General features: G+C 40.5%; 6 protein-coding genes across 11 annotated transcripts; 4 read left to right on the top strand and 2 right to left on the bottom strand.

The window, feature by feature from the left end:
• The first annotated feature begins 454 nt into the window (after positions 1 to 454).
• On the top strand, positions 455 to 28781 carry SLC35A3 (solute carrier family 35 member A3). Of its 3 annotated transcripts, XR_012160375.1 has the most exons (9): positions 455 to 722; positions 17565 to 17769; positions 18908 to 19062; positions 19143 to 19265; positions 19940 to 20111; positions 22722 to 22840; positions 26432 to 26565; positions 27354 to 27495; positions 28615 to 28781. XR_012160375.1 is itself a non-coding variant. In XM_073356925.1 (8 exons), the coding sequence occupies exons 2-8, from the start codon at positions 17583 to 17585 to the stop codon at positions 28703 to 28705; spliced, it is 981 nt and encodes a 326-aa protein (XP_073213026.1). In that variant the 5' UTR covers positions 459 to 722; positions 17565 to 17582; the 3' UTR covers positions 28706 to 28781. The 3 variants fall into 3 exon arrangements, 2 of the variants coding, with proteins under 2 accessions (XP_073213027.1, XP_073213026.1); XM_073356925.1 differs by lacking the exon at positions 27354 to 27495 and having other exon boundaries at positions 459 to 722; XM_073356926.1 differs by lacking the exons at positions 26432 to 26565; positions 27354 to 27495 and having other exon boundaries at positions 456 to 722.
• Positions 28782 to 28787: 6 nt separating this feature from the next.
• Positions 28788 to 37511, top strand: LOC140916034 (uncharacterized). Its single transcript, XM_073356928.1, has 4 exons — positions 28788 to 28873; positions 30552 to 30751; positions 31725 to 36325; positions 36873 to 37511. Exons 3-4 carry the CDS (start codon positions 36037 to 36039, stop codon positions 37235 to 37237), a joined length of 654 nt encoding a protein of 217 aa, XP_073213029.1. The 5' UTR covers positions 28788 to 28873; positions 30552 to 30751; positions 31725 to 36036; the 3' UTR covers positions 37238 to 37511.
• Positions 37512 to 47530: 10019 nt separating this feature from the next.
• On the top strand, positions 47531 to 70663 carry MFSD14A (major facilitator superfamily domain containing 14A). 3 transcript variants are annotated; one of them, XM_073356951.1, is made up of 13 exons: positions 47680 to 47769; positions 49875 to 49953; positions 56336 to 56431; positions 58156 to 58218; positions 58892 to 59019; positions 60306 to 60420; positions 61190 to 61408; positions 61755 to 61868; positions 62409 to 62480; positions 63177 to 63289; positions 64197 to 64294; positions 65142 to 65305; positions 68170 to 70663. In XM_073356951.1, exons 2-13 carry the CDS (start codon positions 49891 to 49893, stop codon positions 68374 to 68376), a joined length of 1452 nt encoding a protein of 483 aa, XP_073213052.1. In that variant the 5' UTR covers positions 47680 to 47769; positions 49875 to 49890; the 3' UTR covers positions 68377 to 70663. The 3 variants fall into 3 exon arrangements, with proteins under 3 accessions (XP_073213051.1, XP_073213052.1, XP_073213053.1); XM_073356950.1 differs by lacking the exon at positions 49875 to 49953 and having other exon boundaries at positions 47531 to 47769; XM_073356952.1 differs by lacking the exon at positions 47680 to 47769 and having other exon boundaries at positions 49874 to 49949.
• Positions 70664 to 72239: 1576 nt separating this feature from the next.
• On the bottom strand, positions 72240 to 102690 carry SASS6 (SAS-6 centriolar assembly protein). The gene is made up of 17 exons (XM_073356937.1): positions 102186 to 102690; positions 97685 to 97745; positions 96030 to 96109; positions 94916 to 95020; positions 94112 to 94283; positions 91743 to 91820; positions 90465 to 90584; positions 90153 to 90344; positions 89681 to 89875; positions 86326 to 86415; positions 86053 to 86232; positions 84849 to 84930; positions 82401 to 82534; positions 80453 to 80578; positions 77845 to 77939; positions 74798 to 74892; positions 72240 to 74674 (listed from the first exon to the last, which is right to left on the bottom strand). The coding sequence occupies exons 1-17, from the start codon at positions 102251 to 102253 to the stop codon at positions 74574 to 74576; spliced, it is 1974 nt and encodes a 657-aa protein (XP_073213038.1). The 5' UTR covers positions 102254 to 102690; the 3' UTR covers positions 72240 to 74573.
• On the top strand, positions 101876 to 114498 carry TRMT13 (tRNA methyltransferase 13 homolog). 2 transcript variants are annotated; one of them, XM_073356949.1, is made up of 11 exons: positions 101876 to 102486; positions 103406 to 103452; positions 103534 to 103600; positions 105187 to 105249; positions 105338 to 105407; positions 106501 to 106607; positions 107936 to 108103; positions 108449 to 108521; positions 110848 to 110922; positions 112966 to 113392; positions 113688 to 114498. In XM_073356949.1, the coding sequence occupies exons 1-11, from the start codon at positions 102304 to 102306 to the stop codon at positions 113881 to 113883; spliced, it is 1476 nt and encodes a 491-aa protein (XP_073213050.1). In that variant the 5' UTR covers positions 101876 to 102303; the 3' UTR covers positions 113884 to 114498. The 2 variants fall into 2 exon arrangements, with proteins under 2 accessions (XP_073213050.1, XP_073213049.1); XM_073356948.1 differs by having other exon boundaries at positions 101878 to 102486; positions 105335 to 105407.
• An 820-nt stretch (positions 114499 to 115318) lies between these two features.
• On the bottom strand, positions 115319 to 131963 carry LRRC39 (leucine rich repeat containing 39). Its single transcript, XM_073358295.1, is given in 9 exon segments — positions 115319 to 115517; positions 117058 to 117210; positions 118198 to 118343; positions 120093 to 120229; positions 124677 to 124833; positions 126229 to 126334; positions 127276 to 127534; positions 130273 to 130530; positions 131080 to 131963. Coding segments are annotated over 7 exon segments (1107 nt in total). The 5' UTR covers positions 127485 to 127534; positions 130273 to 130530; positions 131080 to 131963.
• Between the last annotated feature and the right edge of the window lie 333 nt (positions 131964 to 132296).

The following is a 132296-nucleotide window of genomic DNA, read 5'->3' as shown; positions in this document are numbered from 1 at the left end:
ACGCCGTCGGGGCCTGGACTGGGTTACTTTCACCCCCTAATCGTATTACAGCATGGGTTACATTTTCTCTCCTCCTCGCTGACTTTCCATCACTCTCCCAGGCCATGACCTCCCCTCCCTGGCTCGGAGTATTGTTCCCCTGCGCTCTGACTCACAGGGCTTGGCACAGCAGATGTGTGCTTGGCCTGCCCCCTCTTCTCTTAGTACCTGTGGGGGGAGGCAGATTGTATCACCAGAATCACGCTGTCTCTGCCCCAACACCTGTACGACTGCTGGGCACTGACCTCGCAGCCCGTTACCCCCATCACCCCGAGCTAGATACCGACAGGCCCCTGTGCCCCACACGTACACACACCGCCCCTAGCCCTGGCTCCTGTTTTTGACGCTGCCCTAAACCGACTCCTCCCGCAGCAACGGGCTGGCCGAGCCGGGGCGGGGCAGCCCAGCCCCTTCCTGCGGCGCACGAGGCGAGCCGGGGCCGAGCGGGCTCAGACCGAGCCGAGAGCGGAGCCAGCGACGCCGCACGCCGGGTCCTGGGAACGGAGCAAGTGGGGCAGCGGCTGCAGCCGGGGCCTTTGTGGAGCTGGACCGACCGGCACCGGGGCACCCGGAAGCGCGCGCACAGCGCCGGGCGGGCGGCTGCAGCGAGCGGAGCGCCGGGGGCAGCCCGAGCCGGCGGCGAGGGGCTGGCAGGGAGCGGGGCCGTGCTCCCAGCGCGGGAGGTGAGACGCTTCCTGAGTTCGGGGCGGGGCCTCAGCTCGGTCAGGGCCGGTACCGGGTAGCCACGGGACCGAGGGGCCGGGCATGGGGTAGCCCGGGAAAGGGGCTATATGGGGGCAGGGTACAGGTTAGGGTGGCCCAGGGGAGGAGAGGGGGGAGATATAGGGGGGGCAGGATATAGGATGGGGGTAGCCCCGGGGGAGAAGAGGGGATATGGGGGGGCAGGATATAGGATGGGGGTAGCTCCGGGGGAGGAGAGGGGATATGGGGGGGCAGGATATAGGATGGGGGTAGCTCCGGGGGAGGAGAGGGGTTATGGGGGGGCAGGATATAGGATGGGGGTAGCTCCGGGGGAGGAGAGGGGATATGGGGGGGCAGGATATAGGATGGGGGTAGCTCCGGGGGAGGAGAGGGGATATGGGGGGGGCAGGATATAGGATGGGGGTAGCTCCGGGGGAGAAGAGAGGGGATATGGGGGGGCAGGATATAGGATGGGGGTAGCTCCGGGGGAGGAGAGGGGATATGGGGGGGCAGGATATAGGATGGGGGTAGCCCCGGGGGAGAAGAGGGGATATGGGGGGGGCAGGATATAGGATGGGGGTAGCTCCGGGGGAGAAGAGGGGATATGGGGGGGCAGGATATAGGATGGGGGTAGCTCCGGGGGAGAAGAGGGGATATGGGGGGGCAAGATATAGGATGGGGGTAGCTCCGGGGGAGAAGAGGGGATATGGGGGGGCAGGATATAGGATGGGGGTAGCCCCGGGGGAGAAGAGGGGATATGGGGGGGGCGGGATATAGGATGGGGGTAGCTCCGGGGGAGAAGAGGGGATATGGGGGGGCAGGATATAGGATGGGGGTAGCCCCGGGGGAGGAGAGGGGATATGGGGGGGGCAGGATATAGGATGGGGGTAGCCCCGGGGGAGGAGAGGGGATATGGGGGGGCAGGATATAGGATGGGGGTAGCCCCGGGGGAGGAGAGGGGATATGGGGGGGCAGGATATAGGATGGGGGTAGCCCCGGGGGAGAAGAGGGGATATGGGGGGGGCGGGATATAGGATGGGGGTAGCTCCGGGGGAGAAGAGGGGATATGGGGGGGCGGGATATAGGATGGGGGTAGCTCCGGGGGAGAAGAGGGGATATGGGGGGGCAGGATATAGGATGGGGGTAGCCCCGGGGGAGAAGAGGGGATATGGGGGGGGCGGGATATAGGATGGGGGTAGCCCCGGGGGAGAAGAGGGGATATGGGAGGGGAGGATATAGGATGGGGGTAGCCCCGGGGGAGGAGAGGGGATATGGGGGGGGCAGGATATAGGATGGGGGTAGCCCCGGGGGAGGAGAGGGGATATACGGGGGGCAGGATATAGGATGGGGGTAGCCCCGGGGGAGGAGAGGGGATATACGGGGGTAGGGCACAGGATTGGGTTCGTCCCCAGGGGGGAAGAGAGGGGCTGTATGGGGGGCAGGGCACAGGATTGGGTTTGTCCCCAGGGGGGAAGAGAGGGGCTGTATGGGGGGGCAGGGCACGGAATTGGGGTAGCCCTGGGGGAGGAGGGTGGGCTGTATGGGGGGCAGGACACAGGATTGGGGTAGCCCCTGCGGGGGGAGAGGAGGGATTTATAGGGGGAGGGGGTGACGTGTGTGAGTGGAGGGTAGGTTATGATATTGGAGTAGCCCGGGGTAGAGGATAAATGATGGTTTGAGGAACAGGGAGTTGTGTGAAATAGTCAGGGAGAGGATGATGTGAGACCAGGAAGCAAAAAAACATGGACAGCAGATGTTTCTCAGTTCTGGACGATGAAATCCCAGTTGTCACTCATCTGTCTTGGATAGTTTCTCTGATTCACACCAATATAAAATACACATCCTTCCAAGTAGCACATAAATTAAACCACATTTAACACAGCACTAGGTATATTTTATAAGAAATATGTTGTAACATTGGAACTTTGTATGGGGCTTTTGAGATCAAAATTTTTACAATCTATATCAAGCAAACAGAAAATGAAGACAACAAAGGACACAGTAGGCCAAGAGTAAACAAAGATACTGAGAATTGGATCATATTTTGAATGAAGCTTATAATCTATATTTTAATTGAGAATGTGGCAGATCAGGGTATATAGTATGGGAAGGGAGGTCACTTGTGGAAAGTGAGGGGAAAGCAGTGACTTTTGAGGAAGAATTTGGAGGAGACAGAACATTTGGTACAATGAAAGAAGGATGTCATTTTGAGCAATGTGGAACACACATACAACAGACCATTCAAAAATTAAGCTTCCACAACAATGCCTGAACTGAAGACCCCTCAAGTTTGGGGGAAATTTATATTAGGATCTGAATTTTGCAGCTGAGGCCTGTCTCTACAGTGATATATACAATGAATAGTACAGTGTATGCACTGTTTTTAAAAAAAAAAAGAGGGAGAGAAAAATTTGATACCATATGCCTTACTGCCTATGTGGCAGACAGGGTTTGGTTTGATAACTGTTATATCAATATAAAACTTTTGCACCAGGATGCGTGTACAGTAACTCTGAATCTTATAAACACTATTGATATTAGATTCAACTCAACGACTTCCTCAATTTCCTACGTAAAGGAACACTGAATGTTTACAGGTTCAATATTTGATCTTGCTTACTTGTCGTCTAACTTGTGAGATCTTATTTCTGGGTTCTACATTTGTGTGTAAGAAGTGAGGTAGAGAAGGAGCTGCAGATTTAACCTCAGGTAACTTTAAATATGTCATGCAATACTTGAGGTTCTCAATTTCCAGTTCTTGCTGCACCCCAACCCTCTGCCCCAGCCCTGAGCTCCCTCCCACACTCTGAATCCCTCGGCTCCAGTATCCCCCACCACATTAATTTTGTTATGTGCACCAATATGAAGGTGATATGCCACACATCACTTCCACACATCACCTCCATATTGGTGCACATAAAATTAATTCCATACATGTGTGGGGAAAAATTAGAGAAAACACTGGTCCCCACGCTGCTAGGTTTTCTACAAATACTTAGGAAGAGACAGCTGTTGCCCCAAAGAAGTTACAGTAGTATTTGAAACTATGCAGAGGCAAGTGAGGATATCATTGGACTCCTTGTCAGACATCAGTGATGTTGGAGTCTTGCACTTCGATGTGCCAGCGTGTCAGTGACATACCCTCCCTATTCTTGAAGGGGCCCTAACTCTTAGCCACAGAAGACTATCTAATTGAAGCAAAGTTGAGAGGGAATTTTTAGCAAATAAGTTTTCTTGTGTAACTATCCTTTGAAGAATTTTTTAAAAATGCATTTTCTGACACTCAGTCATAGCAGCATGCTTGTAAAAGGGGGAAATATAGTATTGTGCTCTGGGAGTTCGGTAGCTGTGCTGGAACAAGATGGAATCATCGTGTTTTTTGTACTGGATGTGTTTTATATTCCCATCATGAAAATATTCAGTTGCAAGTTGTTGTTTTTTTTAAACTCCTTAACTGGATAGAAAAAGTAGAAAAGCTGCCCTTAGGAAAGCTCCTATTGAAAACAGAGCTTTGTTGAATGAGCAGGTTGTTCAGATTCTACAAGTGGAGAGAAACTTTGCTAGAGCATTTTTTTATTTAATGTGAAAACATTGCTGAAGAAAGTAAGTACCAAGAGAAATACACAGCTTGTTTTACGGTATTGTCTATAAAGCGCCTTACAAAGAGAATGAGTCACAAACAGAAGACCAAAAGAAAATGACTGAGGTGAGATTTGAAATGATAAAATGATTTAATGGCTTGGATGGAAGAAGTTCCAGCTGTATGAAGATGTACATTTGAAAGTGTGCCTGACAACTGTGGAGAGTTAATGGGAGGGGACAAAGAGGAAACCAATGTTAAAAGTGTGGTTTGAGAGTGGAGCAAGTCTGTGGAGAGTTTTTAAAACAAGAAGCATAGTAATTGGGATTAGTCCAAGTGAAATTATTTACAAAACCATTGTGACTTTGCACATATAGTATAGAGACTACATATGGGAAAAAATGTCATTTTTCTGACTTTTTACTATTTAGCTTGTAACATTGTAAAGTTTGTAACATTTAGGAAGTGTTAGTGAATATCTACATTTCAGCACATAAACTAGTTCAACAATACTTTTTGGTAGACTTTTAGTTATTAAGAATTTCTGTGCATTCTAATTGCCATCTGTGTACTGCTTCTCACTCACAGAATATTTTACTACCTTAGATATACTTTAGAGGTGTCGATTAATCACAGTTAACTCACGCGATTAACTAAAAAAAATCAACTGCTATTAAAAAAATTAATTACGATTAATTGTGCTGTTAAACAATAGAATACCAATTGAAATTTATTAAATATTTTGCATATTTTTCTACATTTTCAAATATATTGATTTCTATTACAACACAGAATACAAAGTGTACAGTGCTAACTTTATATTATTTTTTATTACAAATATTTGCACTGTAAAAATGATAAACAAAAAAAATAGTATTTTTCAGTTCACCTTATACAATTACTGTAGTGCAGTCTCTATTGTGAAAGTGTAATTTACAAATGTAGATTTTTGTTATTGTACATAACTGCACTCAAAAACAGAACAGTGTAAAACTTTAGAGCCTACAAGTCCACTCAGTCCTACTTCTTGTTCAGCCAGTCGCTAAGACAAACAAGTTTGTTTACATTTATGGGAAATACTGCTGCCCTTTTTTTATTTACAATGTCACCTGAAAGTCAGAACAGGCGTTCGCATGGCACTTTTGTAGCCGGCGTTGCAAGGTATTTAAGTTCCAGATATGTTAAACATTTGTGTGCCCCTTCATGCTTCAGCTACCATTCCGGAGGACAGGCTTTCAAGCTGATGATGTTCATTAAAAAAATAGTGTGTTAATTAAATTTGTGACTGAACTCTTTGGGGGAGAATTGTGTGTCCCCCTGCTCTGTTTTACCTGCATTCTGCCATATATTTCATGTTATAGCAATCTCTGATGATGACCCAGCATGTGTTGTTTGATTTACGTACGCTGTCACTGCAGATTTGACAAAATGTAAAGAAGGTATGAATGTGAGATTTCTAAAAATAGCTACAGCACTCAACCCAAGGTTTAAGAATCTGAAGTGCCTTCCAAAATCTGAGAGGGATGAGGTGTGGAGCATGCTTTCAGAAGTCTTAAATGAGCAACACTCAGATGTGGAAACTACAGAACCTGAACCACCAAAAAAGAAAATCAACCTTCTGCTGTTGTCATCTGACTCAGATGATGGAAAATGAACATGCATCGGTCCGCTCTGCTTTGGATCGTTATTGAGCAGAATCCGTCATCAGCATGGATGCATATCCTCTGGAATGGTAATTGAAGCATGCAGGGATATATGAATCTTTAGCGCATCTGGCACGTAAATATCTTGCGACACTGGTTCTCACTTTCAGGTGATATTGTAAACAAGAAGTGGGCAGAATTGTCTCCTGCAAATGTAACCAAACTTGTTTGTCTGAGCAATTGGTTGAAGTAGGACTGAGTGGACTTGTAGGCTCTAAAGTTTTACATTGTTCGATTTTTGAATGTAGTTATTTTTTTGTACATAATTCGACATTTGTAAATTCAATTTTCATGATAAATAGATTGCACTACAGTACTTAGGTGAATTGAAAATACTGTTTTGTTTTTTTCAGTGCAAATTTGTAATCAACAATAAATATCATGTGAGCACTGTACACTTTGTAGTCTGTGTTTGTATTCGAAATCAATATATTTGAAAATGTAGAAAACATCCAAAAGTATTTAAATAAATGGTATTCTATTATTCTTTAACAGTGCAATTAATCGTGATTAATTTTTTTTAATTGCTTGACAGCCCTAATATACTTTATTGAACCTTTAGATCTTGTGCAGAATGACTTACTGATACACTCAGCTGCTGAAAAAGATTTAAGGAATAGAACCATCATACGAAAAATTTTAGTTTTGTTATTTTAAATAGCCTGTATTCATGTTATCTAATATGGGTGGAAGAGTAAAGCGTCAGAGTTGGACTGGAGTTTAGGAAGAAAGAGAAGGCACATATAACATTGTACAGAGAAATAACATTTGAAAATGCGTGCTTCAAATTGCATGTACCAGAAGCTTCATATTCTGTGCATTGCATCAGTTTTTAGTAGAATTCAGTTAAACTGAGTGGAATCAAACCTTTCTTGTTTGTTTTCCCTTCCTTGTTTGCCAAAGTCTTGTTAATAACATTTCTCTCTGTAGTATATTTGTCAACGTGGCATTAACCACTCAGTTCATTTCCCTCTTTTGTCTTCCATTTTCAGGAAACGCAAACACAGGTGGTATGCACAAACCTGTTTAACTTGAAAAAATTTACGAACTCTTTCACCTTATTTATTACCTCTTTTTAATATCTTGTGGTGGGGTGCAGAACTTGAACTATAGTTAAGCTTACCCTCTGCATTTACTCAGGTCCTGAATCTGCAGTTCTCTACAGTCTCACTTTTTGCAGAAATGCAGGTGTCTTGATTAAATGTTTTCGTGTTCTGATTTTTTTTTCTGTGCAAAAAGACATTGATAGTCAAATGTACTAACATTCCATTGGAGCAGAACGTCCTGTCAGTCAATGTTTATGTTCTAAAAAAGTCTCAACCCTGAAAATGTCAAATGAATTTAGTTTTTAGCCATCCTGAGTGCAGCTTGTGTTAGCAGATAATTGTCACTGTGAAGGCTGAAAATGTAACAATAAGAACAATTTGACACTGTTTTATTTTAAAATTTAACTTTCAGTAAAACAAAAAAGAAAAATAGATAAGATAGTAACAAAAGATGATTTTCTTGCCAAACATAATTATGAATCTGTACAAAGTAGTTTAAACATTTACTCCAGCTCTCTGTTACGGCACATGAAACAATGTTAACACAAACTTTGTGTTTACTCTCTATGTTGTTGTTTATGATCTACAGCCACAGACTAAGACCCTAATCTTGCAAGCTGTTACTGGTGGGCGAAAACCTGTAGCTGCATGAAGTCCCAGGGTCTGTGTTGCAGGATTAGAGTCTAAAATGGAAATAAATATGCCTTCACTATTCTTTTTTTAAATGTCACTGGTTCAATCAATACTGGAGCATTTTGAGGATGCATCAGTGTTTGCCAACGTTAAGTGCACCCTTATGTGTAGGCAGAATTTTATGAAGATGTCACCAGCATGCTTTAGTTCTACAACTGTAATACTTCCAGACTGAATCAGAGAGGTGCTGACCTCCTGCAGTTCACATTGCCTAAGTCCCTATGGACTTGCTCCTCAAAAGTACAGTGTGCCTGCAATTCCTGATGAGGCCTTTGGGAGCTGTAGACTCTAAAATTGTGAATTAATTATTTTTAAATCCCAGGGCCCGACAGAAAATAACAGTTAAAAGAATTGCAAGTGGATGATATCTAATAATAAAAGTAAGGAAATAATGAGGTATTATAGGAAGAATAGAGCAATAATATTCATAATCATTGTAGGGCTGCTTTTGAGTACTGTATTAGTCATAACTGAGAACAAGACACTCAGATTTTTCTCAACTTGTAGTGAGAATAGTCTGACTTTTACAAATGCTTAATATCAGAATGTGAAAATCACAGTTGCATTGGAATTTGTAACAAATTCATTATTTAAATTTACTTATATAATGTTTTTAGGACTCGAGAACACAAAATATAGTTACTGCTACTAAACCTACATGCTCTGTTTTCAAGTTTTTCACAACTACCGTAGAAGTTTTGTGTCTTCGTAATCTTTCTACATCTAATTTAATGTTTCTGATTTCAGTAAGACTGTGACATTTTGTTAATTGGCTGAGAAAATATGACTCAATAGTAGTAGTATGATGATTAGTGTTGGTAGCTCAGTTATTTGTCAGGAAACTTCATAGTAAATCAGTTAGTTTTATTTAGTTTTATTATAGTCACTTAACTGACCCCTTTCTGCTTCCCACGACTCGTTAGCTAGCATGAGTGGTTACTTGTATTATACTTTGCCTGTTCCTCTGTGTAGTATAGAATCATAGAACTGAAAGGGACCTCGAGAGGTTGTCTAGTCCAGTCCCCTGCTCTCAAGGCAGGACTAAGTATTGTCTAGACCATCTCTGACAGGTGTTTGTTCACCTTCTCTTAAAAATCCCCAATGATGGAGATTCTGCAACCTCCCTAGGTAATTTATTCTAGTGCTTAACCACTCTGACAGTTAGGAACTTTTTCCTACGGTCCAACCTAAACCGCCCTTGCTGCAATTTAAGCCCATTGCTTCTTGTCCTATTCTCAGAGGTTAAGAAGAACAATTTTCCTCCCTCCTCCTTGTAACAACCTCTTATGTACTTGAAAATTGTTATCATGTCCTCTCCCAGTCTTCTCTTCTCCAGACTAAACAAACCCAATTTTTTCAGTCTTCCCTCATAGGTCATGTTTTCTAGACCTTTAATCATTTTTGTTGTTCTTCTCTGGTCTTTCTTCAGTTTGTCCACATCTGTCCTGAAATGTGGCGCCCAGAACTGGACCCAATACTCCAGTTGAGGCCTAATCAGCACGGAGTAGAGTGGAAGTATTATTTCTCGTGTCTTGCTTACAATACTCCTGATAATACATCCCAGAATGATGGTTGCTGCTGCTGCTTCTTTTTTTTTTTTTTATTTCCAACAGTGTTACACTGTTGACTCATATTAAGCTTGTGATCCACTATGACCCCCAGATTGCTTTCCGCAGTACTCCTTCCTAGGCAGTAATTTCCCATTTTGTATGTGTGCAGCTGATTGTTCCTTCCTAAGTGGAGTACTTTGCATTTGTCCTTATTGAATTTCATCCTATGTACTGAGACCATTTCTCCTGTTTGTCCAGATCACTTTGAATTTTAATCCTGTTCCCCAAAGTACTTGCAATCCCTCCCAGCTTGGTATTGTCCACAAACTTTATAAGTGTACTCTCTCTGCCATTATCTAAAACATTGATGAAGATATTGAACAGAACCGGTCACAGAACCGATCCCTGCGGGAACCCATTCATTATGCCCTTTCAGCATGACTGCAAATCACAGATAACTACTCTCTGGGAACAATTTTCCAACCAGTTATGCACCCACCTTATAGTAGCTCCATCTAGGTTGTATTTCCCTAGTTTGTTTATGAGAAGGTCATGCAAGACAGTATCAAAAGCCTTACTAAAGTCAAGATATACCACTTCTACCGCTTCCCCCAATCCACAAGGCTTGTTACCCTGTCAAAGAAAGCTATCAGGTTGGTTTGACACGATTTGTTCTTGACAAATCCATGCTGACTGTTACTTATCACCTCACTATCTTCTAGGTGTTTACAAATTGATTTCTTAATTGTTTGCTCCATTATCTTTCTGGGTACAGAAGTTAAGCTGACTGGTCTGTAATTCCCCGGGTTGTCCTTATTTCCTTTTTTATAAATGGGCGCTATATTTGCCCTTTTCCAGTCTTTTGGAATGTCTCCTGTCTGCCATGACTTTTCAAAGATAATTGCTAATGGCTCAGATATCTCCTCAGTCAGTAATTTTTGTCTTGTTCTTTCCCTATTTTAGACTCTGATCCTACCTCATTTTCACTGGCATTCACTATGTTAGACGTCCAATCGCCACCAACCTTTTTGGTGAAAAGAGAAACAAGGAAGTAATTAAGCACCTCTGTCATTTCCACATTTTCTGTTATTGTCTTCCCCCCCCTCACTGAGTAATGGGCCTACTCTGTCCTTGGTCTTGCTCTTGCTTCTAATGTATTTGTAGAATGTTTTCTTGTTATCCTTTATGTCCCTAGCTAGTTTGATCTTATTTTGTGCCTTGGCCTTTCTAGTTTTGTCCCTGCATACTTGTGTTATTTGTTTATATTCATCCTTTGTAATTTGACCGAGTTTCCACTTTTTGTAGGACTCTTTTTTTTTTTTGAGTTTTAGATCATTGAAGATCTCCTAGTTAAGCCAAGGTGGTCTCTTGCCAACTTCCTATCTTTCCTACGCAGTGGGATAGCTTGCTCTTGTGCCTTTAATAATGTCTCTTTGAAAAACTGCCAACTATCTTCAATTGTTTTTCCCCTTTGACTTGCTTCCCATGGGATTTTACCTACCAACTTCTTGAGTTTGCTAAAGTCTGCCTTCTTGAAATTCATTGTCTTTATTATGCTGTTCTCCCTCCTACCATTCCTTGATCACTCCCTCTACCATTTCATGATCACTATCATCCAAATTGCCTTCCACTTTCAAATTCTCAACCAGTTCCTCCCAATTTGTCAAAATCATCTAGAACAGCCTCTCCCCTCATAGCTTTCTCCACATTCTGAAATAAAAAATTGTCTCCAATACATTCCAAGAACTTGTTGAATAATCTGTGCCCTGCTGTGTTATTTCCCCAACAGGTGTCTGGGTAGTTGAAGTCCCCCATCACCACCAAGCCCTGTGCTTTGGATGATTTTGTTAGTTGCTTAAAAAAAGCCTCATCCACCTCTTCTTCCTGGTTTGGTGGTCTATAGTAGACCCCTACCATGACATCACCCTTGTTTTTTACCCCTTTTATCCTTACCCAGAGACTTTCAACAAGTCTATCTCTTATTTCTATCTCAACCGCAGTCCAAGTGTATACATTTTTAATATATAAGGCAACACCTCCTCCCTTTTTTCCCTGCCTGTCCTTCCTAAGCAAGCTGTACCCTTCTATACCAATATTCCAGCCATGCGTATAATGTTGTCATGTATATAATGTCACAATGCTTTCTCTTTTACCTTTTCATTTGGGCACTCCTTGTTTCAGTATTCTCTTCTTGCACTCACCACTTCTCTTTTTAATATTCCTGAAACAGTGTTTCTCAGATTGTAAAGCTGGCCTTTCTGGAGAAATTGTGTGTAGATAAGCTGTAGTAGGTGTGGGAAGAGGAATACAACAATTCAACTTGAACTATTCAAATCTAATGGAGGATATTGAATCATTTTGGATAATCTTAGTCTGCGGAAGAGAAGAATGAGGGGGGATTTGATAGCTGCTTTCAACTACCTGAAAGAGGGTTCGAAAGAGAATGGATCTAGACTGTTCTCAGTGGTAGCAGATGACAGAACAAGGAGTAATGGTTTCAAATTGCAGTGGGGGAGGTTTAGGTTGGATATTAGGAAAAACTTTTCCACTAGGAGGGTGGTGTAACACTGGAATATGTTACCTAGGGGGGTGGTGGAATCTCCTTCCTTAGATATTTTTGAGGTCAGGCTTGACAAAGCCCTGGCTGGGATGATTTAATTGGGGATTGGTCCTGCTTTGAGCAGGGGGTTGGCCTAGATGACCTCCTGAGGTCCCTTCCAACCCTGATATTCTATGATTCTATGAATCGGAACACTGTCAGTGTGACTGATAGACACAGGAGCAAGGAGCCCAGAGTCAGATGACTGAAATTTGGATTATCGTGGTCAATTGCAGTGGTTTTTGTTTAGTTCTTGCCAAAAATAGAACACAGTATTATTTTGTAGGGACCCCTCCATATATGATTTCTCTGTCTGTAGAGGCCAAATTGAAAATGACCTATCAAAAAAGGATCAGCCTGTCTCCATTCACATCATTGAGATACATTTCCCAAAACAATTTATCTTCTAATTTTTCCCTACAGAATACTTGTGTAACAATAAAAAACAGGTTTGCAGCGGGAGAGGGCTCACAACTTTTTCAGCGTTTCAGAAAGAAATGCTGTGACAGGTAGCAGAGCTGAACGCAGAGTATTGGCCTTCCTGATAGACAGTGGGCCAAATGTTCATTCCTGTGGAAAGTGTAAGTAAATAAGCTTTGTTTTGGGGGTTTTCTGTGAGGATTAGAGTAGGACAGAACCTTATTCCTTCCTAAGTTGTATATCACCAGTGGAAGTGCTCACATTGCTACTGCAGCAACTGCCACAGCCTTTGCACTCTCCTTCCAGGTGAAGTTGGCAAGTCATGGAATTGCTGTGGATGCCCCAGCTTTCAAAATCCCTTGAGTGGTATGGTATGAGGAGTCACCACATAGCATTGTTCTGTGGCACGCAGGGGGGGCTAAGTTCTCCTGTGCAGCATCTTTGCAGCTGGGACTTGCACTCAGTGGAACAGTGCTGGTTTTGCTGCTCTTGGAGCTTTCTGCAGATCTTCTAAAGGAATTGACCGTTAGTGAGCAAACAATGTATAGCTCACCAAAACTAGATAGAGTACATATAAAACACTTGATGAGGCCATACTACTTGGACATGAAGCTGCTGCTGAGTCCCTCCTTCCTAAAGGATGTTGGGGACCTTTTGAAGGGCCACTTCTGGGAAATTCTGTGGAGGATTCCAGCCTCCTGATGCTCCTGCAAAGAGAGCTGGGGGAGCGGGGCTACTGAGACCAGTGCAGTATATGGCAAAGAAAGAAAGGTATGATTTTAACATTTGTTGATATCCTAGTGTAGATAATGTATTTTGTAGTTTTAGCATGTTAGTTGGTTGAGGTAAACCCTGGCAGGAGCCTGGTTTCCAACAACCAGCTAATGTATTAAAACTGCAAATTGCCTTGTGTATGCTAGGATGTTTACACAGGGTTAAAAACACACTTTTTTTCTCGTGAAGACAAAGTACCTATGCCAACAAATTCTTAGCTTTGATTAGCCCTTCCCTCTGACTTAGGTGCTGCTGGCAGCCACTGCTACTTTGCAAGACATTAAAGTGCTGAGCACTCTGGCTCCAGCTTAGCAACTCACCTAAGCAGCATATGCTTGACTCCAAGCATATGAGTAGTCCCACTGAAGCCAATGAAACAATTCAGATGCTCAAAGTTCAGTACCCGTTTATGTGTTTCAGTGGATCCAAGTCCCAAGTTTGCACTAATTTGTATAAGCTGATACGTTATCCTTCTGGAAAAGAATGAGGAAAGACGCAAAGCTAATACACTTACTGGGAAGTTGCAAAGTTAAATGGGTGGGTGATTTATTGGAATGTGTAAGTTCAGTTGTTACACAATTCCTGGCATGTGACTTTATCTGATATATAGCACCAGCCCTGCACCCTAGAATTCAGTGTGATTATTGTGTACAAGCCTGTGTTGCTGAACACTGATGAGGCCACTTTTCATGGAATCTATTCTGAATTCAACTCTTAACTCAGAGAACAACCTTTTCTCTACATCACTGACCATACTTAGTTTATTTTGTGTCATTTGTAAAACTCTGTGGCTTCTTCAGGGAATATGAAATACAAATATGACGTTCTACTGCTACTACCTTTTTGAGGCACTTTATCCTGTTTAAAAATCTGCTTGGAAGTGGGGGAGAGAATTGGTTGAAAAAAATAACCCAAGAATTTGAGATCAATTTTAAGGAGGCAAGCTTAAATAAGTAATGTCACCGTCTTAAAATTTCTGTGTTCCTAATCATGGCAGTTAATGAAAGAAGATTGTACTCCAAAACAACATTTCTGTATGTATTTTTCACATTTGTCTAGTGTATGTTTTGTTTTGTTTTAATGGAAAAGCTTTTGTGATGGTATTTGTGATGCTGAATATTAATTTGACAATCATCATGGCTAAACCATTAGTGCTATTTTTAAATTACTTAATAAAATGATGTGTTTCAATAAATGGAAATGTGCAGTATTTTCTGATACTATAACCCATTTTAAAGATCATCTCAGAGCGCTGTTCAAAATTCCATCTGTAGGGATGACCTATATTTCAATATTCCATTGCTAGTTCACAGAATACAGAAGTTCATGATCAAAGGATTCTGCAAAGGTCTTTATTCTAATTTATATGTATTTATTTCAGAGGAATTTGGTTCAGAAGCATTTTAATTGTGAGTTTTAAGAGTGTATTTTAGGAGAAACACATATTCTCTTTAACCATCTAATGGTGATTGTGTAACCAGATCCCCAACACTCCTTGTTAAAAGAAAGGGTGGGCACGGTAGAAGGTAGGAGGAATTTTTTGATGTGAATGAAAATTGGCAAAGTTCTCATATTAATATGCAAGATCACCTTCAACCAAAAAAAGAAGAAAATATGGTGGCTTGGAATTCAGACAATGTAATATGAAATTAATTTCATACGGTACTACTGGGTTTCAGCCCTAAGATCTGCTGGCTTCAGAAGCAATCTAATACAACGTGGACATGCTGTAATCTCACACCTATGAAAATAAAACCGGGCAATATTAGGTCTCTTCTATACTGGGAAAATTAGCTCCTCTGTTTCACCATCAGTGTAGCTTCACTATCCCAGCAAATGAAGGCTGTAGTGTAGACAGGACTCAAGTGTTTGTCTACTGCATAGCCTCCACCATTGCTACCACAGGTGGAAAGTTATCCAAGTTTTCTTTGTGTAGACAGCCTAAGAATAATGTGCTTATCTCACAAACTCAAATACTGCCTTCTGCACCATTCCAGGTGTCAAAAACTCCAAGTGCAGAAATCTTCAGCTTTACCTTAACATCTTCTCTAAAATAATACATCTCCAATGCATTGAAGATATAAAAAAGTTGGAGTAGCATAAAACCGATAATTTAATATCAAATTATGTAAATAAATGATATTGTAGTAACTATCATTCATTTTCATATTTAGTTAAATAACTCAGTTTTTGCATTTATCTAAAACTGCTAAAAATCTTCAGTCTGCTGTACCTGATTGCCACAGCGTTAAGGTCAGACTTGCTGCAAAGTACATAGGGTCTTTATATTGCTCAATTCTGGTTAATGATCAACCAGATAATTTTCAACACCAGTAGTCCTGTATTACCTCCTTACTTCAAAAGTTTTTCTACTTGATTTATTCCAGTTCCAATGGGCTTTTACAAAAATGTATGCAGCCAGATACAACATGCTGCAAATAATCTTACTGCCCAGAGAACGGAAATGCAGTTAATCGCCGTCTGTGGCTGAATGGTTACAAATCTTGTCAAATTTATGTTGTTTCCTTAAGTACCCACAGTTTATAGCCACTTTACATACTTACCTGGAAAAAAACCTAAACTCTGAGACACCATATCTATATAAGACAGAATTATATTAATAATACAGCTGTCCAGATCTGGGAAAGAATAAGTGCAGTTTTATAAAATATATTTTGACACAAAACTGCAGTAATTTTAAAATAGCTTTAATTTCAGGTGCAAATTTTCAAAGGTACTTACATATTTTCTACATGTTCAGCTTTACACACGAGCCTGATACTTGTAAGTCAAGATTTCTATATCACCTGCGTGTGCATGTACACCTCTCCACCTTGTGCATGCATTGGGCATTGCATATATCAAGCACAGAAACTTAAAAATGTGGATCACGATGTCTTGTCTTGAATTTTACTCTTTGTTTATTCTACTTGGAGTAAATGTATGCTCCTGGACTTCCCTTTTTACCTTTTTTAAAAGTATTATGATTTTGGTTCAATATGCACATAGTGAATGCTGTAAATGGTACATTTTCCATGGAATGTAAAGTTTATGTGTCTTCTGTATGAGTCTGTTTGTATGGTAAGCATTCATAACTAATAACTGGGAGTAGAAGAAAATGAGGTAACTATAATGTACTTAATACCAGTGATACTGTTCTGGATTTCCTTGTTAACCTGAAACATTTTGCTAGCTCTCCTAAAACAGCTCTCCTAATCATCTCTCTTGCCTTCTGTACTAGGTGCTGCTTAGCTCAGATCTGATCAATACAGTGCTTAAAGTGATGGTAGTAACCAGAGGCCTATCTATTTTAGGATTCCTGATGTTGATTCAGCTTCACTGGTGTAATCAGTATTCGCTTCAGTGTATTTTCATACTGTAGACAGGGCATTTAGGCTTTGCCACTTGCTGATGTATTTGCAGAAGTGGGTTTTTGTTCTTTTCATCTTACTGATATGATGTAATTGAAATTACACCTGTAGTTTCAGTGTTAGCCTTTCTCGGGGCTACATAATTTGACATTGTTTGACAGACAGATAAATTTTCAGTACAAAGATTAGGTTCATCAACTTCACTGATGATAACTGGAGTTACTGTAAATGTAGTTAGTAACTATTGTACTGTGAAACATGTTAAGCATGTGCATAAGTGTTGGCAGGTTTAGGGCCTTTCTCAACATTTCAGATGTTTCTAAAGTAGAAATTTGAGGGACTATCTTACTCTAATTGGTAAATTAGAAGATAATATATAGAAATGTATAGTGGGAGAACCTGCATTAATAGCTATCATAAAGATGTCTGTGACATTTTTCATTACCCAGAGCAAATATAAAGAATATTTCATTTTAATACAATAATCAGCATATTGTTTCTGCCATCACTGCAATGTTTGTTGTTGAATCTATATTCTTCTTATCTATAATAGTGTATTATGAAAAGCATTTAAGGTTTTTAGGCTTTTATATCCCTTTTTATTAACATTGTCAAATTAATTTATTTGTTTCAATAGATCTTTGAATGTGCAAGGAACTGTTTTATTCATGACCGCCATGTTACTATACTAAACTTTATTAAGTGGAATATTTACTTTTCATAATCTTTTAAGTATCAAAGTCCTATTTAAACAAGTTTATTCCACCCTTGACTGTAATGAAGTATTGCATAGTAATAATAAAAACTGAGTGAGACTCGAGAGCATTATTATAGCAGATGTTTCTTATGTAATAATTATTCTTCTTAAGATTTGGTAGTATCACCATACATTATTTTACTACACCCAGCCCCCAGGAAATGAATTCGTTCTTTACACCATTGTTTTCTGATTAGGGAATTGGATAGTCAAACTCTCTTAATTCCCTTCAGTGAATACCCTGGATACCCTTTAAAAATGCTAATTCACAGAGGAACTGTCTGTTTTTGGTTTTAACTTTTAATTTTTTTCTTTTTTATTCTGTTTCAGGAAAGTGAAAGTCAAGCAATGTCTACCAATTTAAAATACCTTTCCTTGGGGATCCTCGTCTTTCAGACCACTAGTTTAGTTTTGACTATGCGATATTCTCGGACATTGAAAGAGGAAGGACCTCGTTACTTATCCTCTACTGCAGTAGTTGTTGCTGAATTTTTGAAGATTATGGCCTGCATTTTATTGGTCTACAAAGATAGCAGTATGTTTCATGTTTTAATCTAGGAGTAGCTTTCCTATATTTTATTAATTGTTGTATTTTGGTGACAGCTGCAAAAACAGGTGCTCAAATGCTGTGATGATAAGGAGTTATGTGAATGCCAAGACAGAGAGAACAAAAGATTGCCCTTCCCACCTCAAAATATGTGAAAAGAAGATCTAAAACCCTTTCTATGAGAAAGTTAACCTACAAGCAGGAAAGACCTCTGTTTGCACCTCATACCTAAGCACACAATATAATCTTTTGTAAATTTTGTATAAATATATACCCAAAAGATTCCACTTGACGGGCCATGGATGTAGGGTAAGAACTGTTGTTCTGGTAACAGGCCTGTACCTTCTCTTCACCCAGAAAGCATCTTTAGAGAAGAACAAATAGGAGTAGGAGAAAGGGAAGGTTCTAAGCTGTAAATGTGCTTGAAGCATAAGTGACAAGTGCATGAGCCACAGTGAGGTCATGCAAGCATGAAAGGAGAGAAGCTGTTTCAGTATTACAGAAAGAAGCACAATATTTAAGATCAAAAGAACTCGCTGTATTTTCAAACTCACTTTAGTTCTCACATTGTATGTTTTATATGGCACAATCATTTTCCTCTCCAGAACCTCAATATCTTGTCCTTGATTTTCAACTCTCAAACAAAAATCTTCACATCTCGTTCAAGTGACATATCCATAAACACATAAGGGGTTTTCAGAACCTCGGTATAAATTTAAAGAAAAGATTGAGCTGCAAAATGAAGCGATGTTGAAGTTTCAAGTGGAAAGATTTCTACTTAATTGCTTTTTTCTCTTTTTTTAGGAAGCCTTATTAAATTCTTAGTCACAGAAATTGTAATCAGCATGGGATTTATGAACATTATTTTGGATAATTGTTTCAGCTTTAGTATTTTGGGCTAATGCAGACACTTTGCTATCATACAAAGTATCAGGAGTTGCATACCTTATAGAATCAATGTAAAAACCTGAGAAAGATCATACAGCATTTTGAGTTTTCTGAAGACAAAAGTTGTCGTGAAAAGTGTGTAGCAATCTAAGAAAGCTGTTACAATTTGTAGCCCTCCCATTTTCCGTGTCTCTTTTTTTTAATCTTTATCTCTTTTTTTATTATTTCTTTTGAGTAGAGTGCAATTTACGGGCTCTGAACAGGGTGCTACATGATGAAATTCTTAACAAGCCTATGGAAACACTTAAACTTGCTATTCCATCAGGGATTTATACTCTCCAGAATAACTTGCTGTATGTAGCACTGTCAAATCTAGATGCAGCCACTTATCAGGTATTGTGTTTTTAGATTTTTCCATAATTGTACAGACAAAAAATGGGTTGTATAGTAATTACTTTATTTTCTCTTTTCAGGTCACATATCAATTAAAAATTCTTACTACAGCATTATTTTCTGTGTCCATGCTAAGTAAGAAATTAGGTGTATACCAGTGGTTATCGTTAGTGATTTTGATGACGGGAGTTGCATTTGTACAGGTAAATATTAATAGCATGTGTCCAAGTTATTTGGGAATACTTTTATTCTTTTTATTAAGGAACACAAGTATTTGAAAGTAGGTAATTATATTGTGCCCCGAGAACTAACAGAGTCAAATACAAAGTTTCCAAAATTTCCAGGGTAGAATCATAGGATAGGAGAGTTTGCTGAGATGGATTAAAATTTTTTTGTCTGCTCTGAAGTTTTTGAGTTACTTTTTTATTTTTTTAACCTCTTATAGTTCTTAAGAGACTTTTCGATATGCCTTTGCCTACAGCTTTGCATCATTTTTGTAAAATAATAAACATAATACACACGAACACTATATATAATATCTATCCTGCCATTCATAAAATATCTTGGGTGAAATCCTGGCCCTGTTGAAACTAATGAGAGTTTTGCCGTTAATTTCAGTGAGCACAGAATTTCATCCCTTATTCAACAAGATACAAAGGAAAAAATGTTAACGGTAGATTTGGCTGAAATTTTCAAAAATATGGGATAACAGAATACAAGACTTGACAATAATACAATAAACCTCTCTGCATTTATCAGCAGTATAGACCATTGATAGAAAACAAACTTGCATTCTATAAACATTAAAACTTAATTTTATGAAATAATTTGTATCATTTTTTAAAATGTACACACACGGTTTTGTTTTTACACTTAGTGGCCCTCAGATTCTCAATCAACAACAACTAAAGAGTTGTCAGCAGGATCTCAATTTGTTGGTCTTATAGCAGTCCTTATAGCCTGCTTTTCAAGTGGATTTGCTGGGGTTTATTTTGAGAAAATTTTAAAAGAAACCAAACAGTCTGTCTGGATCAGAAACATCCAACTTGGTAAGTCCAGTTTTGGCCATTTAAAAAAGAGATACTGCGTTTAAATGAACAGTGAACAAAATTCAGTTATACAGTAAAATAAGTATAATCATATTTTATCATGCTGTGGATAATCAAATTATTACACAAACATTTAGCAAGATTGATATCTATTTTGCTAACAGGAATGCCAGGAGTTGCACCCTGCTCTAAACTCACTTAGTGTATTTAACTTGCTAATTCAACACTTGTAAGTTTGTTTACTTTGATTAAAAATGGAGACTAATGGGTTCTAGAGAACAGCTAGAATATAGCCAATTGAATTTGGACTGTGGAGCATTTCAGATAAGGGTATCCTATGTGACTTATTTGAAAGATGATGTGATTGTCTTGTAAAGTAATTAAGTAATATGTGTCCAGTAATATGAATCCAACACTTTTCATAAATACTGAATTGATTTCAAAAGTATTGACACTATCTAATGAGGGTTTTATAGAATTTAGACATACAGTAGAACAAAATAAATGTTTAAAGCTATATTTTTATAAGAATGTAAAAGTAAACATAACTCCTATATCTCTGACTATAGGGATTATAGATTGACATTTTTAAAGACACAGTGAACTCCTTTATTACCCACATTTGTTCACATGGATGAACTATGATCCTAGCTCTCAGTGCTCGGATCATGATTCTACCACCTCACTATCCTCATCTACTGCATGCTCTATCTCTCTCACACCACCCATCTCAAAAGTGGTTCTGAATCCCCTGGAAATGGCTTTTGAAGATGACAGGGACAATCCATTCCAAACTGGCTTCCGCTCCCTTTGAAACCAGTTTCCTCACATGGGTGGAAAACAGCAATACCTCTCCTTGATCCCCTGCCTCCTAACTGGTCATGGAAGGAGACACCCTTCTTCTTCTAGTAGGCAGAGGATGGACATATAATCTCCACCTATTTTGCAACTGTACTCTATTAGTATTTACATTTAAGTAAATGCCTCCAGCAGGATTTGAAATCTTTTATTTTTCCTTTGAGCTCTCCTTGTTGCAATGAATTGAACTAAAAATATTCATAATTTGACTAGAACATAGAGAAGAGTGTTATAAGATTTGAATACACTTTGAAAAGGTATTTTAATTTCGGGAACTGTATATATTCTTAATCATTCAAGATGGAGGGAAAATTAATGCACTTGTTTACTTATGGTTACTTACTGTTGTATGTAATTGAACAGTCTTAATCTATTTTCTGGTTCCTTTCCTCCTGCTTAACAGGAAAACAGGATTTACTATACTTCTAACTGTCTACACACACACGCACGGTCTGAATACATTAGTTATGCTTACTGTCTCTTATGGTCCCACAGATTTGGTCTCACCCACCCTTTGCATGGCATAGAATTTATGTGGAGGGTGAGAACTTGCACTGAATCTTGGGTTTTCAGATGTGGACCACAATCACAGTCCAAATACTTCGTAGGGGAACCCTACAAGTTTATTTGAACCAGGCCAAGTCTAAAATTTAACTAAAACTCTGGAGTCACCCTCACTGTAAGGATCTAATAGCAATGCACACATTTGAAATGATTACAAAGTAAATATTCATAACTATGTTGAAAAGCGATAATTCTTTGATAAATTGTTCTTCAGATTTTCTTCTATAATGCAGAAAGGAATCTACAAATACAGACAAGTTTATCAGTTTGATGTTGTCCCTGTCCCCCTCTCGTACCCTCCCCCCTCAATGTTCCATTACTTGGTATATGAGAACAATTACGTTCTCAAAACAGGGTTTTAAAGTGACTGCATGGGGTAATGATACATTGAGCTATGAATTTAAATTTGAGGTTTATAATAGTGAAAGGCATGTCAGCTTTTTCAGAAAAATATTTAAAATTTTCAGTTATTTTAACTTAAGCTGATGCAATAGTTTGAATAATGTCTGTTTCATTATGTTAAATGTTTAGAAAGTTTTTAAGTTTTCTATTCAGAAATTAAAGAAATATTCGTCACGATTTCCTTTTTAAATATTTTTCTAAAATTTGTATAATACAGGATCACGATCTAACAGATTTTTTCCCCCCATCATTTATTTCTGTGAAGTAATACTCTAACACTTCCAGTTCCAGTACAAACACAACATTCAGGAGAAATTCTGTAACAACAAATGCATTTATGAAATAGAACTTTAAAAAAAAAAATAAGGAAACAGATTTTAAGCTTCTTAAAGGTTCATTATAAACTGCAAATAATTTTTAAAATAAAAAAATCATTTAATTCTAAAAATTATATCCATACACCAGAGTTATCTGCAGGCTTATATGTAAAGGAACAAGGGCCAAGAATACGTCGGTCTTATAATTGATCAAAAAATGATAAATGATCAAAATCTGTTATAAGAGGAAAAACTATTTAAAAAAAAAAAAGTTCCTGTCAGATCCATTGGTTGGGTTTAAACATGGTTATTATATTGCAAACCAAGGCTTGATCTTGAAACTTGATTTACGTGGGCAGACCCTAGTAGTCATGCAGATCCAGTTATAGGAGTGGACACCGTCCCCCTTCCCCCCCCCCCCTTTTTTTTTTTTCATTTCAAGCTTTCAGGTCTGTCTTTTATCTTTTAGGATTTTTTGGTAGCATATTTGGATTGATGGGTGTGTACATATATGATGGAGAACTTCTGTCAAAGAATGGATTTTTTCAAGGATATAACAAACTTACCTGGATAGTTGTAGTTCTACAGGTAATGTATCTAAACCCATATGCTTACATAAAAGGCACTTGGAACCTATTCCCCCATAAATGATTGGGGAAATTACACTGGTAGTTCCCATTAATGCTAATAGGAATTTTGCAAGTAAATGTCCCTTGCATTAGTGGCAAAATAAACCTCTAAATAGAGAAACTGCAAATTATTAGCAATCCCAGCATTGAGTTTTATCAAACATTCTGCACAATAAAATTCTATAACAATATTGATTTTGTAATATTAAAAAACAGATTAATAAAGAAAATAAAAGCTTACCAGCAATTACACAGCCTACCCTCATAACCACCTTTATGAGCCAAAAATGTAGTACACCCACTCAAAAGTAATGTCCTCTTGGTAATATAATCAGTGATCTCTATTCTACAGAAGGAGTTCTGTTGTCAATTGCTTTCATCTTCCATATCCACAACAGCATAAAATATACCTAATGCTTTTATATATAGCTAAAAACTTTTTAAGAAATGTGTGCAAAGATCTTGAAATAGATGTTACCACTGAAATCATCAATTACATATCACAGTTTCAGGTAAAAGCACCTTTAATCCTTGTCTGTGGTCTTCTGAAAGAATGCCTGCTCAGGTCTCAGGACTTTAGCCTTCAGCTCTCCTCTGATCAGGAGTCTGCACCCCCACTCTCTTCTGACCAGGATTTTAGGCTGCAGCTGCCTGTAGTTGCATTGTGCTTCTTTGCAAGCATGTCTGACCAGTGTCTAGCTCTTGCTCTCTGCTTTCTCGACGTGGTTGGTGTTCTTACTAGTGGTTACAAGTTACCACATAGTTCTTTCAAAGCAGAGCACATTTAATCTAGGATAAAAAACATTAAGAGAAAATTTATAGAACAAAAACAGGATCCCAAGCACTTGACCAGTAGCTCCCCATCAGTCCTGTGGAGACCCTGACAGACTCTAGTCTTTAATTGCAACCCTTCAACATGGTTGGGCCCTCCCTTGTACGAAAGGTCATGTCCTTTTGCCGAATCAAAAAGAAAATCTTTGAGTCTGTTTACACTCAGCTTTTATACCCCACAGGCCTTTTGTCTCCAAGCCTCCGAAAAACAGGTAAAACCAGCCATTGCCCCTTCCTATTCAGGCAGCCCAAGCCTCAAGGGGCTGGGAATCTGCATAGCCAGCTTTGGAATTTTACAGTAATCGCCCCCTAGTGATTCCAGAATAAGAACATAAGAACAGCCATACTGGGTCAGACCAAAGGTCCATCAAGCCCAGTATCCTGTCCTCTGACAGTGGACAGTGGCAGGTGCCCCAAAGGGAATGAACAGACAGATTATCATCAAGTGATCCATGCCCTGTCACCCAATCCCACCTTCTGGAAAACAGAGGCTAGGGACACCATTCCATTAGCCAGGATGGACAATCTTCTATGAATCTATCTAGCCCTCTTTTGAACCCCGTTATAGTATTGGCCTTCACAACACCCTCTGGCAAGGAGTTCCACAGGTTGACAGTGCACTGCGTGGAAAAAATACTTTCTTGAGTTTGTTTTTAAACCTGCTACTTATTAATTTCATTTGGTGGCCTCCTCTTCTTGTATTATGAGAAGAAGTAAATAACACTTCCTTATTTACTTTCTCTATACCACTCATGATTTTATAGACCTCTATCATATTCCCCCCTTAGTCACCTCTTTTCCAAGCTGAAAAATCCCAGTCTTATTAATCTCCTCATACTGAAGCCGTTCTATACCCATAATAATTTTTGCTGCCCTTTTCTGAACCTTTTCCAATTCCAATATATCTTTTTTGAGATGGAGTGACCACATCTGCATGCAGTATTCAAGGTGTGGGCCATGGATTTATATAGAGGCAATATGATATTTTCTGTCTTATTATCAATCCTTTTCTTGATGATGCCCAACATGGTTTGCTTTTTTGACTGTTGCTGCACATTGAGTGGATGATTTCAGAGAACTTTCCACAATGACTCCAAGATCTCTTTCTTGAGTGGTAACAGCTAATTTAGATCCCATCACTGTATATGTATAGTTATGAGTATGTTTTCCAATGTGGATTACTTTGCATTTATCAACATTAAATTTCATGTGCCATTTGTTGCCCAGTCACCCAGTTTTGTGACATCCTTTTGTAGCTCTTCGCAGTCTGCCTGGGACTTAACTATCTTGAGTAGTTTTGTATCATCTGCAAATTTTGCTACCTCACCGTTTATCTCTTTTTCCAGATAGTTTATGAATATGTTAACTAGGACTGGGCCCAGTACAGATCCCTGGGGGACACCACTATTTACCTCTCTCCATTCTGAAAACTGACCATTTATTCCTACCCTTTGTTTCCTATCTTTTAACCAGTTACCAATCTACGAGAGAATCTTCTGTCTTATCGCATGACTGCTTATTTTGCTTAAGTGCTTAAGAGTCTTTGGTGAAGGACCTTATCAAAGGCTTTCTGAAAATCTAAATACACTATATCCACTGGATCTCCTTTGTCTGCATGCTTGTTGACCCCCTCGGAGAATTCTAGTAGATTGGTGAGGCATGGTTTCCCTTTACAAAAACCATGTTGACTATTTCCCAACAAATTATGTTCATCTATGTGTCTGACAATTTTGTTCTTTACTATAGTTTCAACCAATTTGCCTGGTACTGAAGTGAGGCTTACTGGCCTGTAGTTGCCAAGGTCACCTCTGGAGCCCTTTTTAAAAATTGGCGTCACATTAGCTATCCTCCAGTCATTTGGTACAGAAGCTAATTTAAATGATAGGTTACAGACTACAGTTAGTAGTTCTGCAATTTCACATTTGGGTTCCTTCAGAACTCTTGGGTGAATACCATCAGGTCCTGGAGACTTATTACTGTTTAGTTTATCAATTTGTTCCAAAACCACCTCTAATGACAACTCAATTTGGGACAGTTCCTCAGATCTGTAACCCAAAAAGAATGGCTGAGGTTTGGGAATCTCCCTCACATCCTCAACAGTGAAGACGGATGCAAAGAATTCATTTAGTTTCTCTGCAATGGCCTTATCATCTTTGAGTGCTCCTTTAGCATCTCGATCATCCAGTGGCCCCACTGGTTGTTTAGCAGGCTTTCTGCTTCTGATGTATTTAAAAAAATTTTTGCTATTAGTTTTGGAGTCTTTTGGCTAGCTGTTCTTCAAATTCTTTTTTGGTCTTTCTAATTATATTTTTACACTTCATTTGCGAGAGTTTATGCTCTTTTCTATTTTCCTCATTAGGATTCATCTTCTACTTTTTAAAGGATGCCTTTTTGCCTCTCACTACTTCTTTTACATTGTTGTTTAACCACAGTGAATTCAAAGGAAGCTTCACCCTATGAGTTAGGAACATACAAATACATATAGCATGTATTGATACAAAGGTCTATAAATATTCCACTGGCTCATATCTTCTTGCCCTTCTCATTATAATGGTCTTTGAAATTTTCATGTTTTCAGGGCCTAGCTCAAACACACTGATTAACATTTCATAACTTTAAATACAATAGTCTGAAGATATGCCTGTGTTTGCCATATCTGTCATTTAAAAAAATATCTAAAATATGTGCTAATCTTAAGTGTCTTTCAAACTTTTTACAGGCACTGGGGGGCCTTGTGATTGCTGCTGTTATAAAATATGCAGACAATATTTTAAAAGGATTTGCAACGTCTTTGTCAATTATATTGTCAACCTTGATCTCCTATTTCTGGCTGCAAGATTTTGTCCCAACCAGGTGAGAGTTATTGTCCATGCATACTTGAATATAAAAGTTGCTGAAAAATTAGGTACTTAGTGAGTATTGGTATATATAGAAGAATGGTTGAAATTATTTTTGAAGGGATTAGATGGATTCCTGAACTAAAATACAGAGTTAAGGATTCCAAACTTCATTTAATAACATGATAGTTCATTACATTTTGCTTAAGTATTGTAGTATAGGTGGCAAAATTATGTTTTCTCTGAGAGCTCTCCAACCAGAGCCCAGGAAGTGATGTAGAAATGAACTTCCTGCTGCTATTTTTCTCAAAGCACTCTGCCTTGATCTCTTTCCCTTCGTGCTTTTAGCTTGCTCTTTTCCTTCCTCTTTCTTCCCTGTTTGCCACCCCCGTTGTTTCAGCTTCCCCAAAACTTTGTTCAAGCATGTGGTTTCTCTCTGCCTGTTCCCCATCTCCTCTTCTCCCCTCTCCGCCACCCCCCCCCCCCGGGTTTTTAGTTTGTCCTTTCTTTATCTGGTTCTGTTTTCGTGTTTGTTTTTCTCTTTATCTGGTTCTACCCCACCAGCTCCTCAGTTTTTACCTTATCCCGCCAAAGTTTGTCCTTTCCCCGTTCCCAATTTTACACTTTATTTCTACCACTCACTGTTCTCCAGGGCCTGGGACTTCTCCGTACTTAGTAGCCTATATGCACTGCAGCACCAATGTCCAAACTGTGCTCCCCAATGGCGGTTCTTCACTCTCCCGGGTTCTTCAGACTGACTGCTGTTGCCTCTCCATGCTCGGTGTCACTTTTGTTCCCCTTTAGAGCAGCATACCAATCCCCAAGGTTGTCACAACAGTATTACCTGTCCTCCCCCCTCCAATGGCTATATCTCGTGTTCCTTGGGATATGATGAGTGATGATTTAATAATAATACCTAGCTCTTACAGAGTGCTTTACAAAAGAGGTAGGTACCATTATCCCCATTTTACAGATGGGGAAACTGGAACATGGGAGGGTGAAATGACTTACCCAAAGCCAGTGGCAGAGCCAGGAATATAATCCAGGTCTTCTGAGTTTCTTTTTGGAAAGAAAAAAAAATATCAGTCAACAAAGTACATAAAGTATGTATAGTACATAATTGTGTATGCCTATGAGCAGGCTAAATAAATTAGAGCTGGACTATAATGGAGTGCACCACTGTAATTTGGAGTGCACTTCCAAAATACTACATAGTATGTTCAGAAAACTCTAATTATCAAAATTTTACACATCTCCAAGGTAATGTTTTTTAAATATTTATATACTATCTTTGAGCTTAGATATTGCATTTCAAACGTTTCTCTATCTAGAAATTTGTAAAGTCTCCCTATAGTATTTGAGTACCAGTAGTTCATAAAAAAGATGCCTGTCTGTATGTATATATAATATAAAACGTGTAGTATGTATGTTTACATAAACACCATATTACAAAAGTTAAACCCTACCTACCCAAGAACCAGTTTAAATGTAACAACAATGATCTGGTTGTTGCTCATCTGTGTCCTTATATGATTTGGCACATTGTCTCCCATAACAGGGTTTAAAATAAACATATCCTAGCCTAGGTGTCTAATACAGAAAAACTTTAACACTGTTTGACACATTGCACATAGGACTGGCAAAACTATGTTAAAACATGGTTGGACAGCAAATATAACTACTGCGGATAGTTTTGCATGCTTATGTATTGTAGATAGGGAGACAAAAGGGACTAAGAATATGCAGCTAGATTGATTATCCTTTGGCAATTGCTTCCTGAAAAGACAATCCTGTTTAATCTTTGGAGTACTTCAGTGAAATATCATGTTTTTGACTTCACTGTTGATAGGTTCAGGCTTCTTAGTTCCTTTCCATCTCTCCCTATTCTCATGTTTAAGAATAATAGATGAGTAAGTTTCCAGTTCATTACAAATTGAAGGAACATATTTTTCCCCCACTAGAAATAATGTAGAGAATGAATGTCATTTCTCCTGACCGGATAATATAAATACAATTGTACTGACTGAAAAAAGTAACTTTTTTCTCCCCTCCCTATTCCATTCAGTGTCTTTTTCTTTGGAGCCATTCTTGTGATAGCAGCTACATTCCTATATGGTTATGATCCAAAACCTGCAGGAAATCCTATCAAGGCATAGCAGATTTCATTATCAGCCTGTTTCTCAAGACTCTGCATTAGGGACCTCAACAAGAATTCCATATGAAAGATTTCATCATGCACTGGAAGGAAAGGATCAATACACTGAATCTGAGCAAGAACATGTTAATGGTTTTGGAGAACCAAAGGGTTAAAGACAGAAAATAATGTATGTAAAGCTGATGAAAAAAATTAAAGGAGAAAGCCTAATACAAGTTGCTAATAAAAACTTGAAAGGAACAAAATGTTTCCAAGTAACTACAATTAGGAATGTTTACAGCTTGAACTTGAGGTTATATTAGATGATTTTACTGTTTTGATTGCTGCAGAAATATATCCTATGCACTCTTTGCAAGAGCACATGACAATATTTGTCAGACTGTATCTGTTTTTGCAAATTGATTATATTTAATGTTAGTAAATGTGTTTTTAACTGTTTGTCTATAGAGATCAAATTGAATATAATGGATCTTATTAGGGGTTCCTTATTAAAGCTGTGAAAACTGTGATTGAAAGACATTTTCACACATATCCAAGATTTTTATATTTATGGACGGCTGATTTTAATAAACAGAAATCTGAATTCTGTTGCTTAACTATATAAAGTTCTTATAAGGTCAAGGTTCTGACTTAAATCTGTAAAAGAGAGAAATTCAGAGTAAGGGCTAAACATTCCAACTTTAACTAAGGTGGTCGCTAGTATTATAAGCCATCTAATAACTCTGCATGAACACACACCATAGGTTCCAGCAATAACCCGGCACAACGGCATTGGTGTTAAAGATGAAGTGCTTGCTTGGGTAACATTCATTCCTTTATCCCTATTGATATAAATCAACTTCTTAGTATTACTTTAAAGTAGCTTTTATGGTTTGTTTCCTTTGGAGATTTTTTTTTAATTGTGATTTTAAAAAAAACAAAAACAAACACCTTAACAAATAAATGTTTTAAATTATTGTTATCTTTTACAGCTTGTTTTGGATCAATTATGGTATATAATGTATATACTGTAATGTACCGTATTACAAAGGGTTTTTTAAATGGGTGTTAACACATAAGACCTCCTCCAAGGCTGTTTAAGCAAGCCATTATATACAAATGTACGAGAGATTTTTTGTTTTGTTTTGTTTCAGGAGTCACTGAGCCAATAAACTAAATGGGTCTTCTGGAGCTATTCAGTCTAGTGTTAGAATTACATAATTAGAAAAAATGCTGATTATAGTAAACAAGAAAATAACGGGGAATAGTTATTGTGTAATAGATAAATAAAAACATATATTATCCTTTTTTACCTAAAAATACCAAAAGCAATTAGACCATGTTATGGACAAATCTCTTGCTAAATTATTTACGTATACCTATTTGTTCCACTCATAGTGTTCCCTTCTCCCCCCCCCTCCCGAGGATTAAAAATAAATTGTTTTCATAAGACCTTTTATGACAAGTATTAATGTGGAGTGACTTCTTATCTAAGTATTACACTTGTGAAAGTATACATTTTTAACAGAAATGTTGACAGTCCCTTACCTGTAGCATCACAGGTAGTGAAAATCAAAGTATTTAATGTCACACATGTACAGGTAAGCAGAAATTAAAATTGTTGTTATGACAGAAGAGTTTTAAAAAATGTTTACCAAAGTATTGCAACCAGTTTTCCAAAATGTTTTAGTGATGGACTATAGAGAATTCCACAGAAAATGCTGTAAAATGCCATGAGATTTTAAAGTAAACTATTATAATGGTGAGGGCAAAATTCATTCTTATTTCTAGCAGGTAAGAATAATGCTTTTTTCTAGGTAATGATATGGATTAATTGACTTTAATCAAACTTTTGTGTTTACTACTAGGGAAATAGAATAGAGGACTCCCAAAATGTATGCAAGTGGTTGAACTAGAGATACTATCGGCTCTAAGATCTATGGATAATTGTTATGCTCTCTGATCTCCAGATCAAGGAATATCATACCTTCAAGACCTATTTTATAAGTTGTCATAAAGTGATTTACAAACTGGATCACTTCACTCACCACAGAAATGCACTGCTGAGGTAAAGTGTGGTAACTAACAGTGCCCAGCAATACTTACATAGCAGTTTAGGACAGGAAGTGAAGGATTCCTTGTCTTCTTGAAACTACATAAGGAATTTATGTAGTTGGAATACACTTACCTGACTTGGAACTTGCCCAGGACCATAATATCCTCAATTTCATGAGATTTACAGCAGTGGTAATTAGCAGGTGACTTCTATTGGCTAATCCATTGAGAAACTTCTTTCAATTTGAAGAAAAGCAAGGGAAAGTGTATTGGGGGACGAAGTGGAGACAAAAGGCACTGTGTTGTCAGACAATAGACAGTGATTGGCAGGGTCTGCTGTAAGAAATCCAGTCTTGCTTTTTCACCCAGGGCTGGACCAATATCACAACAAGTATCAGTTTAAAGGGAAGAACAGACACATATGATACTGTGAATAAAATAGGTCACCTCCGGGCTTTGGAAAACATCTCTCTGCTACATTAAGGGGCATATCCCGTTCCTGAGATACATGGAACCAATGTGGTTGCTGTGGAAAGGAATAGGGCAGGATTTGAAGAGGCTACACAGGTTGTCTGCATCTTGTGTGTGAAGCAATGCTGTGTGGAGGGCACAGTTACACTTTCTCACAGGAATAGTTTCACAGCCAGGTAGGATGACATGCAACTGTGGATTGACTGGCCATCCATTCCTATGGAGAAAGTACAGGAATTGCAGAACCATGGCCATTGCAGAGCATTCAGAAGCCTGAAAAGTAGCAGGGACATGGTGTGCTTTACACGTATCCCAAAGCTAATTTTTAGCACACAGACTAGCTTTCCAGGTCTAAGAGACTTTCTGAGCCATCTTTTCATTCTTTAGAATAGTCGATTAATTTAATTTGTATATTTAGGTAGCTTAGTACCAAGGTTTTATTTTAATATTTATAAAGTTATAGCGTGGTATTTATTTACAACAACATGAACGTGTGATTGTTTGTTTCTTGAAAGGCACACATTATGGAATTACCAGTATTTTATTTAATACTGTATTTGGAAATCACCTGAGGACCTCTAGAATGTTCAGCAACAGTAAACTGTCAGGCCAGCTAGAACAAAAGAAAAGCATCATTGCTTGAAACTACTGATATATGGAATTATCCTGCAAGTGAAATAAACCAGCAACTCAGTGGTGGGAAAATCATGAGGTAAAAAAAAAATTTTCTTCACAAATTGATATAATCTATCCACAAGTGCCCATTAAAACTGTTGTATCACAGAGAATTCAAATAAGTTTGGTTGTAGCTTTATTAAACTTATTTGTTTTTGACAAAGTACAACACAGTTGCTCTGTCACCAAGAATTTTGAAACCTGTGGGTAGATCATTAGATTGGTGGTCTAGTTCTTAATTATATAAAATAACTTGTTCCCTGTGACTTTTACCTTTCTCTTCATGAAGTGGATCTTGTGTTTTGGCATTATACTTACTTTTCAGGTACTTAGACCAGTGGTTCTCAACCAGGGGTACATGTACACCTGGGGCTATGCAGAGGCCTTCCAGGGGGTACATCAACTCACCTAGGTACTTGCCTAGTTTTACAACAGGCTACATACAAAGCACTAGTGAAGTCAGTACAAACTGAAATTTCATACAATCACTTATTTAAACTCCTCTGTATACTATACACTGAAATGTAAGTACAATATTTATATTTTATGATAAAAATGAGAAAGTAAGCAATTTTTCAGTAATAGTTTGCTGTGACATGTTTGCATTTTTATGTTTGATTTTGTAAGCAAGTACTTTTCAAGTCAGGTAAAACGTGGGGTACACAAAGCAGACTCACTCCTGAAAGGGGTACAGTAGTCTGGAAAGGTTGAGAGCCACTGACTTAGACGTCCTTTCTTTGGTTTGGGGAACATGTAATTGTTTGGGGATTTTTAACTTATTTTCATGAGTATAATTTAGAAGAACAAAAAAAGCAAACCAATTACATTCAACTGTTTTTCAATTGATAAATCAATCTTGGCATTTGTTATGCCACCGGTTCTCAAGCTTTAGCAACCCGAGAACCCCCATTTTGATTTAAAATTTGTCACGGACCTCTGGCTTGGCTTCTAATTTTCCCTGGGGGTGCTTAACCCCTGCTCAGCCCCCCACCATTGTACCTCTTCTGCCATAGCCCCAACCGCCCCCACCTCTTCTTGCTCCCGCTCCTCCCCCTCCCGTCCAGTGCCTCCTGCATGCCACAGAACAGCAGGAGGGAGGGGGTGCTGGCAGGGAAGGGAGGAGTTGATCAGCGGGACTGATGACCCCAGACATGACTCACGGACCCCCTAAAGTACCCTCATGAATCCAGTTTGAGAACTACTGTTATGCTATTCCTGTATTGCATATTTATCAAGACTTTTAATATTATTTCCTGATCAGCTATTCATCTTCTACTCCCTTGTAGTAAGATTTTCCCCTGATCAGTCACTGTCTCCAACACTGATCATGATTAATTTTGCTTTTGTATTACTGATATTATTTCCAGGCTAACATTATTGAGAAAGGGGTTATAATATTCCTTTTTCCTCCCCTCCTAAACTAGATATTTTCCTGTAATAATGGTAAATATAACATTACAAATCAAACTGCTTGTGTTACAGAAAACTTAAAGTAAAATAAATGTCTTTGGCACTCAGTTATTGTGTGAAGATCCAAGGAGTGATCCTAGACCTTTGTTTAACTGTCCTGCCCATTTGTAATGTTAATTTTTTTTCTATTGTAAGTCAATCCAGAACTAAGGAATTCCACTCTTCCCAGGTGAACACATTGTGTGTATTCATGCATACTTTAGTGCCTGAGAATCAAAAGACATTAGTGGGAAAGATATAGGGAGAAATAAAGCAAAATACACAGGTTCATACTGGATGACCTAAATGATCTCTTCTGACCCTTTTCTTTTTCAGCCAAATTCTTTCCTCCAATGAATTCACGGTTCCTACTAGAATCAGTGACAGCCACAAACCAAATTCTGCTCTTGTGCAATGCGACACCCATTCCTCAATGAGTGTTCCAGGTATGCATCCAAGGGCAGAATTTCTCCATCATGGTATATGATGGTGATAGTATTTAAAGGAGAAGGTGCAAAAAGCTTAGGCCTTGTACTTGCCTGTCCCATTCAAATACTAACCTACGTGTGAAAGGCTTTTCAGAGCTGATTACTGTTCCAAATGCCTGAGCCAGCCAGTCCTCCAAGATGTGTAGTTCAATGCAGTGGGAATCCCAGCAGGTAACCAGGCAAAGTTCTCCATCACTGTGACATATCATGACCCAAAAGCTGGTTTTGAGCATGGCCTAGAGAATCCTACTACTGATTCAGAAGCACCATTTTTGGTTTGGCCATTGTGGGATCTGCCCTCTCCCCTAGGGCCCCTGCTCTTTGGCGTTAGCTATAATTGTGAAGGGAGAGTGTGATGCCAGAGGCTAGAGCTAGGGCTGCTCTGTGAATCAGCTTGAAGGGGATGTAGATGTGACCAGCCATCCCCAACCCCCTGGAGACTAAGTGCGACAACTCTACTTTCATAAGGAGCTAGCAAGAGACCCCAGTTCACCTCTTGACTCAGGTAGCTGCTAGCACAACATGATCTTTGCTCCCAAGCTGCCAAACTGATGCTATTTTTAAAACATTCCCATACAGATTAATGTCAAATAAAGCAGTTCAAGTGCAGCATCTTAAGGAAAACTTTCAAATAACATAATTTCCACATGCCTTTCATCCTAAAATGTGCAAGTAGATTATTGCAGCTTAGGTGAAACTCAAAAGTCCTCCAAGTGACAGAAACAAAGGGCTTTTCTCTTTTACACATTAGACAACAGTGAAAACTGTTGTATTTTTGCTCTTTCACTCCATTCTTTCCCATGCATTCTGGTTATTTTACCACTCTCTCCCACACCACCTCTTTATTTCTTTTCCAGATCATTAAAGTCTTTACTGCAAGTTTCTATGCTTAGAAAAAGCATTTGTTGTGTATGCTTAGGGGATTTGGATGAGGCTGTTTGTACTGAGTGGATGGTGGAAGACTGACATGCACATGATATATAAGAAACTAAGGGACAGATCCTTGATCCAAGGATGTATAAACAGGGTGACAGAGGTGAATTTACCTCTGTGTGCAGCATTGATGAGACCAGTCCGAGAATACCGCATCCAGTTCTGTGGTCCACATTTTGAAAAGGATGTTGATAAATGGAAAAAGTGCAGAAAAGAGCCACAGAAATTATTCAAGAGCTGAAGAAAATTCCTTACAGTGAGCAACTTAAAGAGCACAATCTGTTTAGCTCACCAAAGAGAAAACTGAGAGGTGACTTGATTACTGTTTATCAGTGCCTTCACAGGGAGAAAATACGGGGTACTAAAGGGCTCCTTAAACTAGTGGAGGAAGGCATAACAAAAACCAGTGGCTGTAAGCTGAAGCCAGACCAATTCAAATCACATCAGGACTAGAGGCATTTCTGGAAAACATTCTTTAGTTGAACATAAGTTATCAGGCTCAGCACAGGGGTAACTAGGTGAAATTCTACAGCCTGTGTTATACAAGAGGTTAGATTAGTTGATCTAATGCTTCCTTCTAGCCTTAAAATCTCTTTAAAGTCTTGCTTTGCAGGTGTGGATAGTCCTTAGCCCTGGTCTACACTAGGAGTTTAGGTCGAAGTTAGCAGTATTAAATCGATGTAAACCTGCACCCGTCCACACGATGAAGCCCTTTTTTTCGACTTAAAGGGCTCTTAAAATCGATTTCCTTAATCCACCCCTGACAAGTGGATTAGTGCTTAAATCGGCCTTGCCGGGTCGAATTTGGGGTACTATGGACGCAATTAGATGGTATTGGCCTCCGGGAGCTATCCCAGAGTGCTCTATTGTGACCGCTCTGGACAGCACTCTCAACTTAGATGCACTGGCCAGGTAGACAGGAAAAGGCCCGCAAACTTTTGAATTTCAATTTCCTGTTTGCATGGTCACCTGCAGCTTGCCACGCTGGCCAGAGCTCATCAGCAGAGGTGACCATGATGGAGTCCCAGAATCGCAAAAGAGCTCCAGCATGGACCGAACGGGAGGTACGGGATCTGATCGCTGTATGGGGAGAGGAATCTGTGCTATCAGAACTCCGTTCCAGTTTTCGAAATGCCAAAACATTTGTCAAAATCTCCCAGGGCATGAAGGACAGAGGCCATAACAGGGATCCGAAGCAATGCCACGTGAAACTTAAGGAGCTGAGGCAAGCCTACCAGAAAAGCAGAGAGGCAAACAGCTGCTCCGGGTCAGAGCCCCAAACATGCCCCAAACATATGATGAGCTGCATGCCATTTTAGGGGGTTCAGCCACCACTTCCCCAGCCGTGTTGTTTGACTCCTTCAATGGAGATGGAGGCAACACAGAAGCAGGTTTTGGGGACGAGGAAGATGATGATGATGATGAAGTTGTAGATAGCTCACAGCAAGCAAGTGGAGAAACCGGTTTTCCCGACAGCCAGGAACTGTTTCTCACCCTGGACCTGGAGGCAGTCCCCCCCGGACCCACCCAAGGCTGCCTCCTGGACCCGCCAGGCGGAGAAGGGACCTCTGGTGAGTGTACCTTTTAAAATACTGTACATGGTTTAAAAGCAAGCATGTTTAATGATTAATTTGCTCTGGCATTTGCAGCTCTCCAGGATGTACTCCCAAAGCCTTTGCAAAAGGTTTCTGGGGAAGGCAGCCTTATTCCACCCCCCATGGTAGGAGACTTTACCACACCAGGCCAGTAGCACGTACTCGGGAATCATTGTAGAACAAAGCATTGCAGTGTATGTTTGCTGGCATTCAGACAACATCCGTTCTTTATCTCTCTGTTATCCTCAGGAGAGTGATATCATTCATGGTCACCTGGTTGAAATAGGGTGCTTTTCTTAAGGGGACATGCAGAGGTGCCCATTCCTGCTGGGCTGTTTGCCTGTGACTGAACAGAAATGTTCCCCACTGTTAGCCGGGGGGGGCAAAATGCGACCTTGGAACGAAAGCACATGTGCTGTATATGTAATGTTAACAGCAAGGTTTACTGTGAAAGAGTGTAGCCATTGTTCTAGAAAATGTGTCTTTTTAAATACCACTGCCTCTTTTTTTTTTTCTCCACCAGCTGCATGTGTTTCAGTGATCACAGGATCTTCTCCTTCCGAGAGGCTAGTGAAGATTAGAAGGCGAAAAAAACGCACTCGTGATGAAACGTTCTCTGAGCTCATGGTGTCCTCCCACACTGACATAGCACAAACGACTGTGTGGAGGCAGACAATGTCAGAGTGCAGGAAAGCACAATATGACCAGGAGGAGAGGTGGCGGGCTGAAGAGAGGACTGAAGCTCAAATGTGGCGGCAGTGTGATGAGAGGAGGCAGGATTCAATGCTGAGGCTGCTGGAGGATCAAACCAATATGCTCCAGCGTATGGTTGAGCTGCAGGAAAGGCAGCAGGAGCACAGGCTGCCGCTACAGCCCCTGTGTAACTAACCGCCCTCCTCCCCCCCAGGTTCCATAGCCTCCTCATCCAGATGCCCAAGAAAGTGTTGGGGGGCCTCCGGCCACTCCACCCCAGAGGATTGCCCAAGCAACAGAAGGCTGGCATTCAATAAGTTTTAAAGTTTTAAACTTTTAAAGTGCTGTGTGGCCTTGTCCTTCCCTCCTCCACCACCCCTCCTGGTGCTTCTCTCCTCCACCACCCCTCCTGGGCTACCTTGGTAGTTATCCCCCTATTTGTGTGATGAATGAATAAAGAATGCATGAATGTGAAGCAACAGTGACTTTATTGCCTCTGACAGCGGTGATCAAAGGGAGGAGGGGAGGGTGGTTAGCTTACAGGGAAGTAGAGTGAACCAAGGGGCGGTGGGTTTCATCATGGAGAAACAAACAAAACTTTCACACCGTAGCCTGTCCAGTCATGAAACTGGTTTTCAAAGCTTCTCTGATGCGCACCGTGCCCTCCTGTGCTCTTCTAACCGCCCTGGTGTCTGGCTGTGCGAAACCAGCAGCCAGGCGATTTGCCTCAACCTCCCACCCCGCCATAAACGTCTCCCCCTTACTCTCACAGATATTATGGAGTGCACAGCAAGCAGTAATAACAGTGGGAATATTGGTTTCGCTGAGGTCTAAGCGAGTCAGTAAACTGCGCCAGCGCACTTTTAAACGTCCAAATGCACATTCTACCACCATTCTGCACTTGCTCAGCCTGTAGTTGAACAGCTCCTGACTGAAATGATCTGCCTGCACAGAATTCATTGCAAGAGCATGACCTGGGGTTCTAGAGTGTGCACAACGGTTGCAATCAGATGGCTTGCATTTGATGCAGATTTTATCTCCAAAACCAGCTGCAAAACTTTAAAATTCAGGATGTTGGTTAAGGGGGGGATTTTCTAAGGTGCCTAAGGGAATTAGGCTCCTAACTCCTATTGACTTAGCTCCCTTAGGCTCTTCTGAAACACCTACGTTAATGGTTTAAATTTCAATAGCCATTTTTGGCATTCATTCTCTTTTTTTATTTTCTATTCAATACTTTCACGCTTCTCCTGATGTGAGCAAGTAATTGCCTAGAGGACCTCTCCGAAATGGACCGTTTCATACTAAATAAATTGAAACCTGCAGAGTTTTTGGGTTGGAAGACTATATGAAAACAATGTGGATATAACACATGGATATAACATCATGCTCCCATTACAGAGCAGAGAATCATACACTTGGAAGGGACCTCGAGAGGTTATTTAGTCCAGTCCCATGCACTCAAGGCAGGACTAAGTATTCTCTAGACCATCCCTGACAGGTGTTTGTCCAACCTGCTCTTAAAAATCCCCAATGATGGAGATTCCACAACCCCCCTAGGCAATTTATTCCAGTGCTTAACCACTCTGACAGGAACTTTTTCCGAATGTCCAACCTAAACCACCCTGGCTGCAGTTTAAGCCCACTGTTTCTTGTCCTATCCTCAGAGGTTAAGAAGAACAATTTTTCTCCCTCCTCCTTGTAACAACCTTTTATGTACTTGAAAACTGTTATCATGTCCCCTCTCAGTCTTCTCTTCTCCAGATTAAACAAACCCAATTTTTTCAGTCTTCCCTCATAGGTCATGTTTTCTAGACCTTAATCATTTTTGTTGATCTTCTCTGGACTTTCTCCAGTTTGTCCACATCTTTCCTGATATGTGGTACCCAGAACTGGACACAATACTCCAGTTAAGGCCTAATGAGCATGGAGCAGAGCAGAAGAATTATTTCTTGTCTTGCTTACAATACTCCTGCCAATACATCCCAGAATGATGTTTGCTTTTTTTGCAACAGTGTTACACTGTTGACTCATATTTAGCTTGTGATCCACTATGACCCCCCAGATCCCTTTCCACAGTACTCCTTCCTAGGCAGTCATTTCCCATTCTGTCAATTCTGTCAATAGTCAGCACAGAGGAAGATTAATTTAAGATAGGAAATCAGCAAAATAACCTTTAATCTTAAAAGCAGTATCAGTATTGAAGCCAAGCGTACAACATTTCTAGAACAGAGTGCAATGTGTTTGTCCTCCAGTTATCATTTAGGGGATGACTTGATTTCTCCTTTGGCTTTTGTCTTATTTTTCTTTAATGGACAGGTGTTTCCTTTTGTGATAATCAGTAAGGCCAAGAGAACAGTGCTTACTTCTTTCCCATTCTGGTCTTTTTGTGTGCTGGCACAGGGTGACATTTATGGGGAGATGGACCGAGCTTCCCCTGTGATTAATCTGAGGCTGTGGGACTAGGGATCAGCTGGTAGCCTGGCTGAAGGGCTACCAAGAGCTCAGTTGAGGGAGTGAACTGCAAGGAGCAGGGGAAAGAACCCAGTTATTAGCTGGCTCCCAGACGGCTTGGTAAATAAGAGCTGCAGGAAGGCTCCCACAGGAGTCCCTGGGTTAGTGCAATGACCTAGAGGGGCCAGGAAAAGCTTCTCGGAACTGTAGCATTGTTGGGCAGAGGAACTACTTTATTTTGATATTTTATGTAAGTTCGTGGTTAACCAATAAATTGTGTCCTGAGGCAAGGGCCTGAACTAGCTGCTGGCATGGCACTGATCCTTCGCTGGCTGGTGAGAGAGCCCACCAGCTAGCACATGTGTACAATGGTTGAGCGTCTAGCACACTGCACTGAACTCTTGATTAGTTCAAGACAAATAGTTCTGGCCAAAATATGGGCCAGCCCCAAGCCAGCCAGATTGAGTTGGTGGGACATTGTGAACGGGCATCAGTAGACATGTAGCATTGCACGTTGCAGTACAGACATTGTCAAGCCCAGCTTTCAACACAGAAGAGCATCTTCAGGAGCTGCTGCCGCTTTGGGACGTGGCATGTCTCTGTGAACAATCAGAGGTCCGTGAACCACAGAAAGGGGAAATGCTGGCTTAGATCAATATTCATTAACCTTTCATGATCTGACATTTCTGTTTTACTTTAGGACTATTACTTGGAGGTTGCTACATCAACCCTTTTTTCAGAACTTGTTCAGACTGAAGTTTACATAGTTGGCGATGTCCAGTGTATTTAGGAAAACATTGCATTCCTTCATATGTTAGTAGGTAAAACCCTCTACGCTGAGACTGATGCAAGATTCCAGTTCATTCTGATCTGTTTTCAAATGGTAAAAGTGTATACGAAAAAGGGGCTTCTTGAAACAACACACTTGGGCTTTTTTCTTCAGGTTACATTGAACTTGCTGACAAAGGCCTCCACAGTCAATCTAAAAGATTATTCAGCCATTCATCTCTGTGCAGCCTTCTTTCAAGTTCTCACCATCAGAAGCATTTCTCAACATGTGCAAGTTGCCAGTTGCCTTCAAAAGGGAAGATTTTCATTAAAATTTGCATTTTTGAGCTACCCGCTCACTAGTGTTGCCCAAAGTAACATGGTTTGGGAATCAAGATGCCAGCAATTTAGCAGCCCATTGCTACACAGAGCTAACCAGTTTCCAGTCTTAGCATGGATTTACCAAATTTTAAAATACTTTTAGCGTTAGATGTTTCACTTATGGAACTTCCCTGTTGACAGTTTGATTGATTTTTTTCACTATTACTTTAGGTAGGTGGCACAAACATAGAAAAGTCCCTGTATGAAATTCCTTAGAAGGAAAATTCTAGTGAACTAATGCATTGTTTTAACACTATTTCTTCTGGCAAAGGTTACTTCTGTTGGCAGTCATTTGAGATTCTGAAGTTGGCCTACAGAAAGGCAAGGCTCCATTCTCTTTTAATTCTTCTTTGTAATCCTTGACCAAAAGGAATACAAATTAAATGGTTACTTTAGGGGGAAAAAAATCTCTGTAGCAATTCCTGACAAACAGTGGGATTTGCAGGAACTACACAAAGAAAATCTTATTCTGGTGTTTCCACCTCCTTGGACTCAGGTCTCTGAACCCACATGTTCCCCCACAGAGAGACAGGCACAGAGAAGGGAGCACTTCTCCCTTGCCTTAGTGCTGCTATTTCCATTTAAAAAACACCCTGTTACAATATTAACAACACTGAACCTTTATTCCATAGCAACACTATTCCTTTAATTCCTCAAAAGATGGATGTAGATGCCCTCTACACCAACGTTCCACACAAAGATGGACTATAAGCTATCAGGAACAGTATCCCCGATAATGTCATGGCAAACCTGGTGGCTGAACTTTGTGACTTTGTCCTCACCCACAACTATTTCACAATTGGGGACAATATATACCTTCAAGTCAGCAGCACTGCTATGGGTACCCGCATGGCCCCACATTATGCCAACATTTTTATGGCTGACTTAGAACAACGCTTCCTTAGCTCTCGTCCCCTAATGCCCCTACTCTACTTGCGCTACATTGATGACATCTTCATCATCTGGACCCATGGAAAAGAAGCCCTTGAGGAATTCCACCATGATTTCAACAATTTCCATCCCACCATCAACCTCAGCCTAGACCAATCCACACAAGCGGTCCATTTTCTGGACACTACTGTGCTAATAAGCGATGGTCACATAAACACCACCCTATACCAGAAACCTATTGACTGCTATTCCTACCTACATGCCTCCAGCTTCCATCCAAGACACACCACAAGATCCATTGTCTACAGCCAAGCTCTAAGATACAACCGCATTTGCTCCAACCCCTCAGACAGAGACAAACACTTACAAGATCTCTATCAAGGGTTCTTAAAACTACAATACCCACCTGCTGAAGTGAAGAAACAGATTGACAGAGCCAGAAGAGTATCCAGAAGTCACCTGCTACAGGACAGGCCCAACAAAGAAAATAACAGAAGGCCACTAGCTGTCATCTTCAGCCCCCAACTAAAACCTCTCCAGCGCATTATCAAAGATTTACAACCTATCCTGAAAAATGATCCCTCACTCTCACAGATCTTGGGAGACAGACCAGTCCTTGCTTACAGACAGGCCCCCAACCTGAAGCAAATATTCTTCAGCAACCATACACCACACAACAAAAACACTAACCCAGGAACCTATCCTTACAACAAAGCCCAATGCCAACTCTGTCCACATATTTATTCAAGGGACACCATCATAGGACCTAATTACATTAGCCATGCCATCAGGGGTTCGTTCACCTGCACATCTACCAATGTGATATATGCCATCATGTGCCAGCAATGTCCCTCTGCCATGTACATTGGCCAAACCAGACAGTCTCTACGCAGAAGAATAAATGGACACAAGTCTGACATCAGGAATCCTAACATTCAAAAACTGGTAGGAGAACACTTCATCAGAGAACATCTCTGGCCACTCAGTAAAAGACTTAAGGGTGGCAATTCTGCAACAGAAAAGCTTCAAAAACAGACTCCAACAAGAAACTGCTGAGCTTGAATTAATATGCAAACTAGATACTATTAACTTGGGTTTGAATAGAGACTGGGAGTGGCTGGGTCATTACACATATTGAATCTATTTCCCTTAGTTAAGTATCCTCACACCTTCTTGTCAACTGTCAAAATGGGCCATCATGATTATCACTACAAAAGTTTTTTTTCTCCTGCTGATAATAGCTCATCTTAACTAATTAGTCTCTCACAGTTTGTATGGCAACTCCCAACTTATCTGTATGTGTGTATATATATATATATATCTTCTTACGAAATGTTCCATTCTATGCATCGGATGAAGTGGGCTGTAGCCCATGAAAAATTATGCTCAAATACATTTGTTAGTCTCTAAGGTGCCACAAGTACTCCTGTTCTTTTTTCAAAAGAAGCTGACAGGCTAGTTTCCATTGCCATCTACCATCTGTATTAGAAAATGAATCAAAACCAACCAGAGATTTTGGAACTGTAGATACTTTGCCAAGGGCTGTTATTGAGGCAAATGGCTTAGTACTATATGGTTTTTGTTTGTTTGCTTAAAGAATTGTGCATTTATAGAAATAAGAATAGCACCTATCTCTGTATACTAGGTGGGATAAAATTACAAGGGGGAACTACTGTATACTTCACTGCATAAAGTGTACTGCAGTATCAATTATTTATGAAAAGGTAATCATGGTAATGATGCATGTGCCCCAGAGAGGTTTGGGATGCTTTATATGTCTGGCAAGTGAGCAAAGAGGACAGTTATGTCAAAATCAGCACTACAGCTGGTGGGGTTTTGTTTTGTTTTGGCTTGGTTTTTGCTCAAACATTAGACTGAAACCATGGATTTTCCACCAAAATGAAAATGTTCATTTTGATAGAAATTTTGCAGATTTTCAGCGAAAGAACAAAAATGATTCCTTCCTTATTTTTATCTTTTGTAGTGGAATTCAGGCACACTCGGGGGCAGAAGGTGTCTTTGTACTTTGGCATAATTATGTCTCTTTGTACAGCCAAAGCATCTAACATTCACTCTCCAGATAAGTAAAGAGATCCATCTGAAAGACTTTTTTTGTCTTTTCTTTTGGGCCTGTATTTCAATTAGGTTTGTTAAAAGGTTTAGTGATGTAGTTTATTAATAATGAAAACTTCTTTTTATCCCAGCTCGAACAGTGTCCTGTACTTTTAGTGATCGTGTTAAAAGAACTCAAATTAACAAATTCCATCAGATTAAGGAGTCCATAGTGTCCCTTTGGTGTGTGACACACACTAAATCCATTACTGTTAATGGCAGTTACCTCTATAAATCAAAGGGAGAATAAAGCTTTAAAAGCCTAATTATTTATGGCATCAAATTACAGTAAAGTGGGGACAGCTTTAATTGTAGGTTTTCTAATCTCACGAGAGATCAGATGAATACCATGTTGAAGCTCATCAGGATTCTCTCGTCTCTACACATTTATTTATTAGTGATAGTATAGACCAAAGCTGACCCTAGACCAAATGGCGCCACAGTCAAGCAGTGTCTTTGGTGCCCCCCCCCCCCCCCCGCTCCATTTGTTAAACTTTTGAATACCTTATTTTTTATTGCATTTGCAGCCCATATCACAACTTTGATGCAGAAGTTGCATTCATGATTTATCCCTGTCACATAAGATGGACTTCAGAAAAGCAGACTTTGACTCCCTCAGGGAACTGATGGGCAGGATCCCCTGGGAAGCTAATATGAGCGGGAAAGCAGTTCAAGAGAGCTGGCTGTTTCTTAAAGAAGCTTTATTGAGGATGCCGAAAGAATAGCAAATATGGCAGGTGACCAGCTTGGCTTCACAGAGAAATCTTCGGTGAGCTTAAACACAAAAAGGAAGCTTACAAGAAGTGGAAACTTGGACAGATGACTAGGGAGGAGTATAAAAATATTGCTCAAGCATGCAGGGGTGTAATCAGGAAAGCCAAAGCACAACTGGAGTTGCAGCTTGCAAGGGATGTGAAGGGTAACAGGAAGGGTTTCTACAGGTATGTTAGGAAGAAGGTGGTCAGGGAAAGTATGGGACACTTACTGAATGGGGGAGGCAACCTAGTGACAGATGACGTGGAAAAAGCTGAAGTACTCAATGCTTTTTTTGCCTCGGTCTTCACAGACAAGGTCAGCTCCCAGACTGCTGCACTGGGCAGCATAGTATGGGGAGGAGTTAAGTTACCCTCAGTGGTGAAGGAACAGGTGAAGGACTATTTAGAAAAGCTGGACGTGCACAAGTCCATGGGTCCAGATCTAATGCATTGGAGGGTGCTAAGGGAGTTGGCTGATGTGACTGCAGATGTGATTGGCCATTATCTTTGAAAACTTGTGGCAATCGGGGGAGGTCCCAGACAATTGGAAAAAGGCAAATATAGTGCCCACCTTTTAAAAGGGAAGAGGGAGAATCCAGGGAACTACAGAGCAGTCAGCCTCACCTCAGTCCTTGGAAAAATCATGGAGCAGGTCCTCAAAGAATCCATTTTGAAGCACTTGGAGGAGAGAAAGGTGATCAGGAACAGTCAACATGGATTCACCAAAGGCAAGTCATGCCTGACCAACCTAGTTGCCTTCTACCATGAGATAACTGGCTCTCTGGATATGGGGAAAGCGGTGGACATGATATATCTTGACTTTAGCAAAGCTTTTGATACGGTCTCCCACAGTATTCTTGCCAGCAAGTTTAAAAAGTATGGATTGGATGAGTAGACTATAAGGTGGATAGAAAGCTGGCTAGATTGTTGGGCTCAATGGGTAGTGATCAATAGCTCGATGTCTAGGTGGCAGATGGTATCAAGTGGAATGCCCCAGGAATTGGTCCTGGGGCTGGTTTTGTTCATCTTCATTAATTGATCTGGAGGATGGGATGGATTGCACCCTTCACAAGTTCACAGATGACCCTAAGACGGGGGAGAGGTAGATATGCTGGAGGTTAGGGATAGGGTCCAGAGTGTCCTTGACAAATTGGAGGATTGGGCCAAAAGAAATCTGAGGAGGTTCACCAAGGACAAGTGCAGAGTTCTGCACTTAGGACAGAAGAATCCCATGCACTGCTACAGGCTGGGGACCAACTGGCTAAGCTGCAGTTCTGCAGAAAAGGACCTGGGGATTACACTGGATGAGAAGCTGGATATGAGTCAGCAGTGTGCCCTCATTGCCAAGAAGGCCAATGACATATTGGGCTGTATTAATAGGAGCATTGCCAGATCGAAGGAAGTGATTATTCTTCTCTATTTGGAAGTGGTGAGGCCACATCTGGAGTCTGTGTCCAGTTTTGGCCCTCCCCCCCCCACTACAGAAAAGATGTGGAGAAATTGGAGAGAGTTCAGTGGAGGGCAACAAAAATGATTAGGAGGCTGGGGCACATGACTTATGAGGAGAGGCTGAGGAAACTGGGCTTATTTAGTTTGCAGAAGAGACGAGTGAGGGGGGATTTGATAGCAGTCTTCAACTACTTGAAGGAGGGTTCCAAAAAGGATGAGCTAATCTGTTCTCAGTGGTAGCAGATGACAGTACAAGCAGCAATGGTCTCAAGTTGCAGTGGGGGAGGTCCAGGTTGGATATTAGGAAAAACTAGTTCACGAGGAGGGTGGTGAAGCACTGGAGTGGGTTACCTAGGGAGGTGGTGGAATCTCCATACTTAGAGGTTTTTAAGGCCTGGCTTGACAAAGCTCTGGCTGGGATGATTTAGTTGGGGTTGGTTCTGCTTTCAGCAGGGGGTTGGACTAGATGACCTCCTGAGGTCTCTTCCAACCCTAATCTATGATTCTGTGTGACATCAGAATCAACTTCCTGCAATGTTTTAGTATTATTTTTACTTAAATTGTCAGTTCAAGCTATGCCACTAACTTATTAGATTTCTCCTAAGGCCCATTAATATAGGCATAACTGCATCCACCTTGAGTTGTACCAGTATAACTCTGCTGGTTTTTTAAAAAATCATACACCCCCCTTACTAACACAGTTGTACTAGTAGAAAAACTATTTGTACACAAGGGTTTAATTAACTTTAACCACGCATCCAAACCTATTATGAATATTTCCTATTCTGCTTAAACATCCTAATAGGTGTCTCAATCCCATTTTTTAATGTTATTTTGCCATTACTATTCCATTGCTCTTCTACCCCATGGATGGTGGAGTCTGCTGTCATAAGTGGTACTGGGGCAAAGTGGGTGAGAAAATACAGTATTTTTAATTGGACCAATTTGTGTTGGCGAGTGAGACAAGCTTTTGAGCTACACAGAGCTCTTCTTTGGGTAGGGTGATGCACCTGTATGCTGTCCCCAAATAAGTGTAGTAGTACTCCCTGCCTGTTGCACACAAATCAAGCTTTGTGGAAACCTGGATTGGCCCTATGGGGGAAAGGATATCATGTCATGACTGTCAGGACAAGGAGCACCCCACTGTGGCCTTGCCAACTCTTTTAAACAGACTAAAGACCCTGGAGCTGCTTTAGTCGGTCCTGGCTGATGGGTGTGGTGAGGATGAGGGACAACAAACTTCAGCGTTTGTGAGCTATGCTGGCCCAACACCTTCGGTTTATGATAATCTCATAATCTCAGCGTTTGTCTACACTACATTGCTTTTAGCAACAAGCTGTGTGGCTACAGCCGAGCCGGTAGGGCTGCAGGAGGGCGCAGGCCCAGTGCCTCGGGGGGGCCCCGTGACAGGGGCCCTCTGTGGTCCCAGCTTGGGGACTGTAACCCGCCTGGGCGTAGAGCGACAGGCAGGCCCTGCGGGGGCTGAGCGCCGTCCTTCCGCCCGGAAGCGGCGGCGGAGGAAGGGGGCGCCGGCGGGGAGCACCGCAGAGCTGGGAAACTCCAGCGGCGGGCGGTGTGGGAGAGCCCCCCACCCGCCGTCAGGCGTTCCCGCCCGGCTGCCTCATTCCAGCTCGTGAGGAGGCGGGGTATCCGTGCCCACGTGCCCCCGCGCAGCCAATCGGAGGATCGCGTGATGTGAGAGTGACCAGTGCTGTCCCCCAAGATGGCGGCGGGCGCTCAATGAACGTGAGTGGTGGCGGCGCGAGCTCGGAGCAGAGGAGCGAAGGCCCCGCGCCGCTCAACATTCCCCCCCCGGGGCCCTAGGATGGTAAAATGACCCAGGGGGGGAAGAAGAAGAAACGGGCCGTGAACCGCAGCATCATGCTGGCCAAGAAGATCATCATTAAGGACGGCGGCACGGTGAGGCCTGCGGGGGGTTGGGGCCTGCCCTGGCCTGCGCCAGCTTCGGGGTGCGTGACGGGGGCTGGTTGTGGTACGGAGGGGAGTGAGGCGGCAGCTGGGGAGAGGTAGGCGGAAAGGGTCCGGCTGAGGTGCGGGGGCGCGTTGAGGCCTTGGCTGGAGGGAAGGGGCTGGCCTGGAGGCGTGCGGGGGCGCTGGGTTGACCCAGTGAGGCAGGGGGAGGGAGCGTGGGGTGAGGTGAGGCCCTGGTGCATGTAGGGGGCTGGCCATTGATATGGGGAGGCCAGGCTGGAGCAGTGCGGCCTGGGGGTTGGCCTGGAGCCGAAGGAGACATGTTGCGTTGGGGTTCCGTGAGCTGGGCATGGGAAGGGGCGGACCTAGCAAAGTGAGGCTAGTCTGGCTAGACCCCAGACCGGGGGAGGGCTATTGAAAAGCCCAGCACAGTGAGGGGGACACTTTTCAGGCCTGAGTGCACAGAGGATCTCTCTGGTTAGGTCTGCAAGGGAATCTGGGGTTGGCATTAGGAGTGGCCAGCTGCCAGTCTTCAGCTGGAAAATCTGGTCAGTAAGGGAACCCGACAGTGTCTTGTCAGATTTATTGACCGGACTTTCAAAGTCCGGTTACTGTGGGTGAGGGAGGCGAGGAGGTACGCAGCCATCACCTGTGTCAGCTCCTACTCAGCTGGGGCTCCCTCCTACCTGCCTCGTAGCTCCAGCTTCTAGCTGAGCTCCACAGGAGTCTCTCTTCTGACCTGGGGGAAGAGGAGTGCATGGAGGTGGGTCCGGGCGGGGGGGTGGGATTCTGGTATGCCTACTGAAGCGTTCTGGTTTTTAAATGTCAAGTTGGCAACCCTAGTTGGCATGGTAGGTCCTGGCTTGAGGGCAATGCCTAAAACAGGTCAACCTGGGACAGAAGTCTGACTCTAGCTAATGTGGTAATGAAGTGCCACATGCAGTGCTACATTGTCTCTGCTGTCTAGCTTGCTGGGAGATCCTTTATCTCAGCAGTTCTCAACCAGGAGTCTGGGGCCTCCGGGTTTTAGGGTGTCTGCCAGAATAAACCAGAGAGCAGGGTCAGTGTTAGACTCACTGTGGCCCAGGGCAGAAAGCTGAATCCTGAGACTGTTGCCCAGGCTGAAGCCAAATCCTGAGCGACTTAATTTTCTGAGGCTGCCTGTGGTATGGGGCCCTAGGCTGTTGCTCTGCTTGCTACCCCCTAACTCTGGCCCTAGCTTTTAATCTACTGAAAAACAGTTGTTGTGGCACAGGTGGGCCATGGAATTTTTATAGCATGTTGGGTGGTGGCTCAGCAAGAAAAAAGGTTGAAAAGCCCTGCTCTCGGTGGAGCTACCTGGGACCTGTGTGATGAAGAAGCTGCCCTATGAAGGGCTCCTGCCTCTGATGTGTAGTTTGACTTGAAGCCTAACTTGGTCTCCATTCCCTCTGGTTGCTTTCTACCAGAGCTGGGTCCATGCTGTGTTCTGAAGGTAGCACATGGGCTGGGCATAGGAACTTTGTTCCCAAAGAGCCTCTGACTCTTTTTCCCTGGTGGGGCTGTCTGGCAGCCTTGGGTGGGACTAAAACTATGTTCTTTGCTGCTGCCTCATGTGGGATCAAGAATTCTGGGCTGGTGCAGGGTTTTTTGCCATTATTTCATGATAGAGGGGAAACACCTGATAGTAAGGAAACCTATCTTATTGGAATCCATTTGGTCATCATTTGTTAGTTTAAAAGTATTTCTTAAATCTATACCTACTATGGTGATTTGCCTTTACTCTAAGTAGTAAGTTTATGAGTAATGAGCATTTGTGTCAAGACTCAATAGAAGGTAACTTTACTTAAATCCATGTATTTACCATTCTGTATAAATATGTGTAAGTCTACAATATTTATGGATTAGATAATATTTAAACTCTTAATCTTGAAAGGAAATACCAGCTAGAAAACTGCTGTGCATTTTCAGGTAGCAGTTGGTTTCACAATAGCCTAGGATGATGGCAGACTGTAAACCATTGTAGAATAGAGCAGGGAGTTCTGAGTATAAGAAGTAGGATGTGGTTCTGCTGTTGGTGAAAAGCCCATCTGTGATGTGCTTTACCCATACAGTGTGTGCATCGCCATCATGGGATCCTTTGGTCTTTGTTCTGTCTCCTTCGGCTTCCATATTCTGAAAAAGAATAGGTGGGTAAGTGTGAGACAAACTTCTGTATCAAAGTAGTACTGTAAGGTTTTCAAGTTCACTGGAAGTGTGATAAAATGTTTCCCAATAAATAGTTATTAAGTATTTTATCTAACAGAACTTGGAATACTTAGTGATTGAATGAAGTTGCCAGAGATACTTTTAAAATGTACATCTATAATCAGCATAGTTCGGTTATGGGAGAGAGAGAACTTGGTCCAGCTAACTGTAACAATGTATGTCTTGCTTTACTCGTGTAGTTTAGATATGATTTTAATGCATTTTGAAAAAATATTATTGCTTTAAGATAGGTCCTTCAAATAAAGGTAAAACATCAGTTTGCTGGTCTTTTGTACAAACAGCCAAGAACTGTCTTCATCAACTTGATGAGCTACTGCAGGGGTAGGCAATCTATGGCGTGCGTGCCAAAGGTGGCATACAAGCTGATTTTCAGCGGCACTCACATTGCCCTGGTTCTGGGCTCGGCTGCTGGCCTGGGGTACTGGCTGCCGGCCATCTCCTAGCTGGGGTTCCATCTGCCAGCCCTGCTCAGCTCGCTGCCAGCCCCAGGTTGCGGTTACTCGTCTTGGGGGCTCTGCTGCCAGCCTGGGGTCCCTGCCGCTGGCCCAGAGCTCAGCAGCCGTCCCCAGCTGTGGCCCACTGGCCCCAGCCTGTGGCAGTGAGGGGTACAGACAGGGGCAAGAGAGGGTGCAGCTCAACACCCCCACCTTAAAAATTGTTCCAGCACCACTGCTGAAATATTTTTAAGTCCTGATTTGCTGCTTACATCACTATCACACCACGTGGAACAACACACTTCGTTTGATGTTGAGATTAGAATGTGCATGCAAGAACTGGAATCAGAATTTTCTGACAGACTTCAAGATTTCCAGCGATTTGGGCCAATCTTTTCTTTTCTAATTAAACCTGAAAAGTTCAATGAAAGCGACTTGGATTTGTCTGTATTTCAGTGGATGGGTGTTGAAGATTTCAAAATGCAGCTCATTTAGTTAAAAAGCTCAGAATTGTGGGCATCAAAGTTTGGAGATCTGAGGAATGCACTTGAAGCTACTGAGAGAGATCGTGGGGCCTCTATTCTGACTTGTTGGATGTCCCTGCCAGTGAAATTTAACTGTTTGAAGAAAATTGCATTTGCAATGCTTTCAGCATTTGGATCCATATACCTGTGTGAACATGTGTTTTCACACATGAAATCTGTCCCCTGTCCCTCTTGGAGCCGGTTAACAACTGATCACTCAGAAGTCTGTGTGCAGCTTAAAGTATCCAAATACGTGCCAGACATTGGAAAACTCAGGAAGGAAAAGCAAGTGCAAATACGTGCCAGACATTGGAAAACTCAGGAAGGAAAAGCAAGTGCAAATACGTGCCAGACATTGGAAAACTCAGGAAGGAAAAGCAAGTGCAAGGATCACACTAAACTGATAAGATCTGCATTTTAATTTAATTTTAAATTAAGCTTCTTAAACATTTTAAAAACCTTATTTACTTTATATACAATAGTTTAGTTATATATTATAGACTTATAGAAAGAGACCTTCTAAAAACATTAAAATGTATTACTTGTACACACAACCTTAAATTAGTGAATAAATGAAGTCTCAGCACACCACTTCTGAAAGTTTGCCGACTCCTGAGCTACTGCCTAGATTACTTAAGGGTCAGAGGCAAAGCAAGTTCATATTTGACTGATAAATATCTACTGTGAAAGACCAATAATACTGTTTGTCATTTCTTTACAAAGTAAAAACTTATGGCATTACAAACATGTAGGCACATGTTTTTTACAGGATTAATATAGTGAGTGAATACAGACAGAGTAACTTTTTTTTTATGCTCCACTAGTTCATGCAACTAGTGAAATTAGAATTTCTTATTTGGAAACAAAAATTGAGTTGTTACAAAAGTGCCATTCTCTAATTTCCACTTGGATGGACTGCCTCCGGGGATAAGGAGAAAATTTAATGTATCTTCCAGTTATACCTAAAATAGTGCCTTCAGTGTCAGTTACCAATATTAAAAGCTGAGTGCAAGGCCATTTGAAAGTACATTGAGTTCAAATGTACAGAAACATAGAGTAAAAAACAGGCCTGCAACTGTTTGGGAAGTCATTAGACAACACAGATTGGTTTGTGATCTGTTTGTGCAAATATTTGCCTATTCTCAAACCCAGGTAGGGAAAGGATATTAAGACTTTATTTTTTGTGAGTTAATGACCTGTTGAGGCTGTATGCTGTTATACTAGACTATGTTACTTATAATGGCAGCAAGAACTGTTTAGATGCATGGATCGTACTATAGACAAAAACAAACAAACAAAAACAAAAAAACCATAAATTGGTCCTCTGTTCTATTCTCATCCTCCCCAATTCCTCACTTGCCTGACATGCTGAATGATATTTTGGGGAACAGGTAAATTGAAAGGGCCTTGAATTTCCCTAATTTGCAGCTCAGTAGCAATAAATTTAAATTATTTTTTATCAATCACTTATGGGGTAAAATCATTATATTTTGAAATTTTTTAGCCCCAAAGAAACTCAGTCCTTTTCTCTGCAAGAATTCTTTTCAGAGAATGGGGGTGTATATTTTCCTAAATAAGTTGCAGAGGTACCTACACCATTAATTTCAGCAACATTTTCTGTAAAAAGACTAGAGTATGGTGGCAATGTGTAGAAATGTCTTTTGGAATAATAATGTGGCTTCTTGTGTACTCTCTATCAGAACATCATTCAAACCTGATTTGGCAGTAATGTCACTATGTATTATTCTTATAACTCACAGTCCTCATTAAATTAAGAGGATGCTTACAGCAGTGACTGCAATTAGACTTCCTGTAGAACTGTGTGATAAAGATCTTACTGTAGTGCTATCCTCCTTTGTATAATTTGTTAAATAGCCATAGTCAAAAACAAATGAAATACAAAATACATTTCGTAAAATACTTGTGATGTAGACTCTCCAAAGGAAGGCAATAATAGTAGTTCAGACCCTTTCCTTAATTCATCCTGTTTTGATTTATTGCAATTCATGTCATATGTACAATACTCATTCTTCTCAGACCATTGATGAAAGGAAATTTGAGCTAGGATACTTGAGTCTGACAGGGTGAGTTAAAGCTTTGAATTGTTCTGCTCTTTCTTGTAATTCACTTAGAAACTTATTCTGGTTTGTAAACTATATTAATAACAAGTGGAGTCTCAGCTTTTATGATTGTACATTTGAAGTTGTCCTTGCTTTAGAGTTTTTCCAGTGTTGTATCAATAGAAGTATTCTTCTAGCTATAATCCACATACAAGTTCATTTTATCGTTGGCTTGATCTATAATACAAAATCCTCTTGGACTAGAAAGATGCCTATCTGACCTGGCAGATGGGGTTTCTGTAGTTCAACTAGTGCGTTGCCTGTCCCAACACAACTACCATCCTCAGAATAGATAATGACAAAACATCTGCTTCTACCATGAGTGTCAGATCCCAGTTCTGACTTGAGTATTTAGCTACACTTTTGTCTTTAGGCTTTAATTTTTGTAGCTAAAATACATCTCTGTTGTGGAAGATGTAAAAATGTTGTTTTGAAATGCATTTAGTGATTTCTCCTTTAGTTTGTTTATGCTTAGTTGATGCACACTAATACAGTGTTTTATGTGATTCATTTTCAGACTCCAGGCCTACTTGATGTATTAATCAAATCCCATGACAGTCAAGGTTCTGCAGAATCTTAAAACGTACATTTTTATAAATTTTTCTTGTACTTGGGGTTACAACAAAAATATTCTAAATGTACTTTGCCTTTTCATTCAGTAGACAGAAGCAGATACAGTAATTCTGAGAAGTTAGCTCCCTCTCTGTCAACTCAGTTGTCTGTTACTGCTTAAGCCTAATGATTTTAAATTTTGACACTAATTCATGTCTGATCATTTTAGCACAAACATCCTGCTAAATGATTTATGGCTGAATGCAGTGGCAGATAAGGGTAGTCACCTTCCCCCATCTCTTTAAAAATATGTACTGTTGTAAGCAGTGAAGCTCTTCAGTGGAGTCTCTGATTCATTTCCTTGACCTGCTCTCACCTGCCCAAGATTAGGTGTCAGTGGGGTAGAGACACTGTTATTTCTTCATGCCTTGCCCATAGAAATGTTGGAAAAGCTCTTGACCTCTGACTCTTGGGGTTGTAAGGTGGGTGTGTCTGCTGAGTAGCTGCCAGTATCTACTTCTCCTACTCCCACCCCACCAACTGTTTCTGTACTCCCTGGTACAGTGAGGAACCAGAGATAGCAGCTGAGAGGGAGGCTCCATTGTGCAGGAGCGAGTCTGATGCTGATCCGTAGCCTGGGAGGGAAAAAGAGTATTTGTTGCCCGTGGTACTTACAGAAGTTTACTGTTTGGATCCTGTACTGTAGTCAGGTTGGGGTGGGAGTGAAACCTAGAGGAGCTCCTGCAGGCAAGGGTAGTGCTGTGAGTTCAAGCTGTTCTCTGGCCTCTTTAAAAATTTTAAAGTCATCTCTACTCATTGGAAAACAGAAAAGTGTAGCAAAAGAATATTCATGAATATGCTGGACATGTGTGTGGTAACTAGGGAAGGAAGAAGAAAAGGGCAGAAGTAACCATGGTACTAAAAGTATTCTGAAACATATTCTGAAACTAAACATTACAGAATATAAAGCTTTTATTAGAGATGGGTTGAAACAACAAGCTTTTTTCCAAATCTGTTCAAATTCAATGGGTGGTGGGTGCAGTTTACCAATTCCAGTAGCTGTATTTAGACCTACTCCTATAGCTTTGGTTACAAGTCACTTGATGCAAAACCAGAAACTTTATTTTTCTGGCTTGGATGTAGCCAAAATCTTATAAGAATAGCTGAATTAGAGTGGCAGAAATCTCAAGATGGCAGAAATTTTGCAAGAACAGCTCAGAAGATTTGAGCACTGTTAAATCCAAATCTTTGTCTGTTTGCATTTAGTCATATGAACATAGTAGACCAAATCTAATTCAGGGCTGAGCATTGCCTCTTCATTCTCCAGTCTCCCTTGAGGGTTGAAAGAGTATGTGTTGAGGCAGAGTGTTTTTTTGTTTTTTTTTAAAGTCAAAAGAAGTCCATTTGGGTAAAAAGTATCAGAGGGGTAGCCGTGTTAGCCTGGATCTGTAAAAGCGGTAGAGAGTCCTGTGGCACCTTATAGACTAACAGACATATTGGAGCATAAACTTTCCGGAGGTGAATACCCACTTCGTCAGATGCATGCACGAAAGCTTATGCTTCAGTACGTCTGTTAGTCTGTAAGCTGCCACAGGACTCTTTGCCGCTTATGTAGAAAGAACAGGAGTACTTGTGGCACCTTGGAGACTAACCAATTTATTTGAGCATAAGCTTTTGTGGGCTACAGCCCACTTCATCGGATGCATAGAATGAAACATATAGATAGATACATACAGAGAACACAAAAAGGTGGAGTAAGAGGCTAATTAATTAAGATGAGCTATTATCAGCAGGAGGAAAAAAGCTTTTGTAGTGATAATCAAGATGGCCCATTTAGACAGTTCACAAGAAGGTGTGAGGATACTTAACTTAGGAAAATAGATTCAATATGTGTAGTGACCCAGCCACTCCCAGTCTCTATTCAAACCCAAGTTAATGGTATCTAGTTTGCATATTAATTCAAGCTCAGCAGTTTCTTGTTGGAGTCTGTTTTTGAAGCTTTTCTGTTGCAGAATTGCCACCCTTAAGTCTTTTACTGAGTGGCCAGAGATGTTGAAGTGTTCTCCTACTGGTTTTTGAATGTTAGGATTCCTGATGTCAGATTTGTGCCCATTTATTCTTTTACGTAGAGGCTGTCCGGTTTGGCCAATGTACATGGTAGAGGGGCATTGCTGGCACATGATGGCATATATCACATTGGTAGATGTGCAGGTGAATGAGCCCCTGATGGCATGGCTAATGTGATTAGGTCCTATGATGGTGTCACTTGAATAAATATGTGGACAGAGTTGGCATTGGCCTTTTGTTGCAAGGATAGGTTCCTGGGTTAGTGTTTTTTGTTGTGTGGTGTGTGGTTGCTGGAGAGTATTTGCTTCAGGTTGGGGGGCTGTCTGTAAGTGAGGACTGGTCTGTCTCCCAAAATCTGAGAGAGTGAGGGATCATACAGTGCTGTGTTTTAAGACACTTCCAGTCATTCATTATGCTTTACCCCTCAGTGGAGTTTCACTGTATCAGAGCTTACACAAGACAATTATTCAGATTCCTGAAACAGCTTGTTTTGAGCCATACTTCATCTTACAATTTCTTGCTTATAAACCAACATTCAAACAACTTTCTTATTAATAAAGCAACTTTTAAAATATTCTGTAGTAACAACTTTTTTGTTTTTGTGTTTTAGCCTCAAGGAATAGGTTCGCCTAGTGTCTACCATGCTGTCATAGTGATTTTTTTGGAGTTTTTTGCTTGGGGACTTTTGACAGCACCTACTTTGGTGGTAAGTGATATGGTTAATGAACTTCTTCTGTATTGCTTGAAAAGTTTAAAAAAAAAAAGAAAGAAAAAAAAAAAAGCTAAAATATTCAGTTCATTGCGGTATTATCAGAGCATTAAACTTGAAAATAAAGTTTGGGTGGAATTGAGCTGGTCTGAACTTCACACTTGGAAGAGCATCTCGTGTGTTATGTTACCAAATGTGGTCAAGATTAAACAATCCATGTAGATCAGAGTTGGGCTTGTTGATATTAGTCACATATCAACATATGTAATCTGTGCTAATTGCACACACTTTTGAGAAGAAATACTTTAAAAAACCCTCAAACCTTCCTTTCCTGTTACCCCCACAGACAGAGGTCTGTCTTGAGCACAGGAGTAGGATCTAGGAATGCATGGGATTCCAGTCCCAATTTTAAGAACTTTGTGACTTTGATCTTAAAGGATCATTACCGCACCTGGCCATTCTTTAAATATAACTCATTAAATATTATGTATTTTTCTGTACTGTCTTTTTAACCTTTGGTAATTAACAAGGTGATGGCAAGCAGAAACTTTCTCTTTTGTAAACATGTTTTCACTCCTGCCTAAGTAATTCATTTATTCTGCAGTCAGTGATATGATTTAACTCCTCTGAAATAAAGTGTGATACCACGACTGAAGTCTATGGACAGATATTGTATCCTGATAATCTGCAATATAAGGAAAGGAGATTTTTAACTTTTGTTCTTGTTTATATGCCATAATTGTGCACAGTGGTTTACAGAGATTAAGGTTAAACTTAAAAGTTTTGCCAGCATAGCTCTGGTTTAGGAAGTGATGGTTTGGGGTGTTTTTGTTATATGGCTATGGTGTTGAAATCTATAGGCAAAAACTTCTTTGCCTTGTAGACAAGGTTTAAGAGTCAAGCACTCATAATCTAATGTTTTTATCTTGTAAACACATCAGTTGACCTAATGCCCATTGTACATGTAGGCAGGCTGACCTAATTATGTTACACAGGGCACAAAATTTGCACAGCTCTGAGTGCTGTACCTAGATTGATATAATTTGTAGGTGTAGATGAGGCTTTAGTATGCAAAAAACAGTGTATTCAAACCATCTGAGCAGTACATATGTTCACCATTCAGTATCTATCTGTGGTGTTGTGGTACTGGTTTTGTGTTACATGATATTGAAATCCTTTTAAGCAAAATGACCTTTGTGAAAAGTAGTGTGTATTTGGTGTCTGAACCAGTCCGTCACATAAGTAAGGCGTGTCCTAATAATGTGTATTTTTCCTTAAATAAGGAAATCCTACAATAGTATTCTGTCTTCATTGAAGTAGGAATGATACTTTTATCAAACTTAATGAAATTTTGGTCAGTCTTGTGTGGTAAAATGAAGAAAATACACTGATTTTGAAGAACGTTCTTTCCTTATTTTACTAACCTGAGCTGTAGTGCTAACATTGTAGCTTATCCACTGGTGCCTTTATTTCTGGAAAGTAAGAAGCATAGCATAATTTACTATTAGAAACTGTGTAGTCTACTATATAAATGTCTGTAGTGCACTATTTAACAATGAGATTATTGATGTTGAATTTATTAATTTCATTGTGAATTTTACTGTAATTTATATTAAAATTGTTGGCATAATATGCCTCATATTAATCCTTGAGTCTGTATTCATATTTAGTGTTGTGAAATATGGATAATGCCATATGTAATGTACATAATTCTTCTATAGGTGTTACATGAAACCTTCCCAAAGCATACATTTCTAATGAATGGCCTAATCCAAGGAGTAAAGGTAGGTAGAATGAAAATTCAGTCTAAATCAATAAGTGAGAGTACAATTTAAAATGAATAAAGGGTACGTACATAAGTGCTGGTGCTTTATTAAGTAGAATAAGGAGAGCCTTCCAATATAGCTTTCAAGCTGTGAATAAAATGTGAGGGTAAATTTACCAAGGAGAGCTCAAATGCAGCACTTTATTTGAATAAGGTCTTGCTTTTGCTAAAATTTGTACTTGGTTTGACTGAGGAATAAATAGGCCAGTTGAGTAGCCCAAGATCACACAATCAGTTGGTGTCACAGCACGTAAGAATCCGAGATATCTGACACCCAGTCCTTTGCTCTGATTGTTAGACCACATGTCCTCAGTGTGTTGAAAAATGTTCTCTCTCCTAAATACAGCATATAAAAATGTAAAATGCATTTTATTAAGCTGTGTGTTGACTGCATTTGGATTCACATTTTGGGTTTCTGTGGGTTAGTAAAATTCAAATTGTAGGTAACTGCTGCTGAGTGGAAAAGGGGGATGAAGGATACTCATAGAAGATATTGCTTGACACATTGTTCCATATAGCCAACATTTATCATTAATCTGCAAAACAAAATCAGTCAGTTTCTAACAATCTTTCAACTATTGTATTTTCTTTCATTTCTTGATTTTTATTTAAAATTTGTTTTTACTTTTCAGGGCTTGTTATCGTTTCTCAGTGCCCCTCTCATAGGTGCTCTATCTGATGTTTGGGGACGAAAGTCCTTCTTACTGTTAACAGTATTTTTCACTTGTGCACCAATTCCATTGATGAAGATCAGCCCATGGTTAGTAGCAAGCATAGTTATTTATGGCTTTGTCTTTAGTGTGTTATTAATTACATACAGCAAGAACATGTAGCATTTATAATAGCACTTGTGTTCCAGTTAATGTACCAGAAGTTGTTTACTTCTTAGCACACGTCTGTGAGGTAGGTGTGGAAGTACCAGTCCATTGCAGAGTTGGGGAAACTGAGACAGGGTAAAGTGACTTGCTGAACGCCTCAAAGCCAGGCTTAGAATTTTGTATCTCCAGTCTGTTAGCTCCATGCTTCCTTCTAAGCCTAGTACATTAGTACTGGAGTGACTTGTGACTTTTTAGTGGTGTTTGCTTATGTAGCGGAGAGAGCCCAAGAACTTGAAAGATATATGGCCTGTGAGTGGCTGTATTGTACTTTTAAGCCTTTTGGGGGTAAATAACTTAATAGTTGAGAATAATTTTATACAGTATATTTCCCAGTACCTTAAATGTCTCTCTAATCCTTGCATATCTTTATTTGGCTGAAATTTTCAGCAAAATCATTTCAGTACTAAGTATATAGTCACTAAGAATTGAAAATATTCTTCAGAACTAGCATATACCTTAAGCACTAGTGTGTAATATTAAAACTGCTACTGAAAAAGTAGCTGCAGCTTTATTATAGTTGTGCTTATCAAATATTTGAATCTAGCAAATTTTGAGTAGCTGGAATTTTAGTGTTCTGTTAGTACACCTCCATTCATGAGTCTAATGTCCCTAGGACAATGGCTAGTTCACAATTGTCTCAAATTTTGTACTGCTCCTGCAGATAAATCTGAAATAAGATAGGACAAGGTCTTAGAACTAATAGAGGTCTGAGAGTCAACTGTTCATATTGTATCAGGCTAATTCAGTTTGCTATCTAGTCTTTTGTGGTCTCCCCATTTTGATCCCTATGCCTGGGTGATAGGCTATTTAACAGTTTATATGTTGCAACATGCATTTTGAGTGAAATAATTGCCAGTCTGTGGACTCAGGGCTAAGGCTAATGTTGAACAATCTGTAATGAACTATCCTAATTTAACCTACAAAGCCTTTTTTTGTAGAATGGCAAGTAATTATGTTGTACCCTCAGTGCACACTGGAGAGATTACATAACCAAATAAAGACACATTCATACTGACTTTATAAATATTTAAATTACTTGTCAGGAATACGTTGGACAATCATAGATACCTTAATCTATCTGGATGTGTTTCAGAAGTTTGTGAATCACTACAAATTACATTTTAGCTCCACTGAGCTGTTATTTTTTCTGATTCCTTTTTGTCCCCAGGTGGTACTTTGCTGTTATCTCTGTTTCTGGGGTTTTTGCAGTGACTTTCTCCGTGGTGTTTGCTTATGTAGCAGATATAACCCAAGAACATGAAAGAAGCATGGCCTATGGGCTGGTATGTACTTAATTCCTCTGTACATTTAAGCCTTGTGAGGCTCAACAACTAGAGTTCTCTTAATAAAGCTTTGTCATATTGCTGCAGGAGACACAAGCTTTTCAAAGTTGATATCTTTGCCATTATAAACTCTTATTTTGGCCACTCAGTTTTTTAAAAACACTGTTCCAAATGGAAACTTGGTCCTACCATCCAATTCTGCATCTCCTGTTGAATGTCTTGTTGTCAGCTTAAATTTAAAATGGCCATTGTATAATCTTTTCTCTCCATTCTTTTCTATTTCCCCCTTTCTTGGGTCAGTGTGAGATGTTGGCAGGATGGTGCTATTTTCCATTTTGTTTGCATATGCAGCTTTTATTATACAATGTAAATTCTTTGATTTTATTAAGAGCTGCGGATGTTGTGCAAATAAGCATAGTTTCTTCTACCACCCCCAAAAGAAAATGTTATACTGAGTCTCCCCCTTTATCAGACCTCGATATGTCCAATTAAACTTCACAAATTTGACACAGTCTTAAAGCTATACAGTGCTGCCCTGCTTAACCAAAATTTTTTCATTAAAAACTTCAGATGTCTGAAATCTGTGGTTGCTGCTGCAATGCCAGAGAAAATAACTGCATTAGTTCAGAACTTGTCCACCTTATTAGGGTGATTTGTAGCTGAGTTTCTGGAAGTATTCAAGGTGCTGAAAGTGAAGTTAGAGAAAGAGTGGATACGTTTGATCTTCCTTCCTGGAAAATGTTCTCATACTGACTTTTGTCTGTTACAGGTTTCAGCAACTTTTGCAGCAAGTTTAGTTACCAGCCCAGCTATTGGTGCCTACCTTGGTCGAGTCTATGGAAATAGCTTGGTAGTGGTCCTAGCTACAGCTATAGCTTTGTTGGACATTTGTTTTATTCTTGTTGCTGTACCGGAATCACTGCCCGAGAAGATGAGGCCAGCATCATGGGGAGCACCCATTTCTTGGGAACAGGCTGACCCCTTTGCAGTAAGCTATTTAAATGTTTAAGTATGGAGTGGTAGCTTGATATATGCAGATTTGGATTTGTACTGCTTTTGAGTCAGGAATGGGACTGATAGTAATTTATCTCGATTTGGGTTTTTAAAAAATTGTTTGAGGAGTTCCTAGGTTTATTGGGGAAGGGTGTGAGTAACTTCAAATTGCTGATTAGCAAATGCTGATTAGTAAGTGCTGAAAGACACGTTTTAACAGTGCTGTATGCATTAAAGGTATCTGCCTCTTTCCGTGTAAATTTTGTGAGTCGTTGGTTATGAATGATGAAGAGTAGATGTTTTCTGTTGTTGACTTTACAGCTGTGTCTTTTTTGTCCTAGTCACTAAAGAAAGTGGGTCAAGATTCCATAGTGCTTCTAATCTGCATAACAGTCTTTCTTTCCTACCTCCCGGAGGCAGGTCAATATTCCAGCTTCTTCCTATACCTCAGACAGGTAAGAATTTGCATATGAAGAAATTAAATTTATAGAAGGGCGTTTTCTTTGCACTTGTTACATTACTTTAGCAATATATGAGTAGTCAATATGATTGATGGCTGACAGTGGCTTTTAGTTACTGTGATAATTAATAAAGAGACGAATCTGTTTTCAAAATATTTCTCATGTTTCTTAATAATTTGCATTATTCCTTGAAGTACAAGTTCCAGTACATTGCAGTGGTTAAAATTAGCTTTCATTAGCTGATAAACTATTTTTAGTCTTACAGTATGGGGTCGATTTTCTTTCAAGTTCCATACTCAATGGTAGAAGTTATTTTCTGTCCCGCACTAGATCTTTCTCTTTATTTTATGCAAGAGTAAAATGTTGGTTTGAATGATTATGGGATCGAATAAAATCGGGGATGTCATCTTCTATTTCAGATTAAGCGTTTTTCTGGCTACTCCATTTATTCTTTCCACTGATGTCACAAAACATGAAAGACGTGTCAATGTACATTTGAAGTTTAATGATCAAATTACTTCTTCTCTAATGTAGATAATGGGATTTTCACCTGAAAGCGTTGCAGCATTTATAGCAGTTCTTGGGATTCTGTCCATTATTGCACAGGTGAATATTAATCTATAAATTTCACTAATGTAATGGGTTCAAGTGAGAGCGAAGTATTATGACAATCCCTGTAACTGTAATTCCAGGACCCAGTCTATCTGATTTCAGGAGGTTAGAATAGAAAAGGAAAGATGCTTTGAATTCCGATCCGATTTTATATGGCTTCCTTTTTTTCCATCACCTATTATCTGACCATTTCATAAACAATTCATTCTCAAATCCTGGGAAGTAGAAAAATATCACCATTTTGTGGAAGAACTGTGATGCACAGACATTGAGACTACCTTAAATCTGTCAGAGCTGGGAATATAATCCACATCATGAATTCTAGTCTAGTGCCTTAACCTTAATTTATTTCTTCCATAGTCACACTCCCAAACCTCTTAGAAGTTGATTCAGTCTTCTCCTTAAGCTTAGTTTGGGTTGAAAAATAGCTTGTTTAAGCCATCAGGGCAGGTTAAATAATATATCCCCAGTGTATGGATTTCTCAAGGGAAATCTAAATTGTTGCATGTCAAGAGCGAGGTAACAATCTCTTCACATCTCTCTCTCCATTATTACGTGTTTCAATCTCTGTCTAGAAAATACTACATCACATAACTTTACTTTGCTTCTGTCAAAACTAGTGAACTGTTTATATGTATTGCTGTATAGCCTGATTATTCACAATTAAAATTACATTCTTTTTCCCATCAGACAGTAGTTTTGAGTTTACTTATGCGGTCCATTGGAAATAAAAACACCATCTTACTGGGTCTGGGATTTCAAATATTACAGCTTGCATGGTATGGTTTTGGCTCGGAGCCTTGGTACGTACGTTTCGTTTTAGTTGAATTAATGAACTGACATATTAAGATTTTAAATTGTTATTTACTACTTAATAAAGAAACATTCACAACATTGTGTTTTTTTTTTTTTTACATGCATCAGATTTACATGAGAGGTTACAGGCAACACGTCCTTTGTCTCCTCTTAAGCTGGAACCTTTTTTTTTCTTCTTCTTTTTAAAGATGTAATTGGTTTGTACTTGGTGAAGTCAAAGAAATCACTACTGTCTGGTGAACCATCCCAAACCAAGAATTTGGTATTGTACTGTATGATTGACCTAAACAATGTCAATCTCTCGTACCAATATTCTTAAAACCAAAAATTGTTCATGGATATTTTTAATCTAAAAGGAAATGGACACTAAACATTGAAAAATGCTTTGTCCTCTTTTCTCTAACAGTCAGATTTTCTTGATTATTTATTTTATTTTTGGTCGTGTTGCTTGTAGTAGAGTGCATTGACTTGTCAAGATGTCAGCTTACATCAGAGCACTTCCCCCGCCCCCCCCCCCCCATTGCACCCTTTACATGTGCTAATGTACCAATGACCTAATGGGGAAAACTAAGTTAAGATAGCCATTTGGATGTTAACTCTCCTCCCAAATTAAGAAGAGGTGATCAAAATACATGATCAGTGCTTCCCAGCAAGTGTCAGGATTTTGCAAGGATTAGGGATTTTTCTGATCATCTCTTAAATGATTTTACACCATTTGTTAAACTCAGAATAATTGATAGGTATGAAATCCAGCAATGATGATTAACTTGTGACTTCACTATTGCATGGGGTAGTGTGTGCAGTTCATTCTAAACTTTGTAATGAGGTATATGGAAGGTAGAAATTCAGAATTCTTATCTTGATTCTTTCTCTTAACACTTCTATGTTTTTCAGGATGATGTGGGCAGCAGGGGCTGTTGCAGCAATGTCTAGTATTACGTTCCCAGCAGTAAGTGCACTAGTTTCACGAACTGCTGATGCTGATCAACAGGGTATGTTTTATAAGTGGTGGTGGTGTTGATAATTATAAGGAATATTCAAACTAGGGATATTCTGATCTCCTTACCACCAGATGGATCAATGCTGTCTTACTGGTACTCAAGGGTTATCCTCAACCTCCATGCTAGTTTTGCAGGACAAATTAGCCAGCATAGTAGTATGTTAATGTAAATGAGAAACATTAGTCTAGTTTTAACTTCACTGTAGAAGAGTGGTAGTTCTCAAAAGTGATACGCAGTTGTCAAAGGCCTGTGGACTGTTCGGAGGTGGTTGGGTTATACTGCTCAAACAAGACAGATGAGAATAGTGAGAGTCTCTAGCATAGGGAAAACCCATTCGTTGAAGGTAGCATAATACTACATCACTACTTCTCTTGATTCAGTACGTCAGCTGATCATGTTTCAGTTCTTTCCCACTGTGCATGGATTTACTCAATTCTTCAGGTGCATTTATTTATTATTACTGTAGTGTTTAGGAGCCCCAGTAATATATTTTTGCTTTTCTCTGAACCATGAGGCATAGATAGCTGTCAGAGACAGCATACCAGATTTGACAGCCTTTTGGTCAGAATGGCATAGGAAATGCTGTGTTCTGTCTAAAACAAAGTTTGTCTTGCCCAATGTTCCTCATTTTTTTTTGGTTCTGGTGTAGGCATGATTCTCCTCACATCAGCCTTAAAGTGGTGTATCCCAATTGATTTTATTGAAGTTACTCCTAGTTTACACCAGTGTAGGGAAAAAGTGAATCAGGCCCCATTGCATGTTAGACAATTGCCAAAAAGCATTTTAAACAGTCTTCATTGTATACACATTTAATTTCATGGAATGCCTTTTTCTTTAGGTGTTGTTCAAGGGATGATAACAGGAATTCGAGGATTGTGTAATGGTTTGGGACCAGCACTTTATGGTTTTATATTCTACATATTCCATGTAGAATTGAATGAACTCCCAATGACTGAAACTGAGTTGGGAGGTAACGTGGCCACACAACACCATTCACAACAGGTATTATTCCTATTTATTTATAAATTACAAGAAATGCAGCAAAGATCAATCCTAGACCAGTGGTTCTCAAACTTTTTTTTTCCACAGACCACTTGCAAATTGCTGAGGGTCTCAGCGGACCACTTAGTGATGTTTCCAAATGTTTGCACCATTAGCTAACTGTTGTTGTAAAGCACTTTGGATAAAAGTGCTATATAAAAAACTTTATAGTTTTAAGCGTTTTTTTGTTCTACAAATAAAAGCACACCACTCGTATTTTAATATCCGTAGTCTTACCTTTCTAATGTGATGAATATGCCCTCTCTCTCCTGTCGCAGCAGACCCCAAGCTGGGGCTCGGAAGGAGGGGTGGGGGAGGGTCTCTTCCTGCCATGGCAGCCCTGGAACTGGGGGAAGTCACCTCCTCTTTTTTTTTTTCTGGCCATTGCAGCCCTACATGTCCCAAATTCTCCCCCACTTCTCACCCACTGCCCCCTCCCACATACCACCTATTCCTCCCCAAGGCCACCACCTTGCCTTACATGTGCGTCTTCTCCAGGCACCTAATTAGGGAGCCATGCCTTCGCAGCTCCACTAATTAGGTGGGTGGCCCTTCATTCTCTCGTGTGGAGCAGCCCAGGCACTCATCTTAGAGGGAACTATGCACACCACATGAATAGAGCTTGCGGACCACTGGTGATCTGTGGACCACAGTTTGAGAACCTCTGTCCTGGACCTTGGGAAGGTGGGCGGGGGGGGAAGTAAATTGGATACTCTAGTTCATCTCGCTGCCAATTCAGGACTGTACCCTGTGGCACATTCTACAGTGCTTTAGTCAGTCCAGCTTTAAATGAATCAAGCAAAGGGACTTCTCAAACCACTTCTATTGTGAGACTCTTGACCTGTCTAATAACTCTTGCAATTAAGACAATCCTCTTGATATTGAGCCTAAATTTTCCAGTGATTGATTAATCCCGTTGCTCCTTTGGATTGCCCTAAAAAGAACCCCATTGGTTCACGTTTTTAAACACTTTCTATTCTCAGTCTTCTGACCAAGTTACACATCTCTTGATTCTTTCCTTGTATGTTGGTCTCTTTTTTGCCTGTTAACTTCTGCTTTTCTCTAAATTTTCTTTAACTTGTAAATATTTATTTCTGGTATTAATGTGCCCAGAATTATATCTTATGTCTAGTGAATATTTTTAAAACATGTGATTTAGACTGGACACTAAAAAGCTGAATATGCTTTGCTGTTTTCATACTTCCTTGTGGCGTGCTTCTTGTCAGGGCCTTACCACTTCCTTGTAGCACATTCTCCTCTTTATTTGACATTGCAAAACATTCTGGCCTGTCAATACGCCCTCTGCCTACAAGGAGGCAGAAATTGCCATTGTGGTCATAGATACCAGCCTATGCACTACTTCTTCATTCCTTGAAAGCGAGTGCCAGGACTGGTCCTTCAAGCTATAGCATATTATTTTTAAAAATAAATATCTAAAACTTACTGCTGCAAAATAAGCCTACAAGTCAGTCTTTTTGATGGTGTGGTGAAAGACAAAGATTCAAGATCTTGTTGTCCTTTATTTACACTTGACTGGAGAGGGGGATTGGTTTACTCAATTTACTTAAGTATTAATGCTCATATTGCATGAATGAAAAGAGTAGGACCATAGAATGAAATTCAGACATAAAGTAACTTTCTGGCTGAGATGGAAAAATAAGGACCACAAATTAGATCATAGTCCCTTTTGTATAGTTAAATGACTTCTTATGGTGTCTAGGTCTGTGAACACTGTACCATTGTAATGTCTACAACAGGATATATTTAAGGGTGAAGGAGAGTGTCTTCTGCTTTTGTATTTTCTGTTTAATTCACAGTCCTGTTTTTATTTTTTTTAAATAGTAGTAAATACCTTGGCTTTGCTTGTTTAAACGTAGCCGTTAGCTACATTTGAATTGTGGGGGGACTGATTTAAGATCTCGATAATCCTGTTTTCTCACACACACACACACACACACCCCGCTCTCAGGAAAGGTGAAAGAGGAGTGGGGAAGCAAGTGTTGCTAACAGTTCATTCTCTTCATAACTTGCTGTAATGCTGCGCATATCTGAGAATTGCATGGTGAAAGAGCAGTCTGTTCAGTTAACTTTTTATTTCAGTACCTTATGCACATTACTTTCTGTCTTCGGGCTTGTCTCCACCGCAACAGTGAGTTCAAGTTTCTCCACTCTAGCCTAGTTCCAGTGAGAGTGACCACATTGTTGATGCAATATTTGAGCTACACAGAGCGAATGGATTAGCAGTTGATGTTGGATTACTATCTCCAGTGTCAGCAGCATTCCTGTTTCAACCTACTCCCAGTCCCAGATGGACCAGCAAGCTAGAGATTTGTGTGTTTGAAAGGAGCTGGGTTAGGGACAAAGCGAGTTATACCTCAGGTTAACAGGGCGGTGAAGACCAACCCTATACTTCATCTGGTAGCTACAGTGAGTTTTTAACTACTTGGCTGGAAATAGCAGTTCAGCTGTATGATTCTCTAAGTTTGTATTTCTGGCAGGTAAGACATTAGGCAGTAGCATGTTTCCTGTGAAGTTAGAAGAGAATTCTGCAGTTTAAAAAACACCCAAAGAGAAACTCATCTAACAAGTTTCTCCTCTTCTGGATTTCCTCCCTCAACCTTTGAAAATAACTATTGTTCATCTATGAATAAGGTTTACTAGGGCTGGGTATTGAAATAGCCCACTCATTAAGAGTGTTCTGCCCTAAACTAATTAAATGGTAAAATATTTTTAAGTACAGAGCCTGATGTGAAACAACCAGTGTCTGTGAACTATGGATCTACTTAACTGTTCCTCTAGAAAATAAATGTTCTTGTTATTTTCAGAACTCCATAATTCCTGGACCCCCATTCTTGTTTGGAGCATGCTCTGTGCTGCTGGCTTTGCTTGTTGCCTTGTTTATTCCTGAACACACCAATCTAAATGTACGGTCCAGCAATTGGAAAAAACACAGTGGCAGTCATGGTCATCCACACAGTCCACAGGCCCCTGGTGAGGCCAAAGAACCTTTACTGCAAGACACAAATGTATGATGACGACAAAATCCAGAAAAACGTTTTTATATTTCATAGGTCTTGTTTCCAGTTCTGGATACATTCCATTTACATAAAAAATGTAATTTCTTAACGTTCTCTTCAGAAATGTATCTTTCTGCATGAAATTTGTAGGAACTACAGACACAGAACTGGAAATTTCTCCAAAGATGTTACAATTAAATTAACTTGCTTTTAAAAAGAACAGACTAAACACTGGTCTCATACTATTAATATAATTAACCTTTTCATCCTGGTTCTGAGACAAAAAGGAAAACATATTCAAGGTATCAGCATGTGTCCCTGTGTCCATTTCCTTAAGGTGTAAAGCTTTAATTCTCTTCATGCTAAGTCTCAATGAGACATACTAGCATATTTGTGGACCCATTCATTTTATGTTGTAAAATTTTGGGTCAGATGGTACAAAGCCTTAACGTAAATGCACTCAAGTAAGGAAAAGGTGAATTGGTTTCATTTTAAAAACACTGTATGGGAGGTTTTATTAAGTTTCTACTAATACAAAATCATGTGGTGAGCACGCTTGCTGAACAATAAAAGTTCTTTGTTTAAGTGCATTAGTCTAATTCTTCCTAATTTTTGGAGTACAAGATAGTATCAAACAGTATTTAAATTTAGGGGGTCTTTTGAGCCTAAAGATTTTAATATTGGCTCTAAAACTGTTTTCTCAAATACAGTTTGTTTATACCACTATATTTCTGATGTTTGCGTAATCATAAGGACCTCAAAACTTGAATACACAAACTGAAATATAAGCTGATAGCCTTGAGAATGTCCGTGTGCTATATAGTGGCCTTTCAGGACTGGCTAGTAACTTTTTACTTTTACAGAGCTAATGTTTTAGTCCTAAATTTTCAGGACCCTAGTTCAGGAGAGAGCTTTATACAGTTACTGATGTGAATTTCTCTAAAAATGTATATTTTTGTGTCCAGTTGTATTATTTAAACAAGTATTCCTTTGTATAAATTGTGTATAAAATATAGTTTAAAATGTTTTCATTTTGTGGTTACTGCTTACTGGTTTTTTAACTTTGAACATGCACCGTGGTTGATGGAGCGCTGGAAAATGTGTAAATATATTGTTAATAAATCAATATTTTAATGAATTTTTTAAGATGGTCTTTGACATCAATTTAAACCATATACAATCTATATGAATTCTGTAATGTGTCTTGTAGCCTGCTGAACATATTGTAGTCTTAATATTGCTTTCTTACTTCCTGTCAAGTTTTTGGGTTCCTTAGTGCTTTGAATGTAATTTGATTCAACAGACAAATACCAATTGTAGGTAAATTGTGTGAATATTTTACCCTTTTCATTCCTGCATACCTGTAACAGCTTATTTGTCCTTGTACTGCAAAATTTTCATGAAAAGCTTTCTTAATAGTGGTATTGTATTAAATCCAGAAGAAACTAAAATAACGGGCAATCCGTTGCCAAGTAGAGCGCTGCCTGGGACAACATTTTTAATCCTATTCCTGTCCTGCAATACCCACTCCCATCCACAAAAACCTTAAATCCTGCAAGGGAGATTCCCCACTGTTACTAAAAAAAAGTCTTTATATATAAATATATATATAAAAAAAAGCATTCAAAACAATTTTGCCTACTGCAGGGCTCTACCTTATTTAATTTAAACTTGAACTTGCCATATTGACATGAGCAAGCTGTTTATACCTTACATCAGGTTTGCTCTAAACCTAAGCGTGATGCACCTAGCCTGTGAATGATACTTACTCTGATAAATGTACAGCTGGCCCTCCCTGTGTTTTGGAAAAAGGAGTATGGCAGATACTGTAGTAATAAACTTTCTTCTGATAGAAGGTATTCATTCATTTGGATACAAGTTCCTAATTTTTCCATCAGGGAAGTGGGGGTGGGTAGGCTGTAACTCACATCACTTGCCATAGGAAACTTGTATATGGATATTTGAGGGGAATGACTGGGCCTACCTACTTTTATAAGTGAAGCATCAAATCAGGATGTAGTAAAAGATCCTGTCAGTTACATTTTGAATAAAAACAAGATAATCAGTATCTTTCCCCTGCAAAAAAGGGCAAACTAATACACAATGCTAACCTCAAATGTTAGTATCAATATTATCAAAACTTACTCACCAACTAACTTTGGAGTGACTTAAAGTATGTTCAGTGAATGTTACTGGCACACCACTCTTTTCTTAATGTTTAATTTTCTCATTTTTGCACCCACCTTGCCATGTAACATGTAGTAAAAGAATGTTACTGAATAAAATTAAGTAAAAACCCTAATCTTAAACTAACTTGGTATTAACTCATTTACCATTGAATTAATGGGCCACATACCTGAAGCAGGCCACTTCTAATTAAAAGATGGACTTATACTCAGTATTTTTTTTCTTGGACTACAGCACTGCAAAAGGAGTTACCAGTAATTTTTGATATAAGAAAAAAGGTAGAAAGTATTGTCAAGCAGCAGCCTCTAACAATTAGGTTAGGTTAAACTTAGCTAAAAATTGTTGATGTCCTTGCCATGCTAGCAGATGATGTGAAGTTAACTTCATTATAAACCATTAAATGAGATACAAAAGAATGGGGAAGGCAAAGTACAACAATCATCTTACAACACTTGAAAAATAGAACTGCATTTTAATGTTAGCATAAAGCAGAGTCCAGTCAGATGAAAAGAAATTGCTGTCTGATTCTAGTAATTACAATCTGTTATCTAGTACACAGATGACTACTGTGTGAATAAAATTCTCTCTCTGCTGTTGCCTGTATTCAGTATCCGAGTCTGCTTAAACCAGCTCTTCTTCCCCTTACTAAATGAATTACACATAGGGCCTGAGCTAGTATCACCTTTAGCTAGCAGTAGAATCAGAGCCACCTGCAGGAAAGGAAGGACACTGACAAAACAGCCAGGCATGTTATTACTTTGTCACCCTGTTAAAATGCCTGCCTCTTTTTAACATGGAGGAATCAATTTCAGTGATTACATTCCATCTGTGTACAAGTGATAGTACAGTCTTACACATAAATGATGAGAGTAGCTCTGGCCAAATGCAAATACATGCACTCAGGCTGTTTGGCCTCTTTGGGTAACTTGTCAGCTGCATGATTGCCAAACCCCCTGCCCTCCAGGTTTTATGCATGTAGTTTTTTAACCGTAGAAGTTCCTTCTACCTTTTTTTAAAAGAAAAAGCCACCAGTGTAATACTTTACTAATGTACCATTTTCTCACTTAAATTGCTACTAAGCTGCTTTGAGCATTTATTTTGTACAAGTAGCAACTATGCAGGCATCTTGCTTGTGGGTCTAACTGTCTGAGGTAAGTGTTTTGGATATTTTAAAGCCTTAACGACTGGAGCAAGATAATGTAAGAATTTCTGTCATTACCACCCCCTTTCAAGTAAATACCACCACCAAACTGACAGTAAATTAATCTTGCTTAGCTGATGAGTGCTTAAGATATGGATTCTCAAACTTTTCCCATGCATTGTGTAGGGTACCTGGATGCTGGGCTGTGAATGCCACTGGGCAGCAAGGTGGCATACCATCTGAGTTCTTTCGTAGGATCTAGGCCCCATTCTTCAAGTTTCATACTGATTTCCAATACTACTGCATTATGTGAAAGTATATTTAGTCATTTTATAAAAATTTTCAGTTAGCTGTTCTGAGCAGCTTTTGTAAATCCTAAATTTTTGGACTAAGCAGCTTGATAAGTGGGCCATCAAGCTCTGTCTGGCAAAATGGTACCATTTCCTGGTCTGGACTATAGTGAAATCATTATAACTTTGCTCTAATTCTCATTTTAAATATTTGAGTGTGTGAAACCACTCTCTCTGTTTCCATTTAACTGTAAGTCCACTGTAGCTGAGCAGAAACATTTTTACTGAAACCATTTTAATATTTCCATTAACATGTACACTTCCAAAAGCAACTATACACACACACAAAATACAAATTGATTATAAACAAATATACAAATTTTACACTCCAAAATGTTTGTTTACAGAGACAGTAATGTGCAAAATTAGGGTGATTAGCAACTCAAACATGCCCATATAATTAAGGGAAAGAGAAGGAGTAGATTCTGATACAATTCAAGTGTAGGAGCTAGGGACATAAATTGAGTCCAAGATACTGGAAAATGCCCAACAACTGTCATTTTAAGTTATCTAGTTTGAGATTAGAATATGGTTCATATAAATTGCAGGGAAAAATTTACTACTCAATTCCATGTAACTGGCTTCCTCAGTCTTCACTGGGACACTCAGGGGAAGAACACAGACTCAGGTTGTAGCATAATTTCACCAACGAACCCAAGTATTAAAATGTATCCAAACCTAAGTGGTAAGTACAGTTAAATTGACTTGATATGTTCTGTACACCACTGTAGTCACCCTTGAAGGCATCTTTGATTACAGCAGTAGAATATGAAATGGATTCCAGATGTTCTAATTAATGCTTCATAAAATTACTGGAACAAGACAGTTCAGATACTTGGTTGTAACTTCCAGTGTATTACAAACTAGCCCATTGTATGTGGAATCATCTGTCATGGTGAGAGAGATAGACACACAAAAATAATTAGGGGCTGTGACAAGATGTGAAATTTGTAGCCATAACTCACGTTTGTGCTTTCACTGAGGTAAATATTTAGGATCTCATTTTAAAGCAGCTAATTTAAATATCTGACTAGTGATCCACAAGATACAAATCTGCACACAAATATGTTCACATATGTAAAAAAGTAGTTGGTTTAAGAAAGCAATTTCCAAGCCAAAGAGAAAGAAACCACATGAAACCTACATTAAATAAATTTCCTGCAAACTTTTAATGCTAGGATGTGTCTCTGTAAGAACATGAGTGATCCCATAATGCTTCAACTCTTACATTTACAGAATTTAATATGCTTCAAGTTTAAGAAATTAGCATGAGTCCTAGGCCAGAAGCAAAGTGCTCACTCTTTCGCCCCTTACGTTCTTGTAACTGAGCTTCTGAAGATGTGTCTATACTTGCAGTTACAGGTTGTGATTATAGCTCAAGTAGACATCCCCAGTCCAGCCAGTTTGGGTACTGGAGCAGTGAAGCTGCAGCAGGTGCTTCAGTGTGGGCTGTACAAGCCTGCCCAGAACCCTGAGTAATTACTTGTAGAGCTAGTCCAGAGTGAAGCAGTTTCATCGCTGTCGTATTTGAGCTAGCTACATTAAAGCTAGTTCAGGTATGTCGACTTAAGACTGCAACCACATCCTGTGATCGCAGTATAGATGTACCCGACAGGAAACAGTGTTTCATAGGTGGCAGGCCAATAAAAGGATACTCCACATCCTGCTGCATGTTACAGAGATGAATGCCAGAGTGTATATTTCATCCACACGTGGAGATAATATGCAAATAACGCAGATCCACACTGCCAAAATCCTGTATAAGGAGAATATAATACACCGCCTGGTCCTAGCTGACCTGGGTCATTACACTGGTATCCTGACACAAGTGTTGATTTAGGGGCTAAGGAGCCCAGAATAGTAAGTTCAAAATGCTATGCAAACATGTCTTTCAGTATAAAAACCAAAAATTAGATTCAAACTCTAAACAGATGTAGGAATAACTTGGGAAAAGAAGTTTCCTATATCTGGAAACTGCCCAGCACAACTACCACTGACTTTAGAGATTGCTGAGGGTGCTATGCACCATCCAGAAGCAAGATCCTAAAGTAACAAGGTATTTTCAAGGAGAAACTCCAAGCAGGACTGAGTTTCAGCATAATGATAGAACTAATAGCAGTATCATTAGTTTGTGGATTTTTGGCAGGGGAAAGATTAAAATAGGTTGTTTACTACACAAACTCCTCTATGTGGGTCTTGTTGCTCAGTAACCATTTATAAACCTTTTAAAAGGTTTGGTCTCATTTTATGAATAATTATTTCTAAACATTTCCATGTGACTTAAGTAGTTAATATTTTTCCCCTCCCTATTTTACTTTTCTGGCTGGAATTGTATACTGAAATCTATGTAAATCCATTTGCTTTCTCCACAAAAGCCAAAGATTATACAAATGTATAGTAAAGTTAACTCATTTTCCACCGTTACTGTAACATTTTGACTGACATTTTAAGGAGTAATAATTGTGTTTAGTATTTTAATTAAAAGCCATCCAAAATCTTCGATAGTTGGTAAAATAAAAGATTTCATTTAATGATTATGTTGTTTGCAATCCAGGGAAGTAAGCAGAGGCTGCAGACTGTACTCCGGGTTTTGATGAAGTTAATGTTTTTGTTGATGTGGAGGATTTCGGATACTCTGCAAATGGGGGGGAAAAAAACTCTATTAACTTTGGGGGGTATAAGTAGCACCTTCTTAAAGCAGAAAGAATTTTGAAATAAGAGATTTTTTTTACTTTCATGGAACTACCGCCATTCCTACCTGAGGAGTTAAATGTATTTTGGCTGAGACCTCGTAAAGGAATGCTGTCTTCTCTTTTCTTTAAATACTTCAACTCCAATCCCAAGTTCTCACCACTAACCAAAAGAAAATAGAATCATGCTTAAAATAGGAAAATTTAACACTTCTTTGTTTACCTAATTTTGTAAGCTTGCGTTTTTAATGCAGTAAAGCTCACTAGTAATATACTTAGGGCCTAAAATAAAGGCCCTTCAAAGAGATTAAGACCGACTGAAGCAGCAGCAACCTATAAGACATCTCAAATACTTGTATTCACCATACTAACATCAATGCAGATGCTGAAACAATAATAATGTAATGGTTACTTACCTTGCAGTAACTGTGGTACTTTGAGATATTTTAATCCATGGTGGATACCACTGTAGGTGTACACATGCCTGAGGCATGCAAGACTGTAATTTGAACAGCAGTGTCTGTTGGGATCATGCCTGTAGCCAGCATATATGCCCTCAGATGGGGGTACAAATGGCAGGGCGGCCACAACACTCCCTCCCTCCAGTTTCTCACTAATCCAGAATCTCACCTAGAGGAGACTCCAAAGGAGCAAGAACGTAGGGTGTTTGTGGGAGCTATTCAGACAAAACATATAAGAACCACAGTTACTGCCAACTAAGTAACGGTTCTTTCTTCAATTATTTGTCCATGTGGATCCCATTCTAAGTCACTGGCCAGCAGCACCTCATGTGGAAGGAGGGAATGAGTAGTCCTAGCTCACTCACTAAACAATGCCTTTCCCAATTTGGCATCTTATCTCAAAGCCAGGTCCAGGCACAGTGTTTGGCAGCTCGATGAGAAACAGTATAATAAGGGAGGGGGATGAACCATGAGGGACTGAAATTCACTCTCCCACCTGGCTTATGTAATGGCCACCAAAAAAGCAATCTGAGACTAAGGTAGTGAAGAGAACATTCAGAAGCGTTTAAAGGGGGACTTCATGAGGATATTTAGATCCCAAGAGATAGATGGATGCCTGGAAATATGTTTGGTTCGGTGTTCCAATCTATTTTACCTTGCAGGCAGCACCAAGCTTTGGTGCCAAGCTGATTTCTGGCAGTTGTGGATGGCCTGTTGGACTGTGTCAGATCTCTTACTGGTACTGGTTTTAAGAGTTGCATTCTGGCTCACAGAAGTGCTGACTGACTGGGATTCAGAGGTGGAAGGTCCTATGTTGGAGCCTGATACCTGCTCTTCTGGGTCTGAAGTGCCCCTCAGACTGCTCCAGAAGTAGTAATTTTAGCCAACTGACCCTGGATTTTCTCCATCTTGACAAGAAAAGCCAGCAGACAGCACAGCTGTCAAACAAGGGGCTTCTGCTTAAACTGAACAAACAATGGCTATACGTCTGTGTCTGCAGGGAATGAGTCCATTGCACAATGTACAGGGAGTTCAAGCCTGAGGGCTTTGAATCCACTATGACAGCAATGGCGGTGATGCAAACTGCTAAGCAGTAAGAGGGATGGATGGGACTGCTCTGCGCTCAGATGGGGAAAGCACGAGGACATAATGAGTGCCAGGCATAGCTCCAATGGACACTGCTGTTCAAAGATTCTGATTTTGCATGCATGGATACCAAGTGTGGGATCTACATGGACAATTATGCAATGTTACTTTTATGTAGTACTACATAAAATGTGTTGACATTTTATTTTAATAACTTTTATATAGATTAATATTCCAGCCCTGTCTACACAGCAAACTGTTTTTGTAATCAGTCTGACACTCATCCAACCCAGTTACAACAAACGTGACAGTTTCTGCACGGCAGTGTTTTCCACCTCAAAACCACATGACAACCAGGTTTGTTCATCCACATTTATAACAGTGCCAAGAGTTCTTTGGATCAGTGCTTTCTTAGAAAATTTGGGCAGCTATCTCAGTGACTCAGAAGATGAAAGAATTCCCAGAGGGCACAGACACAGAGCAATGCATTCTGGGATATCCCCCCCCAGAGCAGTGGAAAGCTGGAAAGGAGAGCCAACTGAGATAAAAGATTCAGTTAGAGGAGGTCCTATCTACACCACAAAAACAGTTTACAAAATTTGTTTCAGGAAGACATATTTGCCAGTCTAAGACTTTAGTGCTATAACTGGGATTAACCATGTAATTAACTGGTTAAATGCAGTTAAAATATGTAGTGCAGCCAGAACTTAATGTTTTCACTTACTCATCCCACTGGGCCTACCTCCTTCATTGTAGGATTTCTAAAACCACCCACTATTTGTACACTCCAGCACCACCCTGGTACACTGGAATAAAGAAACCAGACTTCATCTGCAAATGGAATTACTAGTCACATCACTTTAAGCAATAGGCTCTGAATGCCATCACTAGCCAGACTTGCTAGGGCAGTCAGCATTTCAACAAATGAACATTCATTGTCCTCACTCTACTTTTCAGGTCACTATGACATCCATTTCCAGAGTAGCTGGCCCCCATAAAGCTGATGCTCCCACATACCAATATCACCGCTATTGTGGACCTCCACTAAAGAACAGAATTGTCACAATACAGGGTCAGGTACAGCCATGTTTAAAGTCATTAGTGCTATCTGACAAAGTTTGGTTTCTGTAGCGTATCCCAAGAGAGCTGAATAATGAAAAAATTAGACTACTTTAAAAAGGAACTGACACGGACTTTTTTTGGGGGGTGGTGGTGGTGGTGGGGAGGGAGATAGGTAAATCTGCAAACAAGACAATTTAATATTTCACTAGAAATGAAATATGGCTTCTTCAGAATTATTCATAAAACAAAAAAAACTACTTCCAAAGACACTTGGACAGAGGACCACATTTTCAAAAGTAGCCTCTAAAATTACAGGTTTATTTTGTGAGTGTAAGTCTGTGCATGCTCACTGGAACATAACAATACAATGTGTATTCACAAACTTGGGTATTAAAAAAAAACTTTTGAAAAAAAAAATGTCCAACAATTTTAGAAAGGCTGGGCTGAGTTCTCTGAGAATTGGACCTCAAAATAATATCTATGGGCACAATCATCATGATACTCACTTTTCTTTATTTGTTGAATGACCAGTTGCAATAGGAAATCCTGGCTGAATGTCTGAACTTCTATTAGTTTTTGAAAGCTGCACGTTAAACTGAACCTGCCAAAAGATCAAAGGTTTCACACATTCAACAGTTTGGATCCAGATATGATTATGCACCAAGAAAATGTATAGACTGAGGACTTTTGTCAGACTGAGCACTTCAGGGCAATAAGGTTCCACACCATGTTTAGCAAATGCTTAACAAATAAAATAGTAAAAAGAAAAGGAGTACTTGTGGCACCTTAGAGACTAACCAATTTATTTGAGCATGAGCTTTCGTGAGCTACAGTTAGTCTGTTTGCGAATACAGACTAACACGGCTGTTACTCTGAAATAAAATAGTATAGATATAAACCAAAGAAGCAATTCAGTTGACAAATCTGCTGTGTATAAATAGGATAGCACAGGGTGAATTACTGATACATAGCAACATGGTTTGTTATCCAATATAAACAGGAAATAGTTCCTGCTTCTCAATTATTTAAGTTATGTTAAATTTAAGATTTAGGGTAGAGCAGCAGCTTACAGCCCACTAATATAGTGCTGACTGATATCTGATTGAAGTCAGTTATGCCAAAGTAAAGCGGATATTTGCCAAGAAAGCCTTTGTTTAAAGTTTTGGTGTCTTTAGTATTCGGTGTTTTTTTCTGAAACATCAGGTTTGATTGTTTTTAGTAAGGTAAGTCTTTTGCGGAGTGTAATAGGGCAGTCTGCCACTTTAAGAGCATGGGGCCAAGCTAGCCCTGTTCATTAAACTGATCCAGCTGAGCAGGAGAAAGGTGTTCTCCCAAAAAGAGACTCAGCAGAATTCATTTTTTAAAAAAGGTCATTGGATAACAATTGTTCATTTAAAGCTTTTTTTTTTTTTTCAATGTAATACATTTAAATTTTCAAAGTATGGGGGAATCAGACAATTATTTAATGACAACACATGCTGAGACTCAACACATTAAAGCTTTATAACCACACACAGATATACAAAGTAAATATCCTTGAATCCAACAAACATCTCAAGCAGCATTTTTCTTACTTTGCTGATCTGTAACTTTTGATTATTATTGATGGAAATATATTTTTGGGTGGCTTTGTGCGTGTATGGTGAAATTGACATTTACTGATGAAAATCTCATCTTTCCAAGCCTATCCATAAAGAGCAGCAGGAAGAGGCTGCAGAGAGCAGAAAGTTTTGCAGGTCCTCTCTGGGAATAGGAAGACAGGCCAGAAGCCAGGAGGCCTGGATAGCAGAAGGAGATGCTGGAAACACTCAAGGAAACACCTCTTTGGCCACTCTCATGTACAAGGGCAGGGAGCAGAGATCGAATCCAGGAGGGACATAGGACTTTTATTAAGCCCAAGGTGGGTAGACATTGTTTGCATTATTGCTTGGTTGGAGCCTTTGAACTCTAGGAAGGGACTCCACAGTTAAATCTGAGAGCCCTCTAGGCTGAAGGACAGTAGAGCCTGGAGTGTAAGGCGGCGGCAAAGCCCAACCCTTTTGAGTTACGGTATTGAACTTTAGTTTGTGATTCGAGGTGCCCCTATTAATATATTACTCCATGACATGGGTGTCATTAGTAAAGCTACAGTTTTGTCACAGACCAAAGACCTCCATGACTTCAGCCTGCGGTGGCTGGGAACTGCAGAGTCCCACCACCCTGGAGGTGGCAGGGGGACCCCCGCAACTCCAAGTCCCCACAGGTGATGGGGGTCCCTGGAGCTCCCAGCCAGCCCCCCACAACTGCTTCCCATTTTGTCATGGAAATTTTTAGTAGAAGTCAGGGACAGGTCATGGGCGTCCGTAAATTTTTCTTTATTGCCCATGACCTGTCTGTGACTTTTACTAAAAATAGCAATGACAAAATCTTAGCCTTAGTTATTAGCTAAGACAGTGTTGGAGAAGTATACTTGAGGAGCCCTGAGAAGAGGAATCAAAGAGTGGGATGCCTGCAAGGCCACACCCATGCCATCGGGATACTCTGAAATAGTGATGCTATGGCACTGAGCTATAGTAATTTCAATCCCAAATTGTATAGAATATATGAAGTGTTTAGTGTACTACAAACTACTTCTGTAAGGAATAAAGAACACGAAGATATACAGACAACTGAAAAGGGAACCTTGCTGACTTTGAGAACTTCTTTCTCACTAGTTTACAGTAGGACGTTTACTATAATCAAATAGAAATTAGGAAAGTTACATTTGGGAGACAGTATGGTATATTAGACTGAAAACCAGAGGTAACTGCCAGGAATTCTCATGTTCTAGGTTTAACACTACAACTAATTTGCTGTGTAGCTTTTGTTCAAAGGAGAATTCATGACAAGGTGGAAAATACCTTACAGGAGAGTCATGAAAATTAGGGTTTGTAAACTGTTGAAAATGCCAAATATTATTACCACTAAAATAATTTAGTGTTTATAGCCAAATTCTTGCTGTCACTTAACATAAAAACCATATCACATAGCATACTGTGTTAATAATTTTTGGAAATAGCCAATTAAGTCAAACTGTTCAGAAATATATGATTAGAAATGTTTGTCTTGAGCACAGAAGTAAAAATAAATGCCTGCCTTTGGTCCTGAAACCTGCTGGTTGGCACTTTTCACAGGTGCTGTTTCTGGAAAGTTTTGGAAAGCACATACTGGAGAGATGGGGTAACTGATTCCTGAGCTAGTAAAACGGAGTCTGTTGTCAAGCTGTAAGAGAAAAATAAAAAATGTAGAAAGAGGAGGAAACAGCAGTGCAACAGTAGAAAATCAAAATCTATGTATGCATCTCTAGTTCCAGCATCTCTAGTTTTCTTTTTAATAGTGGTTCACTTAAAGTAGAAACCAGACATTCAAGATCACTAAACTGGGACTCAGGAGACTTGGGTTTTCTTCCTAGCTCTGCCACTGGTCTGCTGGGTGTCCTTAGGAAGGGCATTTCACCTCTTAGTATCTAAGTTTCCCCAACTGTAAAATGAGGATAAGGAGACAGACCTCCTTTGTAAAGAATGTAGAGAACCACTGATGAAAAGCGCTATATAAGAGCTAGGCATTAGTATTCTTACTGGGTAATCATGCCTGGCAGGCTTCAATGAGCATTTCATTTCACTGAGCCCAGATGTAAAAATTTAAAACTGACCTTTGTAGTCACAAAATATTACCACAAATTAATGTTTATACATTATAGTGACTAAAGTACAGGGAAGAAATTGGTTTACATTCTTAAAAGGAATACTTGCAGAAAGTGAATGGATACTAGACAAGGTAAGCATTATTTTACTAGCACTTTTCCCCTCTAACAACAAACCACAAGATTTGACTAATATACTCTTGACTATACTCTTATTACAAGTGTATGTAAGTCACACAAGACTGTGCATCAAAGAGAAAATGTAGCAATGCAAACAAGTTGGGTTTTTTGTTGTGTTTGTTTTGTTTTTAAGATTAAATGGCTGCAGATCTACAGGCCTTAGTTACTGGAAGGGGAACAGAACAATAGAGAAGTAAAACCTGCTAGCCGAGGTAAAATGGGCATGTGCTAGATATGTTGAATCAAAAAAAAACAACCAACCAAATAAACACTGACTGATAGATTTGAGAACTCCTTGAAAGCATTGTACCACACATCTTAAGAGCCAGCAGGCCTACTTTAATTTGGTCTCTTTAAACAAGAACATTTTATAAGAATTTTTTACTCCTCATTTCCCTTGTGCTCTTTAAAATACCTCACTAGCCCTAAGTTAAAAAGTTATGTTCATGTAAAAATTAATGACTATCTGGAACATTTGTTAGTAACCATTTCTAGAAGTATGAAGATGTCTAAGAGCAAGACACCCACACTTTTTCTTATGCAATTTCTATTAGTGATGTAATCGTTTTTCTGTGTGTTGGCAGATTTTTAAATTCTAATTTCATATTAAATTCAAAAGTGAAAGGGACATTCTGCATGTAGTTTATATATATATAAATAATGTTTTACCAGATTAGCAGAAGCTCTAGGTCCTCCAGGCAGAGGAAAAATACCTGTACATCCCCTTCCACCAGGTAAATAACAGTTAGTTATATAAAGAGCAACCCAGAATACTTTATGACCTTTGCTTGGTGGCATGTCTAGCATGTGTTATATAGCCTATCTTTCTATTCACATACAATTTCTGGTGTTTGGTGTAAGTGCGGTGTAATGGACTGTTTGAGAAGGACATTCTTGACTCATTTTAGAGAAGGATCTTAAGAATATTAGACGTGTAGATGCATGCACATTTTAGCATATGCTATTTCACTAGCCCAAACGCATTGTACAAATTTGTGCATTTTAACATTTTATATCGCTTATTCAAGACAATGAGAATTTAGGAAGTTCTTATTTATGATACTAGTAACTTTGTTGCATCCATTAACAGTGCACAACATGATGAGAAAAATTCAAATACCAAAGCATTTCTCCTAGGTACGGTAAGCACTTCACTTGGCATGTATCTTTATTCTAAAGATGTACAGAAAGTACAAAGTTTTATAAATTTGGATAGCTTACCATATTGTGAGGTGAAGTGCCAGTTTTAATAGTGCCATTGCTTGAATGTATAAGTGGAATGGTAGACGTTCCCAATATCTCTTGCTTTCTTGCCATCTGAATTTCATTCAGTTGCTTATTTAACCATGTGATTACTATATAGAAAAAGGAGTAAAACTCTAATTTTCAAGCATTTTGTTTTCCACCCCTTTTATTAGTACTGTAAATCTAACAAACTACGTCAAGAAATCATGTGAATGATTCTATTTCATGTTATATTAGTGTCATATTCGCCCCCTCCGCCCCCGCAAAGTCCTATCTCTCAAACGTAACAGGCCTGATTAACTTTTCCCTTCAACCATCTACTGCTAAAAATGGCTTAAAAAAAAAAATCAGGTTCCTTAAAGAGCATAGTCATCTTTTAAATGTCCATTATTATAACCCATTACTTAATTTTTCATAGAACAGCAATAGAGTATTAATTAGAACCCACAACTATAGGGAGGTAAGCATGTAATAATTAGAGACCCCGTAGCTGGATTTAAGTTCATTGAGTTCAATATGCTTTGGATTATGCCCCATAAAGAGTAAGAGATCTACAAACATACATAACTTTAAGCATGTAAGCTTTCCCACGGACTTCAATGAAATTCTTTACCTGCTTAAAGTTAAGCATGTGTATTAGTAGGATGCACAACTGGAGCCTATATTTTCAAAGCATCAATTTGTAACTTATCTGTGCAATTCTTGTTTTAACTCGTGGTCATGTAGCTTAAATTTAGAATCGCATGTACACTTTCTCAAATTCTAAAATGTAACACTTAGAAAGTTGTAAGGGAAATTCTGTTTTATGTGAAGAACCACACCAAACAAATTAGGGCTACTATAATACACTGGAAACCTGAACTGAACGGTTACTAAATTGTTTGATCCTTGTGGGCTGTGGGGTGGCGGGAGCGGAGGGGAACAGCAGGACATCACAAGTATTCCATGAGAGAAATGAGCAATCTTTCTAGCTTCACAATGAAATAAAATGTTTTTAATACAAAATTTTACTCCCGAGGGCATTCTGTGCCAAAAATTAAAAATTCTGCATACAATATTTTAAAATTCTGCAAATTTTATTTGTCAAATAAATGTGGAGACTCCAGCATGGCATTGGCAAGCACAGGCCACTGGCTGGAAAGAGGTGGGAGATCACTGTGCAGCTCCCACCAAGGACACGGACTCAGTGATGAGGCTGCACCCAACCCTGACACAGCACAAGGACAGGGCCTTCCCCAGAAAAACCCCAGGGCCCTGCCACTCTCTGCCAGGTACACCAGGTGTGGGGCAGACAGGCTCAGCAAAGCAGGATCCAAGTTTGGAGGGGCTTAGTGGGGGGGAATCCAGGTGTGGGTTGAGAGAGTTGTGTGAGGGGCAATCTGGGTGCAGGCGGCTCAGTGAGGGATCCGAGTGGGAAGGGGGATCTGGATGCAAAGGGGCTTGTTAGGGGGTTCTGGGTACAACGGTCATGGGACTCTACAGGAGGATCCAGGTGCAGGTGGTTCATTGGGGTGATGAACAGTGATCAGTGTACAGTGATTCCCTCCCCCTGCAGCTGAGGAGCAATGGGTGCAGGAAGCATGGAGGGAAAGTGGGAGGGAGTTTGTAGAGCTTCCTGCAGCCAGGGGAGAAATCTGGGGGTAGGTCTGACATGGCCCCAGATACTGTGAAGAATCATAGAATATCAGGGTTGGAAGGGACCCCAGAAGGTCATCTAGTCCAACCCCCTGCTTGAAGCAGGACCAATTCCCAGTTAAATCATCCCAGCCAGGGCTTTGTCAAGCCTGACCTTAAAAACCTCTAAGGAAGGAGATTCTACCACCTCCCTAGGTAACGCATTCCAGTGTTTCACCACCCTCTTAGTGAAAAAGTTTTTCCTAATATCCAATCTAAACCTCCCCCACTGCAACTTGAGACCATTACTCCTCGTTCTGTCATCTGCTACCATTGAGAACAGTCTAGAGCCATCCTCTTTGGAACCCCCTTTCAGGTAGTTGAAAGCAGCTATCAAATCCCCCCTCATTCTTCTCTTCTGCAGACGAAACAATCCCAGCTCCCTCAGCCTCTCCTCATAAGTCATGTGTTCTAGACCCCTAATCATTTGTGTTGATTAGGAGGAAGAGGAAGTCCTGTCCTCCCCAGCCCAGCTGGGACTAGCAGCTGAGACTGGCGCAGGGTCTTCTCCAGTCCTGCCCCCTGCCCCACAGTGATTCACCCCTCTGCTGGCTGCCCTGGGCACCCAAAACAGTGCTGGGGAGGGGGTCACATGACCACTCTTGTGGCTTCCCCATCAGTCATTTTTCTGCGAGGAAGCAAAGAAATCTGAGGGGATCAAATTCTGTGCATGTGCAGTGGTGAAGAATTCCCCTACGTGTAACAAAAACAAGGAGAGAGAGACCTGAAGAAGGAATCCAGTAAACCTACCATTTTCATTGGTTTTTAGCAGTTGCTTGCTTTCTTCCAGTTTTTGTACTGTAGTTTCTAACTGTTCTTGCAACTTGCATACCTGAAATATTTCCATACTAATTACGTCAAGCATAATCAAGAAATATCAATGATTAAAAACTGAAGAAAACAGTGGAAATAAATATCAAGGATTTGGAAGTACAGTTGATCTTATCTTTCAGTGTTGCTTTGATTTAGATTCACAATTAATCGTAGTACAAAAGGGGTGTGATTACACAATGAAAAGATCCTTATTTTCTTGGCATTGATTTCAAGGCAAAAAAAAGTGTCAGTTGGCCCTGGGCAACTGTTTATGCCTTTGAAAAATCTCTCTCTCAGCTTTTGCCTGTTTCTGCCCTTCAGAAGTATGTTGATTCATAGCTCTGTACACTCCGTTGCATTCACTGAACGTTTTGTACTCTGTAAATTCTAGCCCTATTCAAATACAGTATCCTCTCTCTATTTGTATTTAAAGAGGTAACAAGGTAAAGAGTTTTCATTGTAGGAGTTAGCTTTTGTTAAAAGGTTTGCTAACCCTAATAGTAACTGAAATCTGAGATGGCCCTGAACTCCTGCTGTCTTTGCTGGAAGTTCTGTCCAGGTATGAAGTTTGCAGTTCCAAACCACATTCATGAAGTGTTTTAAACATGCAACAGAACCAGAAACTGAACTGACCAGTATGTTTTCATTCTTGGAACTGAATAAAATACCAAATGCAAATAAAGCATAGAGCCTAAAAACAGTGGGCGAAACTTTTTTTTTTTTTAAATCTTTCATATTTTATCTAAGTAATACAAGAAAATCTCCCTCTTTAAAAAAAAAAATTATTTTTTAATTTGAATGTCTCTTTAGGTAAAAAGCATATTGATCCAAACAATTAAGTTTATAATTATTTTAGCTATTTTTCTTGGACTTCCCAATTTGTCAAATTTAGTGCTGTTACTAAAATTTGAGAGTTTTGCTTCAACTGGGCTCTCTATTCCCTCTATGTTTTTATCAACCAGAAACATACACTACACTAACATTTGCCAGAATTCTGTTTCAATAAACCATTTCATAAGTGGGTAAAGTCATTCAGTTTTACAGACAGCAATTCAAGGCTAATCCTGCAAACACTTAAACGCATGCTTAATTTAAAGCACATACATAAATGGTTACAGCTTAAGATAACTTAATGCATTACCTCTTGCTCTTTTACTCGAAGAGATTGTCCAGTCTCCTGAAGTTCCCTTTGCTCTTTCTGTAGTTTCTCTTCTTTTTCAGCCAAGAGTTTTTCTTGCTGAATTGTTACTGTATTTTTCAATTTCAATTTACTCATTAGCGTTTTCAAATCTCCTTGTAACTTCTTGATAATTTCATTAGCCTATTAAACAAGAATCATTTCTAAATTAAACAACAATGCATAAAATTAAATGAAGAAATCCCATGATTAGGACAATTTCATGTTTAAACAAACCTTAAGAAGTTCAGCCGATAATGACTTTATTGTTGCTTCAAGTTTTCCTACATGAACTTGTTTCTTCTCTGTATTTTCTTCCAGTATCACCTTAAAAAAATCAAAAGGTTTTCCATTAGCAAGGTTTTGTGCTTCTTTAAAAAAAAAAAAAAAAGAGCACAATACTTAAATCTGATTTAGATCAAGCTCGTTAAAATTTGCATTAGACGGGAGAGGGTTTACTCCCCCTGTGCAGTCACTGTAGTTGTTCGAGATGGTCCCTATGGACCAGGGGTCTCAAACACATGGCCCGCAGAGTTATTTCCTGCAACCCGCCATAGGCGCCGACTCCACCAGCAGCCAAGCTCCCCCTCACCCCCCGCTCTCCCCTGAGCGCACCGCATCCCCGCTTCTCCACCTACCTCCCAGCGCTTCCTGCCAACGAAACAGCTGTTTGGCAGCACTTAGGACTTTCCAGGAGGGAGGGGGAGCAGCAGGGACGCGGGCGCTCAGGGGAGGAGATGGAGAAGAGGCGGGGATTTGGGGAAGGGGGCAGAGACTTTGGGGAAGGGGTTGGAATGGGGGCTGGGAATGGGTGGGAAGAGGCAGGGCCTCATGGACTAGATGAGCAGTCTGAGGTATGAAGTTCAGCATGTATGATTCTTTGCTGTGAGTAGTTGGGAAGAATGTTTGTTAAAAAAGTGGCAACGTATTTTGTATGAATAGTTACTTTAAAAAAGTTCCTGCCATTACATCTATGTTGACAGACTGTTAGTGTAGATCATCATTGTTACTGACCACATAGGGAATAGTTACAGGTATTTAAATTTTATTAAAACCCCTCTTCGCATTACCGTTTAAAAAAAGTTAATACATTGACTTTTATTAGCATACTACAGTACTCTTCATTTTTTTCATTTTTGACTATATTTTTGTATCATTGTATGAAATGGTTTCAGTGATGCGGCCCTCGGGCCAATGTACTAGTCCTCATGGGGCCCTCGTGGTGATTTGAGTTTGGAATCCCTGCTAAGGACGCTCCACTTCAGGTGGGCATGCACCTTCAAATTGGAGATTTTAGCTAGCAGTGCCTGTTTGACCCATGCATGCACTCTACTATGCCTAGTACTCTGCAACATGGCTAAATAGATCTGTGCAGGTGACCCACCCTCAATTCCTTCTCTACCACAAAGATCCACAGCAGAGAAATCTGAAGCAGAGGGCAAGGACGTGGAGTACTGAAGCACCCATAGGAGGGCATCTCAAAGAACTAGTTACTGAACAGGGTGAGTAACCACTCCTTCTTTAAATAGTGTCCCTATGGGTCCTCCACTTCAGGTGACTACCAACCAAATTCTGGTTCAGGTTTCCCCTCCTCACTATCAGAGGAGTATTTTTCTGGAGACTGCTAGGGAAATGGAACATATTTGAGAGACACCCTCAAACTCCATGCCAATAGCATGAGCACTCATGGATGCCCCCACCTATACCCCATGGGCCCACTCAATTGCTGTACTGGGATCAATTGGTGACATATTGCCAAAAATTCTCTAGGACCCCTAGCATCACTCATTGCCATGATAAGGCTAAACAATCCTTCCCATCCTCTCTTGAAGCCCTGAACCACAAGGAGAGACTTTTGAGGAGCAGAAGGTGAAAGCAGAGAACAAGGTCACCCTACTAACAACATCTCCTCTTCATCCCCAGATAAAGTAGTTATGATTCCTTCACCATTGCAGGTTGATGACTTCAAACAGCACCAGTAGAAAAAGGTGGTGACTGTCGGTACTGGGTGAATGTCTGGAGACTCAGAGGTCCTCAGTACCAAACAAAGGGGAGTCAGGCATCTCTGTCACTGTGAGGTGCTGTGAAAATTTAACCTCCTGCAGTATCGACATGGCAGTCAGTACTGAGGCTGCAGCCTGAGCAGAGGTGATTCTGGTAGATGGAGCAAATGACACTGTAGGCTTTATGCACTCCAAGGAACGACCATTAGATGATAGTCTGGTCTTCTGCAGTACTGAAATGGAAGGTTCCAAGAACCTGGCTGATTCTTTGAGTACTAACTTAGAAGAGACAGTCTTCTCCTTGTCAGCTCAATCTCCTGATAGTACCAATGATGTGCTGGAACCTTTAGATTCTTTGGTTTTAGTGGTGGTCACAGTACCTGAGGAACCTGCAGTCTTGTGGGTACCGAGTCAGGAACCAACAGGCGCAAAAGTAGTTGTCTCAATCGGCGACCAGTGCTTCTTTGAAGTAGATTCCCTATCTGGGGAACCCGAGCTCCTTTTCCTAGAGTCTTTTTGAGAGGATTCTTGAGTTTTCCCCTCTTAGAAGCTCTAAGGGAGTGTTACGCCAAAGTGGTTGAAGAGCTCAACTTGCTTGGAGACCAATGTATGAAGGAGGTCTCCTAGCCTGTTTCAGAAACTAGACAGACAGCTCTCCATCATGAGGCAGTGCAATTTAATCTCCAGGTTCTTTCTGGCTCTTGATTTTCATGCCAGGCAAAAATTACACTTCTGGGGGACGTGTGACTTCTCAAGGTAATGGATGCACTGGGAGTGCCCATCGCTCACCAGGATAGCCTGCCGGCATGAAAGTCAATCTGTAAAACCTGAAGAGCTGGGCACACCCTCTCAGCAACCTAAAGTTCCCTGCAGGGAACAAAACCCTGAAAGGACGTCAATAATAAATAAATAAATAAATAAATAAATAAATAAATATTATTATTACTACTACCATCATCATCTACTATCACTACAACTAGTTAGCTATGTAAAACTATTTGGAAAAAGAAAACCTACTTGAAATAAGCTCAATTCAGACACTTCACCCTGATATTCTATGATACTTCTGAGGCTCCATCTTAGCCCAAGGCAGCTGAGAAAAAACTGAAGGCAGTCTGCCCATGCAGCTCTATACAGACATGGTACAGAGCATGAGTCAGAGTAGAATGCATGTAAGGGCCAAACGGGAACTGCTACCTAAAATTTCTGATAGAAGATGCAATGGGGCACATGCACAGTTGAAGTGGAGCACCCATAGGGACGCTACTAGAAGAACCACCTCACTAATTTTCACATCACTAATCCAGTTTTTAAACAGAAAAATTCAGTCTCATATGTCAGCAAAATCTAATAGTAAGAGATGAATATATTTTGTAAAAGTAGTGTATATTTACTGTTGGACTACAACGTACTATAATTGTAACTGTAATTGTATTTTGCAATGCTGTAACCTTAAATTCTTTAAATCATGGTTGATCATCTATTTGCCAGTTCACAAAATCGGATAATCCACAATTGCCCAGTTGTGACAGCAATTAAGCATGGTTCTACACTACTTTAGAAACAATATATTTAGAAACTAACAGAACCTTTTGTTCTTGTGTTGCATCTAATACTTCTTTTGTCCTAATAATTAGCTGGTCCTTATCTTTGATCTCTTGTTCCAAAACAGCAACTCGTGTTTGTAGCTGATTAATGTGTTTCTCTTTTTCATGGCATTCAGCATCCAGAGTAGCATTCTCCCGACGCAACGACAGCACTTCTTGCTTTGCTCTCTGGCACTCCTAGAATGTTTGGAAAAAATATTTTCAAAACAACAAAACAAAACAAAAACACTGCAATACCTTAAGTTTGAATAACCATATCTAACTCTTACCAAGGATATCAATAAGACAATAGAAATAGGTAATAAAAATAAATACTTCAGAACCTAAAGTATGGATTCCCACAACCTGAACATTTGCTGTATTTTCACAGATTGCACTGTATATCGTGTGAGTGTATTGATTGTGTTATCCCTATACAAATATAGATTTGAAAATAAAAATGAACATTCCATACATCATCTATCCCAGAGAGTTTTGCTTTAAGTTCTCTAATTGTGGAGTCTCCTTTGTATCTCCTTTCTGTTAGGTCCTTGTTGGCAATCTCTAGTTCTGACAATCGATTCTGTAGCTGTTGGATACTTTTCTGATGCAAGCTTTCCAGTTCCTTTTTCTGTTGTTCATGTTGTTGTTGGTACTGAGTCTGCACCTGTAATGAAAAAAAGTTGGAAAACAAAGGAAGAAGTGCTTCAGTGAAACTAACCTTAAACTAAGAAACTACTAAATGTGTACCTATATTTTTGGTTTGTTTTTCCTTCAGTTCTCATACCTGGAGAGCTTTCTCCTTCTCATTTGTCAATTCCTGAGTGTGCTTATTTGTTAGCGTTGTTGTATGTGACGTCCATTCACTTCTCAGCTTATCTAATTCCCGGCTCTTTTCTGACAAGCTCTGTGTTTGTTGAGACAGCATAAAGAATCTTGAAAAATGTATCATATTATACTGAACAATACTTTGCACTATATTGTGATTTTCATCCAAGGATCTCATAGTGCTTTACAGAACTAACTGAATCCTCACACCACCCAGTGACATACATCTCAGCTTTACAGATGGGAAACAGAGGGTCATCAAACAATGACAGAGCTGGTAAAAGAATCATAATTCCCAACCTTATGCCCTAACCACAGCATGGTACTCTCTCCTATCAAGTGGAAGAAAGAGTGAACACACTCAGCCACGCCACAGCGCTGTAAATACCAACTTTTCAGTATGAAAAATATACTACTTGGTAGCATTTTTCTTTTAAATTTGCAACAACAGAAGTGTACAGCAGTTCCAATTCTATAAAAAGTTAATGTGTTTTTAAAATGTCAACTGTCTGATAAGTCCACAGAAGGGGAAAAAAGGAACATTAAGGCTCTCTCTCTCTCTTTAGTGACCAAAGTTCAGTCTGTATTTTTACCGTATGACCCACAGCCGTCATCCTCTAAAAAAGAAGTGAAACCGCAACAGGGCCCACCATCTATCTTAAATAGAATTTTAGAACATAAATAGCCACAATTTTAATAATTTTTTTCTTTGCTTCATACAGAACACAAAGTAAAGAGTTCCAAAATATCTTCATTGTGTGACATTTCAATGTAGAGACAGTCTTGTGAACTACTTATTCTCATATTTCTGAGCACATAATATTCCTATGGCAACCACAGCAAGTGCTTGCAGGGAAAAGTAAAGTGTTTTTAGTTGTCTTTAGTATGATGTTTTGACCTTTCTTCAGAACTGTTCATCACACTGGCTACTTTTGAACTTCACTTCACCTCCTTCTGCCCTGCCAAAATTGGTTGTTTCTCAACACCATGTAACCAGCCAGACATCTATGGGTCACCAGCAGTAAATACTCCACAGGCCAAAAAATTCAAAATAAATGCACAGATATAAGATTAGATACGAAACAAGAAAAGATAATATTTTACGAAGTGTTCTATAAACTGGACCCTACTGAAATTCTACAATTAGTAATATATCTTTACATGTGGTACGCTATACAGAAAATTCAGAAGACTGAACACATATTATACCAAAGGCAGGAAGGCATAAGTCAATTACCTGCTGTGTGTAGCTCAGCTGTCTGGTAAGGTCATCTTCAGTTTTTTTAAACTTTTGTTCCAATAATGACTTTTCTTCCTACATATAATTGACATTTTAAATCTATACAATCTTATTTTCCAATTTAGAAACATTATTTAGCATCTATATTCCATTATTTCTACATGTAAAGTCCAAAAATACATGTCCATTATGCCAGTAACAAAGTCTTACCAAGACAGCCTAAATACTAAGTTGTATATTTTCATGAATCCTAAAATAAAAACCTTTTTTCAATTGTAAAAAAGTAATTCAGTACAAATGCAGACAATTCTGAATCAAGTTTTCCCCAAAATTTCCCCAAGAAAATAGGATCTTCACACTTTAAACTATTGTTTGAAAAGTAGTTGCATTAATACCTAGATGAGGGGTTCTCAACTGGGAGTCGCAAGGTTATTACGGGAGGATCGAAAGCTGCCCGCCCCCCATGCATGCAGGGGCTCCGGCTGCCAGCCAGGTGCCCAGCTCTAAAGGCAGTACTGCCCCCAGCTCTATGTGCAGAATTAATTTTGATATGTGCACCACTATGGAGGGGATATGTGGCCGGGGCCAGGGGTTCAGAGTGTGGGAGGGGGCTTAGGGCGGGGACAGAGGTTGAGGTACGGGGGTAAGGGCTCTGGCTGGGGGTGCGGGCTCTGGGGTGGGGGTGGGGATGAGGGATTTGGGATGCAGGAGGGGGTGCAGGCTCTGGAAGGGAGTTTGGGTGTGGGTAGGGGCTCAGGGTTGGGAATGCAGGCTCTGGGGTGGGGTTGGGGGATGAGGGTTTTGGGGTACAGGCTTTCCTGGGCTGCAGCGGGGAAAGAGGACTCCCCACAGCCCTCTCCCTGCCCACGGCAGCTCCAAGGCTGGGGCCGGGAAACAGTCACCTCTCCCTGCTGTGTGCCTGCATGGCCCTTGATAGCCTGCTGCACAGCCACACAGCTTAGACTGAACTTAGACCCTGACCTAGATGTTATGGGGATAATCTTTGTGAACCTTTTCTTTTAAAAACAGTTTATGTTACAGAGGCAGTTTACATTTACATTGCACTAAAATAAAAAGGAGACAAAAATTACATGTGAAGAAATTAGTGAGATCTGGACTGTAGGCTGAAGATTTTTCAAACTCTGAGATCACTGTTCATTTCATAACATTATTTAAACCTGATATGCTACCAAGCACATTAACGTCATTTTCCAATCTATAAATGGCAAATGAAACCCCACTGAATTAAAGAAGGCTCTGTACTTACGCATGGGTATGCGCGTGTAGATCCAACAGCAGGATCAAAATCCTTAACTTTCAAGTATTTCACTCTTGCATTTGTATAGCGGGTCAGCACAAAGCCATGAAGCAGCCAATACTGAGAGGCTCACTTAACTCAACAATTGCATTACCACATTCATCAAATATCCAAAGTGTCTAATTTCTGCCAATTCAGATTATCAGATTTTGTTTTAAAATTAGGGCCATTATTAATTGCAGTTAACTCAAGAGATTAACACAAAACAAATTAACTATATTTAAAAATAGTAGTGATTAACTAAAGTTTTAATCGCACTGTTAAACAATAACAAATACCAATTTAAATTTATTATAAATATTTTTGGATGTTTTTCTGCATTTTCAAATACACTGAACAAAAGAAACAGTATTTTTCAATTCACCTCATACAAGTACAGTAGTGCTAGCTCTATCATTTTTGTTTTTTCATAACTGCACTCAAAAACAAAACAAATGTAAAACTCAGTCCTACTTCTTATTCAGCCAAACAAGTTTGTTTTCATTTACGGGAGATAATGCCGCCTGCTTCTTGTTTACAATGTCACCTGAAAGTAAAAACAGGCATTCGCATGGCACTATTGTAGCTGGCATTGCAAGGTATTTATGTGCCAGATATGCTAAACATTCGTATGCCCCTTCATGCTTTGACTTGTAGATTGCACTCTTTTTTACAGTGCAAATATTTGTAATCAAAAATAATATAAAGTAAGCACGGTACACTTTGTATTGTGTTGCAATTGAAAATAATATATTAGAAAATGTAGAAAAACATCCAAAAGTATTCATAATAAATTTAAATTGGTATTGTATTAATAGTGTGATTAATCGTGACATTTTTTAAATCTCGCAATTAATTGTGATCTTTTTATCATTTGATAGCTCTATTTTAAATATACACGCGCCTCAGAGAGAGAGTGTATTGATTTAATTACAATATGTACCTATATAACTATGTGCAAAGCCACAACATGAACTAAAATTAACAAAAAAATTAAAATAAAAGCCACAATGTTAAGTGTTTGGAGGATCAGGACCTAATTACGAATATTACAAATCTATCATCTTACCTTAATACATTTCAAACAGATTGCTAAAAACTTCTTTATATCTGCATCATTTCCTGGCAGGAATTTTAGTGAGAGATGTGTCAAATGTTTAAATGGGTTTGTCTCCACTACATTTAAAAAAGCAGGTGCGTGATCTAACACAGATGCTGAAGAAACTAATTGCAGCAAAAACCTTAAAAAACAAACAAAACAGAACCACATTTAATACATAATATCTCTGTTTACAAACTATCTGTAAGTTCCAGGCTTTTTTTCACTTTACAAAATAATAATCATTAAGGCACTTATCACACAACTGGATCTGTATAGTTCCAGAAGCCCCACCTGCTTGGATACAGTTGCAGGATCAGGGCCAAAATCTTTATCAAATTAATGTTATGTTAATATAAAAGGGAATCCGATAGAAAAACAGTATCTTCACATACATATCATATAATGCTCGGACCAAAAAGATTCCTGTATGCATAATAAAAAAGCCAGTGGATTTGTAATCTTCGCTTTTTCTGAGATTTTATAAAAGTTATAAAACTCATGTTACATTTGAAATTGCAAATAAAAAACCTCTAAAGATGCATGCGCTTTAAAAGAACTTTGTAAAAATAAAACACGTTGCATAAGGGGTAACATTTTCAAAGGCACTAAAGTGAAAATTCTCATTTTCAAAAGTGATTTAGGCACTTGAAGCCTAAATCCCATTGACTTTCCTTGGTCTTATATTGCTTCTTGGAGTGCTTGGCCTATTGTGTGTTTTGTTTAAGAAATGTTTTTTAAAAGTTGGTAACGTGGTACCAAAATGTTATTTACCTTGGGGTATCTTTGTTTTGTTCCTGAATGCACTGCTGAAGTAGATCTATAAATCTTTGTGGAAAAGCAGAGAAATCTACCAGAAGACCCTGCTGGCATTTTAAACTATATAAAGAAAGAGGGGAAAGTACAAGTTACATTCCTATCAAATATTTTCATTTGCACTAAGTAAATAAATATTTTACTAATTAATTCATTAAAAGTTTAACACCTATCATTTCAATTTTTAATCCAGAGTACAAAAGAAACACTGTCAAGTAGCTAATCACAAGAGGTGTGGTATTTTTATTTTGAATGTTTTGCAAATTATCTTTCACTAAACAAAATTATGTGGGAACAAATATGTATCTTTCAAATTATAATCTTCTTTGAGAACACTATATTGTATAGGGTTAACAAATACTTGGATAGATGTACTAAATAGGAGCCTTAACAATGCAAACTCTTTGGAGGCAGGAACTTTCTTTTATTGTGTGTATGTACATTAAGCCTAGCATAATGGAGCAGATATGATTGTGACCTTTGGAACTACTGTAATACAAATAAGTTTGGGGCTTTATTTCTCCTTTTTGACTGCCACTACATATTGATCGGAGATTTTCATTGAGCTGTCCACATTGAGATCTTTTTCCTGAGTGATTACTATTAAATTGAGACCCAACAATGTGATGATACAAAATATATCTTTAATTGAATGGCCCAATTCTGTAAACCCTTGCTCATAGAAATAATCCTTTTGAGGGTATTCCAACTGAAATCCTTGCGAAATGTTCACAAACACCCAGAAAAGGTTTTAGAGGTACAAAAATAGGAGGCAGTGTAATCTAGTGGATATGGCACCGGACTGAAACTTAGGAAACCAGGGTTCCATCATTGCCCTATATGACTTTGGACAAGTCACTTCACCTCTCTATGCCTCAGTTTTCCCATCTATACCTGGAGGAGAATGACACTATCTTCCTCGATAGAGCACTAAGCAATCTATGGCAGAAAAACACAGTAAGAGCCAAGGTCTATTTGATTGTCAAGCAGAACTTTTTAAAATTACAAAATATCCATTCTTTACTACCATTTCTTAATGTTTCATAAACAGCACATTAACTTGACATCTTACCTTTGAAAATCTTCCTCAGATATAACAAGGTTATAAAGGAAAAAGGGGTCAGTATCATCAGTCAACTGGACAACTAAGTCCTAAAAATAAATATTTTTAAAGATTATTTTAAACATTATAAACTAGTTATATTAATATATTCAGACAGTACCCAAAAATATTTTAACTTTCTACAGCAAATAAGAGACACCTATGACCACGAATAAGAGGGAAAAGGAACATCAGTTATATTGCATTTTAGGGCAATTTCTATTTTAAATATTACAAAAGAAAAAGAACTACCTCCCACAAAGAGACTAATCTTAAAGCAAGGCCGCGTTAACTTCCAGCAGAGAAGATTTCCAAAGCAAAGGTATTTATTGGACTATATTTGACTGTTCCAAGTACGAATGATAAAAATGGACTGCATTAAAAACAGAACAGAAATCAATGAATGGTAACTACAGAAAGGCCAACTAGCATGCTGCAGCTCTTAGAGGCATAGCACAGAACTCACAGTCCTGAGGGAGAAGGGGTTATGAGGACTTTTTTCTTTTGCAGACCCCTAAAAAATTTCAAATGGTGGTGGGGATCTCTTTGAAAATTTTGAATGGAGGTGCAGATTCCTTTGGAAATCTATTGTCTGTGCATATAGTTGAATTCTGTTCTGTCAGTTTTTAGTCTAAGTCTTTCATGGACCGCTTAGACATAGTCCGCAGACCCCCAGCAGTCTGCGGACCACAGGTTGAGAATGACTGCTTTAAACCACCTTTGCATCCTCAATTTTGGGCTGCTCGCACCCTCAGAATAGGTTACATAGCCCGGTCTCTAAGATATGGCAGCTTGTCCCTCATGGCTACATGCAGCAGTACAACCCAGAATCTCTACAGCAAGACATTCTGCAGCCTTACCACCTACATGAGGACCTGCAAGGCAGCCTTCAGAAGATAGCATGTGACAGCTGTCTTCCTCAATTCCTGCACTGTGGGAATTCTCCCCAAGTTGGGACCAGGGCTTTTAAAGTCCCTTTACATTGCTGTGGCCCTTTTATCCAGCATAATGGGCTGGTAAAAGGGCGAGATTCTTACCCCAAGATTTTTTTTTTTTAGCACATCCAAGATGTTTAGAAACAACATTATGAGGCCTTTGTCTTGCAATAGGCAGAATGATGCTATGATGATGGGCTACATATGTTCAAAATATCTAGCGCAGCTATCTATAAAATTACAATGTATTACATTCACCATATCATGAAGAAGTGCTTGTTTTAATTAAATAGAAAAGGGAATTTTGTGACATTCAGACGTCTTTAAAATCAACAGTTTAGAATTCTAAGTTAAGAGTCAGACATAATGAAGATGGGTCAGTGCTGGAAAAAAAAACAAAACACTGTTACTACCCATGGGCTCTCTAAACTGTTGTGGTCATCAACCCTCAGACGCATCATATGTTACTAAGAACTATGAAACCATAAAACTGAGATAAAGGGCTAATAAGGCAAGGAAAAAAACTAAACCAACACGTGCCAACAAACCTGAATACTAATAAACACCAGATTTTTCAGACTCTAACCTGCTCAATGACAAATGTAGTAAAAGTTCATGTTGCTTTCTCTTTACATATCAGGAAGAAGACATTTAAAATACTTAAGGAGGAGCAAAGAAAAGACCACACACCTTTTTATGAACAGGATTCGATGTTGATTGTAGCTCAATCCTCACTCGAACATTTATCCTCCTATGTAACAAAATATGCAACTATCATCAAATCAAGAACTCGTCCTTAAAACAATTTAAATAAATAAATAAAAATAATGTAGCTTAAAAGGAAAATTTAGATCAAATGTCAAGAAAGCATTCCTAACAATGAGGCCTAAAAGATCATAGAATACCACCCCAAGTGAAATATTGGAAGCACTGTAACTTTAATTATTATAGGTGGAGCTGGTAGCAACATCTATAATTAAGGTTACCCAATACTTCACATTATAACACCCTGTTTTCAATTGCTTATAACTTTGCCTGACTTCAAGGATTCAGGCTGAAATTTCCCACACTGAACACCTGCCTAAAGACTGATTTTTTTAATTTTTTTTTTTAATAGTTTCAGCAAAAATGTAGCAGTCATTTTCAAGTATGAGATTAGGGGGAAAGTATATTGGTTTGCTCATATTAAAAAAATTCTTACACCAAGTGCATTGAGAAGTTTTAGTGTGTCCATTCTTTGGAGCAAGGGCTTGAAATGTGACAGAGACGTACCTTTTGCCATACCTATGAAAAACTACCCCAAATTGACCAAGTTATAAGTCTCTGAAAAATTTCAGTTTGTACATGCTCAGAGACTTGTTAAGAGTCTCTGAAGTTGCCATACACAATGTGCTGGACTTTCTTTGCAATTGCTGTGGGTCCCAGTGGTAACAGGCACAAGAACAGAGAGGAGGAAGACTCAGATGTTTCCAGTACTCCCCATACTGGTGCCCAGGCAGCATGGAGAAGGAAGCTGCCTCGCTCAAATGCAGAGGGGACTAGAGCTGGACCACAGTGGGGCAGCGGAAGTAATAGTCTGGGACAGAGAGCTGGTAGGGTTGCCAATTTTCTAATTGCACAAAACTGAACACCCTTTCCCCGCCCCACCCCTTCTCCAAGGCCCCGCCCCCACTCACTCCATCCCCCCCCCCCCCCGTCACTTGCTCTCCCCCACCCTCACTCACTTTCACCAGGCTGGGGCAGGAGGGTGGGGTGCAGAAGGGGGTGAGTGGTCTGGCTGGGGTGCAGGCTCTAGGGTAGAGCCAGGGATGAGTGGTTTGGGGTGCAGGAGGGGGCTCTGGCCAAGAGGTTTGGCATGTGGGAGGGGGCTCAGGACTGGGGCAGAGGATTGGGGTTCAGGAGGGGGTGTGATCTCCATCTGGGGGTGTGGGGTTGGGTTGAGGATGAGGGGTTTGGGTTGCAAGGTGGTTCAGGGCAGCAGCTGAAGTTCGGGAGGGGATATGAGGGCTCTGGGAGGGGGCTCAGGGCTAAGTTGAGGGAAGGGGTGGACTCCAGCCAGGCAGCACTTACCCCAGGCGGCTCCCAGAATTGGCCCACATATCCGTCTCCTAGGTAGAGGCATGGCCAGGCAATTGTGCGCGCTCCACCCGCCCCAAGGCACAGCTCCCACTGCTCCCATTGGCCACAGTTCCCGGCCAATGGGAGCTGCAGAGCCAGCATTCAGGGCAGGGGCAGTGCATGGAGCCGCAGTGGCCACCCCTGCGTCTAGGAGCCGGATATGCCGGCCATTTCCAGGAACCACACGGAGCCAGAGCACACAGAGAGCTTGCCTTAGCCCACTGCGCAGCCAACTGGACTTAACATCCCGGTCAGCGGTGCTGACGAGAGCTGCCAGGGTTCCTTTTCAACTGGGCGTTTTGGTCAGAAACCGGACACCTGGCAACCCTAGGAGCTGGGAATGTGTGAGGAGGTACTTGGGGGAATGTGAGTTTGGGACAAGGAGACTGGCATGAGGACTCCAGGCAGGGAGACTGGGAGTCAGGATAGGAGAAAGACAAAGACTAAGACTGGCTAGGAGCTGGAGGAGGGAAAGCCAAGGAGCTACAGTAGTGAGGATGGGCCAGGAAGAAAACCCTGGGACAGAGACAGGTTGGAGGGGAGGGACACAGGCAGAAGGGTCTATGAAGGGGCAGCAAACTTTTTGGCCTGAGGGCCACATCGGGTTTCCAAAATTGTATGGAGGGCCGGTTAGGGGAGACTGTGTCTCCCCAAACAGCCAGGCATGGCCCAGCCCCCGCCTCCTATTCGACCCCCTGCCTCTTGCCTCCTGATGGCTCCCCCCGGACTCCTGCCCATCCAACCCCCTTCGTCTCCTGATGGCCCCACGGGACTCCTGCCCCATCCACCACCCCCTGCTCCCCTGACCACCCCCAGACCCCCCACCCCTGACTGCCCCCTGCCGCCCCATCCAACCCCCCTTCTCCTTCCTGACTGCCCCCCCCCAGGATCCCTGCCCCATCCAACCCCCCTGTTCCTCGCCCTCTGACCGCCCTGACCCCATCCACACCCCCAGCCCCCTTACTATCACCCCCAATTCCCCTGCCCTCTAACCACACTGCCTGGAGCACCGATAGCTGGCAACACTACAGCCGTGCCACCCAGAGCACCAGGTCAGGTCGCAGCTCTGCAACTGCGCTGCCCAGAGCATTGCGCCGGTGGCGCGCTGAGGCTGCGGGGGAAGGGCCACAAAGGGGGAGGAGCCAGGGGCTAGCCTCCCGGGCCAGGAGCTCAGGGGCCAGGCAGGAGGGTCCCGTGGGCTGGATGTGGCCCACGGGCCGTAGTTTGCCCACCTCTGGTCTATGACCACTAGAGTATACTCTTCTCTAGAACCTGGATGGAACTCAAGATTCCTGAGTCTCAGCATTCTTCTGCTGTTAGCAAATATCTATGAAACCCACTGGCAAAGTGTCTATCATTCACCCTCTCATGGCTGTTCCACATGGAGTATAACAACCTACTACTTCTACAAGTTACTACTGTTAGACTAAGTGAAACAAGACTGTAATGTGAATCTATAGTTTCTAACCCTGCTGATGAACCATATTGGGTGTAAATGTGATTCCAGGTCATGAAATTTCTGCTTTCAAGTTGTTGTTTTTAACTTAGGAAATTACATACAAAAATATATATTCTCTAGACTGGGCCTAAGTTTCTGAAATTGACTATATTTCAAATTGACAGCATTTCCTTAAGGTTGAAGCTTTAGCCTGACTTTTCCAAACACCATCAGCCAAACCCATTATTTGGGAACTCACTTACTACATCCTACAAGGTAAGTGCTAGTTAATGGATTTGGTTCCCAACCAGTGCATTCAGAGACCTCTGGTTGGGGAGGCCTGAGAAAGAGGTTCCTGGATTTTAGGATGGAAAAGCTCTGGGGAGAATAAATTCCTTCATCACCTCCTCATTCCCCAGGTACCACTGTGCATGGAAACTGAGAAAAACAGGTTTCAGAGTGGTAGCCGTGTTAGTCTGTATCAGCAAAAAGAATGAGGAGTACTTGTGGCACCTTAAAGACTAACATTTATTTGGGCATAAGCTTTCATGGGCTAAACCCACTTCATTAGATGCATGCAGTGAAAAGTACTGTCGTTTCCACAGCATGCATCGGATGAAGTGGGTTTAGCCCACGAAAGCTTATGCCCAAATAAATTTGTTTGTCTCTAAGGTGCCACAAGTACTCCTTGTTCTTTTTGAGAAAAACAGCTAATACTATCTTATCACAACACTTCAGCTAGGAGCTTTAAGTAGTTGTTCCGGTTTGAGTGGAATGGTGATCATTCCAAAAGTACAAGGGGATGATTCTCGAGAGAATATGGTTCTCGAGAGAATATGTGATCTCCATCTGGGGGTGTGGGGTTGGGTTGAGGATGAGCTTGCAGAGGATCTGTCTACAACAGTGGTTTTCAACCTGTGATCCATGGACCCCTGGGGGTCTGCAAACTATTCTAAGATTTCCAAAGAGGTCAGCACCTCCATTTGAAATTTTTTAGGAGTCCCCAAATGAGAAAGGGTTGAAAACCACAGATCTAGAGTTAAGAAGAACAGTTTCCAGCAGATCTGCTCTGGGCTTCCGATTGTAAACGCCTTAAACGTCTGCAAGCCAGGCACTCAGCAGCACACACTGGGACATCCTGGAAATGCCAATGCAGCAGCAGTGCGCGGTCCGACAGCGATCAGACGGGATTGCCCAGGCTGCGCTGTTTATGTATGTCCGAGAGAATCCATGGCAATCCCGGAAACTCCCCGCGCACTGAGCCCCCGGGTGGTGATGAGCTCCTGGCCCTGCTGCAGGCCATGGATAAACCCGCAGAGAGCCAGGATTTCCCTGGGACTGTGCGACAGTGCCCGGGCTGCAGAGAAGGGCTGCAGGGCTCTCCCTGCCCCTAGCGGCGGGCGCTGTTTGCGGAGCCCAACCAGGGTACCCTCAGCTGCTCTGCGCCCCTTGACGGGTCCCTAGAGGCCGGGGGGGAGGGGGGGCTCGAGCAGCCTCAAGGCCAGAGGCCGCCCATGTTACAGAGATGGGCTGAACGCTCAGCCCCGCCGGCCTCTCACCCCAGCCCAAGGCGGCTGGCTGCAGGGGGCTGCTCCAGGGTCCCGCAGGGCCGAGCCCCCCCGGGCCGGCTCTCACCTGTCCTCGCAGCCCTGGCACTTCACCTGCACCGGCACCAACCGGCCGAACAGACTCTCCGCCGCCATCTTGCGCTTTGACTTTGGCGCTCGGCTGCCGCGGGGGGCGGGGCAGCAAGATGGCGGCCGAGCCGGCTGCGGTCGGGAGCGGGCAGAGGCGGGCAGCTGAGCCGGGTGCGGCCGAGGGGCTGCGGACTCCTGTGCCCGGACGGTGCGGCTATTTCGTGGAGCGGAAGAAGCGGTTCTGCAAGATGATCCCGGCTCAGGGGAGACGCTTCTGCGGGGAACACGGAGACCAGGAGGTACCGGGGCGCCGCTGCCGTTGCCCCGGGGCACTGCCTGCCAGGCAGGCGGATCCGGTCACGGGGAAGGGGGTGGTTGGGCCCCTCGGCTTTGGGAAGGGGTGGGGAGTCCTCCTCCCGCGGGCTCTTTTATAGCCCCCATGGACTCGCTTGGGGGAGGGGCTGGCACGTATCCCCAAAGCGCGCCCCATGGAGACGGGCCATGCTCGCCGGGCTTCCCCGCAGGTTGGTGAGGACCGTGCCCAGCCCGGCCCTTGGAGCTGACCGCTCTGTGCCCTGCTAGGCCTGGCGACGGCAAAGCCAGCGCAAGCCGCGCTGCTCCGCCGGACCCCGGGCTGCTGCTGCAGTCCGAGCGTGCGTGCAGTGATGGTTGGCAGTGGGGGTGTCAGCCTCTAAGCCAGCTCCTCAATAGCTTCCCAGCCGGGGGAGGAGAGGGGTGTTGTCCCCCTTCTCTTCTGCCTACTTTTCTGTGCTTTGAATTATTTGCTAAATCTCTTATGCTGTTAGTTACTCATCGCTTCAGGATCCTCAGGCGACGTCCCCTTCTTGAAAACCTTATTGAGAAATCACTGCTGGCCTCTGCAGAGCCTGACATCGAGCTAGAACCCCAGAAGGTGTAGGTAGAATAATTACGGCCTGTCACAAGGGATCAGGGGCACACTGCTTCTCTGGGCTTGGTGATGTATTAAGGCCTTCACTTGCACAACATTCCTCCATCCACCCCCCAATTAAATCACAGTGTGTTTCAGTTGGATAAACCATGCATTTCTCCATTTGATCTCATTCCAATAAATCAAGGCTGACAAAGATTTTTATTTTTGTGACCCACAGACACGTTTCTAGACAGATTTTCTAAAATTAGGACATTAACTGCACCATAATATTGTGCTAAAGAAATAAACATTTTCTTTCCCACTAGGAAGAAAATGACAGGAAAAGAATTCCATGCCCACTTGACCCAAAACAGTAAGTGTGTTTTAAATACATTTGTGTATTCATTGTTAAAATTGTGACTGTCGTTGCTTATTTCTCTTTCTCTGATTTTAGCACAGTATATGAAGATCAATTACAAAAGCATTTAAAAAAGTGTAATTCAAGAGAGAAGCCGAAGCCTGTAAGTGTGATGTAAATTAAATGCTGTTTCTCCAGAAAGCCATATAACTGTATATTAGAGCAGTATAAACTAAGCAGTGGCACAGATTGGAGTGGAGGAGGGTCAAACATCCAAGGTTTTTGCATTTGCTCAAAGTTCCATAGGCTGCAGAGCCAGGGGGCCATGCCCTTTTTAAGCAGTCGTCCCATACTAGATCAGTATGGCTGCCACTGGAGCAGCCTGGAGTGTTGCTCTGGCTGTATGGTTGCAACACCACTGAAATTTGTCTCCTTTGACACTCTGTACAGACAGAGGGACGACAGGAACAAATGGTGTTAAGACTTGGTGCATGGGGAGTCTGTTCCTGTATGGCAGTGCTCAGGAGACTCCTCCAAAAGCTCAACTCTTGGCATCACAGACTTATGCACTGTGTGGGTAAGAGAGAGGGGAGACACCAAAGCCCAAGGAGACATGGGACCAGTGGTAGAAAGAATTTATCATTGACTCAACTCAGAGAGTAGTAGTCCTTATATAGAGCCTAATAATAGGGAGAAACTGAAGCTATCTAAGTACTGGATTAAATGAATCGATGCCTGATGCTTTATGCATGCTTCCAGTGCTGTATGTAAATTTGTGATCTTACTTTAAGATAATTTTTTTGGCCAGGAATGGAAGTGCTGTCCAGGCACTCACATTGAACTAACTTTCCCCAAAAATGTTCTTGGGGAGTATTGCCCCACCAGGCCCCTAGAATTAATGATTTATGACTTCTGCTGTGAATGGATCTTGTATATTCTGTTGAGTATTGGGGTTGATGTAAGATTATGTTAGTTGAACTAGATGCGCATACAACAACCAAAAATATTAAGTCAGCTCTACTCTTATATTTATCATCCCTGAATAATATTGTTGACTGAGGTAGGCGTCCCATGCTTGATCATGAAATTAAATGTCTTCCTTTCTGGTATGTGCTAAGAAGGCCGCTTGTTTTTTTTTAACAAAAGAGTCTACCATGTTTTAAAAGCCTGGCTTGATTTCCTTGTATGGCTACGTGACGTTAAGTGGCTTTTGCCCATATTTGAGAACTGGATTCAGATATCTATTCAGTGATCCAGATGCCAGTGTACTTCTTCCCGATGAATATTGTGCTGCCAACATATCTGTTTGACTATATAAAGCTTAAAATATGCCTGTATATATGAAATGTCAATGATCAGGAAGCTTAAAGAACAACTGCTTGAAAGAGAAATTCCTTTGATTATCGATCCTTATAGTACAAATAAGATGCAAAGTGCTAGTACAAGACAGGACTCAGCCTTGCAGAAGCATTACTACTGTACTGCTTGCTAGAGTGCTTAGTCTCATTGAAATCTATCCGACTAATCACCCTAGTAAGCAGTACACCCATTGGAGAGTGTTTGCAGAGTTGGGTCCTGAAACAGTGAGAGAGAGAATCTTTTCTCAGAACTGCTTTCTTCAGTTGTAATTATTTGATGTTTGCTAGGTGAATGACTGTAAACACACTGTGAAGCATTCTTTTGCTTTACATGCTGTTCAGTCTGTATTAGAGTCTCCTTGGTTTTCATGCTTTTTTTTTCATTATTAAGGCCTACTTTGTTCAAGATATTAATGCAGGATTAAAAGACGCAACAGAAATACTTGATGAACAGGTGAGTCCATTTCTCTTTTATTTTAAGGAACAAATAGATAAAATTCGAGGAGAACCATTTTGTTTTTTGTATTTTTTTTTTCCAGCAGTTGCCAATTTCTTCCCTGTCTAGAGAAGAGTTAGAGGACTTAATTAGAAAGCTGAAAAAAGCAAGTAATGGTGAGTCTGCTTAATATTGAAATATTTTAAATTGCTTTCTGCAGAGTTGATCAAATACCTCATGGCTATTTTAGTGTTAAATAGCTTCCAGGATTAAAAAAAGAAAAGAGATTAATAGGAGTACTTATTTTTGTCACTTGATGTGATCTGAAATTGAAATCTTGTAATGGTTAAAGAACTGCCTACATGACACTGTTAGCTAGTATTTTTTCCCCATCTCAATCTTGTTTGTTCTTTTGAATAAAAGTTAATTTTGTTTTTAATGAAATTAATGACTTTTGTTTTACATTCTTCTTTGTGCACTATCATTAGGTGATGACAGCCCATCTCTGGGAAAAGCATTTATTAGTAAACTGGTATTTCTAAACCATTAAGAGAGCAATGACGCTTGTGTTATAGATCAGTGGTTCTCAACCAGGGTCAGGGGCCCCCTCGGGGGGCCATGAACAGGTTTCAGGGTGTCCACCAAGCAGGGCCAGTGTTAGACTCACTGGGACCCAGGGCAGAAAGCTGAAGCCCCACCATGTGGGGCTGAAGTTGAGGGTCCTGAACCCTGCCACCTGAGACTGAAGTCGAAGCTTGAGCAACTCAGTTTTTGGGGGCCCCCTTTGGTGTGGGGCCTGGGCAATAGCCTTGCTTGCTACCCCCTGATGCCGGCTCTGGCTTTTATATGCAGAAAAAAGTTGTTGAGGCATAGCTGGGCCGTTGAGTTTTTATAACATGTTGGGGGGCTTCCGAAAGAAAATAGTTGAGAACCCCTGTTGTAGATTATTTTGTTGATGGCAGAAGATAGGGAAATTTTCACGTGTTGGATTAAAAACAAAAATATATTTTTAGAGTTTGAAGGACGTTACCTATAAGATTAGCACAATTTTGAGATGTCAACTTGTGGACTTGAACTATTTGATAGTGTCCCTTTCACTTTTATTGTTTCAAATGGTCAGCATGCTAATTCTGTAAAGAGTCTTCAGAGTCAAATATTTTGCATACTAAGTACTGTATGCAGTCACTTCAGTATGCAGGTGGGAGCCAGATTGTTGTGAGGTGGCCTTTTTAATTGAATCTATGAAAAGTACTTCTCCATTTGATGCAGGTATAAAGCCAATACTTAAGGATCAAAAGCTGTCCCATCAGGCCTTACAAGAAGCTTTAAACGACCCAAAGAATGGAGAGTCTGCTTTAAAACACTTGAAACAACAGGTATGGCCATTGCCTTACTAATAGCTATCGGTTAGGGTTTTTACTGTAGTTTTCTTATTATGGATTCCAGCTAATCCATACTACCAGTTATTTCACGTAAAGGAAACTTGTCACAGTTCCAGATAGTACCCATGCTACCAGTTTAAGTATTAGTCTATCAATAGTACACTCCTGTTTATGCAAATGGCCTGGGGAGGGAGGGAGGTATTAGAAAGTTTCAGATAAACTGGCATTCAGATAAACAGAATTGCTATTAACTAATTTAGGGCTACATGGTGGACACTATGGATTCAATTGCCTTTATCCAAAAATCCTAGTTAACTGGACTGTGTCAGCCCCTACATTGTCCATAACTGCTTTGAAATTGTAAGTGTTAGTAAGAGAAGTTTATTTTTATTCTGAAATACCTAACAAGCTTGTCTTCTCCTCATTCATGAGACTAGATGATCCCCTCTCATGGAAAATGTATGAGAGAGGTTAGAAAACTCTGAGATTTGCCTTATGATATTTTTAGGGAATTGTGCTCCTGAGTAGGAGAGATTTTTATGGATACAGAGTGAGTGGGGGGTGAGGACTTCCAACACAGCAAATCCTTGGAATTCTTGGGAAAGGAAGCCAGAGAATGATAAGGGCAAAAGGGTCCATGGGAATAATAGTAATTCCTATCTCTTTTATATAGTGCTTCCATCACCTGATCTCAATGTGCTTCACAGTCTTTTTAATGAATTTGTCCTCATAACAGTCCTGTGAGGTAGGGAAGTACTATTATCTCCCTTTTGCTGATGGAGAACTGAGGTGCAGAGAGGCTAAGTGACTTGTCTACTGGCAGAGCAGAGACTTGAACCTAGGTCTCCCAAGTGCTAGGCTAATGCCCTAAGCACTGCCATGTTGGCGCCTTTCAGCACAACTCTATGTATACAACTGCAGTAGCTACAGAGAAAGCTCTGCAGGAGTGATGCTTCACAAAAGTCCAGTGGAACATCCATGTGACTTTTCCAAGGATTAGCTGAGAACAATACCCCAGTGTATGCCTGGTCCCTAACTCTACCCCTAAAACCCAGTGGATAAGATTCTGTGGGTGTTAGAAAAAGGATAAGATGATGCCATGGAGGCAGGGAAGCCCTTATTTCCTCTGCACTCTGGATCCACAACATCTTTACCTCTGCATTCATGAAAGAGATGTTGACATTCTGCAGCATGGTTATTTAATCAATAAGAGCTATGGGAGAAACTGTTGATTGTGTGTTAAGTTAGCATTTTTCCCACAGAAGTCATCAGACAGAATGTATATTTGGCTTGGTTCATAAATAATCTTTTGACGTTTGTAGGCTTCCATTTTAGGTAACATGGAAAAGTTACAATTGCTTGGGCCAGGAAGATGTTTTATTGAGTTTGGAGCTGGACGAGGAAAGCTGTCTCACTGGGTTGATATTGCCTTACAAGATGCTGCAAATGTTCACTTTCTGCTTGTTGAAAGGGCAACTACACGATTCAAGGTAAGACAGTCCATTGTGGAGTTGGCCAAGTCTCATTTTTGGAATTGTTGGTAAATGTGGCTTTTTCTCAGAAAGTCTGGTTACCTTTTAAAAGAAAGGTGAAAATGTATATATTTGTCAGTTAAGGGCCTTGAAAAATTTAATTGGTCCTTATTGTAGTTTTAAGTCATACCAGTAACACAGTTTGGGTGCAAGATGCCTGCTAGCTGATGCTGAAAATGTTAGCGTTCATTTGAAAGGGGCTTGTTTTGTTTTAAAAAAATTAATAACCTTAGCACATTCTTTTAATTATTTATTAGTTAGGTGCCGAACACGTCTTAATAATGTGATATCCTATTTGCACAGGTAGATGGTAAACACAGAAAAAGAGACTACATATTTGAAAGGCTTCAAGTTGATATCCAGAACTTATGTTTAAGTAAGTTGCTACTTGGCTTGTATAACTTTCAGCAATACTAAGATGGTTGCTTAAAAACTTGATTGTGTAGTACCAGAGTGCAGGAAAATTTTACACTAAGTATAGGTTAATTGCATTAATGTTTAGAAGACTTTTCTCGGTGTTTTGGTCATTTTTATGTTGGACTTGTTTTTCAGTTACTAGATGGGTATTATATAATTTCTAACAATATGTGTACAAGTTATCTTGAATTTATAAGACTTTATTTTGGGTCAGAATCACCAAATAAAAGGAAGCCTTAACAGTTTCAGGGTTAGATGCTTTTACTTGTGTATTTTAGCTGTGCTGTATTTTGATACAAGTATCATTACTGAGTGAGGCAAGTCTCAGATGTCCTTATTAACGATGAACACGTGGGGATTCTGCAATACCACACTCAAAAGAAGTTGTATTAAGTTTAGTGGGTGGTTTATGGTGATGAACAGAACTTTCATTGGTTAAATGGATAAAAGTGATTACCACATGCTTAACCAATGTAATCTAATGTATTGCCAGCATGATTTAGATCCTGTATTTCATGCAAAATATATATGTATCTCCATGCCTTTCCTTATATTGTTATTAACTGGACCCATTCTCTGGGCTACGGGTGACTCTGTTCCCATCTGGTATACCACAGTTGTAGTATATATTGTACTTGTTTTGGTACCACAAAGTCACTTAATTCCTTAAAGGTATATCTTTCATGACTAGATAATGTATGTTTGGGCCATACAGATGGTTGAAACTTCAATTATGAATGGCATATGTAGAGGGACAAAAGAATACAGAGAGTAACATTTTATAAATAATGAGCAAGAATGTTTGCTAATGTGGTGTGCATACTGAAGGAACATAGTACATTGTAGCATGTTAAAAAGGTAATTAATATTAATCTTGTATTTGTCTTCTCTTATTAAACTGTACATTCATTTGGTTTACTGTAAATTAACATTAGAAAGTTACATGAGAATATTAATCAACCAAGGGTAGGACAGATGGACTTATTAAAGCACAGGACTAAGAATACAAAAACCTGGAATTTATTACCAACTCTGCCACAGGCTGTCACTGTGATTTTAGGCAAGTCGCTTGGTGCCCAGTCCTGCTCCCAAAGTTTTTAATGGGAACAGGTCATGGTTTTAATTTCTGTCTCAGTTCCCCGTTTGTGAGGTATATTGTGAGTCTAAATCAGGGACTGGCAACCTTTGGCATGCAGCCCGCCAGGCTAAGCCCCCTGGAGGGCTGGGACGATTTGTTTACCTGCCGCATCCGCAGGTTGGCAGCTCCCACTGGCCGCGGTTGGCAGCTCCAGGCCAATGGGGGCTGCGGGAAGTGGCGCAGGCCGAGGATGTGCTGTCTGCCGCTTCTCACAGCCCCCATTGGCCTGGAGCGGTGAACCACGGCCAGTGGGAGCTGTGATCGGCCAAACCTGCAGACGCTGCAGGTAAACAAACTGTCCTGGCCCGCCAGGGGGCTTACCCTGGCAGGCTGCATGCCAAAGGTTACCGATCCCTGGTCTAAATCAATTGATGTTGGTAAACTGCATTGAGATCTATAGCTGGAAGGCTCTATAGATATAGATTATTACTACTATTCAATATATGGATCAAGTTGGCCTGCAATGTATGAATGGTATCTTCTAGAGTATTGCGGGGGTTTTTTTAGTATTTGACAGATTTTGAATTGCTGTCTATTAGGAAATTATCTTACATCTAAATAAAGTCTTGACTGATTGGATTGATTCATTTATTTATTGAGGAGACATACCACAAATAGCTTGAACTCCCCACAGTAAGCAAGAACTATTTTCAGAGTTTTGTACTTTTCTGCTTTTGTACTGGTGTACAAAGAGAAGCATTGACTTTTGCTGTACTAGGAACATAATATAATGTGTGTAGACTAGAAGGGAACATGTCAGAAAGGAAAATAGTTTTATTTCCAAGGTGCTAACAATGAATGATTTTAAAAAGTCCCTTTTTAAGTTAAACTTACTCCCTTTGTACAATTTGAAGTTGTTTAAAAATAAAGAAGAAAAAATTAAATATGCTATTTAAACATACTATATAGCTATTCCTTTCAGTTAATGAAATTGGACTGTATTTTGTTTCCATCTTATCTTTTTGTGTGATATAACACTAGCTACCCTTTGGAGATGCAGACAGTTGAAGTTTTTTTTATAATAAAGGTGTTGAGGGAGGAATTTTACTTGAGTTTTCTGACCTATTGTTTCAGTTACTTGTACTGGAATGACATAACCCAGCAAGATGGTGTCCAGCTCCGGTAATCCAGGTTCTGTTTCTTTCAGATAAAGTACCTATTCTTAAAAAAGAAAAGCTTCCTGTGGTAGGAATTGGAAAGCATTTATGTGGTGCTGCAACAGGTATGAACTATACAAATGTATTGCTGTCAAGTGCAGCTACAAAGTGGAATGCTGATTCTAATCCTCTTGAATAATACAGTGCTTCTTTCCGTCTAATTCTTTAACTGCTGCCTACTGTGTGCTAAATATCCATTGATTTCAGAGGAACACTACTTGGATGATGGCAAGCAGCAAAGGGGTTAATCCAGATGGAAATAAACATTAATTGTTGTGCACAGCAAAATGAAGAATGAATGTTTTATGTAATTGTGTTCTTAAACTGACAGAAGCATGTTTTTCATAGTACTTTTCTTCTCACTGTCCTAAGTTTGGACAACAATGTTGGAAAAACTTAACTTGATTAAAAATGTCGTGGACAACTTGAATACTATAATATAGTGAGATCATTTTCAACTTGTCCAAGGTGTTTTCAGCCAATTAATTTTTTTTCAGCATTACATCCCAGGTATGTGGGAAAAGGTGTTTCAGGTATGACATACTGTGTGTATATATTATATACATTCTGTTGAGATAATGCTAACCATGATATCTTTGTAATGGTATTTACAATTCTTAAGTAAATGGATTGTGTGCTTTAATTCTCCGTCAAACTGCTACATAAACGTCCTCTTGTAATAAAAAGGCCAGGGAGCTGAAGTTTTCCCAATGACCTGTGGAACAAGTATTCTCAAGAGTATTGATCACTAGCAGGTCAGATGATTGTGACAGGATCCCTAAGGTACAACCTGGAACCATGGGACCACTTTGTCACCTTAACTCTCTAGCCTGGGTTGTCTCTCACAAAGCTATGTCAGTGACAAGCTGCAACACCCCTGCAGTAACTGTGATCTCTCAACCATCAGTATCTGGAGCCCCACACCCAGCTGTATTATGCTCTCTGAGCCACTCATGAATCATACAGAGAGAGACACCAGTCAGTGACCCAGCAATATCCTATGTTACATTGCTTAAGATTCCCCTGGATAGCGAAAGCTAATTAATAAGTTCCCCACTCCGACAAAAGGGTAGTGGACAGGCAACGGCCCTTGTTAAGCTGCGCTAAAATTCCCCAAGCCCTTCAACCAAAAACGCACTGTTTTAGATAAAATAGATTTATTAACTACAGAAAGATAGATTTCAAGTGACTATAAATAGGCATAGAGATCAAAGTTGGTTACCTAAGAAATAAAAATAGAAACACGGGCTAAATTCTAACTTCAGCAAACTAAGTGAGATTTGAATCAAGCAGTTTCTCACCCCAGTATATGTTTCAGGCAGCTTACAGTTCCTCAATTCACAGACTGGACTCCCTTCCAGCCTGGGACCAATCTCCCTAGTTCAAAGTCTTTGTCTTCCAGATGATTGAGATTTGATGGGGGCGAAGAGGCCAAGTGTTGATGTCACTGTCTCTTTTTGTACCTTCTTCCAGCTGCTCGAAAGATCCTTGCTGATGTGGGGGGTCAGGCAGTCTCCATTGCATATGTGCCTTCTCTGAGAAGCCTCTGGGATATTGGATTTTTCTTGATGAGCTGTTAACACCTGTCTGGCCAGTGATTGTTGCTCCTTTGTCCATACTGAAAGGCCAGCTGTAGGCATCTACAAACTTCACAACATATTTCATTAGCACATATAGCAATACTTTATAACTTCACATAAAATGATAGTACATACAATCCAAACAGGATGTTCGTGTAACAGATCAAGACTTTTAAAATTATACTTCACAAGGCATGCATTGTACAAAAAATTTGTCATCATTGTATCAGAGTGGTGAATATGGGGGCTCCAGGTTGCTATTTGAGGTACAGAGTGTCACAGTGGGTTTATTGTGATTTTGTAAATACGTTAATACTTGGTAAACTGAACTTGAAATATATAAATTCATTTCATTTTAAAGTACGTGACAATATTTAAATAAACTTTATCAACTTGTTGCTTTTGGAATTACTTTATAAAGTGCTTTTATCCTCCCCTTATTTTTGAGGAAAGTTCCTTTCCTATCTTTGTGTATAAATGCAGCACACTGTTCAAGAGTGTTTTTAAAACATAGTTGTTTGTTCACAGATCTTGCTCTGAGATGTTTGGTTGAAAGTTACGCAACCCAATATGATGAAAGAAATGAAGACCCTTCACCTAAACGTTTCAAGAGTGATAAAACAGACCTAGCTTTTAACAATTTTGCTGATGAAAGGAGTGGAAAGAATGTTTCAGAAAACTGGAATCCTGTAGCTGGAATTGTTATTGCACTGTGTTGCCACCACAGGTGTCAGTGGAAGCATTATGTAGGCCAAGAGTTCTTTAGAACAGTGGGACTTGGGCCAGTGGAATTTAATTATTTTCAGAGAATGACTAGCTGGGCCACTTGTGGCATGCAAGAAACCATCACTGAAGCCTCTACCATTGATGCAAAGAGCAAAGACCAAAGCAGTGATACAGAAGAACATGACCAAGTAAACAACAGAATTGAGTGCAGTTCTGATAGTCTGCAAGGGTAGGTGATTTTTTATTTGTAGCATGTAGACATCTTGGGGAAGGCAGAAATAATGGATTAGACAGTCATTTATAGCTGAAAGATTAAGCATTTTAGAATGTCAGAATGGCTCATTTTACAGAAACATATCCATCTGTAGTACATGCAAATTTAAGTGACATAATAGTCTTCAAAATCTTATTCCAAAACAGTCACACTTTATCTGCATTGAAGTGCATCAGTTACAGTTTTTACAGCTTTTCTGATCTTGAACCATTTGTGCTGACTAATTCATGGTTTTTCTTTTTGGAGCTAGGCTACTTACTGTTGAAGAACGAAAGCAGATAGGTCGTCTTTGTAAACTCTTGATTGACCAGGGACGGATCAGATATTTACAACAGAGAGGGTACAATGCTGCATTACAATACTATACAGATTCTACTGTTTCCTTGGAGAATGTACTCTTGACAGCTGTACCAAGTCAATCTTCAGTACCTCAGCCAACTGCATAATGGGAGACAGATTTGGAATGGGCAGGACACAGAACTCTACAAAACTTCTCTGGATTTTTTTAAAACCTTATTCACAGATTTCAGTACTTGTACAAAAAATTTTGTAGACTTTCTGTACCTACAATAGCATTGAACTTAAATTTCTTTTGGAATCACAAGAAGATGCCAGGTGACTCCTAGCAGTGTGAAAGTCATAAGGCATTTTTGTCTCAGCACACTGCGATATTGCTGTAGTTTTCTCTGTTCAGAAGAAGTAGAATTTATATTTTCCTCCAAGTACAAAAGTTCAGTTTGGCAGGTTGTGTAATTTTTTATTCATTATCATTAATGGTGGCAGAAGCAACGGGTATACAGTTGTCCAGGTTTTCTGAAAGATAATAAATTAAAATGTAAGAAATGGATATGCTTAATAACCTGTCTCCATTTTGAACTTCATGAGGGTTTTTATCTTGTTTTCTATGCCTAGAATTTTATTTCACAAGTTCTGACTATTTGTGGAATTGGCTAAAGAAAAACATTTAGTTGGAAATCAAATGCCACCTCATTATTTTAGTAATCACCTACCCATGCATAAAGCTTTGACATGGAGAGGAATAAAATCTGAAATTGACATGATCTCTCGAGTTAACCTCTTTATTTTAGCAGTTTGTTTTAAGCTTTCATAATATGTGGGTGAACTTAATGAGATGAAATATTGATACCTGGCATCAGTGAAATTCAGTGTTCACATAATGGATATAGCAAAGGCCACTGGCTCATGATACTCTGCTAATGTAACTCAATCCTGACCTTCATTTACAGCCTCTGTGGGCAATTCATTGTCCAGTCCTTATCGCTCAGCAGACAGTGCTAGTTGATGTGCTTTGTTGTATGGCTACTTTTCCATGAGGAAATGGGGTGAAATAGCTACTTTTTTTCACTTAGGTGACTAGATCTTCCTGGAAACACCTCGTATTTCCTCATTACATGTTGGTGTTTTTCCACCTATTGGCAGGAAATGCTGGGAACTCCAGAAACTCTGTGACAAAAGCATCAGTTTCTCCTGCTACTCCCTCTTCAGTGTTTCCTACCTCGTGAGTCTTCACAGCACAGCCAAGAATGAAGGGGCAGTTGAGCTCCCCCCAGGCAAAGAAAGGTGGGGAGCCACACTCCTCTTTCTCTAAGCATATGTGTACTGTGGAGCTGGAAGGTGTAACTTCCAGTTCAAGGAGACATATCTGTTCTAGCTGTGATTAAGCTAGTGAGCTAAAAATAGAAGTGTCACCACAGTGGAACACATGGCAGGAAAGGCTTGTTAGTTAAGTATGTACCAGGATCATATTCGGGGTAACTACATTTCTGTTCTTAGCATGTTAGCTCATGTATGTCTCCTCAAGCTGGAATTCACACCTTCCAGCTCCAGTGTAGATACACCCTAATTCTGCTTGACTGCATTTTAATGTTTTCTAATATTTATTATTCATACTCTAGTTACAGGCAATACAAATCTCATACCTGCTCTGCTGAGTGACTCTTGAATATACATATGCATGAACTGAATACCAAACAGTTCCCGTTCCTCCTCCTCTTCAGTATTCTTGCATGGGGGAAGTGTTACCTGCAGCTGCAGTGGGTTGTCTCTGAAGTTGACAAATCTGGTAATTCAACAGAAAACATGACTCTCGGAGGTCCTTTCCCCCCCAACAGAGAATAACTGTTTGAAAACTAAATTAGGCTTCACTGAACAGTGCTTCAGCAAAAGAAAATGTAATTAAGGGCAATTTCTCAGGACATTATCTTTCAAGTAGTTTCTCTACTTAATGGTAGTGTGTTATGTGTTTTTCTTAACTGATTTAGAAATAGTCTTCATCTGAACATTATTTACATCACTTCTTAAAATGGTTTCTGTACCAAACTTGTAGTTTGTACAGTTTAACAAGGAATCCCTATCATGTTTAATATTTTGTGCACACACTTGAAAATATAGGCCTTAGTACCTGTGATCAGTGCCAAGGCCAGTTCAAGCAAATCTAGGATCTCCAGTGAACAAATTCTGGTGTTCTTACTATCCCTATGTTTATTTAAGTACATGTTTGTACTGCACAGTAAGATAATGTTATACATTTTCATAATATTTTGACATCCGGATACAGAAGCAAATGTTCACTCTGAAACCAGAACAAAATATTAAAATTAGATCTATTGCACATGAGAATTTTTATTTTTGGTCATGAAAACCTGCTGCAGAGTTTATGCATCCCTAGATATAGTAGCATCCCCAGATAACTTGAAACTTAGGATTTGCCATACTGCATCAGACCAGGTGGGTATGAACTCAACTGGCTATCCCGAGCCCCCGCTCATGCTACCTGGCTGCACTGCTATTTTTATCGTAGTAGCTCAAGCAGCACTTGCTCAGGTACGTGTACGCAAGCTGGGAATTACACCCTCAGCTTTCAGTGGAGACATAGCCTTAGTCTGGTATCCTGTCTCTGAGAATGGTGAATACCAAATACTTAAGAGAAAGCAACAAGAACCCTGCCATAGTGAATAAAAAAACAATCTGCCCATGAGGATTCGAAATGAGTTTTCCCCTATCAGTTCCTAGTTAGCATCTTGAAGCATTAAGATTTATAGCTCACACATTTTTATCCTCAAATATAAACAGATATTCTCATTCATATCCTAACATCCTTTTTTGAAGGATTTTAGGTTCTTGACCTCACTGATACCTTGTGGCAGTGAATTCCCCAGGTGAAATGTATGTTTTATAAAAAGTTCTCCTTTTATTAGTTTCTAATTGTTGCTTTTCAATTTTTGTCCCTTGTTCTTGTGTTATGAGAGAGGCTAAAATAGTGATGCCCAACTGTTCCACTGAAAGCCAGCATCCACAACCCTCACAGATCAAGAAGAGCCTAAAGATTCCTTTAATCTTTGGGACTCTAAATATTTACATTTGCAATAAATCCATTTGGTGAAATGAAGGAACTCAATACTGTCACAAAACTTTCTGGGCCAGATTCTCACCTGGCATAAATCTGTAGTTCCACTGATTTCAATGGAGCTATACAAGTTCACACCAGCTGAGGATCTGGCTCCCTATCTCCTCTTTGTTATACAGCAGTCTGCACCATATGATGTAGGGGAATTTTTAAAGGCAGCCTTCAGGTGCCTGCAGTGTTGTTGATATTTTACCTGAGATTTGTCATTTGTTGCATGCAAGCAGGAATATCCCGGAGTTTGTTGTTGCTGAGGACAAGCGTACTCAGATTTTTCATATTACTGATGGTTTCTGGTAAATGGGTTATTTCATTCCGTTGGAGCCATAAAGTATGTAGGTTCTCCATTCTGTAGAAGTAGAGGTTTCTACAATTAATCCAGCATTAGGGAATACTTGATGATTAACTATTAATTTAAAGGAGTTGATTCACTTCAACAGTCATGTATCTGATATAAAGAATGCAGTAACGCTTAACAGTCTTGGAGCATGTGTAATTCTGTGGGCAAGTTAATGACAGAAAGGTAAGGGAGGTGTCATTTGATTCATAAAATCTACAGAATCATAATTTCAGTGATTTCATCTGAACTTTATTTATATCACTTCTTAAAACGGTTCCTATGTTGAACATGTAGTTTGTACAGTTTAACAGAGAGCTGGGCTAACTAGTGGGATGACTAAGTTTGAAGGGGATGCAGAAATTGGCATCTGCATCCTTGGCTCATGCACATGTTCAATGGTGTCACCCTACGGCATAGTAGAAGGGATGTGCTGCCCTCCCCAGCTCCACACCACTGATTGGTGGAAATTTTGATGATACAGTGTGATACATTTGAAAGCCTTTTCTCCCACAGTCACAAAATTACCAAATATGGCAAACCTAGAACAATTATGTAGAACACATGTAGATATATATTCAAGAAAAATCAACTTTTTTTAAATTATATTTTAACATAGGGATGCATTGATTGTCTAAAAAGGACATTAATCTTAGGAACACAGGTTAAAGATAGGTTTCAGAGTTGAAAATTTCTACAGCAAGATTTAACTTGACAACAGGAATTTAATGTCTTATGAAGTATCAACTCAGTTACAAGCAATTTTCCTTCTGAACAAAAAAAAAATTAGTTCTCGTAATGAAATATTCTGCTTTGAGATATTCCAGTTATTTTAACAGTATAAGTAGATGATGCCATTTTAGAATAAGCAGCACAATGTTAAGTAGCTTGCTTTATTTTGTTATAAAGTCAACTTTGATACTTGTTAATATTTTAGAACAGAGTTGGGTAACTAGATTTTCAGTGCAGTGGAATTAAAACTAAGAATGTTTTTTTTACCTGTCAATGGTATCAGGAAGTTGCTGAAGTTTGTTGCTCCCCATGTCTAACCATTCTAGACTTGGCATGTTCAGGAGAGCTGAAGGGATGGTAGTAAACTGGTTCATACTCAGATCTACATGGTAAAGCTTCTTTAGGTCACTGAGCTAAATAGAAAAGGGAAGACTCATTAATATGATTCCTTACTGCACAGTCTGTACAAATGTGCATTAAGTGGTGTTCTATCAGAGCTGCTATTTAACCATCTTGGCCACAAAGACAGAAAAATTCTGAAAATACAACATGTTCTGGAATCCATGCCAGACAAGTGATTCTGAGTTGTATGAGATGAGACAGAGGGCCAGAATCTCATTTACACTATTGCTCCAGTGATGTAAAGGGACTTCAGTATAAATAAGAATCTGGTCTAGAGTCTTAAAATTTTTTTTTTGTCAGGAAACATTCAGTTGACTTCATAAAATAGGGTGACCGGACAGCAAGTGTGAAAAATTGGGACAGGGAGTGGGAGGTAATAGGAGCCTATAAAAGACAAAGCCCCAAATATCAGGACTGTCCCTATAAAATCAGGACGTCTGGTCACCCTATTATAAAATATTGCTAACATTGCTAGTCAAACAACAACCAGATAAATTTGGTAATGTCTGGTATTCAGTTAATATTCTATATTTATTTATTTTAAAGCTGCCCATTTGTCAGTTTTACAGACTTAATGTTTGGACTTAATTCTGCAAGGCACTGAGCACCCTCAGTCTCCAGTAAAGTCTGTGGGAATTGAGGTTACTTTAATACCTGTCAGTGCTATAATTTTTGTAACAAATAAATATCAGAAGTATTTGGTTACTTTGTAGCCATGGGACTGATACGGAGATATGGATCCCTTTTCACATGTATGTCATCGGTTATGATTCAGCCCAGGTAAGCAGAGAGCAAAAGTTATTACACTCAGCTGTTCTGTATCTGCGAAAGGAGTTAATTCACTTCCTTGTGCACATGCAGCTGTCTGTATCACACAAATCACTATCACAAGCAGCAGTCTTTGTAGAGAGACCAGTAATTGAATGGGGAGGGAATGAACTATACCAGGGTGGCCAAACTTACTCACCCTCCAAGCCACATGACAATCTTCAGAAGTTCAAGAGATGGGATGCGCCTGCCGAGGCTCAGGGCTTCAGCCACGCAGGAGCTGCCTGGCAGAGCTCAGGGCTTCAGCCCCGCTTCTGCTGAAGCTCCAAGTGCTGGCAAGCATGCCCCACGAGGTAGAAGCCCCTAGCCCAACCTCCCTGCCGCAGGGCAGAAGCCCCAAGCTCCCCCCCAACCCCAGTCTGGTAGGCAGAGGATATGGGGGATCCGCGAGCCACACTTTAACTGTAAAATAGCCACCTATGATTCGCGAGCCACAGTTTGGCCACCCTGAACTATGCTCTCACCCTTAAAGGTGACTTCTCTAAGGTCATACTTGAGCCAGTGGACCAGATCCTCAGCTGGTGTAAAACAGCATAGTTTAATTAAAATCAATGGCCTGATGCCAGTTTACACCAGCTAAGCTGCTGGCCTATTATTTATATACTCCCCTGTAAGCCTTTGCAAAATTAGGCTCAGTTCCTGCCAAAATTTAGTTACTCATATGGTTAGTCCCATTGGCTCCCATGGAACTACTCATATAAACAAAGTTTATGCATATTGTTAAATATTTGTAAAATCAATGTTTTAAAAATAAAGTGAAAACAACCCATCTGTTGGACAGTTCGTGCAAGACTTTCCAGTGGAAGTGTACTATGTCATTTTAAAGTCTAGAAGAAAACAGAAGTTCACATTTTTTTCCTGAGAATAATTTTTTTAGCTAGTGAAAACATTTAATAGATACCTATAAATAAAAGTAATGGTTCTTCTCAAACCTGAAGTGGAAGGTCACAGATATCCCTGTTCACAGCCAGTTCCAGTCTTCCCAGGCTGATGCAGTTACTTAGCTCTTTCGGAACAGACTTAATTTTATTATAACTGAGAAGCAGCTCTTGGAGGTTAGGCAGTTGGCCTGCAAAGGCAATAATCAAAGAGAATGCACCTGAATATTGGGTCTGAGGAATAAATTAAACCTTTCAGCTGTGAAGTACAGGGGTTAAACCTTACTGTATTGTGTTGGCTCATTAGCGTAGTGTGAGTGCTCTTGGTCTACTTGAAATAAAGACGCAGTTAATGAAAATTATGGGATTTGGTGTGACAGCTGCTTAATCCAGAAGCAGTGCTCCAACTGAGGCCTGGTCTACACTATGGGGTTAGGTCGAATTTAGCCGCATTAGGTCGATTTAAGAATGACTGCGTTCACACAACCAACCCCATTCCATCGACCTAAAGGGCTCTTAAAATGGACTTTTGTACTCCTCCCTGACGAGGGAAGTAGCGCTAAAATAGACCTTGCTGGGTCGAATTTGGGGTAATGTGGACGCAAATCGACGGTATTGGCCTCTGGGAGCTATCCCAGAGTGCTCCATTGTGACTGCTCTGGACAGCACTTTGAACTCTGATGCACTAGCCAGGTACACAGGAAAAGCCCCAGGAACTTTTGAATTTCATTTCCTGTTTGGTCAGTGTGGCAAACTCAGCAGCACTGGTGACCATGCAGTCCCCCCAGAATTGCAAACGAGCTCCAGCATGGACCAAAAGGGAGACACTGGATCTGATTGCTGTATGGGGAGAAGCATCTGTGCAGGCCAAACTCCGATCAAAAAGAAGAAATGCAAATATATTTGCCAAAATCTCACAGGGCATGTTGGACAGAGGCTACAATAGGGACACACAGCAGTGCTGCTTGAAAGTTAAGGAGCTCAGGCAAGCCTACCAAAAGACAAAGGAGGCAAACGGTTGCTCCGGGTCAGAGCCCCATACATGCCGCTTCTATGATCAGCTGCATGGCATTCTAGGAGGGGATCCTACCACTACCCCACCACGGTCTGTCGACACCTCCAAGGGGGGAGTCTCACACAACAGGGAGGAGGATTTGGGGGATGAGGAGGAGGAGAATGCACAGCAGGCAAGCGGTGAATCCGTTCTCCCCAGCAGCCAGGACCTTTTCATCACCCTGGAGCCAATACCCTCCCTAGCGGGATCCCCGACCCCAAAGCCAGAGAAGGCACCTCTGGTGAGTGAACATTTGTAACTACAGTACAGGGTTTAAAAGCAATTGTGTTTAATGTTTGATTTGCCCTGAAGAATTGGGATGATCTCCTGGAGGTACTCTGAAAGCCTTTGCAGAAGGTTTCTGGGGAGGGCTGCCTTATTTCCTCCTCCACGGTATGACACTTTACCACACCAAGTATTCTGGAATCACTGCAGCACAAAGCATGGCAGCAAATGGTCCTGGGTTTTGGTCGCATTCAAGCAACATTCGGTCTATATCTTTCTGTGTTAGCCTCAGTAGAGTGATATCATTCATGGTCACCTGGTTGAAATAGGGGAATTTTTGTAAGGGAACAGTAAAAGGACCCTGTTCATGCTGGGCTGTTTGCGCTTGGCTAAAAGGGATCATCCTGGAGAACAGACACATGGTGGGGTGGGGGGAGGCGTGTGCTGCACATCCACCCGAAAACCGCAACCCCTCCTTTTAAATGTGAAACCCAATCCATTGCTTGCTCTGGGAAAGGAGGGCACTGCAGTTTGAAAACATTCCCACATGTTATGAAGGCATAAGAAGCCAACCCTGCGTATCAAAAGGCTTACCATGGCTGACTGGAAACCGAATTCTGTTGCCCAGCCGTGTGTGATGTGTCACCCTACCGGCAGGTGCGCACTATAAACGGTCAAATGGGACCTTGTATCTAAAGCATATGTGCTGTCTGCTGTGAATTGCTTGACTCACTGTGGAAGAGTCTCCCTTTTGTTCTCTGAAATGTATCATCTTAAATTTTACTCTCCCTTTTTATCTCTTCCCAGGTGCAAATGTTTCTACGCTCCCCCTATCATCTCCGTCCCAGAGGCTATCGCAGATTAGAAGGCAAAAAAAACGCACTCGCAATGACATGTTTTCCGAGCTCATGCAGTCCTCCCGTACTGATAGGGCACAGCTTAATACATGGAGGCATTCAGTGGCAGAGACCAGGAAAGAATTAAGTGAGCGCAAAGAGCAGAGGCAGGACGCGATGCTGAGGCTAATGGGGGAGCAAACGGACATGATGAAAGGTTTCAGAGTAGCAGCCATGTTAGTCTGTATTTGCAAAAAGAAAAGGAGTACTTGTGGCACCTTAGAGACTAACAGATTTATTTGAGGATAAGCTTTCGTGAGCTACAGTGCATCCGATGAAGTGAGCTGTAGCTCACGAAAGCTTATGCGCAAATAAATTTGTTAGTCTCTAAGGTGCCACAAGTACTCCTTTTCTTTTTGGACATGATGAAGTGTCTGTTGGGGGAGCAAACGGAGATGATGAAGCATCTGTTGGAGCTGCAGGAAAGCCAACAAGAGCACAGACCCCTGCTGCATAACCGCATGCCGTCCTCCCCAAGTTCCATGGCCACCTCACCCAGATGCCCAAAAACATGGGGGGCGAGGCTCTGCGCACCCAGCCACTCCACTCCAGAGGATGGCCCAAGCAACAGAAGGCTGTCATTCAAACAGTTTGATTTTTAGCGTGGCTACAATAAACAATGTGGCCTTGTCCTTCCCTTCTCCCGCACCCCACCTGGGCTACCTTGTCCGTTATCTCATTTTTGTTTTAATTAATAAAGAAAGAATGCATGGTTTCAAAACAATAGTTACTTTATTTAGAAGTGGGGAGGGTGGTTGGCTTACAGGGAATTAAAATGAGCAAAGGGGGTGGGTTTGCATCAAGAAGAAACACACACAACTGACACACCGAAGCCTGGCCAGTCATGAAACTGGTTTTCAAAGCCTCTCTGATGCACAGTGCGCCTTGCCATGCTCTTCTAATTACCCTGCTGTCTGGCTGCTCAAAATCGGACACCAGGCAATTTGCCTCAACCTCCCACCCTGTCATAAATGTCTTCCCCCTTACTCTCACAGATATTATGGAGCACACAGCAAGCAGCAATAACAATAGGAATGTTGGTTGCGTTGAGGTCTGATCTAGTCAGCAAACAGCGCCAGCAAGCTTTTAAACATCCAAAGGCACATTCTTCCACCATTCTGCTCTTGCTCAGCCTATAGTTGAACTGCTCCTTACTACTGTCCAGGCTGCCTGTGTAAGGCTTCATGAGCCATGGGAGCAAGGGGTAGGCTGGATCCCCAAGGATAACTATTGGCATTTCAACATCCCAATGGTAATTTTCTGGTCTGGGAAGTAAGTCCCTTCTTGCAGCTGCTTGAACAGCCCGGAGTTCCTAAATATGCGAGCGTCATTCATCTTTCTTGGCCATCCCACGTTGATGTCGGTGAAATGTCCCTTGTGATCCACCAGTGCTTGCAGCACCATTGAGAAGTACCCCTTGGGGTTCACATACTGGTTGGCAAGGTGGTCCAATGCCAAGATGGGGATATGCGTTCTGTCTATCGCCCCACCACAGTTTGGGAACCCCATTGCAGCAAAGCCATCCAGTATGACCAGCACATTTCCCAGAGGTACTACCCTTGATAACAGAACATCAATGATTGCATTGGCTGCTTGGATCACAGCAGCCCCCACAGTAGACTTGCCCACTCCAAATTGATTCCCGACTGACTGGTAGCTGTCTGGCGTTGCAAGCTTCCACATGGCTATCGCCACTCGCTTCTCAACTGTCAGGGCAGCTCTCATCTTGGTATTCCTGCACTTCAGGGTGGGGGACAGCAACTCACAGAGTTCCAGGAAAGTGGCCTTATGCGTGCAAAAGTTTCACAGCCACTGTGAATCATCCCATACCTGCAACACTATGTGGTCCCACCAGTCTGCGCTTGTTTGCCTGGCCCAGAATCGGTGTTCCACTGTATCAACCAGCCCCACTGCCACCATGAGGTCCCAATTGCCACAGCCCATGCTTTCAGGAACATCTGTGTCCATGTCCTCATCAAAATCCTCCTCTTGCTAGCATCTCTTAGCCTGGTTCTGTGTATACTCCAGGATAATGCGCAATGTGTTTACAATGCTCACAACAGCAGCGGTGACGGTGAGCTGAGCGTGCTCCATGCTTGCAGTGGTATGGCGTCTGCACGGGTAACCCAGGAAAAAAGGCACAAAATGATTGTCTACCGTTGCTTTCACGGAGGGAGGGGCGACTTAAGACATACCCAAAACCACCTGCAACAATGTATTTGCCCCATCAGGCACTGGGAGCTTAACCCAGAATTCCAATGGGCAGCAGAGACTGCAGAAACTGTGGGATAGCTCTGTAAGTCGATCCTAGCCACGGTAGTGAGGACGCACTCCGCCGACTTAATGCGCTTAGTGGAGACATACGCAATCGACTGTATAAAATCGACCTAATTTCGTAGTGTAGACATACCCCCAGTAACATAGAATGGCTTGTTTTTGTTGTTGTTTTTAAATACCACTTACCAATCTCTTTAGGTACCTTTTCAATGGCATTTCGGGATAGGTCCAGTACAATGAGATTTTGAAACCTTCCAATGAATTCAGGAATTTTCACCAAACTAATTCTGTGAAGCTGCCATTCCTGGAGGTGGTTCAGTTTCAGTAAGCAAGAAGGTAACATATAAAAATAATAAAAAATAAAATCAGAAGGAAATTCCACTGAGTTTATGGAATGACAATAGACTAATTGTTAGTATAGGAAGATTTTGGAAAAATGGACATTTAGAGTTACGCTAGAGAGGAAGGAAACAGTTTTGTTTTTCTGATCAGTAGACCATATAACATGCAAAAATTAATTCCCATTACACCTCAAGAATAACCAGCCCTTCTGTTTGCACCCAGAACTTAGGCACCTGCACTGCTAAGACAGCAATGCAAGATCCCAGAACCAAAACAAACAAAAATGTTTGAACTTAAATGATGTTTAGTGTCTGTCATGTGGATTTTATAACATCTGTTCAAAACAAAATGACATTGTTAGGTAACTGCACTGTAGAATGTATTTACATGTTTTATGTTTAAAAAGGTATATTTTATATACCTATAACTTCCAAGATTGTACAACATTTCTAAATAATTGCTTGCTATAAAATGATTATAGAATAGATTTAGTAATTTAGTTTGAAATTCAATGCTCTGAGTGGGTTATACAGGATTTGTGTGGGATGGAGGGACTGTGGTTTGTAGGGAATTAAATCTTTCCCAAACTGCTGTGTAAGACATATCACCTCCCTGGACTGGAGCAGGCACCATGGCTGTTACAGTGTAAGCTGAAGTCACACCTTCACCAGCCTGTACCTGATCCAACTCCCATCAGTGCCAATGGAAAGATTCCCAATGACTTAACAGGAAAATTGGCTCAGGCATCTTGTCTTCAACTTCTCCTTCATGGTGGACACTGGAACTAGCATAAAGCCAGTACTGCAACCTGCAGGGTCCACCCTGCCACATACTCTGCAGCTGCCCACCTTTCATGCACTGGAACCATAGTGGTCCCACTGTTCTGAGAGCCTCTATGCCATTGGATGAATTTCACCCTTAGAAAGAGAAGAGAAAAAACCCCAAGAAATCTTTTCATTTTCACGTTTACAACACGTGACTTTCACATTACAATATATATCTGTGTAGTTCTGGGGCATTAGCAAAATTAATACTTCTTGAATGAAATGCATAAGACATAAAATACCATTAAGTTTTCCTCTTCATGTTGGAAGACTTTCTGGGCTGTGGGTTAGTGGTGAAATTACTTAGCATTCAATATTCTTCTGTTAGAATAAGCAAGTTTAGTTTCAATACAATCAGGTTTTATTTACATTCACAGCAATAATTCAACTCTCTGTCCCTGATCATCTGTGTACTGTGCTGAGCATATTGTGGGTACTTAATAGAGGAAAAGTAAGATAAGTAATATAATATAATATAATATAAAAGTAATATAAGCTGGGCTAAAGATGTAAAATAGCTTAACTCTGTAATCACTAACCATGCAACCCAAACAATTTCCTATTAATATTACCTTCCATTCTTCTTGTTCTATCTTTAATATAACCCTTCCATCTTCAGTGATGACTTTTTCTTTGAGCTTGGCTAAACTGACTCTTTCTTCCCAGACAAGCGTCAGTCTACAAAACAAAGAACTCTTTTTAGTTGTGCAGCTATTAATATGAGCAACATTTACTATCCTATTTTGATTGCCTCTTTTTGGCGAGAAGCCTTCATGGAGGTCAGACAAGTATTTATCTTCATGGGATGCTAGATACACTTTGGGAGGGCTGAAAATGTAGCAGTTCATTGGCTTAGAGCATTTACAGGCATTCTAATGTTTTGGGTAGTGTAAAATGTTTTGCAATTCTGTGAAATCATATTTTAAAATCTGTATGAAGTAAATTATTTTATAGAGATAAACTAACTTCTTCCATCAAGTTTTATAATGTTTCACCAAGAACAACAGGGGAAAAAAATAATGTAAGGGGACTGACCCAAAGATCATTCATTTTAAGGGAAGCTTGTAGTTTTTTTATGGGTGGGAGAAGCACTAAACTTCCTTAATCTTTTCATTTACACAGCCTCTAGCTGCTATAACATAGATTATCCATCCACAGACAGTAATCTGGTCACAGACAAAGGAGAGTTGACTTCTTTACATCCATATGTATGAAGTCCGCTTGAATTCAAGTAAAGTTCATGCAAGTCATCATAGACTAATAACTAAAGTTAAGAGAGCAAAATAATATTAAGTGGAGACTGTTTCTAAATGGAGGGCACTTGTCAACAACTCGTGCTATAAAAACATGAAGAATTTCTTTAACACTAGTGCAGCTCTATGAAGACAGTGGACACTACTGTAGTTTGATATATATGCCAGCAAAATCAACAGATGCACTAATTTCTATCTTCAGTTGAACGTAATTCTCCGGTAGACCTGAGTCTACAATCAGATTCCTTTCAATGAGAATTTTAAAACCTCAAAAATTGCAGGATTGGATCTTGCATGTTCCAGAAAAGACCAACCATATCTCCTGTGTTTAGTTTCACATTTCTTCCTAACTGCTTAGGAACATACCTGCCTACAGCCCTCTGTCTGAATTCCTTTTCCTTCCGTAGTTCTTCATTTATTTTCTGAATTCTCACTTCCCAAAGTGTCTTAACAGCAGAGAACGAGCCAATGCATGGTGCAGTTTCAGTCATGGTTCTTACACATTCCAGTTCAGCCATAGGTATCTGCTTTTGAATAGTAGTACACTGATTGCCAGCATCATTATAATCCAACATATGAGCTGGACATGCCAGGAGGAGACATCAAGGTAAAAAAATTGATATGCCTGTTTGATTAATTAAACACAGTCAATCAGTAAGCAGAGCTGATGGAACTCACGTCAACTGACTCCTGTCACGTATATAGAATATTTAATCATGTGTTCCTAGTTACCTCGTCATATAATACAAGAATAAGGAGAGAAGAACAGCCAGACCAAAGGTCCATCTAGCCCAGTATCCTGTCTTCCGACAGTGACCAATGCCAGGTGCCCCAAAGGGAATGAACAGAACAGGTAATCATCAAGTGATCCATCCCCTGTCACGCATTCCCAGCTTCTGGCAAAGAGAGGCTAGGGACACCATCCCTGCCCATCCTGGCTAATAGCCTTTGGGGGATCGATCTTCCATGAACTTATCTAGTTATTTTTTGAACCCTGTTATAGTCTTGGCCATCACAACATCCTCTGGCAAGGAGTTCCACAGGTTGACTGTGCATAGTGTGGAAAAATACTTCCTTTTGTTTGTTTTAAACCTGCTGCCTATTAATTTCATTTGGAGATCCCTAGTTCTTGTGTTATGAGGAGTAAATAACACTTCCTTATTTACTTTCTCCATACCAGTCATGACTTTATAGACCTCTATCATATCCCCCCTTAGTTGTCTCTTTTCCCAGTCTTATTAATCTCTCCTCATACGGAAGCCGTTCCATACCCCTAATAATTTTTGTTGCTCTTTTCTGACCCTTTTCCAATTCCAATATTCAATTAAGTTGAAAGGTAAAAACAGCGAGAAGATCATACATTCCACTCAGCACAGAATTAGCCTGTGGAATTCACTGCCATGAGCTGTCATTGAGTCCAAGAGCTTGGTAGGATTCAAAAAAGGTCAGAGTCTAATACAGATTATGAGAACATCCACAGTGACATAAACCAAGATTAAAAAGTATAAGGGTTAACCTTTATGCTTCAGGGGATCAGTCAACCAATAATTGCCTGGGGTTAGGAAGAAAGCTGCCATATAGGCCAGCTACTAATAATAGCCTGTTCGAAGGCTTCTTGAACATTCTGGTACTGGTGCCTGACAGGAAGGACACCTGGTCATTCCTGTGCTCCTGCCTGGAACAGTTCCTCTCAGCCACTCTTGTATCGGGTTTTTGTATTCTAGTAATGGGCTAGAACCATGAAGTTCAGATCTGGCACTGAACTCTCCCAAAGTTTGGGGCAGGGTTAGATTGGGCATATAGATTTGCAGGTCTCTGTAGTAATGCTAAGCCCACACTAAACATTGCATCTCATTTTTTATTATAAATGCCTCCTACTTGGTGGGAGAGAGAGAGGGAATACTGTCTCAAACACCCCGCTCCAGTCTGAAAAGCCTGAGAACGTTTTTTTTCCAGCCAGATAGACAGCTTGCCCTCCAACAACGAAAGGGAAATATCAATCTTTTCCCTATAAGTATCTTTCTTCCAATGGCCAGTGCAGAGTCACTTGTCTGAAGGAATCTTTCCCAGCATGCTTTTCTTTTAGCTGGCCTTTTAAAGGTGGCAGAGCCAAACCAGCTGCTGCACTACAATGGCTATTTGGTACCTACTTGCTAGATATTTCTGCAGCCAAGCTGATAATGTTTTCCCTTTCTCCTATGTTTTCCCTTTCTCTTATTATTGCAGTGGTGTATCAATAGCCAGATTGTATATAGGGACTTACATCAAAGAAATATAGAAGAATACAAACAGGTAGAAAAAGTATAAAGAAATGAAGACTTGAAAATGGCTCCTCATTGGAAAGAACGTATAGACTGGAGAATGAAGTTCCTCTGGAGCTACAATGATGTAAAAAAGAATTTGGCCCAACTATTTTTGCACTGCTAATGCTTAACGTGCTGTCAGAATAGAAGCTGTTGAGGGGAAGATGGAGGTTTTGACAGCTGGGGCTGCTGATGCCCAGGAAGGTGTGAGAGGTAGTTTAGTTTTGGCACTCCCAAAAAGTAGCTAAGGCTTTTTTTGCAATGGAGAATGGATGCATCTTCCTCTTCTTCTCTCCCCCCCATGGGTATGAACACAAACATCCTGATGTATATTCAGGGATTAACTCCCCACCCCAGTAGCCCTTACCAGTAACCAGCTATGCACTGCTCCTCATCCCAGTATCTGCGTTTGCACCCAACATGACTATACACATTAGCTAAAGGTTTCTGTTAAATGATTCATAACTGAATTTAAATTATTATTAGTAGGCTTCAGAGTTAACTCTCATGGAGACAGCTCAGTCAGTTCCTGCTTCTCATAACTATTATTTTAGGCTGTTTGGAGACTGGGAAAACAACATTCCAGCAGTTGACATTCAGTTCAAATTCTTGTACTATAAACTTATGTCATGTCAGGAACTGTGTTTGCTACCTAACTTAAGGGGCCCCCAGCCCCTGACTGGGACTTCCAATGCTACTTGTAATACTAAAAATTTGAAGGTTCTGTGGCAGATGGTGGATTCTTCAGTAAATTGCACAGCTACAGAAATCATGGAACACATGTGATCCCAAGTATAGGCTTTTGTTTTCAAACAGATGTAAGTATGTAACGAGAAGACTATGAAAAGCTGAAAGAAGAACGTTTTGACCCCACCCTTTATCCTTCTTTCTGGTAGACATGATAATACAATAGCGATCATGAACTGCCAGCAATTCAGAAGTGCATTCACAATTTTAGCTGTAAAATAACTGCAAATGTACTGTCTTGTAACCAGAGCTCCTGCCCATGATCACCTCCCCACATTCACTTCCAGACATATGGAAGCATTTTAGAACTTACCTAAATCATTTGCTGTATTCACAGATTTTCCACGACTCATTGATTTCTATGCAAGAGCAGAGCGAGGTTATGAATCTTTTCTGTGTTACTAATGTCTGTCTCTGATACAGACTCCAATTAAGTGAAATGTAATGCCAGCCCAGTTCTAATTTTAATCCATGACATTGCTGGGATATCACATGGGACTACTTTGCAAAGCCACAGAGCATTTACCACTGAATGTCTTGCCATTTTTTGGAACACAATAAGCTGTATAAACTGTTTATGGAATAAACAAACACAACAAACACAAATATCAATACTTGTGATCAAAAAGAACCAGTTAATATATTTGCTATGCCAAATAACACAAATCTAAACAAACTAGATTAGAGTTAGAATGACAATAGTTTGCTTTATACTGGCAATGCTTTGCTGCAAATAACACAGTTACAGAAAAATATTAAATATTTGGCTACTGTGAAAAGTATTATAAAGCAAAATTAAATCCTAAAATGCACTATATTTGGAAGAAAAAAGAGTTGCTTTATATTGTTCTGCTCAGTTACACTTGTAGTAAATTTAAACATTTGTGAAATTCCCAGACACTCTGCTATGCAGTTCTTTCTTTTCACAATAAAGTCCAGGGTACCCGCTGAACAGCGATAGTACTGAACCAAGAAGTAGTTCACTCAGTGCTTCTGGATGCAGAAGGAAGAATTTGAGATGTTTTGTTTTTGCTGGTTTTGGGGTTTTTTTTAAAAACTTTCATAAAGGGCCATATTGTCCTCCATGCAGGAAAAACCTGCAAAGGAAACTGAGTTTTACCTTGCAGGTATGATCCATCATGGGAGCTTGGATTAGTACAGGCAGAAGTTCGTCCTCTAAAACAGTGGTCTCCAAACTGGGGTGCGCGAGATTATTCCAGGGGGGGCGCAGCAGCAGTAGTGCCGCCGGATGGCCCTTCACTGTTTTTTTTTCTTTGGCGGCAGCTCTGCACGTCTGCGGCTGGTGTTCCCCTCTCGTGGCCCACCTGCAGCAGGTCTTCCATTCTTCTTCCGTGGGTGGCGCGCCTGCGGCAGGTCTTCCAGTCTTCTTCCGTCTCAGGCAGGTCACCCTGGGGGTGTGCGAGCCAAAAAGTTTGGAGACCACTGCTCTAAAATGAGGGCTTTGTTGAAATCAGTATGAATCACAGGACACACAGCTCTCTGATGACCAGCTGCTTTTCCCAAGGCAGTATAGTTCTCTCAGGAGAGTTTTGCTATTCTCTGGGACCATGGGTCTCGCTCTCTGGGAATAGGGATGTCATTAAGTTAAGAGAAAACCAGTGTACGACCAGTATGACAAGATCATAACTATATTAGGCTTCACAATCCCAGTGGAAATAAAGGGATGTGATGCTGTGGGGATTGGTCTCCCGCTCCGCTCCCTTTTCAGTCAGAAATCCCAACAGCTCATAGAACCTGCACAGAGGTTTCCACAGGATCAGGAGAAAGGGGAACTTGCATAGGGGATGCTGCTGTCCCTCCCTTCTACACTCCCACCCAAGCAGTACTTGACTGTGCTCCTGTTTGCATGACAATTCCATCTGATAAATATTAAAGGTGACCTTTCTGGGAAGTGGGGTGTGTCTCTCTACCTCAAAAAAGAAGCAGGCCACAACCTCATGGATCCTCCAAGAGCTGAGCACATCTCAGACATGGCTTCTGGAGAGGTCTATCCCCAGAGATTCTGTGCCCCTACGCTGGCTCAGGGGCCCCCCTCTTTGAGCTCCATGAAAGCACAGTCCCAACCTCAGGCATCCCTGGGACCTCCTGTGAAGTCTAACCCCTGCACTGATTCCCAATGGGCTTAAGGGAATTGTGCACCCGGTTCCCAGCTCTGCCTATCTTGCCCACAGCCCATTGGATCCCAAGAGAGGGCTGTCTGAAGAACGGGACAGAAACCACAGATCACTGTTTGAAATAGAATCAGTAAAACGATGTCCTCCTTAATGACATTGCCCAAAAGAGTGCTTGTGAAGACAGTTTTTGTAATGTGGATTC

This window comes from Lepidochelys kempii, chromosome 8, assembly GCF_965140265.1.
Source record: "Lepidochelys kempii isolate rLepKem1 chromosome 8, rLepKem1.hap2, whole genome shotgun sequence".
NCBI lineage: Eukaryota > Metazoa > Chordata > Testudines > Cheloniidae > Lepidochelys > Lepidochelys kempii.
This window is presented reverse-complemented; position numbering and strand designations above follow the sequence as displayed.

What these genes read in the sequence shown, in the direction of transcription:
- SLC35A3 (XM_073356925.1), top strand. Translation starts at nt 17,583, where the DNA reads ATGTCTACCAATTTAAAATACCTTTCCTTGGGGATCCTCGTCTTTCAG. An exon ending in ATTGGTCTACAAAGATAGCA is followed by an intron (nt 17,770 to 18,907) that starts GTATGTTTCATG and finishes TCTTTTGAGTAG; the next exon opens with AGTGCAATTTACGGGCTCTG. An exon ending in TAGATGCAGCCACTTATCAG is followed by an intron (nt 19,063 to 19,142) that starts GTATTGTGTTTT and finishes TTCTCTTTTCAG; the next exon opens with GTCACATATCAATTAAAAAT.
- SASS6 (XM_073356937.1), bottom strand. Translation starts at nt 102,253, where the DNA reads ATGGCGGCGGAGAGTCTGTTCGGCCGGTTGGTGCCGGTGCAGGTGAAG. An exon ending in ATGCAACACAAGAACAAAAG is followed by an intron (nt 86,416 to 89,680) that starts GTTCTGTTAGTT and finishes GATTTTTTTAAG; the next exon opens with GTGATACTGGAAGAAAATAC. An exon ending in AAATACATTTAACTCCTCAG is followed by an intron (nt 74,675 to 74,797) that starts GTAGGAATGGCG and finishes CCCCATTTGCAG; the next exon opens with AGTATCCGAAATCCTCCACA.
- LOC140916034 (XM_073356928.1), top strand. Translation starts at nt 36,037, where the DNA reads ATGCCCCAAACATATGATGAGCTGCATGCCATTTTAGGGGGTTCAGCC. An exon ending in AGGCGGAGAAGGGACCTCTG is followed by an intron (nt 36,326 to 36,872) that starts GTGAGTGTACCT and finishes TTTCTCCACCAG; the next exon opens with CTGCATGTGTTTCAGTGATC.
- TRMT13 (XM_073356948.1), top strand. Translation starts at nt 102,304, where the DNA reads ATGGCGGCCGAGCCGGCTGCGGTCGGGAGCGGGCAGAGGCGGGCAGCT. An exon ending in GGGAACACGGAGACCAGGAG is followed by an intron (nt 102,487 to 103,405) that starts GTACCGGGGCGC and finishes CTTTCCCACTAG; the next exon opens with GAAGAAAATGACAGGAAAAG. An exon ending in AGTTCTGATAGTCTGCAAGG is followed by an intron (nt 113,393 to 113,687) that starts GTAGGTGATTTT and finishes TTTTGGAGCTAG; the next exon opens with GCTACTTACTGTTGAAGAAC.
- MFSD14A (XM_073356950.1), top strand. Translation starts at nt 47,683, where the DNA reads ATGACCCAGGGGGGGAAGAAGAAGAAACGGGCCGTGAACCGCAGCATC. An exon ending in GAAGCATGGCCTATGGGCTG is followed by an intron (nt 60,421 to 61,189) that starts GTATGTACTTAA and finishes TGTCTGTTACAG; the next exon opens with GTTTCAGCAACTTTTGCAGC. An exon ending in TCTTCCTATACCTCAGACAG is followed by an intron (nt 61,869 to 62,408) that starts GTAAGAATTTGC and finishes TCTCTAATGTAG; the next exon opens with ATAATGGGATTTTCACCTGA.